The sequence below is a fragment of the Carettochelys insculpta genome, chromosome 14 (assembly GCF_033958435.1).
Source record: "Carettochelys insculpta isolate YL-2023 chromosome 14, ASM3395843v1, whole genome shotgun sequence".
NCBI lineage: Eukaryota > Metazoa > Chordata > Testudines > Carettochelyidae > Carettochelys > Carettochelys insculpta.
The window spans coordinates 6,179,037-6,323,215 of NC_134150.1; the positions used below are offsets into that span (position 1 = coordinate 6,179,037).

General features: G+C 44.0%; 1 protein-coding gene across 4 annotated transcripts; it reads left to right on the forward strand.

The window, feature by feature from the left end:
• Positions 1 to 30,859: 30,859 nt before the first annotated feature.
• CBFB (core-binding factor subunit beta) lies at positions 30,860 to 110,328 on the forward strand. 4 transcript variants are annotated; one of them, XM_075008509.1, is made up of 6 exons: positions 30,862 to 31,183; positions 31,367 to 31,453; positions 38,108 to 38,224; positions 75,198 to 75,314; positions 85,125 to 85,220; positions 87,997 to 88,081. In XM_075008509.1, the coding sequence occupies exons 1-6, from the start codon at positions 31,106 to 31,108 to the stop codon at positions 88,060 to 88,062; spliced, it is 561 nt and encodes a 186-aa protein (XP_074864610.1). In that variant the 5' UTR covers positions 30,862 to 31,105; the 3' UTR covers positions 88,063 to 88,081. The 4 variants fall into 4 exon arrangements, with proteins under 4 accessions (XP_074864612.1, XP_074864610.1, XP_074864611.1 ...); XM_075008510.1 differs by lacking the exon at positions 87,997 to 88,081 and adding an exon at positions 108,032 to 110,328 and having other exon boundaries at positions 30,868 to 31,183; positions 85,125 to 85,251; XM_075008508.1 differs by lacking the exon at positions 87,997 to 88,081 and adding an exon at positions 108,032 to 110,328 and having other exon boundaries at positions 30,870 to 31,183.
• Positions 110,329 to 144,179: the final 33,851 nt, after the last annotated feature.

Here is a 144,179-nt window from a genome sequence, read left to right on the forward strand (position 1 = left end):
ATAGCACTGAGGCTGTCTGGGGGAAGCTAGCCCTGCCCCAGCTATCCCTTCCCGGGGCACAGAGCTGGGCCCTCCCTGCTTCCCAAGCAGCCTGGCCAGGCTGTCAGCCCCACTGCTCTAGATTATCAGTTCCAATACTCTGCATAAACTAGCTGATGTTGCTGAAGGTGGCTAGAAGCCAGCCTGTCTTGCACAACTTTAGAGTAGTGTAACTCCACTGACCAGCAAAGACATTCCTCCTGATTTGTGCATGTGTCCAGGAGCTCAGAATCTGGCCTGTAATAGCTCAACTGAGAAGGTCTGTGGGCCTAAAGGAGGAGCATAGGAGTGGATTTTTATCTGATTTACAGGTGAACCTTGGCCCAGATTACGGCTCTCAGGGAATGCATAAATAAACATACCGAGTAATTTCACATTGTTTGCTGAGTCCCTGAGAGCATTGCTTATGTTTGTCTCTGACAGGTTACCTGTGCCCAAAACTTTCCCTAGCCCAAGCAATGTAACAAATGCCATAATTTCATATGGCCTGACTGAATTTATTGTTACTGACAGTTTCGCCTCTCTCAGCATGTATTACTCAAAGATGGGAGTCAGCTTGCCTTGAAAAAGCAGGAGCCTCCAAATACACTTTGTGAGCATTAATTCCCAAAGGAAAAAAACACCAGTACTTCAAAAGCTTCTGAACATTTTATACCCATAATCTAATAGAAAATTATAGGAATCGCATCAAGTAGTGGGTAGAGCTTGGCTCTGACAGTGCTGTTAGCCCTGAGCTTTGTAGTAAGTAGCAGGCCAAAGCCACAGAAGCATTCTCAATAGATTATTGCTTCATAAAGGACCCAAACGTATTTTCTCTATAGATTTCAATGGAAACAGCTACAGAGCACATTCTTGGAGAGAACTTCTATGCAAGCAAAAGTGTAAATCTTTGAGTAGGGGAGCATTGTGGGGTCCAAGTGTTTGGAGAGTTTGGGTCTTACTATGGTAAGGTTTAAATATGCATTTGTACATGCAGGGGACTCTGGATAGCTGTGCTTGCTGAGCTTTGTGGCTTTCTTCTCATCTACAACCACTTCAGATTTGGGGATGATTTAAACCTTCACATCAGTGGCACTGCTATGGGTAGCTGTATGGCCCCACTGCATGCCCGCATTTTTATGCCTGGCTTAGAACAATGCTTCCTTATTCTTATCCCCAAGTTCCCCTCTACTTGCGCTACACGGATGATATTTTACACTGTTTTCAGTTTAGACTGCGTCAGGAATTTTTGTTCTGGTAGTGGATCGAGCCAGAGGGTTTCTTAGTTGGCAAGAAAGCAGCCGGGACTTTTGGAGCACAAGAAGAGGTGAGAGGGGTCTTGGAATACTCAGAGAAGCATTTTAGCAGGGCACTTTCGGTAAGCAATAAAATAGCTAACTCCGTCAATATCCAAATGTGAATCACACACACAGCCTGGCCACTGAAGAGATCTGTGGATGAACATGGCATCTTAACACTGGATGAAACAAATACACCCAAAGGACTTAGAAAGACTAAATGGTTCAGAGTATGACTCATTAATTTGAATACATCAATGTCCAAACTGATGGGAAGAAAAGTGCTTTGAGGGCAGATTCTGGAAATGTAGACTCCATGCATCATTCTCAAGGGACCGCTCGGCTGGCCGCTGCTCAGGCTACAATTTTCTTTCTTCTCATAACTAACAAGAGCTTGTCTTCCCTTCCCATGTGCTGCAGCCGTGTCTGTGTGTACAGATCCTGCGCACACCTCAGAGGCCCACTGACTTCTGAGTGGGTACAGTGGCACAATTAGGGCCTTAGATCTCACGTGAATCATGGTCAAGTGATTGTTAGATGTCAAGTTAAGATTAGTCCCCTATTTATTGGCCTTTATTTAGTTCGTTTTGTGTGACAGATTTTAAGCAATTTAAGTTAGCTGTCCTCATGTAACCAGATCTGTACTTGGTATTTGCACTTCTGCAACTTAATAGACAAGACAACTGCAGAGCAAGAGAAAGAATGGGTTATTCATTATCCCTATTGTACAGAAGAAGAACTGAGTCACACATGAGACATTTGTGGCAGAGTTGGAAATTGTACACGGATGTCCTGATTCCCTGTTCAGTGCCTTATCCACCCTGGCTTTCTTTAAAAAGGGAAGACCCGATTTCTTGTCACTAATAACACCCTGGGTATAGTTTTGTATATATATTTTGCCACTCATCTGTTTGCCATTTTTGTTATTCCCCATGAAGAAAATAAAGTTAAAAACATGGGTCCTAGTGCTCTAGTGGTTTTAGAATCACCCTGGGAGGCCAAGGAGATTGAATACAAAAATGGATTTTCATTCAGGCCAAGCAGTGCCCCAAGCCTGTCCCCTAATGTAATTAAAAGCACCCTGAAATTATGTAGCTGCCAATCCCTTCTAGGGGCTGCTGGCTCCCCTCAGGGGCCACATCTACACTGCAGGGATCTTTGATCACTCTTCAGGAAGCTCTTCTTTCAAAAGAGAATGTCCACACAGCCCTGGCTCTTTCGAAAGAATGGGCCAGGGATCAAAAAATTTGGCACCATGAGGACCACTCTTTTGAACAAAGGGCCCCTGGAGCAGGTTTTTTTCCAACACACGCTTTTCCTCACTTGAAGTGGAAGAGGGCCTCCAGAAGAAGCGCCATGTTCTTTTGAAAAGAATTTGAAAGAGCGCATTTTGTGTGTGGACACTCCAGCTGTCCTTTTGAAAGAGGGCCTGATTTTCCTAAAGGACTGACTAGTGTAGATGCAGCCAGGGAGGGGAGAAATGTAGGAGCTGCTATGCTGGCTCTGTGTCTCCAGGGGATCTTCCTGTGGCTGGTTAGCCTGCCTTAAGCTCAGAGTATCCTGGGAGAAGGAGAGCAAAGAGGCCAGGATTCAGGAGAAATAAAGATCGTGGGCCAGACTTTCTCAGACAGGGAAAAGTGATATGCAGCCTGGTCTTTTGTTTCCAAGTGCTGATGTCCTGTACCAGTTGAGGGTAATGAGAAAAATATTGTTCCTTTGGATTCCTTGGTGGCTAAGTTCCTTTAGAAGCAGAAGAGAATAATGCTTTGTGCGTCCCTCCACTGTCCGTCCAAGGATCTCTGTGCAGTTTCCCAGCATTAATGAAAGAAGTCCCACAACTTTGATCAATATTCTTCTCACTTTCTCTATGGGAATGCTGTGGCCCAGCAAAATTAAGGACCTGAGCTTCAATCCCAGGCCCTATCACCTTTGCTTGGGTACATTTGGGCACATAGTTTGCATCCACAACAGTAACTGTACGTGATTAAATCCCTGATTGTGTGTGCACATTGGCAACCGTGTTCCTGGCAAGCCACACGCATGCACTCATGGAGAAGTGGGATATACGTGTCCAATTCTGCACTCAAAGTGGATGAACCTTCTGTCTGAAGATCACGATGGAAGTTTGATTTTGGCAACAGTCAGAAAACAGAGAATAAGGCAAACATTTAATCTCCCCAGTTTTCACTAGTTACTGATTTCCTTGTTGGAATGCACTCCAAGAACAACATCCCGTGGGACTACTGAAGCAGAAATCCTCCTGATATGGGCAGGGATTGCTCCATTCTTCTTCGAGTGATTGTCATGCGCATTCCAATGTAGGTGAACGCACACACGTGTGCCCAGTTGCTGGAATTTTTTTCCCCTAGCCAGTAGCCACCAGGTCAGAGTGGCACCCCCTGGAGTTGTGCCCTTATGGTGCCCAATATAGGCACTGCTGACCTGGCCCCCAGCTCAGTTCCTTCTTGCTGGCTACTCCAACAGTAGGGAAGTAACTGCTTTTTTCAGTTTCTCTGGAGTAGCTGTTGCCTTTGGCTCACAAAGACAGTTCTCAGCTGTGGCAATGTGTATACACGTAACAGTGTGCAACTGTTGTATAGTTAGGGGACTCGGCTGATTGCTTTTCTCTTCGGGATCTAGTTGCAAGACACAACTGGACATGGCATCCTTATTTTTAGAATATTCCCCATTTTGGAGACAGGTTGATTTTCCTGTCACTGAAAATAACATAAATCAGGAGCAAAGCTGTTGAAGCCAACTGAGGTACGCTGGTGTGAAGCCAACACGTAAGTAGGAGCAGGCTTCTAGTTTCTCATCCATGATAAGTTTTTGCACACAGCAGTAGTGGAGACAACAGGTCACAGCCTACAACCACACTGCCTTGGAAGATCAATCCTCTCAGAGTCGATCTTTTATGGTTTTGTTTCGTGCGTGTGTGAAATGGCACTTTCCGGGGTCAAAGTCAACCCTGGAAATCCTCTTGAGTGGGGAAGATTAAGGAAGGTGGACAGGAGAAATGCTCCTGTCAACCTTCTTCCATGCAAACAGCCATAGCAGTCAACTGCTAAGTTGATTTTAGCTACACAGTTGGCATAGTTAAAACTGCATATCAGCAGTCGACTGCTATGTCTAGTATAGACGTAGCCTAGGAGAAGTAAACTGAGCCCAGACAGTTGCTTGCAACAAAGAAGGTAGGGGAGGCAGTTAATAGCATTTAAGCAAAGGACATAAAATAGCAATACTCGTATGTCGAAAGTCTGTTGAGGGTAGAGCCAGGACAGAACAATATACGCATTAGCCTTCTGTCAAAATAAATGACCCTCCAGAGAGAATTATTTTAGAGACTCTTTCTGCCTCACTGGCAATAACTTAAGAATCATAGACTCATAGGGTTGGGAGAGACCTCAGGAGGTCATTGAGACCATCCCCCAGCTGAAAGCAGGACCAATTTCAACTACATCATCTCAGGCACGGCTTTGTCCAGACAGGACTTAAAAACTTCTAGGGATGGAGATTCCACCACCTCCCTAGGTAACTCATTCCAGCGCTTCACCACCTCCTAGTGAAATAGTAACAGAGAGTAAGCTGTGCTAGTCTATACACTATCAAAACAAAAAGCAGTCAAGTAGCACTTTAAAGACTAGCAAAATAGTTTATTAGGTGAGCTTTCGTGGGACAGGCCCACTTCTTCAGACCATAGCCAGACCAGAACAGACTCAATATTTAAGACACAGAGAACCAAAAACAGTAAGCAAGGAGGACAAATTATCTTTTTCTGATTTGTCCTCCTTGCTTACTGTTTTTGGTTCTCTGTGTCTTAAATATTGAGTCTGTTCTGGTCTGGCTATGGTCTGAAGAAGTGGGTCTGTCCCACAAAAGCTCACCTAATAAACTATTTTGCTGGTCTTTAAAGTGCTACTTGACTGCTTTCCTAGTGAAATAGTTTTTCCTAATATCTAACCTAGACCTCCACAGCTGGAACTAGAGGCCATTGCTCCTTGTTCTTCATCTGTCACTGAGAACAGCCTCTGTCCTGCGTAGACTATCCTTCAGTCTGCATAGACTATGGATCGCGCCCTTCATAACTCCATTTAAGATCGTCATTTGCAGCAATGACTGTGACTGTGGAGGCCTACACTAGAGTGACAGTCCTTGCTACATCTGCTGCATATGTAGTGGGTGTCGGGCAGGTCCTTGCTGTCCTTTCTACGGGCTCGCTTCTCCTCTGCCAGCTGTCTGATCTTCATCTCACCCTTCTGAAGGCCCTTCTGTAGTTCCTGCTTCCAGCTGCTGCGGTCATCTGCCAGCTCTTCCCAACTATCTGGGTCAATGTCTACCTCCTTGAGGTCCCTCTTACAGACATCTTTGTAGTGCAATTGGGGGCGTCCGGGAGGTCTTTTGCCAGAGGCTAGCTCGCTGTACAGGATGTCTTTTGGGATCCTTCCATCATTCATCCTGTGGACGTGGCCAAGCCAGAAGAGCCGCAGCTGCCTGAGGAGGGAAAGCATAGTTGGGATTCCAGCTTGCTCAAGGACGGCGGTGTTGGGCGCTCTGTCCTTCCGTGATATCCCAAGAATGCACCTGAGGCAGCGCAAGTGGAAGACATTCAGCCTCTTTTCCTGGCGGGCGTACAAGGTCCAAGACTTGCTGCCGTAGAGGAGGGTGCTGAGGATGCAGGCTCTGTAGACTTGCATTTTGGAGTGAGTGTAGAGCTTGTTGTTGTTCCACACTTTCTTGCTAAGTCTGAACAGAGTTATGGCCGCTTTTCCAATCCTCCTGTTTAGCTCAGACTCCAGTGACAGGGTGTCAGTGATGGTGGACCCGAGGTAAGTAAACTCGTGGACGACCTCTAGCATGTAATTGTCAATGCTGATTGATGGAGGTTCAGCAATGTCCTGACCAAGTATGTTTGTCTTCTCTCGGCTGGTGGTAAGCCCCAAGTCCTTGCATGCTTTGGAGAACTGATCCAGCAGTTTTTGAACCTGGCCTTCTGTGTGTGTCACTACAGCAGTGTCGTCTGTGAACAGCATGTCTCTAATGAGCACTTCCAGCACCTTAGACTTAGCCTTCAGCCTTGCAAGATTAAACAGTTTCCTGTCAGATCTTGTGTGCAAAAAGATGCCCTCTGTTGAGGATCCAAAGGCGTGCTTCAGGAGGAGTGCGAAGAAGATTCCGAACAATGTTGGAGCAAGGACGCATCTTTGTTTGATGCCACTCCTGATGCTGAAGGCATCCGATGATGTGCCATCATATTGGATGGTTCCTCTTGTGTCTTCGTGGAAAGGCTGGATCATCTTGAGTAGGCATGGTGGACATCCTATCTTGTAGATCAATTTAAACAGTCCATCCCTACTGACCAAGTTGAAAGCCTTGGTCAGGTCGATGAAGGCGACGTAGAGTGGCTTCCTATGCTCCCTGCATTTCTCCTGCAGCTGCATCCTCTCTGGAACCCCCCTTCAGGAAGTCAAAGGCTGCTATCAAATCTCCACAAACACTTCTCTTCTGTAGACTGAAGAAATCCAAATCCCTCAGCCTCTTTTCACAACTCATTTCTGATGCCTCTGCTGAACTCCTTCCAATGCGTCCACATCCTTTCTGTAATGGGGAGCCCAAAACTGGATGAAATAATGCAGATATGGCCTCACCAGTGCCAAATAAAAGGGAATAATCACTTCCCTAGATCTGTTGGCAATGCTCCTACTGGAGGATGACCATCTGTCCCTTTTTGGGTGGGACAGACCCGTATTTTGGGCAGCAGGAAGGCATCCAAATTAATATGAGGAAAGGAGATAATTGCCCCATATTCAGCCCCCTGCTGGCTGATCTTTTCCCCCACCAGCTGTTAGCCGGTGGCCGGGTAATGTGCAGTGAGGTACCAACTATGCCCTTGTTACCATCCGAGTCTTTAACTGCTAGAGCGCTGGGCTCCTAGCACTCTCACCTTTGGCCAGGCTGTGGTAACCAAACGGTTAAAGTTCTTTTGATGGTGCTGGCTGTGTTGGAGTGACAAAGAGTATCAGCAGTCAGGCTTAGATCTTAACTAGTTACAAGTTTATTAAGCTACAGTTATAAGCGTGCAGTTACAAAAGGCTATTGTCTACTTCTTATATGCTAGCAGAGTACAGGTGTTAACAGGTTACGTTACAATCCAATACAACCCCATCTTAATACAATAACATCTATCTATAGAGCTCTAATTCTTTAACTGTGTACACCAAAAGGAGACCTTAATGTGGGTACATCTTACCATCCTTGTGTCTCTCGATACCAGCGTAGCCAAGCCAGGATTGGTCACTCAATTCCGCGGAAAGACGAATACAAGGTTGGGCGTCCCCAGTTGCGGACCTCAGGAGGCAATCACCTGACCCAACCAGCAGATAGTTGGTGAAGATGCACTCAGAGTCAGAGTGCTGCTGGGTCCATCTTTATACCCCTTGGGTCACGTATTCTCTTTCCTATCTACGGTGCCAGATCGTACTGGTCTGTCTTTTGTGACGCCAGTTTTTACAAGGACAATTCTTACTTAATTTGCACTTGTAAGACAGGAGATAAAGAATTTGGAAGTACAGGACATTCTTTTACAAGGGCGGAGATTTCTCTTCTGGGATAACTGTGTGGGTGCATCACTCCATTAATGCCAGCCAAGGGCAGTTCTCTGAGGCCCTTCGTTAACGAGTAGCCTGCTAGCCCTCTATCTGTGTTTTCAGTTGCTCAGGGTCGCAATGAGCCAGCACATCTGGGCCCCTTTAGGAAGGCATCAAAGACTGAGCTGTTTAACTGCTTTTCAGTGCCCAGTGTGTTCTGAGGCACCTTAGAGGGGAGGCAAAAGCTGGTTTGTAGTGGGGAGATTTTGTCTGGCTACACCAGGGAGCAGGTGCAGCTGCTAGCTGGAGAGCACGTAGAGAGCACATACTCACGTGCTCTCTGGCCTCGCCAAGAGGGAGTCAGCTGGTGGCCTTGCAAAGTTAAGGTTAGGTTGAGGTGCAGGGGGTGTCTGCCAGAGCCAGGAGCCACACTGTCACAGCCGCCAGCATGTTCATAGCCTCTGCTAAGGGCATGTCTATACTTGAAGTTGAGGATGTCATTCACAGCTCAAGGAGATGTATTCACATTGGCTGTCACCCAGATACCCTGCTAAAAATAGAGTGTAGCTCTGACACATGAGCTGCAGCACAGGTTAATTGGGTCAAGGATGTGCCCAGGCCTAGGGCCTCTGACGAAGCCCATCTGACCACTTGCACTGCTGTGGGTATGTTCTAATCTGAGTGCACTCCACGGATGAGAGCCAGCATGTGTGTGTGTGTGTCTCATCCAGTTGGAAATAACGCCGCCAGCTGTAAGTGTAAACATACCCTAAGTTTCTGTTGAACTTTCCAGCTCCTTTCCGTCAACATGCTCCAACCGCAACATGAAGGGAAAACCTCTGAAAATCACTTTTTACCTTTCATGTCTTTGCTCAAACCTTGGTCTCAGTGACGCTAATTTTTATAATGTGGACATCTGTCCAGTGGGAAATGAACTCAAACCACCATACTCATTTCACATGGACCATCAAATAGCCATCTGAGATCAATAGCTGTCACTCAGCTTGGTCAAATGTGAACTAGTGGCCCAAAAGTGAAAGCTTCTAGTCTGCCATCAGAGTCCATTGGGCTCTCTATACTAGTTATTATTATTTATTTGAATTGTTATTTTAACGTAAATGTAAATAATTTTCTCTAGTGGTTTATTATTTTAAACAGCCATTAATAATAAGCTAGTGAATGCAATAATGGCTTTATTTATTGAAGGCACAAAATACATAATACAGAGGCAGTATTTATTGGGCAGTGCATATTAAATGTTTATTTTTCAGGTGCAGCTGTTTAATAGGTAAAAAGATACAGGTACATTAATCAATGGAAAGCAATCTTAACTGTAACATTTGCTGCTCACAGAGGCTGTAATTACTTTGCCTTACTCAGTTCTCTCTAAATCTATAGGATCAACAATCCTTTCTCTCTGAATTTTGTGTCTTGGTGAATAATTATGTTGTTTTCCAGTCGCAGATACATAAGGCACAAGAGGATAAACTATTAATCTAAGTTTGCAACTAACTTAAGATGAGTAGAGTATCTCAGCAGGTGTTAGAAAGGGTAGAGGGGATCATCAGAAATTTGGCAATGGCACTTACTAATGTACGGACTGATTATGAACATCGATAAAACAAAAACAATGGTATTTGGAGATAAGGAAATAGGAAGGAAGATCAGTGTGGATGGTATTGAACTAGAAAATGTAGAGAAGTCCACATATCTGGGGCACAACATAACTATGATGTAGACTGTAAGAAGGAAATAGCGACTAGCATAGCGAAAGCAAGAGCGAGTTTGAAGGCAATGGATAAGATCTGGAAAAGCAAAGCAATTAGCTTAAGAACGAAGCTGGGTGTCTTGAAAAAGTGTGTGTTCAGCAACATGTTGTACGGATGTGAGACATGGGTGATGACGAAAGATTTGAAAAGAAGAATATTGGCGTTCGAAAGGAGTTGTTATAGAAAGATTCTGAGAATAGGATGGATGAAGAAGGTCACCAATGAGGAATTATATAGGAAAATACAGCCGAAAGAAAACCTGCTGCAGAAGGTTATAAAACGGAAGCTACAACTATTTGGACATTTTTGCAGAATGAACTCCGAACGAAAAGTCGAGACCTTAGTATTCGGCATAATGGATGGTTCGAATAGGAGAGGCAGACCCCACAGGGAATGGATAGATGATGCAGTAGATTGGTGCGGAGCTACTCTACAGAAACTAAGCCACTCCGCACTGGACAGGGAAAGATTGAAGGAAATAGTGAGAGAGGCATCAGACACCAACGGGTGCTGAGCCCACGGTTATTGATGATGATGATGATGATGATGACTTACTGATGATTATGGCAATATTTCATACTGGCAATGTCTGGTGCTGTCTGTTCATTGCTTCATATGCACAGTTTGGATGAGCCTTTCCAAAGGCCCGTGGAGCTAGACCCACAAAGGGATTTAGGTGCCTAGATGCCACTTTGTGTGCCTAAATAACAAATGTAGCTCCTCAAAGCCACTTCATTCAACTGGCACCTAACTCTGTTGGCACTGATGTCCTCTAGATGCTTACATTTCCACCAGTAAAGCCTCTGAGGTACCTGAATTTCTGCCAGCAAGTGCCAGCTAAATTTTTATGCTGCTGAACTGCTCAGTTTTGTGAGCCCCAGTGGGATCTTCAAACTAAGCTTGCCCCCACCTCACTCACCAATGGGGCCCAATCCAGTAGGTGTTCTCCGCTAAGTGGCTGTCCAAGACAATGGCTGCTGAATCAGGCCCACATAAATCACAGATACAGGAGGAGGAGGCAGTGCCCTCTTTACACTTAGGCTATGCCTATACTAGTGAGATTTTCTGAAAAAGCTGGAGCTCTTTTGAGAAATCCTGCCAAGCATCTGCACACAAAATGCCTTCTTTCTATAGTACCTCGGAGGAATGGGGCACTTTTCCGAGCAGCCTTCTTCCACTCCCGGGTGAGGAAGAGCGCCTCTTTCCGGAAGATTCTTCTGGGAAAAAATTGTGTGTAGGTGCCCTGGGAGCCCTTTTTTCGAAAGAGCAGTCCTTCATGGTGCTGGATTTTGTGATATGTGGCATTTCCTGGACTGCTCCTTCGAAAGAGTGGCCGGGGTGTGACGCCTCTCTATCAAAAGAGAGGATTGATTTTTCAATCCACCTTTTTGTGTGGGGTCATGATCTTTCTAAAGAAGATTTTTCAGAAGAGATCTTCTGAAAGAGCTTCTTTCAGAGGGCTGCTGTAATGTAGACATAGCCTTAGTGTTTAGAGGGCTCACCTGAGATATGCAGTGTGCACCCTGGTCTCCCTCCTCCCAGGTGAGCGTTCTAACCTCTGGGCTACCGTTTATTTTAGAGATGTGCCTCTGTCCTATAGAAGCTGTTCCATTTTGTATAAAGTATTTGAATGTTCATTGGGCCAGAGCGAGAGAGAATTCAAATGACTCTATACCCCAGTGATTAAGGTACTCAGATGAGAGACTCAGGTTCTAGTCCCTGCCTCAATGAAAATGTAAGTATTTCATAAAAAGTTGCAAAAGGCTCACTCCTGACCAGCTTAATCAGGATAGCTCAGCCACAGATTATTAATAGAGGACTAGGAAGCTTAGCCTAGCTTGACTGTACAATGACACATCTAATAACTGAACTGTAGAAGCAAAGAGTTCTGCATCAGGTTTTAGAAACCACCTATTTCAACCCAAGCTGTGTTGACAGAGTGGAAAGACTTTTGAAGTTGCCACATCTTGGAAAATAGTTGGTCTGTTTTGAAAAGTCTGAAGTTACTTTTTCTGATTAAAACTATCTTTACTTCAAAATTTACTTTCAAATGCTCTTAATTTCCAAATAAATCAGTGTGCCAATGGAATTGTTTAACTGGCACAAACTTATTCCAGCTAAAACTATGATACATATAAAAAATGATAGGAAATTGTTAACTCATCATTGCATAACTTTTACTAGTGTATATTTCTGTAATCAAAGTTCAGCAAGATATCCAATCCAAAGAAAACATTACAAATTGTTAATTAAATACCACTTGTGTCCAGGAATATTTTCTAAAGCTGATAGAGAACTGGAAAGCTTTGCCCATTATAATCCACTTTATGACTTATAACTCATGTTATGAAAAGATGCCATGTATATTCAAAGACTAGTTTTGCACCCCAATTATAACAAGACATCATGTCTATAAGATCTGCTAGCTCAGGGGTGGCCAACCTGTGGCTCTTGAGCCACATGTGGCTCTTTGAGGTTTTAAATGTGGCTCCTCATCAGAGCCACATGCTGGGAGTGCCATCCACCCGCTCTGCACATGCACCCCACTGTTTGGTGGGAGAAGCGGACAGCAGCTCCAGTGGTGGCTCCAGGGAGTCGCCAGCATGGAATTGAGGTTGGGGGAGGTGGGGGAGCCTGGCTGTGAGGGAAGGGGAGGGCATTCAGTTAGAGCAGGAAGGCTTGGGGGATGCTTGGCTCTGGGGCAGGGGGAGGGCATTGCACCATGTATTATATCTTTATTTTTATATATCTATATATCGATTTGTATTTATTTTTATATATCTATTGCTATTGATATAGAGCTATATTGATAAATAGATATATAAAATAAATATAGATCGATATATAGGTGTATAAAAATAAGTCTATACTTTGCATTCTATCCACCAGTATTTTGGCTCTTCGTCTCTAACTGGTTGGCCACCCCTATGCAAGCTGAGGGGGTTAAGCAGCCTTCTAGTATGTTATAGCAATTCTATTTTTTTATACTCTTGGGCATTTTGTTCTTTGGTTTTTAAGTCACTTGGGCTGTATCTACAGTAGCTCCCAACTTTGAAGGGAGCGTGGTAAGTAGGGTGTCGGGAGATTATTAAAAAAATGCTGCGGTGCATATGCAGCATTTCATTAAGCTAATTCTCCCCCACAGAAACTTTAAAGTGTTAAACTTGGAAGTGGCGGCTTGCATGTAGCCGCGGCTAACTCACAGGTACTTCAAAGTGCCCGGGCTACTTCAAAGTCCCTTTAGTCCTCAAAGGGAGTTGGGAGCTAGTGTAGACACAGCCTTACAAGCCCAGATTCAGGACAGCACATGCTTAACCAGTTTGACTTAAATAAATGCTTCAGGAATAACAAGCAGTCACATAGCATCTTAGAGACTAGCAGATTGGTTAGGTTTTTCATGGATAGGACCAATTTCTGCAGATGATTGGAGCAGGAAAAAACAGAATCTGGGGTTTGTATAGTGGTGGGGAGGGAGGGAAGGGAAATAAAAAGGGTTACCTGTCATGAGTAGGACCAGTTGATGAAGCAAATTAAGTAGAATGTGTTCCATTTCTGAGAATATCAAAGATGGGGAAATTGTCCTTGTAATGCATAAGAAAGCTAAGATCTCTGTTGAGGCCTAGGATAAATGTGTCAGATTTGAAAATGAACCCCAATTCAGATGTCTCTCTCTTTAATTTTGTGGTAAAATTCTTTTGTAGGAAAATGGCTACTGTGAAAGCCATTATTGGCTGTCCAGGGGGTTAAAGCGTTCCCCTATAAGTTTGTGTGTATTCCATTTCCTGATGTTGGATTGATGTCCATTCATCCTTTGTGGCAGAGACTTGTCCGGTTTAGCCAATGTACACGGCAGCGGGGCATTGCTGGCACATGATGGCATACATCACATTAGTGCATGTGCAGGTGTATGAGACCCTGGTGGCGTGGCTGATGTGGTTAGGTCCTGGGATGGTGTCACTTGTATAGATATGTGGGTGAAGCTGGCAGTGGGGTTTGTTGCAGCGATAGTTTCCTTAACTAGTGTTCCTGTGGTATGTTTTGTGGCTGCTGGTCGTAGTTTCTTGAGGCTGGAGTGCTGTCTGTAGCAGAGGATTCGCCTGCGTCACCCTCTGCTATATACACAGCTCAGGACAAAGGGGAGACTCCAGATAGGTCCTGTGAAACCTAATACCTGCACAGTAACCCCTCAATTCACGCAGAGGTTGTGTTGGGGGCAACCGCTGCGCAAATAGAATTTTGTGTAAATTGCAGGGGGTAGGGAGTGGCTCAGAGGAGCAGGTAGCTTGGGGGAGGTGGAGGAAGCAGCCACATGGCCCCCGGCTTTGCCCAGCTGAGGGGCACAAAGCTGCTTGCCCAGCAGCTTCTGAGAAACTGCACTGCAAACAGCTGTGTGCCCGCCAGGCTCCTCAACTGGGGAGCCCGGGGCAGAGACAGCTGCTTGCGGCGCTGGTTCTCCCAGCTGGGAGAATCAGTACTGCAAGCCGCTATCTGTCAGGGATGACAGCCTGACTTGCAGCTGCCACCCTTGACAGGAGTGGCTGCCACCCCTGACAGGAGCAGGTCACCACTCCTGTCAGGGGCAGGGGCAGCAAGAGTCAGGCTGCTGCCTCAACAGGAGCGGTTTCCCCGCTCCCGTCAGGGGCAGCAGTTGCATAAACCGAAGACACTCGCAACTTGATTGTGCTTACCCCGAGGGTTTACAGTACTGACAATTTAAACACAATCAGTGGTTTTGAACTACAGGTTAAACCTCTCTAATCCAAAACTCTCTCATCTGACATCATCTGTAATCCAGCCTGATTTTAGTTAGCCAGATGACCACTTATCATGGATGTGGCCAAGTTTCCCGTAGTCTCATAAAGTTTGTTTACAGCCACCAGTCCTGGCTCTGTGTTTGGTGTTACTTAGCTGTAACTTACTGTACCCCTAAATGTTTTCTCAGAGCCCAGTAAGCAGTGGAAGTATTGGTAATGTACTAGAGACTATTAACCTCCACTGGTCTGGCAAATTTGTTCCAGAGTAGTCAGGTCCCAAGGGTGTTTCAACCTGTAGTATTTCTGTTCTTACAAGTTGGAGTAACTTTTAAATTTCTGGTTGCCAAGCCATTCCTGAGGGTCTTAGACAGAAGAGGTCTTGCAGAAAAAAATCCTATGAATGACCATATCGAGAAAGAAAATTTAAGCTGATACTTATATTTTGTTGATGTTGAAATTAGCACTAAAGTTATTTGTTCTGAAAAGGTTATGTCAGAGCTGTAGGTAGGGGGTGTGTTTTCTATGCAAAATAGGCTAGAAACATCATCTGATTCTGGACATCATTCAACACAGCCCTGTTAGGATTTCAAATAGTCGCTACCCCTAATCAGACACTTTGGTTGTTCTGTATTGGTGATTGTTTTCCCTCATGGTCACCTGCACCAAATAATATACCAGGACGAACATGATGTAGCATGGGAACAATTTGAGACCACATTCTGAGGTAAGGCTATCAAAACAAAAAGCAGTCACGTAGCACTTTAAAGACTAGCAAAATGGTTTATTAGGTGAGCTTTCGTGGGACAGACCCACTTCTTCAGACCATAGCCAGACCAGAACAGACTCAATATTTAAGGCACAGAGAACCAAAAACAGTAAGCGAGGAGGACAAATCAGAAAAAGATAATCAAGGTGAGCAAATCAGAGAGTGGAGGGGTGGGGGGGAGGTCAAGAATTAGACTGAGCCAAGTATGCAGACAAGCCCCTATAAGCTGCGTCTACACGTGCACGCTACTTCGAAGTCTAATTCTTGACCTCCCCCGCCACCCCTCCACTCTCTGATTTGCTCACCTTGATTATCTTTTTCTGATTTGTCCTCCTCGCTTACTGTTTTTGGTTCTCTGTGCCTTAAATATTGAGTCTGTTCTGGTCTGGCTATGGTCTGAAGAAGTGGGTCTGTCCCACGAAAGCTCACCTAATAAACCATTTTGCTAGTCTTTAAAGTGCTACGTGACTGCTTTTTGTTTTGATAGTGTATAGACTAGCACGGCTACCTCTTTGTTACTATTCAACATGTGAGGTAAGGCTGGAGGATTGCTATGAATTGAAATAAGCTGGAGAAAATAAGGCTGGGGCTTTTGTGAACACTGACTCCAGCATTTTATTTTCTGAGTTATTCTGTATAGTTTAGCCAAGTCATTCAGCTTTAAAAAAAAAAAAACACTCTTAGAAAATGTATTGTTTTAGAGAGTCAAAATATCATTGCAATGACAACAGCATTTTTGAAGTTCAAAGGAATTGTGTGTCAGACATCACGATATTTCTGTGCAAAAGATTCTATACATCTCTCGACTTCATCATTCCACTAATTCTGCATGTTATGTTTAAGTAGCTCAGGGCTCACTGTGGGTTCTTTGGTACTACGCAAATAGTGTAACAATAGCACTTTCCATGGCCAAAAATCAAACAACTAATATTCTCCATGGGGAATGACCAACCATTTCACACTTAAATTTGTGGCTTCTTCCAAGCACTGTACAATGTTTGCAAGAAAATACATATATAAAGTCCAAGTACTGGCAACAGCACAAGAAATTAGAAGCATGTAACGCTGGCAAACATGGTCTAAATATTGCACATGGCTGCTTGTGACTGTGCAGCTCAGAAATGGATGCATAATGCAGTACATCTGAATGTGTCATGGCCCTTTTTTGTCCTTTATCCGCTCAGTACCTGGTTATGTATCTACAAACAGCACAAATAAAGCAGAGCGTTTGAGTGGCATATTTACAGATGCGACTGAGCTTTTCCTAACTCAGTTTGTGCTGCCTTCTCATAACAGATATCTCTAGCAGAGAATGCTTGGGTACACTGCTCATTCAAAGATATTGCAACACATCTCACCTGCCCGTTTACAGAGGGGAAAGTGATATGATTTGCCCAAGATCACACAGTGAGGCAGTTACACAAATAGAGGTACAACCCAGATTTCCCAATTCCTGCTCTGTAAACTAGTGTAGGAGTTACTGCCTGCAACTTCCCCTTGATTTTAATCCATTATCTTGTGCTCCAGTTCCTCCCTTATCTCCTTTTCCTGTTAATCTCTGACAACAGCTCTTCCTAGCCTAGCTTCCATTTCTGCTGGCCCCTTTCCCCCGCCCCCCATTATCTACTCTCCTTCCCCTCCACCCATCTGTCTTGTCAAGCTCACCTTCCACTCCCCTGCCTTCCCCTCTCCGTGCAGCTCAAGCAGATCCCATTGCTTCCCATAATCTCTCTCTCTCCCACAAGCAGCGGTCCCCACTCATGCCAGGATCCTAGCCACAGGTGGGCCTGCCACATAGGACACAGGCTCACCTCCAGTCCTGACCCTGTTCCTACCCAGACGTAGTGCTTGCCTCTCTCCTCTCAGTGCTCCAGCAAGTCTCTCTGGGGTTCTCACCTCCTCGGGAATTCTGAGCCCCAATACACACTTGCAGCAGGGACACTGCCAGTCATCTTCTAGTCCTTTAGCCAGTCTAAAATGGCCACTCCTCATTGGCAAGAGGTTGGACCTGCTGCCTCCTGCAGCCCTAGTGCCCTCAGGCCTTGTCTCAAGCCCTACAGCCTGGCCGGAGCTCCCCCAGCTCTGCTGGCCTTTCCCAACCCTGCTCTCTGGTAGGAAGCCCCTGTGGCTTCTCTGGCAGCTAGAATCCCTCCAGCTCCACAGCCAAAGCAAGAGTCTTCTGGCCAGGAGCCCTCATTTATACAGCCCTCATCTGAGCCCTAATTGGCTGATATATGCCATAGCTGCAGGCTCCACAATCAACGCCCTCTCACAGGGCTGGGGTGAACACTTGCGGGGCCAGGACTGGCAGAGATCCCATCACAGTGCCACATAGAGCTACCTAGCCTTTTATTAGATAGTCTGTGAGGATGATGTTGGTACTAATTTTGAACTTGGAAGGATAAATGAGCTCCCAGACAGCACTTCTGTAACTTGGTGTGGGAATCTGCAATACGAGCACTGATCAAAAGAGGAAACTGAGTCATCCAGCTTTAATTATATTTAAGCTCCTTCATTTTAAGTTTAAACTGATTTTAATCAGAAAAAACAACATTTTACAAAACAAAAAGGAGGATTTGATCTTTGTCTGATTTTCACCCTACTTTTGTATCAGTCAGATATACGAAAATAATTTGTTTTATTGGGAAAATACAATACGTTGCATGAGATAAATGTGTTATGATAACTAATTTTACTGAGTGTGTGTATACAAAGCTGCCAGTTGAAGTTTGGCTGTGTATTAGTGTATAACAGTGTTTCCCAAAATGTGGTACGTATGCAAAAGCTTTTCAAGGGGTATATGGCAGAAAATAGATTACTAAAAATCAGGAGATAAGCACTGGGGCGGCATGGGGAGAGGAGGTTCGCCAATAAGGCCGAAGTCCCAAAAGCGATACGCTAATGTTTTACATTTGGGAAAGACGCTTACGAGACACAAAGAATGAACAGGCATGCATGCAAGCTTCAAAATGCATGCATTCTACTGATGAATCTCATGCTGATCACACATGCATTTCAAGCTGTTAGCTTCAAGAGCTAACCCACTAAACTGGGGAGAAAATGAGACTCTGTGTCTGAAAACATTTCAAACCACGAAGAAAAATTTAAAAGTTAAAAACAAAACAAAACAAAAATGGGAGAAGAGAATAAAGTTGAATGTGAAGGGTGTGGCCCAGTTATGAAACAGAATTATTAGCCTATACATAGTACAAACAGTCAATTGTTTATTTAAATGAAAATGTTATTTCGAGGTTAGAGATATTGTTTGGTTAAATACAGAGGTGGCATTGTGTTTTCTGTTGTGGTTTAGTTCTGCAATAAACCACAGTGAATTCCCTTCATCAAAGCATTCTTCTGCTGAAGACTTTTTTCCCCATCCTTCCATCCACCAAACTAAACTGCGACATTTGCCCACAAAAATAATTAATAGGTTTTTGCACTGATTTTTGGGTGTTATTGTTATTGTAGGCATAAACACTGATAAATTTCCAGAACAACTGGGGTAGCCGGTGGTAGCTTTGCATCAGATAGTCTGTAAATAATTCATAGACTGAAGTGGTCAGGAATGTTTCTAGTGGGGAAGAATCAGATTTCTCCTGTATTCATACATTCCTTGGGAATTGGCTTTCTTGGGAGATTAAACTTTACAGATACATGTGGCTTTTCCTATGGGAGAATAAACTCATGAGCAATACAGCTGTCATCAGTTTACAGAAGAAAACCTGCTGAAAGTTCTGCCACCTGCTGTTAGGATTACAAGACTATACAGCACCTATGTATGTATCTTGGCTATTTTTATGAAGGAAATGATGAAACTGTTTCATTTTGCTCCAAGGGGTGAATTTCTGATGGCAAAGCACATTGAATTACTTCTTGTGAGACAGATTCAGGAGTGATTCTACTGGCGTTGAGATACAATGTCAATGTTGTGTGTATGTGTAGGTTTTATAGTTACAGTTTTCAATAAAATGCAGTATTTCCATGTAGAGAAGTGTTCCCTTTTGCTGATTTATTAACAGGGGTGTCTCATTTTGCATCTAAGCTGCATTACTCTTTCCTCCACACAGACTGACACACATGCTGGAACCCTGGGGTGAGGTGTGTGTGTGTTGGGGGGAAAAGGGGGCTCTGCACTCTCAGAAGGGGTGAGGCCTCGAGGAGATGGGGCAGATGACCCTCAGCACCACCTGGAATTCACAGTGCTTGCCACTTCCCCCCATCCCGGCCACACAGCTGACCAGAGCATGCCGGGTGGCTCTCCAGCCACAATTAAAAGCACCCCCAGGCGCCAACTCTCCTCTCTCCTGCAGCAGTGGTAGCAGCAGCTTGAAGCCCCAGGCTCTTTTGTAGCACTGGGCCCTGGGGTGACAGCCCTCCTCCTCTCCTCTGTCAGTTGGTTTGCTTTCCTCCCAGAATTTGCACATGCTTTTTCTCAGCAGCTGAGGTTCTTTGTTCAGGAGCAAGAATCTCGGATGAACTGGGATCTAGTGCTGATTCCCATGAACCACATTTATATTGTAGAGTTTGAGTATCCACCTAATAAATTATTTTGTTAGTCTCTGAAGTGCTACTTAACTGCTTTTTTGTTTTGATAGAAGACAGACTAACCCGGATATTTCTCTGTCAATAGCAGTTGTGTGTCTAAGCCTCTGAGTTGGCCTTGAATAGCTCATTCTGAATACGTGGAGAGGAATTTTTTCCAAATGCCACATAATTGTCTCTGAATCTCCATCACTCTACCTGATTTACAGTGAACAGCCAGCTTTAATGTTGGCCCACAAAAAATCAGCAAAAAGCTCAAATTACAAATTAATAAATTACAAAATCCAGTACAGGTTGAACCTCTCTGGTTTGGCAACCTCTGTGGTCCTCCAGGATATTGCTGAAGCAGAAAGCCCTGGTGTCTGCAAGTAAGGGGCCAGCTTCGAAAGAATCCTTCTTCCCTTTTTTTAATGGGAAGAAGGATTCTTTCGAAAATGGCTTTACTTTCGAAAGAGCAGCATCTACACTGGCTTTCGTCTTTCAAAAGAAGCTCTTTCGAAATTAGAATACGCAAATGAATCGTGGAATAGGCAAATGTACACCTCATTCGCATTTCTGATTTACCTCATTTGCATACCTCTTTCGAAAGAGGAATGCAAGTGTAGACACACCCTGAAAGATGTAAATTTAGCTGACATAGCTGGTAGCATAGACACAGCTTAAGGGGACAGAATTTTAGGTGGACTTGACGTGATAGTTCAGTGGTTTGTACATTGGCCTGCTAAATGCAGGGTTCTGCGCTCACTCCGTGAGGGGGCCATTTAGGGCAAACAGATTTAAAAAAGAAAAATCTGTCAGGGATGGCGATAGGTCCTGCTGAGAGGGCAGGGCCTGGAGTTGATGACCGCTGAAGGTCCCTTCTAGCTCTATGAGATGGGCAGTGGTAGAAATAAGCTCTTCAGAATCTGAAAGCTCATATTCCAAGTAACCATGATTCTGTACGTTACTGGTATTAAGAACAATGTCACTGGTAATCTTTCAATTAACAGATGCATTGAATATAAAATTAATGAAAAAAATGCTATGCCACCAAAACTAATCTCCGTACCATTTTCCTTTGTATATGCTGCAATGCAAGCCAGGTGTGACTGCATCATGTTATAGATCAGGGATGGTCAATCTGTACCTCCTGAGTCACATGCAAGTTTTCAGAAATTAATATGTGGCTCTTTGCGCAGGCGCTAACATAAAGCTACAGGTGTCATCTTTCCATTGTTTCGGGGAGGGGGGTGCTCACTGCTCAACTCCTGGCCCTCCCACAGGCCCTGGTACCATTCCACCCACCTCCACCATATCCTCCACCTCTTCCCCTCAGCCAACCATCCCCTCGCTCCTCCCTCCTTCCCCCTAGAGTCTCCTGCATTCTGCAAAACATCTGATTGAGGTGGGTGGGCAGCATAACGAGGGATGAGGAGGCATTGAGCGGCAGGGCCCTCAGCAGGTGGGAGGAACTGAGGATGGAAGGGAGCTGATGGCGGCTGCTGATGTATTCCTGTGGCTCTTTGGCTGTGCACATTTGGAAACCCTGGCTCCTTCTCAAGCTCCAGTTGGCCATCCCCTTGCCGGTTCTAGAAGCTCCGGATTGGTACCTGGCTCTGCCCCCAAATAATAAGTCCTGCGAAGATAAAAACTTCTTGAAAATGAGAAAAGACTTTACTTTAATGGCTGTATGAACAAGATGGCTGTTGTTATTCATTCCAGTAAGCTATCATGTCAGTGTTATTTGAAGGTGCACAAACTGAAAATGTTTGTTTACTAAGTTTACTACGGAGCTAAAATGCCTTTTTGTTGTATGTGCATTTTTGTAGTTTTCTCCTATTTATAGATATTTGTCTTATGCTGTCACATAGCGCAATCATCACAGTAGCAAACACAACTGAAAGGGGAGGATTTGCACATGCCACTGTGAAAACACCCGTGCTTCCTGTCCAACTTGAGAATTAGTAGTGATTGTATCCGGGAGGCCTGATTCTGATTTAACAGTGCTGTTAATTAAGAGTAATCGATTAGATTAAATAGAGTAACAATGGCTAACACTGAAACCAGTGCTGTTTTGTGAGTTTAAAATTGAGAGATCAGAGTCAGGCCGTATTTGTCAATTTCTGCAGTAGCTTTCACCCTCTCCTGCCATCTGAGTTTCCTACTCTGATAGTAGCTGACACCTCCAAAGTTTGTCTTGCACAATGTGGACTTGCAAATGCTCTCCTCTGGCTACGTAGGAGCAGAGATGAGAGATTTTAGGATCTGATACTTGTGATTTATACACATAAGCTCTTTCTCTCACCTCCCTCTCAGAAGTTAGCCACAAGTTTAGTTTGGATCAAGAAAGTCAAAGCACAGAATATTTTTAGGGTTATACTAGTGATACACTGATATTAACAACCCAGTGGAAGAGACATAAGATCAACACAAATATAAAATGACTAAATAAATGGAAGTATTGTCACATGTATGTCTAGCTAGTATAGGACTCTAAAAGCTGAAACTTGAAATTGCAAAAACTATATTTAGCTTCTCCCGAGCATATTTAGAAAGAGCCGGCAAGTCAGCTGCAGGGCCTTATGTAGCTGGCAGACTACCCAGCTCTGATGAAATGTGGACCTTCTGCTGTCCTGGAACCTATCCAGTTGTCTGAATTTATGGGAGCCCACTGACCACCCTTTTCCTGGCAAGACAGGATCTATGGTTTCTCCCCTTCACTGATGACTTTTGAAATACCTCAAAACTATCAATTCGAGTAGGGCTAAGATAGAATAACTGCTCTTTCTAAGCTATGCTGTATTCAAGATGCTGTTTTTCAAGAGGACTGGAAGGAGAACATATTTGATTACATGTTTTGGGCTTGAGTTTCTAGTTTGAAAACACTGTAAGTCAAGTAAGTGACATGTTAGTCGTGTTAGTCTGTAGATTCACAAATAACAAGCAGTCCTATGGCACCTTACAGGCTAACAAATTTATTCATTCAGTAATGAACTTTTGTGGGTTAAGACCCAATCTGAGGAAATGGGTCTTACCCAGGAAAGTGCATCACCTAATAAAAAAAATCTGTTTGTCTTTAAGGTGTTACAGGACTTCTTGTTAGTTATGTTTTACACAGGTATGTGAGAGAGCCAAATCTGGCCCGTTGTCATTTCAGGGGATGGAGTGATCCTCCGGGCCAGCCAAACAGCTTTGTGCAGGACCCACATCCTCATTCTGAGTTTGGCCAGGAGTAATTCCAGTTCTGCTCCCAGATTTAACTGGTTCTGGCTGCTAATAAACTCCAAAGCACTGTTACATCAGATGGGGATTACAGGCACACACAAACACTCTAACCATACTCCAGGCAGTCCTAGTTATGACAGCTTTGTGCCAACCACAGATTCCTCCATATTGGGAAAATGCAGAATTTGGGCAGCTTTACCAACACTCTGCACAGTCAGGACCTTCTAAAGGGAATATATTGGGATTGAAGATCTGGCTCATTTTTCTCACTGCTTGGAAATCTTTATTTTAAAAAGTTCTGCTGCAATTCAGACTGGAAGCTCTGGGGGACATAGTCTCTGAGTTCTCTGAGTCTTTTATGCTTTGTACGTGAGACATAATATGAACATTAATATGTCAATCAATTAAAATTTATCTTTTCTTGGGCACATGAATAGATTCTTGGTGATTATCTTTGCCAGAGCATCCCCTACAAAGACAATGACAATAAAAACATCACAGAATCACAGAATCCTAGGGCTGGAAGGTAACTCAGGAGGTCATCTAGTCCAGCCCCCTGCTTCAAGCAAATAGTGGAAATAATGGAAACATTGAAAAGATTATTATCCTGTTACTAACCACTGATGTTTTTGCATATGCAGGCATGTGTGAACCAAGCCTTTTGCCCAGTTAAAATGATATTCTCATGTGTTTTAAAAACAAGAATCTGGATGTTCTTTCTTTTTCTCAGTTTATGTCGTAATCTTTAAAATGAAAAGCTTTTTCAATAGGCGGATCATATGTTTCCACTGTCTCACCGTATGTAAATGGTATAGAATCATGCAAATTGGTATCAGTTTACTCATCCATGTTTCTAATAATGAATACTTACGAAAAATGCAAGTAGCTCTCTGTGAAAATCTGTCTAGCTCTTTAATTCAGTCCACATTGCATCACCAGACGAATTATTAGTTCTGAAGTCTGCATTCCATGCTGGTTTCCAGAAAAAATGTCTGCACTCCCTCTGCTAATTGAAAGAATCTAAACAGACTTCCAACTTATGTTGATGGCTTGTTTGCCTATGGTATTGCCTCCCTTACTAATCAGGGTTCCTCTTTGTGGCATTGCAAACTCAGTGCTACTGAATAACAAAATGCCTTTTTTTTTTTTGCCTTTATGTTCCTTAGCTTTTTAAAACTACATAAATGCAGGTAGAAGAATGTCAGAAAAGTTTCTGACAATAATACCAACTCACTATTGTATAGCATTTTTCATGATTGGAAGGTGGTAAGGTGATAGGGAACAGCCAACATGGATTTGTAAAGAACAAATCATGTCAAACTAATCTGATAGCTGTCTTTGATAGGATAACAAACCTTGTGGATAGGGGAGAAGCGATACATGTGGTATACCTAGACTTTAGTAAAGCATTTGATACGGTCTCACATGATATTCTTATAAAAAAACTAGGCAAATACAATTTAGATGAGGCTACTATAAGGTGGGTGCATAACTGACTGGATAACTGTACCCAGAGAGTAGTTCTTAATGGTTCTCAATCCTGCTGGAAAAGTATAACAAGTGGGGTTCTGCAGGGGTCTGTGTTAGGACTGGTTCTATTCAATATCTTCATCAAGGATTTAGATATTGGCATAGAAAGTACGCTTATTAAGTTTGCAGATGATACCAAGCTGGGAGGGGTTGCAACTGCTTTGGAGGATAGGGTCAAAATTCAAAATGATCTGGATAAATTGGAGAAATGGTCCAAGGTAAACAGGATGAAGTTTAATAAGGACAAATGCAAAGTGCTCCACTTGGGAAGGAACAATCAGTTTCACACGTACAGAATGGGGAGAGACTGTCTAGGAACGACTACAGCAGAAAGGGATCTGGGGATTATAGTGGACCACAAGCTAAATATGAGTCAACAGTGTGATGCTGTTGCAAAAAAAGCAAACGTGATTCTGGGATGCATTAATAGGTGTGTTGTGAACAAGACACGAGAAGTCATTCTTCCGTTCTACTCTGTGCTGGTTAGGCGTCAGCTGGAGTATTGTGTCCAGTTCTGGGCACTGCAGTTCAAGAAAGATGTGGAGAAATTAGAGAGGGTCCAGAAAAGAGCAACAAGAATGGTTAAAGGTCTAGAGAACGTGACCTCTGAAGAAAGGCTGAAAGAATTGGGCTTGTTTAGTTTGGAAAAGAGAAGATTGAGGGGAGACATGATAGTGTTTTTCAGGTATCTAAAAGGGTGTCATAAGGAGGGGGGAGAAAACTTGTTCTTCTTGGCCTCTGAGGATAGAACAAGAGGCAATGGACTTAAACTGCAGCAAGGGAGGTTTAAGTTGGACATTAGGAAAAACTTCCTAACTGTCTGGGTGGTCAAACAGTGGCATAAATTGCCAAGGGCAGTTGTGGAATCTCCATCGCTGGAGATATTTAAGAACAAGTTAGACAGATGTCTATCAGGGATGGTTTAGACAGTACTTGGTCCTGCCATTGGGACAGGAGGCTGGACTCGATGGCCTCTTGAGGTCCCTTCCAGTCCTCGTGTTCTATGATTCTATGATTAGATCTCAGAGTGTTTTACAAAGGAGGCCAGTATCATTAGACCCTTTTTACAGCTATAAACACTGACGCACAGGGAGGGGAATAACTTGCCCACAATAATGTCAGTTGCAAAGTAGACCCCAGGTCTCCTGCATCCTATTCCATCTTAACAGCTCTGATTCACAAGAGATATGGTGGAATATATATTTAGATAAAATAAGTTTTTCTTCACACAGCAGTCACTTGGACTCATTAGATCAGGAGTCAGCAAGCCCTGGCACGCGTGTGATTTTAATTGGCGTGGGATGGGAGCTCAGCCCCACCCCTTCTCCCCCAAGCAGCACCGGAGGGGTCTGGAGGATGGGGCTGGAGCCCCTGCTCTGAAGAACCCCGTGGCAGCACAGGGCTGGGGCTGGAACTACCCCAGAGCCCCCAAAGTGGTGCAGGGCTGGGGCTGGAGCCCTACCGCAGTGGCTCTGCTATATAGACCCCCACAAGAAGCTAAGGCTGCAGCCCTGTGCGTGGCGAGCCTGGGGCTAGAGCCTCCCCAGAGCCCTGCATGGGGCTGGGGCTGGAGTGTCTCCCCCCCAGAGTTCCCGCTTTGGCATGGGGTTGGGGCCAGAGCTCCCCCGGATCCTCACTGAAGTGCAAGGCTGGGGCTGGTTCCCTCCCCTTCTCCCCCGGAGACCCTGTCGCAGAGCCCTGAAGAACCTGCCACAGGCTTGTTTCTCTCTCCTTCCCCTGTGGGCTGCGGGTGGGTGTGTGGGTTCTGGCCAGGAGGGAGGGGGCAGGAGTGAGCTGGGGTGGGTGTCTGGGGTCTGGATGGGAGGGAGGGTGCAGGAGCAGGCTGGGGTTTGGGGATTTGGGTGGGAGGTAAAGTGGAGGGTTCAGGAGCAGGCTGGAGGTGAGAAGTCTGGGTGGGAGGTAGGTGCAGGAACAGGCTGAGGATGGGGGGCTGGGCAAGAGGGGATGTAGGAGCAGGGTAGGATGGCCTGGGCAGCAGAAGGTGGCAGGAACAGGCTGGGTGAAGGGGGGATGCTTACCTCCATGCAGCATTGTTGCTGCACCGGCAGGGGGAACATCAGTGGGGAGGAAGGTGCCCTGGAGAGATGTTTCTCCCACACTCGCAGACACTGCCCTCCCCCCACTGCAGGCATTCCAGATGATCAGAGAGTGGGGCAAGCCACTCTCCAGGCAACTTCTGTGGCCTGGGCTCCCTGGTTCAGCATCATCTGTGGTCCTACCACATAGATGTTGCTGGACCAGAGAATCCGGGACGAGAGACGTTCAACCTGTATTAAAATCCCAGACATTTGTAGGTATTTCAAAACCCAGCCAGACAGAGATTTACAGACCAAAACAGTAAAGCGCCACATCTTAATTTATTTATTAATGAACCTGTTGCAAGTAGGACTGTTCGTGACTTTAAAAAGTATCACCGGCACTGGGACTGCAGATAGAAGTCAAAAGGTCAAATTTCTGCATGCCGCCTCAGAAAGGTTGCTGACCCCTGGGGTACACAGTCATCTTGTTGGTTAATCTGTGCTGTGCATGAAGCCTAAATTAAAAGGGGTACAATACCTGTCACGTGCATTCAAATAATGCTAATTGCTACCTGTAACCTAAGGACCAAAGGCGTTTTCTTTGGAAAAGAACTTAGTAACCAACCACAGCATATACAGAATCTCTCTTTTGAATAAAATTCCCTGGCTCAAAAATAACTCCTCTGTAAATACTGAAGTGCCATTAGACTTCAAGATATTCAGAAGACTTAAGCATTTCTAAAAGTTTATTTACAAGCAGTTCTAGTCTGAAAAATGATTGCAAAATCAGCATGTTTATTGACATTTCTATGCCTACTTTCTGAATATGCACCCTACTACAGAGCTACCAAGAAGGCTAAATTTTTATCTTGTGAATCAACACAAAAGAATTTGCTGTCCAAAGAAGACCATTGGTGATACCTGTCCAACCCCATGGCCATCAAAATATTTGCACTTGTGTCTCTGAGAGGAACTTCTTAAGCAACTGTGTTGGTTATGCCCATGAAGCCACACCGAGCTCATTCTTTGCTGTGATGCTCCTGAAGCTCTCCAAACAACAGTTTTGTCACTGATATGATTTCTCTGTATACAAGCAGATGTGACTCTTATCTGTTGAGTAAGAAGGGCTCATTTTTCAGAGTAGAAATGCATTTTAAAAGAGCAGCTCAGCTTAGAACACACGGTCTTTTGTGCTAGTGCAGGGGTCTGCAACTTGAAGCTCTGGAGCCACGAGCAGCTCCTTGAGGACTTCTTTGTGGCTCCTGATGCTATAATTGCAAAGGAAAAAAAAAACCTCCCGATTATTTTTCCTAAATGGTGAACACCTAAAAGCCCAACAATGAACAATTTGAATCTAAATAGCAAACGATGTTTGATCTCAAAACTTTGGATAACTCCCCCTAGCGTCTTCCAGAGACAGAGAGAGAGAGAGAAAGTTTGGGAGTGAAAGTCAGGAAGACAGTGGTACAAACACACTCATAGGCTGTTTCTACAGAGGCACAGGGAGCAAAAGATGCTAATGAGGAGCGGATGCAAATTCCTCGTGCTTCATTAGCATAACGTCATGTGATTTGGAGACTGGAAGACCATTCCCTGTATTAGCATTCCACTTCTGAAGGAGGCAATAATATTACTGGAAAGCTCACAACAGAATAAAATAATATCTCCTCTATATTGCCTTCATTATTTTTAACATAGAAACAGGGAGGGGATGTCCCCAGTCAACGACTGGTTGGGAACCACTAGCACAGGGGCAGCAACCAAAATAGTAAGAAGAGCCATTTTTTTCCAATTCAGTAAAAAGCTCAATAATTCAGGAGCCAAAATGCAGGTGAATACAAGATGGCAGTGGCTTGTGTAGAAACGGCCATAAAGTGTAAGGAAATAGAATATGTGAAAGATGTGTGAACGTCCTGCACTAAACACGTATCACATTACAAATCACTGTATGCACACTGCTCTTAAAATAGGGGTTACAAAAAGTACAGTTTGACATTATTTATTAAGGACCATCTTGTATTCACCTGCATTTTGGCTCCTGAATTATTGAGCTTTTTACTGAATTGGAAAAGAACGGCTCCTTACTATTTTGGTTGCTGCCCCTGTGCTAGTGTTTCCCAACCAGTCGTTGACTGGGGACATCCCCTCCCTGTTTCTATGTTAAAAATAATGAAGGCAACAAAGAGGACATATTATTTTATTCTGTTGTGAGCTTTTCAGTAATATTATTGCCTCGTTTTATTTAAACAAAACTTTTCAGGAAAGAGAGGATGAAAACTTAAAAGAAGACAAGTGACATGTAAAGGACGCTGGGGAAGAAATCAGTCAAACTTAACTTGTCTTGTCCCCTCTACAAGCAGATTTTGGACGCTTATTTTGTTGTCAAATAACCTTTACATAGTATAGACGTTGAAAACTGTTATGGCAAATGGTACATTCGTACTATAAGAAGAAAGTAATAAAGAGATTAATTATTAATGAAGTTGATACTGTGTAGAGGTGCAAAACGCATTAAACTTTCCATAGAATAATTCTTCTACCAAACAAACAAACAAACAAACAAAAAACAACAATCCCCCCCTTAAGTTTGAAAGTCTAGAAATTAAGAACTCAGGGATACAACCACTTTATTGATGTCACCTCTCTTCCTCTTTTAGTTACGAGACTTGCATGCAAATCATTACTCCCTTCCAGCTTTAACTTTGCATGATTTGCATGAGTATATGTAAAGTTAAGAATGTGTGACTAGCAGACTATAAAATCTCATTTCCTTACGAAGGGATCTATAGATCTGAAATACTGTAACTATGTTTGGAAGGATTAGATTTTCAGTGGTAAATGTCTGCAAATGTTAACTTCACCATACACAAACAAACTGACAAATAGTTCCATTGGTAATAGCTGAAATTTACATACAGGGATAATAAGAAAAATGTCACTCAGGAACTTAGAGTTTGATTTAAGGACACTAACTTTATATATCTGGACATCAATTTGTATTTTAATGGTTATACACTTTTAACTACAAATCTTGCTTTCTATTGTTGGAAATAATTATGGTCTGAGGTCCTCTCTGCCCACAATTGGAAAAAATGCTTAAAAAAACATTGATATTGTTCATCTGTGTCATGAAAAAATAAGAATTGAGTTCTGGCAAGCTTAGATGTAATTTTCCCATCCATTTCCCCTACTCCTTGCAAGGAGCAGCAGCACCGGTGCCAACAGGGGCACCCTGTGAGTTCAATTTTCTACTAGTTGTGCTAAATCAACTCTAGCAGTGTCAGTCTTCTCCCTAGAGAAGCTGTGCCCTCAGGATTCAGCAGGAATTCTGTGGACCAAGGTGGAGGAAAAAGTGGGAGTTAAACACCTAAGCAGAGCACCCCATATATTCAGCACAGTCAGTAACTTCAAAAATAGTGTTTTCCTTTTATTCACAGAAATTTCATTGTGCTCATTCAAAACATTTCACCAGTGGAGAATTAGGGAGTTCTGACATACATTCTCAGGCACCCTTTGACTAAATTAGGACCTGACTGCAAAATATATGTGGTAAGAGCCAAGGCCTCAGGCTAAGGATTTAGTACCATGCTTTGAACGAGAACTTATTCAGACATTAATAGACAATTCAAAAAAAAAAAAAAAAAAAACAACATAAAGATCAGAGGCCTTGGCTTTGGAGTGGCTTGGACTTGATTTTCAAAGATGCTGGGCAGCCAGCTACAACTCCCATTGACTTGAATTGAAACCGTGGGTGCTTGGCAATTCTGAACATTGGGTCGATCTTGTCTGACACCGAGCGTTCGAAATCAGTGGCCACTCAAGTTGCGGCCAAACGCCGCTAGGCCAGCGGAACCTGCGCGAGGGAGCGGTTGCCGGCCAGCGCTGCTCAAAGGCTGTTTTCACCTTTTGTTAGGGTGGAATAAAAGCGACAGCACAAGTAGGGGATTCATTGCCAGTCCAGGGAAGCGCTGTGGGTTCCAGAAAAGATGCTTCTTCTAAAGGCCCTGGGCAATCTGACAGTGCTGCTTTCTGGTTGGGTCGCATGTGCTCTTGTGGCACTCCCGAAAGCGCCTTTGGCCCCCAGAGCAGGGACAGATCCGGGGACAGTGGATCCCCCCACGGGGCGTGCCCCCAACACGACGCCCGTGCCCAGAGAGGGGGAGAGCCCACGCGCTGCCCCGGCTGTGCAGAGGGACTGGAGGGCAGGTGCACGACTGGAGCCAGTGGAGTAGGACAGAGCACCGGTACCCAAGCCCGTCCCCTGCGCCGAGAGCGGCGGCCAACACAGCCGAGGGGCGCCCGTGGGGTGGCGGCCGCCGGGCCAGCGCCGCGTGCCGGGGGAGCGGGAGGAGGGCGGGATCGCGAGCCCCTGGCTGAGCTCGCGCGCCGCGCATGCGCGGCAGCCTCAGCCCGGAGTTGTGAATGGTGCGGCTGTTTGGCCGGAGTTTACGAGCCGGGAGGAAGTCGGGGGGAGGGGGTTCGAGACGCGCGGCGGCGGTGGCGGCAGCACTGGGCGCGAGGCGGCGGCGGCGCGGCCGTGGGGAGGGGGCGAACAAAGGGCGGCGGGGCTCGGCAGTCGGCGGGGAGGCGGCGGCCCCACCATGCCGCGGGTGGTCCCGGACCAGAGGAGCAAGTTCGAGAACGAGGAGTTCTTCAGGAAGCTGAGCCGCGAGTGTGAGGTGAGGTGAGGGGAGGGACGCGGGGAGCCGGAGCCGCTCGTGGCGCTGCCCCAGCCCCGTCCCGGCGCCCGCACACCCCCGCGCCGGAGTCCCGGGCCGGCGGGCAGCGCCGCGCGGGGGCCGCCTGTGGCGCTCTGGTGCCCGGCCGCCTCCAGCGTGTGCTTTGCCTCTCGCCCCGCGCAGATTAAGTACACCGGCTTCCGCGACCGGCCGCACGAGGAGCGCCAGGCCCGCTTCCAGAACGCCTGCCGGGACGGCCGCTCCGAGATCGTAAGTGCCGCGCCTGCCGCCTCCCCCGGAGCAACCCGGAACTGGGCCGCCGCGCGCGGAACAAAGCTGCGGGGCGGCGCGTTGCCGCGGGAGCCGCTTCCTCCTCCCCGTCTGCCGGGCTCCGCGCCTGGCGGGACGCGGCAGCTGCTCATGCACGTTGCCCGCTCCTGTAGCGCCCAGTCCCGTTCTTACCTCACTCCGCAAGCCCAATGTCGAGTAGAGCCCCCCCTGGCAAATACCTGGTGTTTTGCCCCTTCCTTAAGGGCGTGTTTTATTGCTCCCAGCCCAAGGTTACTACCGCGGCGGTACAGAGATTTGTCGACAAACCTCGCGGCCCCTTTACAAGTACAGTGCACTTTGTTAGTGGAACCTGTTGACTGAAAACCTCTTAGGCGCTCCTGTGAACCTTTTGGCGACAGAGCGGATCGAAAGAAGGATCCATTTTTAGGTGTAGATTGGATCTGTTGACAGAAGTGTGGTGGGATCATCTCTTTGGATAGTAACTTACATAGACAGTAACTAAGAGGGAGCTGTGTTAGTCTGTACTCCAACAATGCAAACCAGCAGAAACGTAGCACTTTAAAGATTAGCAAAATGATTTATTTAGTGATGAGCTTTCATGGGACAGACCCAGCTCTTCTGTAGACAGATGTTTCCAGTGTAGAAGTAGCCTAAATGTCTGGACAACAATGTTTTCGTCAGTTGATGGAGAATAAAAATGGGGAAACTTAAACACCAAGCAGCCTAAGTTAAAGTATCCACTTCTTTGAAGAAATGAATGCCTTTCTGTCCAGCAGCTTAACTGACATGTATAGTAATGTTTTAAAAATTCTTTAAGGAAGAGAAATGCTTTAAACCATTGGTTTAAAACTCTCATGGGCGGGTCCACATGTGTCGGAGTGGATGTTATTTGAGGGATATTTTGTACAAATACTGTTAGTTTCAATACTTAAGGTTCATCATCTATATTCTGTGACTTTTTATAAAGTATTCCTTGATATAACTAAGTACTGAGATATAAATACATCCAATGTTGACTGAAACCATTATTCACTCATCTGCCCCCAAGGGAGTGGGCCTGGCATTGGAACATACAGTGGCTATGCTTCTAAAGTGTACCTCACAGTTGTGGAAAGGTTTAGTTAATATCTGTACACTAGCAGAGAAGGGGAAGGTAAATTTTCATTAAAATTAATATTCTCTGTGTGCTAGTTTCTGCATCATAAAACTTAATTTTTAGAAAACTTCTCTTTTGCACAGTAATAGCGCATTCTTCTGTTATATATGTTTTTACTGCCCTAGTAACTTGCACATTAGGATTTAAAAATATCATTATGTATGTGAAAAGGTACTTTATGACCAACAAAACGATCTGAGAGAGTACCTTGGCAGTACTTCCTTCACGGTCACATATGCGGAAATTACAAGCTGCTTATTTCAACTTTAAAATCCTTTGTCCGGGAAAGCATGTCTTCCAGCTGTAAATACGACTAAAATGAAATTGTTCTGAACTGTAACCTGTAATTTCCAAAATGTATTAGTACATAACCTTGGTATAATGAAATTTAAAATGTGTGTGTATGGAGGGGAACGCATTCACTGCAAGATTTTTGAAGTAATCTTTTCTGAATCAAATTACGGACATTTCAAAATACATTTTAAAATTTAAAATAGTGTTTTTATAGGGGATACTAGTAGAAGAACACTCTGATCCATCAGTATGCTCCATGTAGTCAAAAAGTGATTAGAAGCTATTTTCTGGTTTCTTTCTGCTTGATTTTTCTTTAAAAAGAGCTATGCCTTGTAGCGTATTGGCTAGTGATGTGGTTATTTGCACAGTTCCTGAAAACACACCCACTGAAAAGTCGTCAGTTTTTATTTAAAACAGTGAAAATGGTGGTAGAGTTTTCCTCTTCATTAAAGGGTTATTTCAAGTGAGATGAGGATTTAACTTTTTTAATATTCATAAGAATTCTTTCATTTGTTAGGATGTATATGTGGTTTAATAAAACTCTTCCATATACTTATGATAAACTTACCAAAACAAAGGATTTTATTATGCACATAGTGGAACATACCTTTACACCAATTATTAAAATTTTACCGTATTTTAATTTGTGAGTAGACGAGGGGAATATTCTAATATAACAGGTTGCTGTTACGCTAGCGATCATCTGTTTCCAACAAATAAATGCAGCTCGTGGGTGTGTTTTTCTATTGTGTTTTGTAAGTGAGTAGGGTTTATAGAGAATCTAGAAAAAATGTAGGTATTAGTCAGACCCCTCCATAGCAAATCTCATAGGTTTGTTTAAACTGTGTCACTGAGCATTAATTTCTTTAATTTAAGAGGGTTTGCTATTGAAGATAATTGTGGATGGAGGAAAAACATATTTTTCTACTATCTTTTATGGTTCTTGGATGGTGGCAGGACACAGGATACATCTGTAACTGAAACACTTCACTGAAAACTTCAGTTTTAGGCTTTTAATTAGGTGCAAGTGTAATACAGTTTGTGAAGAGCTCTTTTGTGAAATAAGAGATTACTGGCACTTCACCATCTCATTTCTGTGCCTGCCATCTCTCCCTGCTAGATCTACGCCCCTTAAAATCTCTGGTGATGTCTGTTACACACAGTTTTTCTGTCTGTTATAATAATGTAAAATGGCTTCATTTTTTTTTTTTATCTAAGATACCCGGCTTGGTCCAGTAAGACGGCTTGTTACACAACCATTTAGAAACTGAGGGGTATTATATGATCAAAGTTTTTAAAACTAACCAATTCATTCAGTGAAAAAAAAGTTATGTAGATGGTTTGCTATAGATGAAGGATTTATTCTCATCTCTGCACAGGGGGATTCTGTCTTGTGAGGACAGTGTCCAGAAATCATATAAAAATGGGGTTGGGATATAAATGCATCAAAGTTCTCTAACTTCAGACCAAAATGATCATTTCGTGAACTATTTTTAAAATCAAACAAGTCATTGGTTGAGATGTAGCCTTAAATTGTCAGTGAAATATAGCTTTTGTTATTTTGAGGAGACAGCATACCTGCGTCCACAATAATATTTCACATGACCCCCTTTATTCCTAATGTACATAAGTAAACAGTTAACATGAATGGCTCTAAACAAGTTCTTTTAGTCTCTTAGGTAATAAAAAGCCCTTTGGAAAAGAAAAATAAATTAACCTTTACCGTCTATTGATCCATAAAACTACTTTTGAAACTTACAACCGCTAAAACTCTGTATTTAGCATATTTTCTGTTTAATAGTGGATTTAAACAGCATTGGTCTCTTGTGTATACATATTTTATAATCACACATACATCTTTATAGTAAATCTTTTAATTTCAAATTCATAGTGACAAAAGCCAAGAGCTTAAAGGGCCAGCACCATATCCAAACTAGAACAACTGCTGGCTGTCTGACCTGTAGAAAGTCTGTCCATATTTTGAAGTCAGTGTATAATCTTGGTATCAGAATGCTAATCTGGTGGCCTGATTCTCTTCATTGTGAGTTCATAATATTGGTTAAGATGTTAAATGGTGCTTGCGCTATCATTTGTAGGAGTCAAATTCATGGGAATGACATCCTGACAAGAACAGAAGATGGCAGTTACTTCCATGGATGATACCTAATTAACATGGGAATAATTTGAAAAGTCCTGGATGGACACCTCTCTACTTTCTAGAGTTCAACCAGAGATGTAGAAATAGAATTTATGGGGCTGTACTTCTTACTAGATCCATACCAAGCATTATTGATGATGAATGGTCTATGCAATATTTTTTGTGTACAGTAAACTCTTTCATATCTGTCATTTTATCATCTGAAACTCTCAAATAACCGGCTTTTAACCATAAGTAAATTTGTTACGTTTTCCATCAGTATAATATAGTGAAAGTAGATACAAATATATACAGCAAATAAAGTATAAGTGTACAGGTATCAGAGGGGTAGCCGTGTTAATCTGAATCTGCAAAAAATAACAAGAAGTCTTGTGGCACCTTATAGACCAACAGAGTTTTTGGAGCTTAGACTAACAGATTTTTTGGAGCATAAGCTTTTGTGGGCAAAGACCTGCTTCATCAGATGCATGTAGTGGAGATTGCTTCTAAGTTTACAGTGTACAATACTGCTATTGTTGGTAAATAAAGTTCTCTGTATGCATTTTTGTTTGTGTCTTAATAGCTAGTCTTGTTTTTCTTTTGTGTTATGCATTGCTAGGTATACCTCTCTATTATCCGAAATATTTGAAGATCCGGCAGCCTCCCAGTCCCGAGGCTGCCAGATATGAAAAAGTTTACTGTACATCTCAATAGTGGTGAGACATGCTTTTCTGTTGATTGAGAGAGTAAAAGAGGCACTCTCAGCCCACAGAAAATGGGATTTGTGTGGAGGTTTGTTTGTGGTGGTGGGGAAACATGGCAATAATAGCCATGTTTACAGGATGCATTAGGTGGGCTATTGAATTTTGTACCTGAACTATTGATCTGTTATACTTCGTTTAGGGGAAAAACACAATTCTTCTAAAAATTCACGTGATAAATGTCTCTATTTTTAGGTGGCCTGTGGACCAGATACAGGCTAAGTCTGCACAGTGGTCTGTGAGAGTTGGTGTGCATTCATGTTTTTTGTTGTCTTTCCTGTCCCCCCTGCCCCCCCCGCAAGCTTTTCCTGGATACATGTAAGGATTTCTTCTCTTGATGTCTAGATATTCTTTTCCCTGAATAGAACATACTACTGCAGAGCATGGGTCTTTACAAAATTGTGTGGTCTGGAAAGCTGCAAAATTCAGCTGGGTCAACCCTTTCAGTGTTTTATATTAGTGTGTTCATGTTTGTTTTTAATAAAAGTCTGAGTTTCTAAAGGCTAAAAAGGCTGAGATGATGGTAGTACAATTGGCTGTGTTTAGTGTTACTGCATTATTGATTGAGAACAGTGTTTTAAGTCTTGGAAATTATTTTTCAAAATATTGTATTTACTTATGAGCAAACAAAAAACTACAAATAGGAAAAAAGTAATGTAATGCAAAGAAATTCCATCAGAGTTCTGATAATGATGGCTCTAGATTTTTCTTATGGTTTACATGTTACTTGAAACTATTGATGGAGTACATTTTTAAGCTGTACTTCTGTCTAGCATTTTATAACACATTTATGCTGTTTAAGTTGTTTTTCTTTGTATGTTTATATTCTAAACAAATTTGCATACTGGTGCTCTCTCTCTTTTATACTAATGTCTGCTGTCATCAGTTTTAAAGACCATCTTTTTTTGACTTAATGGGAATGCTCAAAAACTGTATGTAAGAGAAAGTCAATAGAGGAAGCCTAATCATGGGATATTTGTCTCCTGCTATAAAAGTGTCAGAGCAAAGCAGGTTTCATTTTCGAAGTGAGAGATGCTGAGCCTATGACATTTGTTTTACTACAATGACATATACAAAATGATGCAGCGTGAACTGTATTTTGAGTGATACTTTATTACTAACTTGCTGAATTCAGAGTTGATAAGAGGAAAAATCTCTTTTATGCTCATCTCATTTTATGTACTTTTAATGAACAAACTGTGTTTTGAATTAGAAGTCTTTTTAAATTTAAGAGAATAATGGCAGTTAGTCCAGAAATTTAGATTGCAAGACATTTTGTCTGGCACTAAGGTTATATTCTGGTATAAGTGTGTATTTGTGTATGCATACTGTACTGTATCATAACTGAAATAGTGAATCAGAATTCTACTTCTAAATACCCACGTTGTTTTCTCCCTCCAAGCTGTGCAAACTGCAGCTTTCTTTATCTGTTTGAATTGATGAGAAATGCGTGAATCTAAATTTCTTATGAATGAAAATGAAACTTATTTTCAGAGGAAGTTGGAGGGCATGGTTTACTTGAATGCAAGGGTGCTCGTTGCTATTAAGGTTAAACCAATGTCCCTTTAAGGTTTTTTGAGAGAGGTGACAACAGATTTCTCGTACATGGAACATCTGCAAAGCTGGATTTCACTGAAGGTTTGCCCACTCGTGCACTAGCTATGGTGGCAACAAGATTCTGTGACAGTGTAATATTATGTGGTGTATGGAAGGGTATACTGATGGTGTGTTTACTCACCTGTCTGTCAGCATTCAAAATAAGGGTAAATAAATAGTTCCCTTGACTTTTGTCTGTAGGTCTCAGGTAGTATGCCTTCTGTATTTATGTATCTTTGAAAAACAGGAATTTTTTTTTCTCGAAATCTGTGTTCCCAGTGACAAGTTTATGCAGCTCACTTTCTTCTGAAAGTTCTTCTAACTGGGGAAAATGCTACTTTTTACAACGTGATCATTTTTAGTGGGTTTTAGTAGTGAAATATTGGTACAGGATTTCCTGACAGAATTCTGAAATAACAGATTCGAATGTCAGCAAAAACTGATTTGAAAGAAAGTATTGATTCCATGTTGTACTTTATATCTGAAGCAGCCAATGGCAAATGTTGTCAAAATGGAATCAGATGTTTGTAACTTAATACTTAAGAAAAATGATGAGTGCATGTTTTTGACTCAAATGTTCTTTATGCTGCCTGGCTTAGGACATAAACTGATGTAAAAATAAATGACTGCCTGCATAATTTATGTAATGTCTTGCTCCCTGATCCTGTTTTTATTGATTTTTCTAAAAGGCTTTTGTGGCCACAGGAACCAATCTGTCTCTCCAGTTTTTTCCGGCCAGCTGGCAGGGGGAGCAACGACAGACACCGACCCGGGAATATGTCGACTTTGAAAGAGAGGGAGGCAAGGTAAGAAGGAAATTGTTCCAAATCAAAGATGTTTATGTGCAATGTAAGTGGGCTTTTGATATAAACTGCATGCTGTGTGAAATTCTTAACGTTCAATAACTCAGTGCACAAAGTTAATTATGAATATACTAACGATGCGTATTAAGTTGAAGTCGGTTATATCCTAAGGATTGTTGAAAATCAATTTAATTCGAATTTATTTTAAAACAGTTTAATGTTCGTTTTGCAAAGTTATGCAGGACAGTACTTTTGTTCTTTCCTTCTGTTAACTTTCATTTATTCTGGAGGGCAGAAGCCCAGTTCATCATCATCAACTTAATAAAATGATTAGGGGAAAAACTAAAATTTGGTAGTTGTTAATATACATTAGACGTACCTTTAGGACTTCATTAAAATTATAAACCTTAGCTGGTGAGTTATCTTTGAGTTTAATGAACATTTCTTTCTGAGCTCATTCAATTGGCAGAACTCAAATTGGCAATATGTGTGAAGTATGCGAGTTGCTTGCTCTTATTCTTCCACTAAACATTTTGTGCCTGACTTTCACAATAGTAAATTATAAAGAATAAATATCACTCTAAATGAATTGCTGTTTTGCTGTTCTGAAATGGTTGATCCGCAGAATAAAATTCCTTAATGGCACAGTCATACTTCATTAATGTTTAGGTTATATATGTCGTCTTAGAAAGAATGTTTGAGAGGTCACTGTGATAAACCTACTGGGCTTGTTTGTTTTTAAATGTATAGCTCACTGCATAGAAAGATGACTTAAAACTAATGCTTAATGGATATGTTTCTCTATCCTATGTAGCTAATAGGCCTGATCATAATCCATTGGAGTAAGTGGAACGTTTATGTTGACCATGGGGCTATGGATCATACAGTGTATAATGGTATACTTCCTCCAGAGCTGCATAATTTTTCTGTATTGTTGTTTTCTAATAACTTTTTTTTTTGTAAAGGCTCTTAATAGAATTTCTCAAATTAAAACTTGCATTTCTGTCTGTTTTCAACCTACTTTTGTTACAAGCAACTAACATTAAAACTGAAAAATGAGGAAATACGTATTTTTGTTACCTAATAGACTTCTGGGCTTTCCCACATTGATGTAAGTAAGAAAATCTGATTCAAAAGCACAGAAATTTTCAAAAGACTTGCTTGGGTCAAATATGTTACCTGAAGTATCTTCTGACTTATGTTTTAAAATTAACTAGAGTTCAAGCTGATGATATCATGTTTGTGTTTTGTAAACTTATTGTACCATACCGTGGAAACCTGCAAAAAGTTTTTAAAAATGCATTTTGGTCAGGGGGCAGTGGGAAGAATGCTGGGTACTGGCTTCTGTGGTGAAGAAGATGAATTGAGTTTGTCTCCTACTGAAAAATATTGATTCTGGCTCATGACTGAATAAGCATTTTTTCTTGCATCATAGCAAACTGAAGTCTATTTTTTGCTTATTCCCAGGGTGGATAAAAATCAATTAGTTTAAAAAAATATATTTAAATTGGATTGTTTTGTTTCTTAAAAATCATCAATAAAATACTAAATTTCTCATTTAAAGTAATAGTTAACAATTAAATTTCAACAAACATGCTACACATACAATCTCATAGGGCCCAACCTCCGTATTTACCTGCACCTCCACAGGTATCGTGTGAGCTATTCATGGCCAATGGGAGCGGCAGGAAGTGGTGTCCCAGTCTGCACTGCTTCCTGCCGGAAATGACAGTCCGTGGCCAACGAGAGCTGCGATCGCCCTATGCCTGTGGAGGTATAGGTAAATGTGGTGGCAGCCCGGCAGTGACTAACCCTGGGAGGCTGCTGCTTTTTTGTTGCTCAGACTTTGCTCTGGTCTGTTCAGTCTACTTACTAGTTCTTGTTTTTTGAAAGTTCTGGGCTTTAAGTTTCTGTTTCTAGCAGACTAAAAAGTAGCATGCAAAGAAGGATACAAGCTAGCTTGGTTTGTTTTTGTTCTGTGCTTATGTGGTGGTGGCCTTTAGCCAAGCATGACAGAGACATCGGTCAAGACGTTGTCGTAAAGACAAACAGAATATAACAGTTTCTCAACCTTTTCTTATAAAATACCCCTTTAAGAAAAAGTATAAGTACCCCCCAATACCTACAATTTTCAGACAGTTTTTTTTTTTCCTACGATTGCAACATATTTGCTTAAACAACCTTAATCTTAACTGGTTGGTTGGAAGAAATTTCTTATAGGCAATAAACCTGTTGTTATACATATGATTGTGCAAAAGGGATAAAGAAAAAAATTAGATGAACATAAAATCCACATTTTTCATTCATAAAAATGTTGAGAAACACTGAGTTAATGTACCCTCTGGAAGACCTCTGTGTACCCCCAGTGTACCTGTACCCCGGTTGAGAACTGCTGGTGTGCGTGTATATGTGTATGTATATACGTATAGGAAAGGATGGATGCAGCATAGAAAGGAATATTCGAGCAGACTGAAAGAAAAAGCAAAGACATTATTTGGCGCACACACACAGCTTCCTACATTCCCCCACATTTGTCAGAGAATAATTGTCATGGCTTCTTTGCATAACCAAGACACTATCTGGAAATACTTTGAAGAAATTGTTTCCCTGGTTTAAAAAGGAAAATGTATCCAGTGTAAAAAGATGATGCAGGGCCTAGTCGCAAGAATTAAACATCATAAGGAAAACTGCTGATTGGGAGAAGATGATGTGGATGAAGATGAATAGCTATGTGGATCAACTGGTTAATAACTTGAATAATTCACTTTGCAATGCATTATTCTTCAGGACTCTCTCTAAGTGTGATTTGACAAGTAAATTCCCAAGCGGTTTTCTGTATTTGATGTTGCTAGGGAAAAAAGTGGCTTATGGCCTGTTTAATTAAGTAGGTTCAGAATCTATGACCAAATTGTACAGTACAGAAAGCTGCAGCAAGAGAAATCTAGAGTTTCAAGTTGCCCACTGAGTGTCATTTTTCTATTTTCTATTGCATAATACATGTACCACCTTTTGGAACATCGTGGCCACAGACCACAGTGGTGATGCCATAAGTCTGTACCCTATTTTACTTCAACATAACTCACCTTTTCCAAGGGAACCTCATTCTGTACTTGTTTTCTCCATAAAATACAAGTGCCAGTGAGTTCAGTGGGGTTTACTCCAAAATTCAGTGTAACTCTAACACAGTCAGTTTTAGCTTTTTTGGTAACTTGACTTAAATCGGTTTTTTTGGGGTGATTTAAATTGTAATTAAAATCACCTTGATTTAAACCAATCCACCCTGCTTATCCCAAAAATAAACAATTTTATTTCCATGATTTTTATTTTCTTTTTTAGTTTCCCTGATAGCTACTGATAAACCTGCCTGCCATGATCTTCTTTAATTTTTTAATTTTTTTTTTTCTGTTTCTTTAACTCATTTATGCTTTGGCCCTTTATCACAAGCAGTGAGTCCCATCTGTTGATTGTGCATCGTGTGAAGAAGTATTTTCATTTGATTTGTATTAAACCTGCATCCTGTCACTCTCAGTGGGTGACCCGTGGTTCTTGTTAGCGGAGCATCATTCATGGTATTGTAGATCTGATACATCCTTCCCCTCAGTCATCTCTTTTTGAAGAACAGCCCCAGTGTTTTTCCATCTATCTTCATACAGAAGCTAATCCATATCCTTAATTATGTTTGTTGCTGTTCTCTGTATTTTTTCCAATTCTAAGAAGTCATTTTTGAAATAAGACAACCAGAACTTCACACAATATTTCAGCTATAGATGTACCATAGATGTACCATGGATGGCATTATATTTGTCTTAACTGTTCCTTTGTTAATTGTTCCTGACTAAAGTTTTCAGACTATAATCCAGTGTCTTCAAGATCATTCATGAGAGGTGATGGTTAATTTAGGTCTTATTATTTTGTGTGTATTGTTGGGATTATGATTTCCCAGAATTTTGCATTTATCAACACTGAATTTCATTTGCTATTTTGTTGCCCAGTCAGCCAGTTTAGTGAGATCCCTTTTGTAATTCTTAGCATTAACACCAAAGATGACTGCAATCTTGAATAATTTTGTACAGTCTACAATTTTAACTGCTACATTTGCAGGAATTTAGTGTATACTAGTGCAAAGCTACATAAAATCACAGTATAACCTGGATTATCCAACCCCTGGTTATCCAACATGCTGTTTTATCTGACACCACCCCGCTCCTCCAGCTCAGCAGGCGGGTTGCTGCTGGGCTTCTGGAGTGGGGCTGTGTCAGATAAAATGGAATGTTGGATAACCAGGGGTGGGATAATCGCTCCCCTATATCCACTCTGCCAGCCTGCCCTGTGGCAGCTGGCCCTCTCCATTATCCGACATTTCTGTTTAATCTGACCATCCATGGGTCCGGTTTATGTTGGATAATCGAGGTTACACTGTAATTCTGTCCCTGTAAGCTACTTTGTACTGTTTACGTATTAGTTTATAGTAAGCTCTCACGATATCTGGCTAAAGTTTCCGTATTTTTTCATTTTACGGCCATTTATAAATAGATGATCAAATAAAACATGAATAGCGTTGTGTTGTACTTCGAACAAATTGTGAATTCCTGGGCCTGATTTAACATTATTATTAGGCACGTGACATCAAGCATGAAATATACAGAACTTTTTAAAAGTGACCTGCTCGTTTAGTATTTTGAGAAAAGAAGCAACGAGGATAAAATACTGTGTACTATGATATCAATAGAAACATATTACCTGATGGCATTGTGGTTTTTACTTTACTTGTCTTTCACTTATTCTGCCTATAACTTTGAAACACAGTTTTATTAAGAATTTTTGCACATATTCAACTGTGTCTAAACTTAAAAACATGATTTCTGTATCTCACTGCAACCTTTTTTTTTTTTTTTTTTTTCTTGTAAGCTTTAACTCTTGAGGCAGTGGCATAAAGTGTGTTCATCACTGGAGTTTTGCGAGCAAGGCATGTTTTTAATTCTATGAATAAAAACAGACTTTTGAGGGAGTTGTTTTTTAATTATTATTCTAGGCATAACTCTGAGATCATTAATGTAGATAAAGTTAAATTTATAAATACTGTAGTGTTTTTATTCTAGAATTATTTACTGTTTCAGTATGTTTGGTTTACCAACTAATATCCCAGAGGTGGATTATTTGTAAATGCAGTATTGCCATTTATAATCAGTTTTTGTCCATAACTTGCAATTTTATTTCCCAGATGAACAGTTTGTTAACAAAGCTGTAAGAAAATTACTTAGTTGAGTCAAGTTTATTGTCTAAGGATAATGAATTGGCCTCCTATTCTTTATTCATGGAATGGGAGTCTGACATAGGAGGCCCTGATTAATTTCTTAATGGTTACTGGGACTCTGGAGAATAGGTCTTTGCAGGCTGAGAAGTGCCGTTAGTTATTTTGTACCTACAAACATATATACATTCTTGACAATTTGCCTCTAGAACCTAAAGCTCATAAAATAAAATCAATGGTCTTGTAAAAATAAAAATCTCTCAAGAAGTGTAGGAGTTGCACACTGGATCAGACTTGTGGCCTACCTAATCCGGATCCTGTCTGACAGTGGCTGTCTCCAGATGTTTCACATGAAAGTTCAAGAAACCCAACAGTAGGCAGATGTGGTCCACATGAATGTGGCAGACCCACCCACATGAATGTCTCATTCTTACCCCGTGAGTTAGAGATTGGTTTAAACATGAGGTTTCATGTCCTTTCAGATTCCATTTGCTTTTTAACTTTCAACTCTGGATATGCTTCAATTATCATCGTTATAAATGTTTTCCCTTTTAAGTCTCTCTTAACCTGTTCTTTCCACACTGAGGGCTGCCCACCTCCTCCCCATACAGCGTTTCCTGATGCAGCAGTCTAGGAGCTGACCTTGTCTGTGAAGACAGAGGCAAGAAAAAAAGCATTGAGTACATCCGCTTTTTCCACATTGTTTGTCACTAGGTTACCACCCTCATTCAATAACGGTCCCACACCTTCTCTGACCAGCCTCACTAACATACCTGCACAAACCTTTCTTGTTCCCTTTTGCATCTCTTGCTAGCTACAACTCAAATTGTGCTTTGGCTGTCCTGATTACACCCCTGCATGTTTGAGCAATATATTTATACTTTCCTGTAGTCATCTTTTCAAGTTTTTACTTCTTGTTAGCTTCCTTTTGAATTTAAGCTCATCAAAGATTTTTCTGTTGAGCCAGGCTGGTCACCTAACATATTTGCCTCTTTTTTTTGCTTGACATTGGGATGGTGCGTTCCTGTGCCTTTAGTCAATATTTCTTTAAAATACATTCAACTCTCCTGGACTCCTTTTCCCCCTCATATTAGCATCTCAGGAGACCTTTCCTATCAGTTCCGTGAGGGAGTCAGAGTCTGCTTTTCTGAAGATTGGGGTTTGTATTTGGCTGCTCTCTTTCTTTCTTTGGTCAGGATGCTGAACTTGACCATTTTAGAATTACTCCTGCCCAGGTTGTTACGCACATCTATTTCCACTACCAATTCCAGCCTGTGAGCCACAGGTCGAGCTCTGAACATTCATACTCCTAACTTACATACAGAGCAACTCCACCACCTCTTCTCCCCACCTGTTCTTCATGAACAGTTTATACCTTTCCATGACAGTGCTCCCATCATGTGAGACATCCCACTAAATCTCTGTTTTTCCAATTACATAATTCCTTGACTGTGGAAGGACTTCTAATTCTTCCTGCTTGTTTGCAAGCTTCTGAGCTTTGTGTACGTTCCTAGGATAACTAGCCAATTACCCTACCTTTGCAGTATGGATCGGGGTCCTCCTTTGATGCACCTTTCTTGTTTTTCTTCGCAGTATCCCATTTACCTCAGGGCTTAGGTCACTGTCCCCCCAGGAAACCTAGCTTAAAGCTGTCCTTGCTAGGTTTGCAAGCCTGCTGGCAAACATTCTCTTCCCTCTCTTGGTTTGTTGGATGCCATCTCTTCCTAGCAAGTTCTCCTGCCCAGAACATCATCCCATGGTCAAAGAATCCAAAGCTTGTTCTCTGACACCATCTGTGCAATCTCGTGTTCATTTCCAAAATTCAACAATCCCTACCTGAGCCTTTTCCTTCAATGGGCAGGATGGATGAGAACACAACTTGTGTGTCAAATTCCTTGATCCTTCTTTCCAGTGCCACATAATCTGCAGTGATCCACTCAAGGTCATTCTTGGCAGTAATGGTGTTCAGAATTGGCAGAATTGGTGCCCATGTGGAGAAGTAGGAAGGGGTAGAAATCCGAGGGTTTGATCAGTCTCAGAAGACTCTCAGGGACATCCTAAATTCTAGCTGCAGGCAAGTGGCACATTTTTCAAGTTTCCTGGTCTGGATGGCAGGTGGATGACTCTGTCCGCCTTAGGAGGGAGTGCCCAACCACCACCCAGCTCCTCATGGGAGTAGTGGTCATGGAACCCCAACCCCTAGGACAATGCATCCTGTATCTTCTGGTTGATGGTGTCTCTTTTTGACACCATCTCTCAGAGATCTCTTCAAAAGCTTTTTCCTTAGGTCTCTGTCATACTTTGCATCTGCAGTTTTATAAAATTGCTTTTGCCTCAGCTTGACCTTTTATTATATTTTAAAGAAGCGTTGCTTTATTCAGTAGCATGTATATGCTTAATCTTTTTCTTAGTGGTCTAAACTTGGCCATCCATGTTTAAAGCACAGGTGGAAAACCTTTTCTGGGCCAGCGGCCACAGAAAAATCAGTCAAGGGCCTCACACAAGCGAGAAGAACATTTTTAAAAAGGGGACACCACCTCACATTCAACTCGTGGTGATGGGGCTCCGCTCATGCTCCAGCCCACAGATTGGCAGGGGCGTCAATCCTTGGAGGAGGGATGAGGGGTGTTTGGAAAGAGTTATGGGTCGGGCAGGTATCAGGTACAGGCTCTAGCTGGGATGCGCTTACCCTCAGTGGTTCCTAGCCAGCAGTCCAGCAAGACCCTCAGTCAGGCTCCTTGCCTGTTGCATTCCCACACGCTGCTCAAAGTGGCTGGCTGCTGGGTCCATGTGCATCTCCTCTGTGCATCCCTTGGTCAGTGAAAGGCTTGTCATGTGCTGCCTGCGCTGCAAGCAAAGTCCAGGAAGCTCCCTTCTGTTGGTTTCAGAACAATGGGAGCCGTGAGATGGGGCAGAGACAGTGCGCTGAGACTTTCGTCCACGCAAGGTGCACGCACCATACAGACACACATGGTTCCAGCAGTTGGCTGCTTGGATTGGGGGGCCCAAGGAGTGGCGAACAGCAAGCAGGGAGCCTCCCTGAGGGTTCTGCTGGGCTGTGGGACGTTGTAGCACAACGTATTTTGCATGCCTCATTGTAGTTGATTCACCTCCCTGAGAAGTTGTAGCTAGATTGGTAGAAGAAGTCCTTTACCAGGCCAGTGCTCTCCATGCTGGAATTTGGGTCAGTATAACTATATCTCTTAGGTGTGGCTTTTTCATACCCTTCCCCCCTTCCCCCACAGGGAGAGTGAGTTATTCTGAAGCAGGGTTTTTTTTTGGGGGGGGGGGAGGGGGGGTTGAAGGTGGTGTAGCCCAGCACTTGGTAATTGAAGATATTTTGCATGTTACAAGAAATGGAATGCTCAGTAGATAACGCAGCTAAAAAGTCAAGCAGATTGGCTTATTGGCCTACCACAACATATTTTGTACTGATAAATAGGAACAAAATAATTTTTCTCATATTGAAGGTTATTGTGACAATCATGGTTTGTTAGTCAATGTCAGGATTATCGTATCTATTTGCTGATTATTATATCTTCAGATTTTTTTGAGATAAGTAGAAGGTCCATACATTTCCTCTGCTTTCTGACATCCAGACTTGTAGAGAAGATCAGAGTAAACAAGATTAGCATTTTGACTAGTCTTGTAATACAGGTATCAGAAGATACAGCTGCTCATGTACAGGCAGGTCCTTTGCTTCCATTTGTGGAAGAATCTGAATAAACATTGTGTCATTTTTAATTTTTCTTCAACGTGGGTGGAACACAATACCCTGTTATTAAGCGCAGTTGAGTTAAATGGATTTTTGAGGTAGTGGTAATTTGTGTCAGGGTGTGGGGACTTTTTATGTGAAGAATTGAACAGCTGGAGCGGAAAGTCAGGAAGTAGTAAATGCTGCATTGGAGTATAAGAAATTAATCCACTCAAGTGTTTGAGACTCTCCTCAAATCACTTCTATAAAACAAACAAATCTATTTTATTATTTTGACTTTTAGAAAATTTTTCAGGAACGTGAGATATGAAAAGATTGTTATCTAAGGCTGTTTTGTGAAAAATAACTACTTTGATTTTTTTTTTTTCCTAAAGAAAATTCTTAGCCATTGTTGGGCATCTTCTTCATTAGAAGCTGATTGTTTTCTATGCTGTATAAGCAAGATGCTGAAAATGTTATTGCGTGATGAAAGACTAAATAGTTGCAAAAAGTACAAAAGACAAAAATTGAAGAACTTGCAGTAGTTTGTCTAAATACTATACCAATTACTGAATGAATAAATAGATATTCATGCATTAGATTCTTAACAGCTCTGTGTGCCATATGTGCTCAATTTCCTTCAGAAAGCTCCTTCTTTAACCCTGTATTCAAAGTATGTAAGAAAAGCAGGTAGTTTTCTAAACTGTTGTCTCTCTGTTTTCAGCCAAAACTAGAATATTTGTATTAATTTATTTCTGTGACCTATGTGAAACAAATTTCAGTTTAACATTTCCTAGGGCAGGTTTCCAAATGACACAGTCAACATAACTGTCACTCTTTTTGGGCAGTGTCAGTAGTAAAGCCAAGGATTTGATTGGTGGATGGCAAGACATCTTAGTCTCCTTTTTAAAAAAAAGACCCTGGAAGTTGTTTACAAGGAGGCATAAAAAAAAGTCCTTTGTCATTTTCCTTGGGAAACCTGAGCTTTTTTTTTTTTTGTCTTTTATATATCATAGTTTTCATTAATGAGGGTGAACCAAATAATTGCATTTCATTGCATTAGCTTTCAATCTTTTTTAATCTACCAAACCAAAAAGCAGCCAAAAAAATTGTCCCATGACCTGATTTGTGAAAAAACTGTGCATTTGTCCAAATGAATGTATTAAAATTTAAATACATCCAAATGAATAGATTAAAAGAAAAATAATTGACAGATGCAAGCTAAACAGTTGAAATTTGTTTTCCTAGTCATCGGTTTTTCTGTGCTTTTAGTAAGGGGTTGAACGGGTAAGGATTCTCTCCTCTTCCAGTCCACTTTCCTCAGCGAATACAGCTCCAGTGGAACTGGTTGCTAGTCTTTGATATGGCTTCATGCCCTCCAGTGCTCAGACTGATCTTGGTAGAAAAAGGAGGATTGAGAAGAGAAAGAAAGTTGCTGATTGTTTGTTTTCCTCTCTCTCTCTCTCTCTCTAGCCGTGTCTACACGTGCACGCTACTTCGAAGTAGCGGCACTAACTTTGAAATAGCGCCCGTCACGGCTACACGTGTTGGGCGCTATTTCAACGTTAACATCGACGTTAGGCGGCGAGACGTCGAAGCCGCTAACCCCATGAGGGGATGGGAATAGCGCCCTACTTCGAAGTTCAACGTCGAAGTAGGGCACGTGTAGACGATCCGCATCCCGCAACATTGAAATAACGGGGTCCGCCATGGTGGCCATAAGCTGAGGGGTTGAGAGACGCTCTCTCTCCAGCCCCTGTGGGGCTCTATGGTCACCGTGGGCAGCAACCCTTAGCCCAGGGCTTCTGGCGGCTGCTGCTGCTGCTGCAGCTGGGGATCCATGCTGCATGCACAGGGTCTGCAACCAGTTGTCGGCTCTGTGGATCTTGTGTTGTTTAGTGCAACTGTGTCTGGGAGGGGCCCTTTAAGGGAGCGGCTTGCTGTTGAGTCCGCTCTGTGACCCTGTCTGCAGCTGTGCCTGGCACCCTTATTTTGATGTGTGCTGCTTTGGCGTGTAGACGTTCCCTCGCAGCGCCTATTTCGATGTGCTGCGCAACGTCGATGTTGAACGTCGACGTTGCCAGCCCTGGAGGACGTGTAGACGTTATTCATCGAAATAGCCTATTTCGATGTAGGCTTCACGTGTAGACGTAGCCTCTCTCTCTCTCTCGTGCCCCTCTCCTTGCTCCACGTGGGTCCTCGTAGCACTTGTTGGTTTCAGATGTTGGGTGATTTACAGTGGGTGCACCCTTGCTGTGCACTTGTGAGCTCACTTCACCAGTTGAGAAATGGTAGTCTCGGGGCTTGGCAATTTAAGATGCACAGGCTCTAGCTATGCAATTTTTGTAGATGGAGTTGTGTATCTTAAATTGTTTTTTTGTTGTTTTTTTTCCCCAGTATAAACCTTGCCTAAAATATATAATATATAATAACTTGGCTTTGAGATTTGATGCCTCCATGTTCTTGATGGAAAAATTCACACACTCCACCAGTTTTGTGATAATTCCTGGTTCAGGTATATCGGTTTTCCCTTCATCTCTTGTTTGTCCCGGGGCGGGGGGTGTCTCTGTGTGTGTGTGTGTGTGAGAGAGAGAGAGAGAGAGAGAGAAACTTACTTTGCTGTGTTTCCAAACTGTCTAACTTATTCCTCCTCCCTTCAGAGCAAAGGCTTGCACTAATAATGCCATGTTAGTCAATTTTATTCTTAGTAGCCTGTTCTTGTGTATTACTGTATTGTTTCAGAGTATTGCAGATCATTGATTGTTCTCTGTCTGTTGTCCAGATGTGTGGCAGAATTCCAGTTGGCAAGCATGGTGGCCCTGCCATGTAAAAAAGTGTTTTAATTTATTTGTAAACTTAATTCCCCTTCACCTCCAGTACTCTTTAGGTTATGTTTAAGCTTGTATTTTGTCTACATTTAGATTACAGGAAGCTCATTTTGTAGTTTTAAATTGTAATTCTGTTTTCTCGTACCATATCAAAATATTAAAAGTAAATTTTCTCCAGCTGGTTTTTTGTTTTTTGTTTGTTTTTTGGGGGGTTTTTTTGTGATTTTTTTTTTTTTTTTCCCCCACTCCAGCTGGAAAGCATATAATATGTTTAAACATGGGACAGAACAGCACAATTGCTATTAAAGTAGTTCTGTGAGTATAATTTGTCAGTGAAATAAATACATAGTTGAAAATACTGTATTTTTAATCCACAAATGTTGATTTCACTGTACATTCAGAAATCAATGTACTGTGCCCAATTAAAATTTAAAGAATTGCAGTTTTTCAAAACCTGCCATTTGGGTAGTAGACACGGTAAGGTTTAAGTTCAAAAGCCTTTTCCTTATATAGTACATTGTAATGTAATACATGACTCTCAAGATATTTATTTTGGATAACTTCAAAGCATTTCTGCTAATATGAATATATCCAGGCATTTTAATCTCTGCTGTTTTAGTGTCTGTCTGAATTTTGTTGTGGTGTTTTGGAGGTCAGATTCTGTTTTTGCGTTGTTTTACTGTCTTTTGGGAAATATAGAATCACTTTTCTTGATTTTTTTTTTTTTTTTAAAGAGAATAAGCCACAGGATGCTTTTTTAATTCATTTCAGCTTCTTTTTGCAGGGTTTAGTCAAATATAATGTAAGACTCATGCTCAATTCAATAGTTGGGAATTCTTGAATACGGGAGTTAGAATTACTTCCAAGTTTGCATGTTGGCACCTGTATTCCAGAATGCTATTGTAGCAGGCTGTATCTCTTCAGAAAATAATTTTGGGGAAGTACTTACTTTACATTTTGGTATAATTAAATTTTTAATTTTTTTCTCCACTGGAAAAACACAGCACTGATTATTTTTAATCAAGGAATAAAACCTTTAGTATTGGGAAATTTCATTCATCGTATCTATTCTGTAATTATTAGCAGTTTTCTTTAGACTGGCTGTGTGGGTCATTTAAACTGCTGATTAGCGTTTATATTTTAACCAAATATTTAAAAGTGCTGGAAAAGTTAACATGTTTAAATAGTCACTGTAGAAGCAAAAGTTACACTAATAGTAATGTGACCCTCACTTTTCTAAAAGCTACATTAGAAAATTGTGTGCAGCTCACTGTAAAGGGAAAAGTGTTTTTCTGTTCTTTCCTTAAGTCCCAGAAACCAAAACTCAGATGTATCAGCAACTTGTTTTGGCAATCGGGGAAGCAATATTGAAAGTTGTTTGTCATAGTTTTGAACTTTGAAACAAGTGTTTTTCTAGGTGGGTTTTACACATTAATATTTGTTTTGAAATAGTAAAAATGAACAACACTCCATTAATTTCACAAATACAGGTTAAACCTCTCTAATCTGGAACTGTCTCACCTGGCTACAGCTGTAATACAACATTACGTTAGTTGTCTGGAGGACCATTTAGCATGGGTGTGGCCAAGTTTCCTGTGGTACCATAAAGTTTGTTTCCAGCCCTCAGTCCTGGCTCTCAGTGTTCTGTGTTATTTAGCTGTAATTTGCTCCTAAATGTCTTCTAAGAGCTCAATAAGCAGTGGAAGTGTTGGTAATGCTTCTAGACCTGCAGTATGTTCACTACTCACCACACGTGGTGAACAGGACACTGGTGCAGCTATTCCAGGTTCTTGGAACCTTTAAATGTGGCTCCCCAGAGCTACACATGTGGAGTGACCTCCACCCACTTGGTGCATGTGCCCTACCACTTGGCGGAATAAATGTGTGGCGAGAGCGGCCACTTCTGCGACAGTGGCTCCAGCAGCAGCGGTTCTGGTGAGTTGCCAGCATTCAGCTGGGGGAGGGGGTACATTCAGTTAGAGTGGGTGGCTGTGCTGAAGGTGGAAGGACCACAACCACAAGTGTGGTGATCCTTGAATTACTATTGGACGCCATTGCTCTATACAATATTGACCTCCTGTGATCTTGCAAATTCTCTTGTCTGGCACCAGCCAGGTCCTGAGGGTGCCAGATTAGAGAAGCTCAACGTGTACTTTTAATAAATGTCCTGAAAAAGGTTTTTTATTTATAATAAAAGCAGATAGCATTCAAATGTTGCTAAGCTGCTTAATGACAATTCATCAGCTTTTGTGAGACACTCTAGGATTTGTAATAAATATCACCTATGACATTTGTTACTCTGAATCTAAAGTTTTTAAATATCGAGTGGTGACTCTGGGGCAATGCTACTACTTATTTTCCTAGCAACTTTTCGAAAATGAGAGAGAGTTAGATATAGTCAGCATGGGCATTCTTGGCTAGAAGTTGTTCAGCATTTTTTCAGTATTATTTTTAGCAGCGAGATGCTCCAAGAGTTAATGATTTAAGCCCTAGGTTCAAATGTTTGGTGGTTTTGCATTTCAGTGGACAGGTCTGAATCTATTCAGTTGTGTGTAAAAAAATATCCAATTTTACACCTAAAACTATGGAAAATTAGCATTTTTCTCCCTCCTAGTTCTTGGGTTCTGAAAATGGTATGTATTAGTTTTGATGTCAGCAATGAGTATAAATGACATGCTTTTCTGAGACTGTAGAGGGTGAAGTTGATTCACTGCATATATTCCTGGAAACTATTTGTTTCTTAGTTTAGTAATACTATGTGTTTCTTAGTTTCTTAGTTTAAGTGTAAGATGTTCCAAGATATAAAACCAGAATGAGCAACGCTTTGCTCTGTGGTGGGACAGGGAAATTCACAGGCAACTAGCATGCTGACTTGCTTAGATATAGAGACCTGGCTAAGTAATTAACAAAACAAAGCAGCAGACATGTAGCATTTTAAAGACTAGCAAAATGATTTCTTTGGTGATGAGCTTTCGTGGGACAGACCCACTTTTCACATCAATCTCATTTCCAGAACAGACTGACATAATTAACAGATTATCTATTTAACAGTAGGTTCAGATATTTCTAATAGTATGCCTTCCAAAATTTTAGCAAAATCACACTAATTTATTAGCAATTCATTAAGACTTCTTGAAAGTTTGCATTTGTTTGAAGTGTTTTGTCCCTTATTGATTTAGCAAAATTTACAAATGAATACCTGATTTTTTTTTTCTAATTTTGAAATATTGACTTGTGAAAGGCAGTTTTTAAAAACAGTACATATTTTGTCTCATGTTATAGAAGATGCTGGAATAATTTCTACTAGATAGTTCAGAATGTAATTGGTGAGAGCTAATTTCCATGTTTCCTCAGATCCCCAGTGCTAGTGGCATGTAGTAAATGTAAGCTTTGATTTTGAAGTCTAGCTTTCCAAAAATGGCAGAATGTGATATATAAAATTAATAAGAAGTCTGTCATATTAGAATGTGACCTATGAAAGAAGTACTTTGCTTTAGATGTGAGATATAAGTGACGTAATGCAAGGGGAAAAGTGGAAGAGTCTCTCGCTATAATGATAGCGAGGAACTAATAGCACTGTCCACAACAGAATGTACCTTGAAAGTGACTAATGATAGTAGCAAATTACTTAAATTAGTACTTGAATCTTTGCTTATTTTGTACTAGTCCAATGTGCCATCCAGTTTATTTATTCTTTTGTATCACCCTAATCTGTAATATTGATAGGCAGAATTACTCTTTCACAAATGATAATTTAAGGATTGGCTACAACTCTTAATTAAAATTATCTGTTTTACTTTAAACTATTTTACACAAGTAATAAACTGTATTTGGCGCTGAAGTTAAAACATGTTCTGCCTTTCATTGATTTATGGAGATTTGTCTCATCCATTTGTAGTGAGCCATTGTATTATTAATACAGGTTGGGCCTCCCAGGTCCAGCACCCTCAGGACCTGATAGGTCCTGAAAGAAAGGATTTGCCAGAAGAGGAAGTCCCCTGCCACTGGCCTGCAGACTACCTCCATGCCAATTCTAGCCCTTGCTGGACCCTCCACCTCCAGCCCTGGTCTGGATGCTGTCCACCGCAGCCCTCTGCTGTTGCCCCACTGCTTCAGCCCCAGCCATGGCCCTGTTGCCGCAGGCTCCAGCCCTGGTTACCTGGTCCAGGAACATCCATGGTACTACCAGACGACAAATGTTAGTCTTTAAAGTGCTACTTGACTGCTTTTTTGTTTTGATATTTTTTGGAGCATAAGCTTTTGTAGCCAAAGACCCACTTCGTCAGATGTATGTGACAACATAGATTTTTGCCCTGGCAAGCATATGCTCTAGAAAATTTGGTAGTCTATAAGGTGCCACAGAACCTCTACAACAGTATAATAGTTTGCATCTTTTTAGTGATTGCTAACAGAACCCTAATGAATCATTTCCTTACTGGCGAAAACTGGTTGCCACAGATACTTGTTTGTATTATGCAAACAAACATTTTGATTAGTGCATGTGTCATCTGTAACTTACTTTTTCCTTACTTTCTTTGAGCAGATTTGTGTGAAAGATCACAATGTAAATTGATTATTTGAAGTAGGCATTTTAGGTTGATGTCTTAAGTTGTAACCTTGTTTTAAACTTTAAGTAATCTGCATGACATAATTACTGTTTGTAGCCCATCCTATTTTAGCAAAAGGATTTATTTGCAATTATATGAAAGTTTTGCTTTTTATGAAAATTAATGTGTTAAAGGGAATTTTTTATAATCTCCATTTTCATATAATTGATCTTCAATTTCTGAAAATCTCAGGAAGAGAGGCCCTCATCCCTTTTATGTAGTGCCATAACTCCCATCATACAAAGAGTTAATGTTTTCATCTCACAAGTGGCCTGTAGATGCTACTCTCCAGCTTGTAACTGTAAGAAGCTTTGTGACTCTCTATTGATGCTGCCACTTGCTTTGCTTGATAACCTTAATAGAAGTTGATGATTCAAGTAAACATATGTATGACGTGTGTATAAGAAAACATTTGTTTTCTGAGTTAATTGAAAGAGAAAAATGGATATGTAACTTCCTAATTGAATAGTTTACTTGACTTTTTGGAACAAATTCTCTACCTTTTTAACTAGTGGGCCCTGTACAAAAAGCAGGGTTTAAGTACATGCAATGACAAAAAGCTAGGCTGAACCTTCTGAAATTTATCTCCCTGAGAAAAAATGTTTTATAAGTATTCTTACACAGGGGCCCCAATGTTCAGTAAATCATTGGAGAGACTCCTGTTTAAACAGCTAGTGTTGAGTATGATTCAGAGTCAGGTGGGCTCAACATTGGAATTGAATTACTGTGGTCAACCAGCAAAACAGGCAGTTGACTGAACACTTATGAACAAACAGTTTCATGTGATGCGATTGGGGCAGTGAGTCAGAGCTGAGTGTCTTTTAAAAGAATGCATCTTGGTCCGGTATGCTGGAGTATGATTGAAAATAAGAGAATGGGTTATACCACTTCACTGGGAACCCTTATTTCCTTGAGGGGATGAAGTTTGTCACAGTGTTCTGCAGAGTGCTGATTCATTAGTCAGTGGGTGGTGAGAGCTCTGTGCAATCTGTGGGGGAGGAAATGGCTTGGTTGCTTGAAGGAGAGAGTGCGCTGTTTTTTTGTAACTGCAGGATATGTGGAAGTAGCGTACAGATAACATCAGAGTCACATGAATAAATCACCCGGGTATTGTGTGCTAAGGATTTACTAGAGGACTTAAAAAGGATGTGAAATAGAACTAGGTTGAGCAGCTTGAATACAAATACAATGATTCTTTTTATCTTTCAAAACAGTTGGCAATTTTTTTCTCGTCTAACTAGTAAATGCCGCTGACTCAGTCATATTTTAGTTCTTAAATATATTCACCACACTGCATCTTTTACAATAGATCAGATCTTGGACCTTTCAGAAAGCAATTCAGACATGATGTGGCAGTGCACTTATTGTGAGCAGAAACGCTGCAATGTAAATGATGTGGGAAGTAGTAGTGACACTTGTTCAGGTTGCTTAACGTTTTCTGGTTTGTCAGAATTTTTTTTAAAAGTGCAATTTATTTTAACCAGGGCTGGGCTTTACAGTAGGACTTTGAAGTGAGGCAGAGGGATAGATCAATAAATAAAGTGCCTTTTCATAAAATCAACAAGTTCAGCCCCTTGCTCTTGTGGCAGGACCAGGCAACATCTAGACCAGTATTGCTTAAATTTTTGAGACCACAGAGCACCAAAAAATATTTTTTTATGCAGAACACCTATGAAAATTTTCTTCAAAAATATTTGTCAGACAGAAAAAAAACCAAACCAAAACGAACAGCAACAGGTACAGTAAACCCTCAAAATGCACACTTTTGAGTTACGCCTAACTTGCATTAACACGAGTTAAGCGCAACTCAAAATTCTGCTCCCCCTGGCCCTGGCTCAGCCTTCAGCCCCCTCACTACCCCTCATGTGTGGCTCCAGCTCAACCCCCCCACCGGCGTAGTACCCCCCTCCACCAGCTCACCACCCAAGGACAGATCTGGCTTAGCCTCTCTGACCCCGGTTCAACTGCCTGAGCACAGCTCTGGCTCAGCCCTTCAACCACTTGTGGTTCTGGCTCTGGCTCCAGCTCACCACCCCTGCATGTGGCCTCTGTCCAAACCCCCCAGCTCACCACCCAAGCACGGTTCCCATTCAAAACCCCCGCACACAGCCCCAGTTTAAACCCCACCCCCACAGCCCAGCTCACCACCCCCTCTGCATGGCTCTAGCTCAACCCCCTCCCCCTACCCCAGTGCAGCTGCCCCCCATCTCCATCGCCTCTGTCCCCACCTCCCCCCAGCCCTATCCCAGCCGGGGCTTAACCTCCTGCCCCACTTCCACAGCCCCAACCCACCACCAGGCTTAACCTCCCCAACTGTCCCCCCACCACCACCCTAGGACTTACCTTCCAAAAAGAGCTCCAAGTGCTCCTGCTGCTTCCCTGGCTGCAGAACGTGTGTTCCGCTGGGGAAAATAGCTACCCCCCCCCCCCCCCGCTGATTTCTGCGATGTTCTAGTGCAGCTAGGGTGCGTGGGAGCGCAACCCTCGCGTAAATCGAGGCACTACTGTACAGCAAAAACTAAATGCAGTAGTTTAATCAGGTACCATAGCAATGAAGACATTAACATTGTATCTGGTTTCAGTAACACAAAAAAATATATCATCGTGTATAGTTTAAGAAACATGGATCTAGACCTTACCTGACAGGTATTTGTTTAACCTGCCCCTAAAAATCTCCAATGAGAGAGCTTTCCTCAACCTCCCTAGGTGATTTATTCCAGTGCTTAATCACCCTGGCAATTAGGGAGTTTATTTTCCTAGCGTTCAACCTAAACCTCCCTTGCTGCAATCTAAGCCCATTGCTTCTTTGCCCTGTCATAGAGGTTAAGGAGAATAATTTTTCTCCCCCTTCCTTGTAACAACCTTTGGAATATTTGAAAGCTGTTATATCCCTCTGTCTTCTTTTTTCCAGACTAAACAAACCACTTCTTCCAATTTTCCCGCATAGACAGTGTTCCTGCAAAGCTGACTACTTCCACTGCCACCCAGGAGAAATTCAAAAGCTGACCAGCTGATTTGCAGAGCGCCCACATCCAGCAGCATGCTTTTCTACAGACAGTGCACATCTGTGCATGCCTCAGTGCACATAACAAAATTTATTGTGCACACAGAAGGAAAAAGTTAGAGGGTGCATTGCTCCTAGATCATGTTTTCTAGACCTTTGGTTATTTTTGTGGGGTTTTTTTAATGGACCTTCTCCCACTTGTCCTCATGTTTCCTGATATGTGATGCCCAGAGTGAGACACAACAATATAGTTTATGCCTAATCAGCACAGAGTAGATCGGAAAAATTACTTCTTGTGTCTTGCTTACAAAGCTCCTGTTAACAAACCCCAGAATGATAGGTTTTTTGGAACAGTGTTATGCTACTGACTCATATTCAGCTTGTGGTCCACCATGACCTCTAGATTCCTATATACAGAACATAAGAACATAAGAATGGCCATACTGGGTCAGACCAAAGGTCCATCCAGCCCAGCATCCCATCTGCCGACGGTGGCCAATGCCAGGTGCCCCAGAGAAGGAGAACAGAAGACAATGATCAAGTGATTTATCTCCTGCCATCCATCTCCTGCCCTTCTTCTGAAGGCTAGGGCACCATACTTTATCCCTGGCTAATAGCCATTTATGGACCTAACCTGCAAAAATTTATCAAGCTCTTTTTTAAACCCTAATAGAGTCCTGGCCTTCACAGCCTCCTCGGGCAAGGAGTTCCACAGGTTGACTGTGCGCTGTGTGAAGAAAAATTTCCTTTTATTAGTTTTGAACCTACTACCCATCAATTTCATTTGGTGTCCCCTAGTTCTTGTATTATGGGAAAAGGTAAATAATTTTTCTATATTCACTTTCTCCACACCATTCATGATTTTATATACCTCTATCATATCGCCCCTCAATCGCCTCTTTTCCAAACTGAAAAGTCCCAATCTCTCTAGCCTCTCCCCATATGGGACCCGTTCCAAGCCCCTAATCATCTTAGTTGCCCTTTTCTGAACCTTTTCTAATGCCAATATATCTTTTTTGAGGTGAGGAGACCACATCTGCACGCAGTACTCAAGATGTGGGCGTACCATAGTTTTATATAGGGGAAGTATGATATCTTTTGTCTTATTATCGATCCCTTTTTTAATAATTCCTAACATCCTATTTGCCTTACTAACTGCCGCTGCACACTGCGTGGATGTCTTCAGAGAACTATCCACTATAACTCCAAGATCCCTTTCCTGATCTGTCGTAGCTAAATTTGACCCCATCATGTAGTACGTGTAATTTGGGTTCTTCTTCGAGTGTCCCCGTGGGTGCTCCACATTAGGTGTCGGGCTCGCCCGGCGCCGCAGATCGGATCTTCCAAGCAGTTTCTGCCGGACCGCGCATGCGCCGGTGCGCGCCGCTCCCCCGCGCGCTCCCGGCCATGTGCGCGATCCGGTCCCCGCCAGTTCCTCTTAACCGCCGTCGGCTGCAGACGGAATCCAACTAGGCTAAGGCCAAGTAGTGTATTCAACGACTTTATCTGTTTTTTCTTAAAGTTTTTTTCAGGCACTTAGGCTACTATGAGCTAGCCGGTTGTTATTTTGTAAAAAAAAAAAAAAAAAAAAAAAAAAAAACAACAACGAACAAGCTAGGAGAGGGACAGCTCAGCCAGTCCCAGTAACAAGCGCCGGAGGCCAGGAGCTAGGGCTATCAGCCCTCCTGCTAAGGCAGGCCATCGGACGGGGAAAACGGCACAAAGAAGGTGCTAAGTACCCACTTAAAAACTCAAAGACTCATCAACAATGTCCTCTTCAGGCTTTAAAAAAAAAAAAAAAAAAAATGCTGCTTCTTGATAAGGCCCTCCAGCCAGAAGCGCCGGAGCAGCCGCAGCAGGAGGGACCCTCCGGGGCCCTTAAAAGGAAAGCTGCCTCCCTCACTCCATCAGCGCAGAAACGGAGGAAAGTATCTCCAGCCCGATCCCTGCCGGCAGCAACAGCGAGCGGGACGGGAGGAGCAAGCAGCCCCCAGCCGCAGCAACAGCTGATCGGCGGCGGCACGGAGAGCCACGTGGAAACGGCTCAGCCTCCGATACTCAGCCAGCCACCCCGCACCGCAGGCAGGGCGGCGGCTAAGCAAACGCCGGTACCGGCGGCACCGCAGGCAGCGACACCGACCCCCGGGGAACCGGCGGTGCAGAGCGCGCAGGCACGTAGCCTGCCGGCACCGGAGGACACCGCACATGCGGCATCGCCCTCAAGCGTGCCTAGCATGGTGCGGACGGGGCCGGAATCCCCTGTTTCTTCTTCGAGTGTCCCCGTGGGTGCTCCACATTAGGTGTCGGGCTCGCCCGGCGCCGCAGATCGGATCTTCCAAGCAGTTTCTGCCGGACCGCGCATGCGCCGGTGCGCGCCGCTCCCCCGCGCGCTCCCGGCCATGTGCGCGATCCGGTCCCCGCCAGTTCCTCTTAACCGCCGTCGGCTGCAGACGGAATCCAACTAGGCTAAGGCCAAGTAGTGTATTCAACGACTTTATCTGTTTTTTCTTAAAGTTTTTTTCAGGCACTTAGGCTACTATGAGCTAGCCGGTTGTTATTTTGTAAAAAAAAAAAAAAAAAATGCTGCTTCTTGATAAGGCCCTACAGCCAGAAGCGCCGGAGCAGCCGCAGCAGGAGGGACCCTCCGGGGCCCTTAAAAGGAAAGCTGCCTCCCTCACTCCATCAGCGCAGAAACGGAGGAAAGTATCTCCAGCCCGATCCCTGCCGGCAGCAACAGCGAGCGGGACGGGAGGAGCAAGCAGCCCCCAGCCGCAGCAACAGCTGATCGGCGGCGGCACGGAGAGCCACGTGGAAACGGCTCAGCCTCCGATACTCAGCCAGCCACCCCGCACCGCAGGCAGGGCGGCGGCTAAGCAAACGCTGGTACCGGCGGCACCGCAGGCAGCGACACCGACCCCCGGGGAACCGGCGGTGCAGAGCGCGCAGGCACGTAGCCTGCCGGCACCGGAGGACACCGCACATGCGGCATCGCCCTCAAGCGTGCCTAGCATGGTGCGGACGGGGCCGGAATCCCCTGTATGCTCCCCAGCCCGATCCCTGCCGGCAGCAACGGCGAGCGGGACGGGAGGAGCGAGCAGCCCCAGCCGCAGCAACAGCTGATCGGCGGCGGCACGGAGAGCCACGTGCAAGCGGCTCAGCCTCTGATAATCAGCCAGCCACCCCGCACCGCAGGCAGGGCGGCAGCTAAACAAGCGCCGGTACCGGCGGCACCGCGGGCAGCGGCACTGACCCCTGGGGAACCGGCGGTGCAGAGCGCGCAGGCACGTAGCCTGCCGCCACTGGAGGACACCGCACATGCGGCACTGCCCTTGAGCGTGCCGAGCTCGGTGCGGACGCCGGAATGCCCTGTATGCTCCCCAGCCCGATCCCTGCCGGCAGCAACAGCGAGCGGGACGGGAGGAGCGAGCAGCCCCCAGCCGCAGCAACAGCTGATCGGCGGCGGCACGGAGAGCCACGTGCAAGCGGCTCACCCTTCAATAATCAGCCAGCCGCCCCGCACCGCAGGCAGGGCGGCAGCTAAACAAGCGCCGGTACCACCGACCCCCGGAAAACCGGCGGTGCAGAGCGCGCAGGCACGCAGCCTGCCGGCACCGAAGGACACCGCACATGCGGCACCGACTTCGAGTGTGCCGAGCTCGGTGCGGACGGGGCCGGGATCCCCTGTATGTCAGGGGCGGAGTTACCTCCTCAAGGCAAGGGGAAGACTGCACACAAGAGGAGGCATTGCAGCCCCTCTCCGCACAGGGCTGTGTAGTTGCTTTCTCACAGCCCTCCGCTATGTTGCAGACTCAAACTAGAAGGCAGGGGTCCCCCCCCCCTTGGCCTACCCGGAGCCCCCTTCTCCATTTCTGCAACCAGCCTCACCCTGGCTGGGACCACCTCCACCCTTCCTGGGATTTGAACCGCTGGACTATTAGGCAAAGTCGCTCTCTCCAGGGTCTCGACGGTCTCCCTCCCCCAGACGCAAAGGGTATGCACCAAGGGAGTGGTCTAGGTCACCTTCCCAAGACCAGTGCTTATACTGCCGTGGTCGCCCCTACCACGCAGGGCATAGACACCATCGGCAATCTACTAGGGAAAGATCCCTACGAACGATCTCGTACCCCCGAGGGCAATTGTGACCGGGGACAGAGACTTAAGCATCTCAGGGGGGACTGGTTATGGAACCCCGAGATTTTTCCTCGCACACCTCTAGTGAGAGGGTGTACCATCATCAACAGGAACCGGAAGGGTCCAGAAAGACGTACCCCAGCGGTTCCTCGCTTTCCTCCCCGGATGAGGCTACGGCCCCGGGGGGCGTCCATCCTCCGGACGATCTCAAACAGTTCCAAGAGCTGTTTTACGAGGGTGGCCTTCACGCAAGGCTTCCAGACAGCAAAGGTGCAAGAGCAACACCATAAGCTCCTCAAAAATCTGAGACCTCCGGCCTCCTCCAAAATAGCAATACCGCTGATGACGCAATCTTGGAGTCTGCCACTATGATATGGCAGACTCCTGCGACTATTCCGCCTGTCCACAAAAGAGCGGAAAAAAAAAAAAAAAAAAAAAAATACTTCGTGCCCACGAAGGGCATGGAGTTCCTGTTCAGCCACCCACAACCAAATTCTTTGGTGGTGGAGTCGTCGCAACGTGGGGGAATAGACAAACATGCCAAAAAGCTAGAGCTGTTGGGCAGGAAGGTCTACTCCTCCTCCACGCTACTGTTGCCAATGGCAAATTACGCAGCGCATCTAGCGAACCATAATTTCGACAACCACATTAGGTTGACCTCCCTCATGGACTCGCTTCCAGAGGGCACGAAACCAGTGCTCAAGGCCATCATCCGACCATTTTATAACCAGTGGCAAAGGATCACCACAGACAAATGGGTGCTGGAGATCATAGCCACGGGGTACGCCATCCCCTCCCAGTTGCTCCCACCGCCATGACCTCCACCCGGGGCCCCACCTCCAGGAGACCTCCCATGTAGCGAGGCTCAAGCAGGAGGTAGACCATCTCATGCTCGTAGGGGCAGTGGAAAGAGTGCCGGAGCAACTGCAAGGGAGAGGGTTCTACTCGAGGTACTTCCTCACGGGGAGGCCCATCTTAGATTTTCGAGGCCTCACCGGTACCTGCGCAAGCAACGTTTTCGGATGATCACAAACGCCTCCATCCTTACGGCACTAGACGATGGGAGATTGGTTCGCAGCCCTCGACTTACAAGGTCCTACCGTTTGGGCTCTCCTCAGCCCCCAGAGTCTTCACCAAGACCTTGGCAGTGGTGTCAGCCTACCTGCACAGACAGGGGGTATTTATATTCCAGTATCTGAATGACTGCCTACTCAAAGGGGCCTCGAAGGAGGAGGTACTACGCATAATATGTGTCACAGCAGGCACGTTCTCTTCGCTCGGCCTGCTTATCAATCTGACAAAATCAAAGACAGACCCCACACAGGACATAGAGTTCGTAGGGGCACGCATAAATTCTATTACAGCGAGGGCGTATCTACCAGAGACTCGCTTTCGGGCCATCGGCTCCCTCGCGCAAGGCTTCACCTTCAGCCCTATGGTGCCGGTTCTGACGTGCTTACAGCCGCTGGGCCACATGGCAGCAGCGACGTTTCGTAGAACAGAACGCCAGGTTACACATGCGCAGCATGCAGCATTGGCTGGCGAGCGTATACAAACCGGCAGCACACACTGTTCACAGGATGGCGTCGCCCACAACGGAGGTGCGCAAATCCCTGCAATGGTGGGTAAACCCCGAGAACCTGCTAACAAGGGTACCCTTCCACCAACCACACGTATTGGTTTTTCTTACTACAGATGCCCCCCTCATAGGGTGGGGAGCACACATGGGCGAAGAGGTGACGCAAGGGCTGTGGTCCTCTATGGAGCAGTCACTGCACACAAATATACTGGAGCTCAAAGCAGTGTTCAACGCCTGCAGACACTTTCGAGACCAACTGAAAGGCAAGGTAGTCGGGATCAGTACAGACGATACCTCCACCATGTTTTATATAAATTGGCAAGGAGGAGCTCGGTCCCGTGCCTTATGTGTAGAAGCAGTCCGGTTGTGGAACTGCTGCATCGCCAACAATGTAACCTTGAAAGCCTCGTACTTACCAGGCGCTCGCAATGTGAAGGCAGACCAGCTGAGCAGGCATTTCGCACTCACGCACGAGTGGCAGATCCGTCCCGATCTGCTGCAACCGATTTTTCCACGCATGGGGTTTTTCCCCAGATAGACCCTGTTTGCTACTCAGCACAACAAGAAGTGCCCACGATTCTGCTCCAGGGCAGGACTGGGACGGGGGTCCCTGAGGGACGCCTTCGCGATCTCATGGAGGGGCCCCCTGCTTTACGCTTTCCCTCCCACAGTGCTCATCCACAAAGTGTTGCAGAAAGCCAGGAGGGAAGGAACCTGAATGATCCCGATAGTCCCAACGTGGGATCGACAGCAATGGTTCCCCCTATTCCTGCGCATGTCGGACCGGCCACCGATGTCCCCTCCGGTGGCGCGGGATCTGCTCACGCAAGCCCAGGGGTCCATAGGGCATCCGCACCCCCAAAGCCTGCGACTACAAACGTGGTTAATCCATGGCTCAGCTCCCTAGAGAGCACATGTACGGAGGAAGTGCAGCAAGTCCTAGAAAGTAGCAGGAGGACTTCCACCAGGAAGACCTTCAAGCAGAAATGGACTCGCTTTACGGCATGGTGTTCTACCAAACAGCTAGCCCCCTTTTCGGTGCCTATGGCTGTGATATTAGAGTATTTACTGGACCTCAAGAGAGGAGGACTCTCGCTATCCTCGTTTCAGGTCCACCTGGCCGCCATTTTGGTGTTCAGACACGAAGAGGAAGGGCACATGGTGTTCGCCCATCCCATGGTTACCAGGTTCTTCAAAGGGCTGGTAAGTCTATACCCCCCTCAGAAACCGCTTCCACCTCTGTGGAACTCGGACCTGGTGCTTAATGCGAAAAGGGGACCACCGTTTGAGCCTTTGGCCACGGTTTCCCTCCGCCTCCTTATGATGAAGACGACCTTTCTTCTCGCAATCACGTCAGCTCGCAGGGTGAGCGAGCTTGAGGCAGTTATGGCAACGCCGCCCTGCGCTGTTTTTCCAAGGAGGCGGTAACCATACGGCTGCATCCAGCCTTTGTTCCTAAAGTTTCTTTCTGAGTTTCATACTAACGAACCTATTGTTTACCCTTGTTTATCCAAAGCCTCATAACTCTAACAAAGAGGCGCGCCTACACCTCCTGGACGTGAGCAGGCGCTAGCTTTCTATATGGACAGGACCAAGTCCTTCCGGAGAACGGATAGGCTCCTAGTCTCTATCGCTCCCAAATCAAAAGGAGAATGTCTCTCTTCGCAGAGAATCTCTAAGCACATCGTATCTTGCATAAAAATGTGCTACAAACTCAAAAAGACTCCTTTACTGGCCACGCCCAGGGCTCATTCCACTAGGGCGGTGGCAGCATCAATAGCCTTTTTTCAAGGGCGTTGCGCTAAAAGACATTTGCAGAGTGGCGACCTGGTCATCCTGTGACACCTTCGCCAAACATTACGCCCTTCACAGGGTATTCCAAGAGGATACCCGTCTCTCGGCAGCGGTCCTCTCGGGGACAAGCTGCACATAATCCGATTACCCACCTCCTATCTTGGGTTACTGCTGGGTAGTCACCTAATGTGGAGCACCCACGGGGACACTCGAAGAAGAAAGAAAGGTTACTCACCGTAGTAACGGTGGTTCTTCGAGATGTGTCCCCGTGGGTGCTCCACTACCCGCCCATCCTCCCCGCTCCGGATCTCTGTTTAGTGTTTTGCAGGAGCATCCGAGGCGGTTGGTCAAGGAACTGGCGGGGACCGGATCGCGCACATGGCCGGGAGCGCGCGGGGGAGCGGCGCGCACCGGCGCATGCGCGGTCCGGCAGAAACTGCTTGGAAGATCCGATCTGCGGCGCCGGGCGAGCCCGACACCTAATGTGGAGCACCCACGGGGACACATCTCGAAGAACCACCGTTACTACGGTGAGTAACCTTTCTTTATTTTTTCCAACATGCATTACCTTACACTTACCCACATTAAATTTCATTTGCCAAATTACAGTGCTGCTTTTTGGTCATTTCCCACTTCGTATGCATGTAACTGATCCTTCCTAAGTGGAGTACTTTGCATTTGTCCTTATTTAATTTCATCCTGTGTACCTCAGACCATTTCTCCAGTTTGTCCAGATCATTCTGAATTATAATCCTCATCCTTCAAAGCACTTGCAACCCCTCCCATCTTGGTATCATCCACAGATTTTATAAGCGTGCTTTCTATGCCATCATCGAAATTGTTGATGAAAATATTGAGCAAAACTGATCCCCAAACTGCTCCCTGTGGAACCCTACTTGTTATCGTCTTCCATCATGACTGTGAACCATTGGTAAATACTCTCTGGAAACAGCATCTAACCATTATATACTTGGTGCTGGTCTTGTGGAAGTTCTGCTTAGAGTTGTCCACATTGCACCCTGTTGAAAATAGCTATTGCAAATCTTTGTTTTACATGATATAGTTTATTTTTGGCTTGCTGCCAGAAACTCTCAAGATTCTCTTAGCACCAGGGTCAGCAACCAAATAGACAAATATTCATTTCTTCAACTTTTGGTTCAAAAAACAAACCTCAGTAACTGAAGAGCTGTGATGCATGTGAATACAAGATGGTCCTTAATAAATAACATCAAACCATAATAATAATAATATATGGAGACACATATCATTGAGTCCAGTCCCCTGTCCTCTTGGCAGGGCCAAGCACCATCTTTTTTTAAATCTATTTTGCCCCAGATCCTGGCTGGCCCCCTCAAGGATTGAGCTCACAGCCCTGGGTTTAGCAGGCCAGTGCTCAAACCACTGAGCTACTCCTCCCCCTTCTCTATTTAACAATAGCATGCGCACAATGATTTGTAATGTGATACATGTTTACTGCAGGACATTCACAAACTTTTTTACATATTCTGTTTCCTCACATTTGTGTGTTTGTACCACTGTCTTCCTGACTTTTACTCCTGAACCAATTTAATTATGCCAATTATACTTCACATTTAATTTCAATTTTCTTTTAAAATGCATGTTGCAGCAGGAAGCCATAAGTTTCATTTTCCTTTCCAAAATCAAGATTTCATTAGCAACACAATCAAAACACAGATACAGTATCATGTTCTATAATGCAGTTCACATATTAAAGGGGGAGTTATCCAACATTTCGAGATCACATCATTTGCTATTTAGATATGAGTTGTTCATTTGGCCTTTTAGATGTTCACCATTTAATGAAAATAATCAGAAGGGTGTATTTTACTTTGTAATTATAGTGTCGGGAGCCACAAAGAAGCCCTTAGGATCTGCAACCTGCTGCTCTTTATCTTAGCACTATGCACATGGGGCAACCCTCAGTGGGGAAAGGATGGGTTAAGAGCTATTTAGAAAAGCTAGATGCAGACAAATCCATGGGTCCAGATTTAATGCATCCAAGGGTACTGAGGGAATTTGTAGATATCATTGCAGAGCCTTTGGCTGATAATTTTGAAAACTTGTGGAGATTGGGAGAGGTCCTGGATGGTTTGAAAAAAGGCAAATGTAGTAGTACCCGTGTTTAAAAAAAAGAAAAGGAGACAATCAAGGAAATTGTAGACCAGTTAGCCTTACTTCAGGCCCTGGAAAAATCATGGAGGAGATCCTCAAGGAATCCCTTTTGGAGCACTTGGAAGAGGGGAAAGTGATCAAGAGTAGTCAGTATTGATTCACCAAGGGTAAGTCATGCCTGACGAATCTGATTAGCTTCTGTGATGAGGTAACTGTCTCTGTAGACATGGGAATGTCGATGGATGTGATATACCTTGACTTTAGCAAAGCTTTTGATACTGTCTTCCACAGTATTCTCTCCCACAAGTTAAGGAAATATGGATTGGATAGATGGACTGTAAGATGGATAGAAAGCTGGCTTGACGGAAAGGCCCTCCGGGTAGTAGTCAATGGCTCAATGACTGGTTGGTGGTCAGTTTCAAGTGGAGTGCCCCACGGATCAGTTCTAGGGTCAGTATTGTTGAACATCTTTATTAATGACTCAGATGAGGGGATGGATTGCACCCTCAGCACATTTGCAGATAACACTAAGCTGAGGAGGTCAGGTAGATACATTAGAGGGTAGGTATAGGGTCCAGAGTGACCTGGATAAATTGGAGGATTCGTCCAAAAGAAAACTGATGAGGTTAAACAAGGAAGTGCAGAGTCCTGCACTTGGGATGGAAGAATCCCAAGCACTGTTACAGACTGGGGACCGACTGGCTAAGTAGCAATGCAGCAGAAAAGGACCTGGGAATTACAGTGGATGAGAGGCTAGATATGAGTCAAGAGTGTGCCCTTGTAGCCAGGAAGGCTAATGGCATATTGGGGTGCATTAGGAGAAGCGTTTCCAGCAGATCTAGAGAAGTTATTATTCCCCTTTATTTGGCACTGCTGAGGCCACATCTGGAGTATTGCATCCAGTTGTGGTCCCCCAGTATAGAAGGGATGTGGACGCATTGGAGCGGGTTTGGCGGAGGGCAACGAAAATGATTAGGGGTTGGAGCACGTGACCTATGAGGAGAGACTGAATGATTTGGGCTTATTTAGTTTGCAGAAGAGAAGAGTAAGGGGTGTTTTGATAGCAGCCTTCAACTTCCTGAAAGGGGTCTCTCAACAGGATGGAGAGAAACTGTTCTCAGTGGTGATAGATGGCAGAACAAGGAGCAATGGTCTGAAGTTACAGAGGGAGGGGTGTAGTTTGGATATTAGGAAAAACTAATTCTCCAGGAGGGTGGTGAAGCACTGGAATGTGTTACCTAGAGTAGTGGTGAAATCTCCCTCTCTAAAGTTTAAGTCTTATCTTGACAAAGTCCTAGCTGGGATGATTTAGTTGTGGTTGATCCTGCTTTAGGATTCTGTGAAATATCAGAGCTTCACAAACCAGAAAGAATTTCAGATATCACGCTAAGCATTGGGGAAAAATGGCAAAATTTGGGGGAAACTGTTTTAGCTTAAAATAGATTCTCATGTAAGTTTTGATGATACCGTTGCTAACAGCTAAATTTCTTAGCCTAACTTTAATCATAAATAGTAAAAAATAATTTTGTAATAAAAAAGAAGAGTCTTAGGGTCTTGCTAGAATCATAGAATACTAGAAGTGGAAGGGACCTGATGAGGTCATCAAGTCCAGTTCCCTGTCCTCTTGGCAGGACCACACACCATCTAGAACATCTTGGCAGGACCACACACCATCTAGATCCTCACCTCAAAAAAGATATATTGGCATTAGAAAAGGTTCAGAAAAGGGCGACTAAGATGATTAGGGGCTTGGAACGGGTCCCATATGGGGAGAGGCTAGAGAGACTGGGACTTTTCAGTTTGGAAAAGAGGCGATTGAGGGGCGATATGATAGAGGTATATAAAATCATGAATGGTGTGGAGAAAGTGAATATAGAAAAATTATTTACCTTTTCCCATAATACAAGAACTAGGGGACACCAAATGAAATTGATGGGTAGTAGGTTCAAAACTAATAAAAGGAAATTTTTCTTCACACAGCGCACAGTCAACCTGTGGAACTCCTTGCCCGAGGAGGCTGTGAAGGCCAGGACTCTATTAGGGTTTTAAAAAGAGCTTGATAATTTTTTGCAGGTTAGGTCCATAAATGGCTATTAGCCAGGGATAAAGTATGGTGCCCTAGCCTTCAGAAGAAGGGCAGGAGATGGATGGCAGGAGATAAATCACTTGATCATTGTCTTCTGTTCTCCTTCTCTGGGGCACCTGGCATTGGCCACCGTCGGCAGATGGGATGCTGGGCTGGATGGACCTTTGGTCTGACCCAGTATGGCCATTCTTATGTTCTTATGTTCATTACTTTAGTCTTTGACTACTCTACTGTCATCTAGCAGTTTCTGAATGAATGAGTTCGGATGACTAATATCAGATTTCATAAGATTTCATACCTTTGGATTTTTGAGGCGTTAGTGATAACTAGCCTTCAACAGTAACTTGTTTTGATGTATTTGTCGAGGTTTGGAAATTGAAAGGGAGCTTGCAGAGCTTTATCTAAAAAGAAGGAAATATGTGGTTAAACGGTTCACGCTGCTATGGCAAGCTGTTTCCCTTTTTCCAGGAAGGGGGAGAAAGAACATATACATTTTTTTCTAAAATAAAGGAATTTTTATCAGTATGCTGTACTGGATATTTTGATGGGAGAAATGTCTTTCAAGGTAGCTGGAGGGAGGGTGACAAATACATACAGCTCCAATAAAAATATTAAAAATAGTTTGTATTTATATACACACAACTTGAATATTATCACTGCACTGATATGCAGTGGTGGCATGGCTGTGTAAATCCCATAATATTAGTGAGCCAAGGTGGATGAAATAACATCTTTTCTTAGACTAACTTCACCTTATATGGATCCTTACAATACATGCTAACTATTTATGCCAAACTGTCTGGTCTACCTTTTATTTAGTTGATAGTACGATGAACCCTCGGGATGCGCGCAATCAAGTTGCACGTGTCTCGGGTTAACGTGGCTGCCACCCTGGCAGGAGTGGGGAAACCGCTTCTGTCAGGGCAGCAGCCTGACCCTTGCTGCCCCTAACAGGAGTGGTTACCTGCACCTGTCAGGTGCAGCAGCCACAAGTCAGGCTGCTGTCCCTGACAGGCGTGGTTTCCTGTCTCCCTGGTTCCCGTCTCTGCTCAGCTTGCACGAAAATTTAAGTTACGCAGGGGTTGCAAGAGTGCAACGCCCATGTAACTCAGAGGTTTACTGTATGTTTCCTAGACCAGAAGAAAACCTCTGTGAACCGTGAAAGCTTGTTTCTCTCAGCAAAAGATGTTATGAAAGATATTACTTTACTCAGCTTGTCTTTCTAGCATACTTGGAGGTCATTCAAAAATTCGCCCTTTCAAATAATCATTAGTTATTTTATTAATTGTTTAAATGTAATTGATTGTATTATATAACTGTTATTTAAAATATTAATTCCGATATGTGATGTATGTCTGCTGAATGCAGCACAGTTGAGGGTTAACAATGGAATCCCAGAGTTCATGATCTACTTTGGTTACTGATGAAGATTGAGGTGTTTGTTTTGACTTGCAAAGCTCTAAATGGTTTGCATCCTGACTGCTTGGTTGTCTGTTCGCAGCTCCGTGGCATTACATAGGTACTCAGGTACTCTGCACACACCGTTCCTTGAGTCACTGCGAGGGCACTTACAGCAAGAAGCTATCAGCATGGGATTCTTGGCTTGGGAAGTTGCTTCCTTTGTTCGTGTAATAGCTTTTGTCTACGTTGCACAGACGTCGGGTACCATAGCTTCTGTGTGTCTTCAGCTTCCACCCCCAGCCTGTGTTGTCCACATGACAGTGCCGTAGTTAACGATGCAGAAGACGTGACAGTGTGGGGAGTGCTCCACTTACTGCAGCACAGCTTTTGCCTTTTGGGAGGGAGGGAGCATTTACCACCTTGTTCACTTGCCATCATAGGCACAGCCAAAGAGTGGATTTGGTGACTGCAGCAAGTGCTACACAACTTACAGCCCAAACCTTTTGTGGTTGATCAGTACAGTTGATTGGAAAGATTGGGGAGGCTTGGTGAAAGAGGGCCCTTTTGTGGGTTGGGAAAGGTTGCTAGCTTTGTAGTGCTTTTGTTTTTTAAAAAATCATATTTTAAAGAGGCTATGCAGTGTCCTAAGTTACTGAGGCTCTGGCCACACTGCAGCCAAATTTTGAAATGCGAACTTTCAAAAATTACTATTTGAAAACTCGCACTTTGAAATAGAGGCCACATGCAAAAAGTGGATCAAGTCATGGATCTGCTCTTCTGAAAAACTTCTCTGTGCTTTTGAAATAGAGCAACTGCACAGCCCTTGGCTCTCTTTCAAAAGAACAGAGCTGGAAATGGCATGGACGGGGTCACATGGCTGACAAGCCCTTCTGGACCTGTGGCCAGCCACTCCCTTAAAGGGTTGCTTGCAAACCCCCTCCTTGTGCACACGTGGGGGGCTGCTAGGCTATCTGCAGCACATGCACAGAGCAGAGCAGAGCTCAGCCAACACCCAAACGCCCACTATGGATCACCATTAGCTCCCCACTGGGGAGCTGCTCCAGGCTGTGGCCAGCCTGATGGCTGTTCTCCTCCTGGCCATCCAGCAGTGGCTCCAGATGGCTAGCCGCCTCTCCGCTTTCCTGAGGTGCCCTTGCATGCTGCAAGGTGTGCACTCCTAGATCTGACAGCGCCTGTGGCGGTATCCCACCAGCAGTGAGTGGTGGGATCGGTTCACCCTGGGGGAGTGGGATGACAAACGGTGCCTCTGGGATTTTGGAATGACCAAGGCCATGAGGTTCATGGAGCTCTGCCACTGGCTTAAACCCACCCTGCAGTACTAGAATAGGGTGGCCAATTTGGAGTGGGCAAGGCCACCATTGGGGTTGTCTTCCTTTCAAGTAATCCAGCCTGGGTCATGCACCCATCACAGGGATGGGAGCTTGGGAGGCAACGGGAGGGGGCCAAGTGAGAGGATGGGGCGTCCCATAGCACCCCACCACGTGCTAAGGGCCGCATTTGCCCTCCATCCTGTGCAGGTTGTCGGTGAAATAAACACCATCCTCCTGTGCCAGGTCATCCGTGTCGGGGACCTTGATGCCACCATCACAGGCTTCACCGATCTGGGGTTCCCAAACTGCTTTGGGGCATTTGATGGGACCCATATAACCATGCGGGCCCCGCACCACAACGCTGGAGGATACATAAACCACAAGGGTCGCTCCCAGTCGCATTTCGAAAGAGCCGCGCATTTTGAAATTTATTTTTGATGAAAAATGCTAGTGTGGCCCCGGCCTGAGAAAAGGTTATTCCCGTTTGGTGTTTGATCTTAGCAGTGTTTTTTTTAGCAAAAATGAAAAACAAACACACACTAAATTGGGGTTCTGGCAGCTAGTACAGGTACCGGCAAGTATCAGCACTGGATCTCCAACCTTCACTGCCAGAGCCTTCGTTTGCTCCTGGTGCGTGCTTGATCCTAGCCTCTTTTTGAGTTCCAGCCCTGGTTCTTTGCCTCCAATCATCAAATCTGACAGCAAGGTTGGCTTCTGACTTTTGACCCTGATTCTGGCTTGCCTCTGGCTGTGGTGCCTGGCAGTTGCCTCTAGTGCTGACCTGGACATTTTTTCCCAACCTAGATGCCTGTTTGGCGTGCTACACCTTGTTCCTTTTATGACTTGTTAGGCCAGACATTCTGGTCCATAATAGTCTCTTGTTGGAAAAAGGAGATCAAAAGTTGCTGGCCTTTCCCATGAAAAGAATATGCTTTCTCTTCCTGGGACCCCTACAGGATCTCCACAAAGAGCAGGCTCTGCATAACTTCTGCAGGATCCGTTGTTACCTTACCGCACTTTGTCTTGGATCCAGACATGGGCACTTACCAGGAGAAAGATAGAGGATGAAGAAGGGATGGAGCACAGAGGCCTGTGGTTTGATGCATGCCATCTTTGGGTCCTCATGCTGTGGATGTGTTCCCAATTCCTGATTGTTGACCAGCATTTTTGGGGTCAGTGGCCTTATTAGGGGTTACCTCAAGAAATCAGCTGCTCTCTGAACAGTGAGGAGATAATATTTCATTTGCCAAGGATCTGGCAGCTCAGAGGTTCTCTGGCCTGACTCCTCCAGATCCATCAACATTGCAGGCAGTGATGCCTGAAATACTGCTTGAAGAAGAAAAGAAGAGCCTTTCACCCAGTATTCTGTTTCCTTGTTGCTGCTTCTAGGAGTAGAATATCCCTACCCATTTTGAATGGGTTGTTAGAGCTGAAGATATCTGTGTGGTATGCTGTTGCCTCTTGCCAGCCTGTCCCCAAAAAGGCTAACAAGTTATATGAAATGCCCATTGAGCAGTTTCTTATTTCATATTCACTGTCCGTGCCACTCACTGATGATGGCTACTCACAGCAACAGGTCATGATGTAGACAATCTCATTCCACCCCGACTGATAAAGAAGGGTGGGAGAAGGGAAGTCTGGGCAGAGGGGATTTTCCCAACATTTAGGCTCGTGTGGACAGGCCACATGTCAGGAAAGCCCCTCCCAGCAGAACTGTCGGCTGGAGATATGCAAATATGTTGAACAATTTGCATATCTTTTGCTGACAGTTTGCAGTTTAGACAAACTTAGACTGAAATTCTTTTTGTGCCTCATGGAAGGACCATATGGTATTTTGTATTTATGGAAGGGCAATTTTTTTTTATAAAGATATCACTGACTTGGCTGTGACTTCTGTTAGGACAGAGAAAAAGAACTCAGGAATGACTTTATATTCTTAATCTACAAAAAAATAGAATTGCATCACAGGGAGGTCCACAAACATCTGCTGAAATTGGAGCTTATGATGGACAGATAAAAGCTATCCACCTTAGTTCTTCTGCTTTCCTTCCACCACATTTAAACTTTTACTCAGAGTAAAATCTGTCTACAGAGCAGGCCAGTATTCTGTACTAACTGCAGAGAGTTGCTTAATGTTTTCATGAATTGCACCACACTGCTCTGCTGAGCAGTTTAAAAAGTCAGCAAATGTAAGTTGTCAAAACCTTTTAACACAGTATCCATTTCTTTTTAAATTTCCTGTGAGGAGATTAATCTCTGCTCTTTGGAGAGGGAAATACTTTAACTTTAAATCACAATATTGCATACCATTATGTAGACTGTAGAATCTCTAGTGGCAATTAGTTTATTATGACTGTAAGGTACCATGCAAAGTATGGTTCAGTGGAAATATTTAAGCCCTGTCATTTTTCAGTTTACCTTTAACAGATATTAGAAAACATAAAACATAGGCTTCCTCAGTCTTCTGTAAATTAAGACATTACTTTGTGCCCCACAAAGTCTTTGTGGTTTGGATATTGTATTACATTAAGCGCTGACTTTTTTTAAGTCTTCATTTCTTTATTTTAGGCTTGAAAAGGAAGAGATGTTGGTATTTATTCTTTTAGTATTAAGAAAAATACATTTGTAACAAAAGCAAAATAAAACTCCCTCTGAGAGTAGAGAAGCATTTTGTCTAATACTTGTCTTATACTTTAAAACAAATTTATTATAAATGTGACATTTGTGATAATATGCTTTGTTTATCTAATCTAAAAATAAATAACATCAAATAAATGAACATGAGAGGTAGTCTGACAAGAAACAAAAGTGATTTTAAATATAAGAAATAACAAAATTCTTGCCAAACACTGATTTATAAAAAGCGAAATTAATTCCAGTATGTGTAGTATGAAAAATACAATGTCAGGATTATTGATGATTAGTATTTTACATATTTTTTATTAAAATGTAGTTGGTTGTGGGGAAAAAACAGTTCAGTTGAACGTCAAGCTACCAGTTCAGAAACTTTTTGTGTAATGTAGTATTGCTTTGTATCAGAATAGTAGTTACAGAAAGATGTTTAAAAATACATGCAGTAAACATTTGTATATGCAAACACTTTGGAACTCAGATGCATGTGCTTGATTCTATTTCAGGTGTACTTAAAGGCACCTATGATTTTGAATGGTGTCTGTGTTATCTGGAAAGGCTGGATAGATCTTCAGAGATTGGATGGTATGGGCTGCCTGGAATTTGATGACGAGAGAGCACAGGTAAGGCAGTGTTTAACTCTTGCGGGCAACCCAGGTAGTGAATCTGTAATAAGTGTGTAACCCTTTTCCTTCCTCCCTGGGTTACTCAGGAGCAGGCAATACTCACTTGTGTGCCTCTGCGCCTGATGGGTTTAATAGTAAAAGAGATCCCGAGTGTCCCATGGTGATGTTGGATAGTTGGGAATCCCCTTTCTAACCTGGATTTCTAAAGGTATGTAAAATTATGGTGCCTCGACCCAGCTGATCTCTGTACACACTTACTGGTGTGTCCTGGGAACCTCCTGGAATATTTACTCCCGTTGTAATCTGGGTTTAACTCCGAAACAGCAGTTATAAATAGTATATATCTAAGAGACCAAATTAGAATTAATACACAACTTTATTTAACTTAAGGGAACAGGGTTACAGACTAAACCTGAATAAAATCAGTTAACAATATGCCCATAAATAAATAAAACTAGTATAACTAGCATGTACACTGCTGTCAGTAGACACCCTGGAAGCTCATTCCAATTGAATATTGCCCAACATTTCCTTTTTTTAAACCAAGTGAACATTTTAATCTTACTACTTTTCTTTTACGTTCTCTTATGGCAGCTAACTCTGCTTTGTATAGATATGATATAGATGACTTCTTTATTTCACCCCAGAAGTGATTAATTTAAGAGGATAAGTGGTCTCAGTGCATATTACATACAGCATAGGAGCAATTTTATAGTATGGTGCCCAGTTTGCACCACCTCCAGCCCTGGCAGAGCTTCAGGTGTGGGTCCTGTATGTTCCCTCAGAAAGATGTTGCCTCACCTTCATGGCCTCTTCCCGCCCAGGGCCCCTGGTCCCCTGTGCACAGCCCCTTCCCCTGCAGCACGCACCTCCCGCCCTGCAAGCCAATAAAAATCAGCTCACGTGCCGGTGGTTGCCAACCCTGCTTTAGTTAAACCACCACTGAGAGGCAGTAAACAAGTCAGCAGAAGAATTCAGCCATTGATCTAAATGCACATACACCAGAGGTTAGATCAGCCTAATGATGATGCTCAGGATGTGCAGTTTTTCACAGGCCTGAGAGACATAGCTGGATTAATCTAAATTTTACATGTAAACCTGGTGAGAGGAAAGAATCAGTCTAGTACCTTTATTCTTTGAGTGACTTTAGAGAACCCTCAGTGCCAGCTAGAACACACAGTTGGATACAGGGTCTACACAGCCATTCGTCAACTGAAATGTATAACTTAAAAAAGGATTTTGTAGAACGTTCCAGTTTCTAAAGGTTCAGAGTGAAAGAGGGATTTTTGAGCCTAGCTATTGCAGCGTCAGGAATTGTTGATTTACTGTATTGGAATCCCATGGCCCTAAGTGCTGTACAAACACACAGCAAGACAGTTCCTACCCCCAGACTGCTTGCAGTCTAAGCAGACAAGGCCTGCAGTGCTTGCAAGGGAGGCATTGTGTCTTGCCCAAGGTCACAGCAGGGCAGTGGCTGAGTCATAACAGGAAATCTGTTTTGTGACTGGTCGTCCAGTGTTTTAACAACTAAGATAATGCTGCATCCCAACATCAGGTCTTCATTTAGATCCAGTGTCGATTTTCAAAGATGATAAACAAAACAAACAAAAAAAAATTCACTGGGTATCTTCCTCCTCCTTAATGAGAGACAATCACACAGAGGAATGCAGTGTTCTGATAAGCTGTGAGACAGCACAGCCTGCCACAAAAGCAGGTCAACAGTGAGAGGTAGTAAGACTAGGCCAGGACACATCCCAACCTCTGGACAGGTCAGAAACGTGTTTACAAGGTTTAACAAGAAGTGCAGAGTCCTGCACTTAAGACATAAGAATTCCAAACACTGCTACAGGTTGGGGACTGACTGACACACCATCCTACGGCAGTTCTGCAGAAAGGGACCTGTGAACTACAGGAAATGAGGCAACAATGTGCCTTTTTAGCCAAGAAAGCTAATGGCATGTTGGACTGTATTAGTAGGGGCACTGTCAGCAGTGATTATTCCCCTTTATTCGACACTGGTAAGGTCTCATCTAGAATACTGTGTCCAAATTCTGGGTCCCTATTACAAAAAGCACGTGGACGCATTGTAGAGAGCCCAGAAAGGGGCAAAAATAGTTAGGAAGCTGGAGCACATGACTTATGAGGAGAGTCTGAGGAATTTAGGCTTATTTATAGTCTACAGAGGAGAAGAGCGGGGCGGGGGGCAGGATTTGATAGGAGCTTTCAAACAATGAAAGGGGATTACAAAGAGGATGAAGAGAGGTTTTTTTCAGTGGTGATGGCAGAACAAGGAGCAATTGTCTCGAGTTGCAGTGGGAGACGTCTGTGTTGGATATTAGGAAAAAGTATTTCACCAGGAGGGTGGTGAAGAACTGGAAAGGTTATCTAGAGAGGTGATGGAATCTCCATCCCTAGAGGTTTTTAAGTCCTGGCTTGACAAGGTCGTGTCTGGGATGACTAGTTGGGATTGGGGTGACAGGTAGACGGACGGATTGTGGCAGTTTCCCCTGAGCTCAGTGAGTCAAAAGGGCTGAGGCCTCCCAGCAGCTGCTACCACCACCAGAGCACAGGCAGCTCACAAGGAGATGGGGTGGGTGACAGTGCTGCATGCTCCAGGAGACAAGGGCTACATCTACACGTGAAGCCAACATCGAAATAGCTTATTTCGATGTAGCAACATCAAAATACGCTATTTCGATGAGTAACGTCTACACGTCCTCCAGGGCTGGCAACGTCGATGTTCAACTTCGACGTTGCGTGGCACCACATCGAAATAGGCGCTGCGAGGGAACGTCTACACGCCAAAGTAGCACACATCGAAATAAGGGTGCCAGGCACAGCTGCAGACAGGGTCACAGGGCGGACTCAACAGCAAGCCGCTCCCTTAAAGGGCCCCTCCCAGACACAGTTGCACTAAACAACACAAGATCCACAGAGCCTACAACTGGTTGCAGACCCTGTGCCTGCAGCATGGATCCCCAGCTGCCGCAGCAGCAGCCAGAAGCCCTGGGCTAAGGGCTGCTGCCCACGGTGACCATAGAGCCCTGCAGGGGCTGGAGAGAGAGCATCTCTCAACCCCTCAGCTGATGGCCGCCATGGCGGACCCCGCTATTTCGAAGTTGCGGGACGCGCAACGACTACACGGTCCCTACTTCGACGTTGAACGTCGAAGTAGGGCGCTATTCCTATCCCCTCATGGGGTTAGCGACTTCGATGTCTCGCCGCCTAATGTCGAAGTTAACTTCGAAATAGCGCCCAGCGCGTGTAGCCGTGATGGGTGCTATTTCGAAGTTAGTGCCGCTACTTCGAAGTAGCATGCACGTGTAGACACGGCTAAGGAGTGCTGACTGCTCTCAGCCCCACACCTTCCAGGAGCACAGAGCTGCTCCCACTGCCATTTCTACCTGACTGTTGCCCTGGGGCCTGGCAAGTGTCTCAGCCCCCCTGGTATTCAGGCTCTTATGAAAAGTTTTGCTTGTTCTGCTCATTGATGCTTTGTATTTAGTTACTAGGCACACTGTCTTTGTTGTAAAAACAAGGGCCTGTTTTAGCTAATTTTAGGTGGGGGGGGCTGTTTTGTGGGTGGTTTTTTGTTTTTTTTTTTTTTGCATTTTACATTTTTCCAGGATGAAACTTAACTTTTTTAGCTACCACTCCACATCTATTGTCTATAAAAGTGTTCAGTGAATATTAATTTAACTTACTTCATAGTGCGCATCAGTAGCCTGAATGCAGAATTTTATATATTTAGTAAAATGTTAACCTTGAATTTTTTTCCTCCAGGCATTGATGAGGCAGCCTTTCAGCCATCAGCATGCATACATATATACATACATAGTCTGGATATCAGCAGATTTTTTTCTCTCCCTACTCTGAAGTTTTAATTTGTGTTTTATTCTGGGTTGGTTGGTTAGTTAATATTCTGTCCGAAGCTGGAGCATAAAGAAGTTATACAGATTCATGTTCTAATTTGCTTATTGAACAATATCCTTCCAAAGCCTAAAAGAGTTCAGGTAACTTGTGGTCACTTGTCACCTTTTGAAACCTTGACTTCCAACCTGAAACAGAGATTCTGACTGAAAAGATGGCATAATTATTTAATTATTTTTGTTCCCATGGAGCCTTTCAGAACTGCCATTGCTTAACTGCTTAGAATTATAGAACTATAGAATAATTAGAATTATATTGTTTTCCACCCTTTTATCTCAACAAATGCTTTAAAAAGTGTGTGTATGTATTTTATATAGTATATAAAATTGTCTCTCTTGGCAGTCACTCGAGAATGAGTAGGATATCTTCCTGTCACCCTCCTATTTATGAGTCCTTTTGTGGCTGATCAGCCTGATTCTGGACCTGTAGATCTTATCACAGAAGGGGCAGGTGTTGGTGGCTGTTGGAGGGGCATGGGGTAGTTTTTGCTGCTCTTTTCTTCTTCTCCACGTCCGCACTGAGGTGGGACCACTCAAATTGTGCCACCCCCTCATGAATTACCACTCTCCACTAGGGGATGGTCCTGGGCAGAGTTCTCCCAAGTCTCGACACCAGTGCTACACTGTTTTACGTGTGCCTTCAGCATGTTCCTGTATCACTTCCTCTGGCCCCCAGTGCTGCTCTGTTCTTCCTTCAACTCCAAAAGCAGAATCTGTTTTGGATCAGACATCTGGACCATGTGACCAATCCAGCCAAGTTGTTGGTGAATGATAATGGCTTCAGTGCTGGTCATGTTCGACTCTTCCAGGACACTAGTGTTCATGTACCTATCCTCCCAAGAGATCCATAGGATTCTCCTGAGGCAGAGTTAATGATATTGTTCAAGTGCTTTCAGATGCCGCTTATATGTTGTTCAGGTTTCATATGCATACAGTAGCATTGGAATAACCTCTGTGCGGTATACAACAAGCTTTGTCTCAGCATAGATGTCCCGGTTTTCAAAGACCCTTTGTCTCAGGTGGGTGAAAGCAGAGCTTGCACAGCCCAGATGATGCTGGGTTTCTGTGTTAATGTTGATTATAGCGGAAAGATAACTTCCAAGGTATGAGAAATGCTCCATGTTTTCCAGCAGTTCTCTGTTGACTCCATTGACTTCCCCATTGGTGAGGGTTAATGGAGCATCTGAGTACCTTTGACTTTCAGTGTGAGGCTGAGATTCTTGTATGTTTTGGTGAAGGCGCTTAAGATGGTAGAAAGAGCAGCAACTGTGTTGTCTGCGTATTGTAGCTCCATGATCAAGGTCATAGAGGTCTTGCTTTTAACCTTCAGTCTCCTGAGATTGAAAACCTTCCCATTTGTTCTTTACACAGTCTTCACGCCATCTGGAAGCTTGCCACCAATGAGACGAAGGGTCATGGCAGTGAGGATGCAGAACAGTAGTGGGGCAATGTCATACTCTTGTTTGACTCCCATTTTTATCTCAAAGGGGTTGCCATTGGATCCATTGTTGCTCAATACTGTGGCAGTCATGTTGTCATGAAGCAGCCTCAAGATACTAATGATTTTTTGGGGCAGATGATCTTTGAAAAGATGGGCCACAGGTCGTTACGCTGAGTCAAACGCTTTGATTGGGTTGATGAAACTCATGTATAAAGCTTGGTTTTGTTCATGACATTTTTTTTTTGCAATTGCTGCATGGTGAAGATCATGTCCCCTGTTCCTCAGAATGCTCTGAAGCCACACTGGGATTCTAGGAGAATTTCTTCTGAGTTTGGCAGGAGTCGGTTTCCAAGGATTCAAGCTATGATTTCCCCTGCCATTGCCAGGAGGGAGATGCCACAATAGTTTTCCATAGTCCAACTTGTCACCTTTCTTGAAGAGACTGTTAATCAGCTTATCTCTGAACTCTCAAGGCATCTGCTCCCTATCCCAGACCTTGAGAATCAGGAGGTGGAGTTGTTTATGGAGCTCTGGACTGCTGCCTTTGAAGACTTTGGTGGGGATTCCATCTGGGCCAATTGCCTTATTGTACTTCTTCACTTTGATTACAGCTTGGACCTTAGGATAGGAGGTGTTGCACCCACTGAGGAACAATCTTGCTGTGGGATTTGTTCAAGGGATTCTGGGACCATGGTGGAGGGGCAAGAGCTCATTTAGTGCCCCCTCAAGGAAGAAGCAAATGCTTAATTGTCTTTCAAGAGCTGGGTACAATCCTTGGATCTCAAGGGATTGATTCCATGGCTTCTTGATCAATAAACAGCTTTAGTGTCATTGAAGAAGGCTCTTGTATCATTGATGTCTGTGAGATGCTGGAGTTCTTGCACCCTCTCAGTCCACCATTGGTTTTTCAGAGTCCTTGTTTTATGTTGGACTTCTGCCTGGGCCTTGGCATACGCTTCTCTATTCATTGTGCAATTGATGTCACTTTGCCAGGCTCTAAAGGCTTTCCTTTTCGCCTTAATCAGACATTCAGTTTCCGTGTTGTTCTCATCAAACCTGTCCTCATGCTTTCTGGACTGGTACCCAGTGGTTTCTCCACATTCTCCGATGATGGCATTTTTCAGTTGACACCAGTATTCTTCCACATCTTCAGAGTGTACTGTCGGCAGCTTCCTTTGGAGCGCTATCTGGAAGTCACTTCGTCTGAGGGTTCCTTCGTTGTGTACATTGATCTTTCGTTGGACCAGTTTCTTCTGAGCTTTCCTTTTGGTGATAATCCTAATTGCCATCGTGGATCGAGCAAGGCAGTGATCGGTCCAGCAGTCGTCAGCACTAGTCATTGTATGTGTGAGAATGACATCACATCCATCTCAAGCATGGACAATGACACAGTCTATGAAATGCCAGTGCTTTGATCGAAGATGTTGCCATGAAGTCTGAAGTTTGTTTTTCTGGGGGAAGATGATGTTGGTGATGACAAACTCATGTTCCATGCATTTTGTGAGGAGGAGCGCTCCACTGGAGATGTTGTGGCTGACTCCTCCTTTCCCAGTGGTAGACTGCCAAAGGTCGACATCTCTTCCGAACCTGTCATTCAAATCCCCCAAGAGAATAATCTTGTCTTTGGGAATGTCTTTCAAGACTGTGTCCAGCTGGGTGTAGACCTTCTCCTTCACATCATCTGTGGCATCTAGAGTTGGTGCATGAGCACTGATGACAGTTGCCTGTTGGTTTTTGGCAGGCTTCAAGCGGAGAGTTATGAGATGCTCGTGGTTGCCAACAGTAACTTCAGACAGAATCTTTGTCACTTCATTCTTGATGGCAAATCCTACTCCACAAATTAGTTTTTCTTCCTTTGGGGTTCCATTCCAGGAAAAGATTTACCCTCCTCCTCCTTTCAGCTTACCTTCTGGACTATGTGTTTCTTCCAGGACAGCTATATCAATATTGAATCATCACAGTTTGTGGGCAATAACTGCTGTGCATTTTTCAGGTTGCCCACTGTCTGGGTTGTCCACTGGAGTTTGAATGTTCCACATTCCAAAGTTTTCCTTTGGATTTTGACTGCATAGAGGTGAACCCACTGGCTGCGGTCATCCAGTCAGGGGGTTGACGTGGACTGTGTTTAAGGCACATTTTCTAGCTCCCTCCCCATATGGGGTGAGCAGAGCAGATCCTAAACAGGCCTGCTCAGTCATGGATGCAGCAGCTGACCCACTCTACCATCTCAGTCCTTGAAACAGAACTACTGATACATACATCCTCTGCCTATGTGCTGGTCCATGACTGAAAGCTTTCAGATTTCACATTCCTGCTCCTGTAGCCATTCGCCAGTTGCTGTAGGGTTTTAGTTTATGTGAGTAGTACATAGAGGAAGACACACTGTATGTGACTTCTTTTAACGTGGGTGACTTGCACTGTAAGCCACCACATGATCCTTCACAGATAGAAGGCCCAGGTCCAACGGTATTCATCCATGATGATTGGGAGTCTCCTATCTGCTGCAGCCTTCACAGCCATTGTAGCATTGCCCTTGCTATCCTCCGCATGTTCTGCTGTTAAGGACTTTGAGAATTGTTCTTTGTCTGGACCCCTTCCCATTGACCTTGCCGCCATGGGTGACCCTTCCAGGAGTTACAAGACTCCCTACAGCGTCGCTGTTGGGTTCATTGGAACACAGAAGCCCACTCACCATAGCACGGTGACGATCTGAAGAATGGGACAAAGATAAATAGCTTTCCAGTTACCATATGTTTATTAAAGAGTCCCTTTGGGGGCATTTCTTTTTGTTAGTACAAACATATGCATCTACATATGCATAACTATATTTTGAAAAGGTTTAAGCTATCTTTGAAAACTTGTTTTTCCCCTTGGTTTTGCTTGGCTTAAAATTTTGCTATTTCTCATTTAAAAATCAATTTTCGTTAAAATTAATAAAGAAGAATAGAATTCCTGGCAAAACGATATTTTTGCTGCAGCTGTAATCATTGCCCTTTGATAGATCTTTCTGGGGACTGAGTGATAATATATTGATTGCCACATGTTTGTGTTAAACTGTGTTAGGTCACAAGGGAGGCTCTTTTGCATCATTTCACAAAGTAGCTTTAGGGTATAGGATAGTGCTTGAGGCAGGAAAAGCAATTTGACGTTCTCTTAGACTAGAGACATGCTAAGTTAATGCACTTAGTCCCTTGGCGTATAAAAATTGAGTTCTTGGGAGTGGAACATTTTTGTCCTCTATAAATCAAGGCTAACATTTCTGTTTTTTTAAAGAGAGAGACCTGCTTGAAAAATAACTTGATAGTTGTGCAATCTACGATTACTGTGACTGGAAAAAAGATTTTTTCATTTTTGTCTTTTTCATTGTTCACCTGTATGGACAACACCTTTCTTGTTGATTCTTAGAAGCATCGGTGGAAGAAACAGAACTTCACCTTTTTATTTTAAATTAGTCAGTTTAGAATAATTTGTAGAAAACATATCCCTTTACATAGAGTGTATATGCAGGTAATATTGGCTCAACATAAAACTTAAATTCAAAATGTTATCGTTTTAACAGAAAATGTTAAATAGCTTTTGTGAAAACAATTAAATTACGATTATTGTCCATTGTTTGTGTTGTAACGATGTACTAAAATCTGCTGGGGCTTTATTTGTTTTCAAAACATTCAAGTGCACTGATTCCAATGGGATGGATGCACGTACATTTGTGTACACAATGATGGGGAGGATAAATGTTTTTCTTGCTTTTTACACTTCCTATACGATTTTGTACCTCAGGTGATACACTAACAGATGAAAATATTCATTATATGTCAGATTATTCTATAAATGAAAAGTGATGAAGTATATTATTGTTAACCAGTTATATTTGCTGTAGAGCATAAATTTGAATATTAAGAACCTAATTATTTAATTTGCAGTCATCATTAATTTGTTTAGTTCCATTAGTGATCTCCACTAGGATTAAAAAAAATACAGTAAGATCCTGTCTGTATTTGAAAACTTAACTGTAGAATTACCATGAATAAATTCTGCGTGATTCATAATTCAATTTTACAGAACTTTGTAATCTTTCAAGATCAAGACTGAAAACTATTGCCTCTAACATAAGATTAGAGTTTTCCTTTAAACTTCTTAAGAAATCGAGTCAGGCTCCGCCTTGAAACAATATTTTCTTTATAAAGCAGTTCTGCTCTATAAAGTGGCATTGCATGGCTCCAGATTTGTCTACCAGTTGCTCAGCTTACATGTGAATGGATATCTTGTCTAACTGAAAAACCCACACATTAATTCGTCAGTCTAAAAGTCAAACTCGGTTCTTTCTGGCTTCCGTGTCATCATTAGTAATAGACTTTAGAAGTCAGATTTTCTCCACCATTCCCTTTGGATAACCTTGTTCTTAAACTATCATTTGTGTGTCTTCTGGTTTGGTAGCAGGAGGATGCATTGGCACAACAAGCCTTTGAAGAAGCTCGGAGAAGAACTCGTGAATTTGAGGACAGAGACAGGTCTCATCGGGAGGAAATGGAGGTGAGGGTTTCACAGCTGCTGTCAGTAACTGGTTAGTACTTTACCAAAAATCTGGATTGTTTTCTATAACTTGTCTGTCTGTACAATGTTGGGGAGATTCCTGTTTGTTTTAATTTATCTGTTTAAAAAGTTGTAAAGCATGATTTAATCTTCTGCTCGTTATTAAATTTTGAAAAGGCACATGGAACATGTGTCTTATTTGTGTAAATTAAGTTGTTACCATCCTTTTCCCTGGTTGCAGACTCATGACAGGCTGATTTACCCACCACCACCACTCCCTTTTTTCCCCTCCAATGAAATAAATGCTGGCCGCTTTGAAGAGAGCAATTTTAACACTGGTAAAGAGGGTCTTCCACCTTCTGCCTTTTCCACAGGCATTGGAGAGGCCTGGAGACTGCTGCCCCCTCAAGGTTGCACCATTCAGCTCCCCATAATGGCAACATCACTACTCCTCCCTAGCTTTTAGTAGGTTTCTTTCCTGATATCACTTAATGTTGTCTTATCTTGTCTGCCTGGGTTCATGGTCATGCAGAGCTCTGTCTCCTTGCTAAGTTAAAAGGGAAAACGTGGGGAGTGAGGCCAAGAAGGAAGGGCTGGTTCAAAAAGTCCGTTGAGGTGGGCAGCAGGCCTAAGAAGACTGGGGAAGTCAGTAAGCTGAGAGAGAAAAGGGTGTGAAAGCGTAGCTGCACTAGGCTGGTCTCTAAGGAACAGCCATTTAAGAAGACCTCAGGCAGTTCATGTGGTTATTTGGGGAAGGTGTTTTTGCTGTTTCTACTCTAGGAACTTCCAGCACTGCCACAGTGCTGCCAACTCCAAATGTTTAAAACTCAGTCATCAGCCCCTCTATCCCATCAAAGATGACATAGGGTTAAGTCATGAGATTTAAAATAAATGTTGGGTGCTTTTGTTTACCTTCAGGTGCTAGAATCTTTAGGTTCACAATTTCAACCTTCTTTGCAACCATGAGGGGTAGAAAATTACTGGGTGTTTTGTTTTTTGTTTTTGTTTGTTTGTGGGTTGTGTTTATTTTTTTTAGTGAAAAATGAGATTCCGTATCTCTCCAGGGAAGTCTAATGATGGGGTGAATTCACAGGTATAACGAATTCACATGTGCAACGAATTCGGTACGGGAAACATTGAGTTTTCTCAAAGTTGGCAAAAGAGACAGAAGTAACGTCTTGTAAACTGAGCACATTTAATCTGTAGCTGTTAACTTACAGTAAAGGTGAAACATCACCAATGGCAATATTGGTTTCTTTGAGAGTAAGCTACACTTTTGATTAATATCAAAAACAAGGAAATCTTTAAACTTTTCTTTACACTTTCATATGACAAAATCAGCAGAGCTTGGAACCGCTAAACTTTTAACATCTCATCAGTTCTCCTATGGATTTGAGCAATGTCTGTATAAAATTAGAAAATTTCAGACTGCAGTACTGTAATTGAAATAGCTTTAATAGAGACCAGATTCTTGTTAGAGAGAGCGAGAGAGAGAAATCTTACAAGACTCCACACACCCCTACCCAAAGGAGAGGCGCCAGTTCTTTGGAAGTATTCATCTAGAACTTGGCAGCATATGAAAATGATCACAGATTTTGTTCTTTATTTATACAGCTTTCTTTCTTAGCTAGATGTTTGCTTATTAAAGTCTCTATGAAGGTTATTTTTCAAATATAACAAAGGGTACGCATTGCCAAAGAATGATCTCTGTACAAGGCATTTGAACAGTTTGACTATTTTAAGTTAATAAAGAGAATATATTATTTTTTACAAACAGTAAGGTTAGGCACAGTGGTACTTCTGTAAACAAAATATAGAGATGGCAATGGCTACAGTGTAATTAAACTTTTGGTAGAATAATCAAATACATTTGAGCCTCTCTAATCCGGATGTCCCTGACCTGGGAACACCCATGGTTTGGACCTTGGCAGGGAGAGGAGGAAGCAGCTCAGCGCACTGTTGTTCCCTCTCCCCTCCATTTGGAGAATGGCAGTGCAGAGAAGTGCTCATCTGGAGGCTTTTCCCATGCCACTCCCATAGTAGGGGGTGGGCCTGGTAATGGCAGGGGGCACGAAGTCACAGGTGTCCTTGCGAGCAGAGCGCCAAGTAAGCGCTCCAGCCCCACACCTCCATCCCCCTCATACCCCCTACTTTCCAGACCCTGCACCCTCCCTCCCTCTCAGACTCCGCACCTCCCCTCCCAGCATGCTTTTGCACCCCCTCTCCTCCCAGACCCCCCATATGTTTTGCTGTCTGTTACACGTTAAATAAAAATGCAGTACTTTGCAAAGTGATTTTATTTTCACTTTCATTTCAAAAAGTGCACATGAACACGTGGTCCAGAAATTTCCTTAATCTGACATAACCTATTTCTCAAGGTAGCTGAATTAAAGACGTTCAAGCGTACTAGAAAATAGTAGTAACAGAAAAGCAGTTTTGTTTTGTTTTTTTAAAATCTGTTTACACACACACAAATCATAAAAGATTTTTAGAAAATACAGTCTTGGACATACTGTATCATCTTCCTGTGTTTTCATGTTGTGGTATGTTTTCAATATGGAAGAACCTGGGACTGGGGCTAAGACTGGTATTATTTAACATATTTATTTAAAAAGCAGGAAGCCAAGGTGAATGGTAAGGTGTGAGGTCTGTGGATGATATTTATTTCAGGTACTTAGAGACCAGACAATTTTATGGTTGGACAAAGGAGGTCAGGCAAATTATGGTTGGACAAAAGAGCAGCTATTTGAATTTAGTCTTTGCTGATGTCTTGCAGATGGTAGGAGGCTCTGAGCTGCAAGTTTCTAGTGCTGCTCCTGCTGTCCCCACCCCAGAGGTGTAGCTCTGCATCAGGGAGCTGGTAGGTTGAAGGGCTCTGGAAATTAAGGGATAGTTTCCATGCTGTGTTGACATACTGCAGTATATTTCAATAGAAATTTAACTTGGTATTTTAACTGAACCTGTAATACAGTGCCAGCTAGAAAGACTGAAGAAGAAGAGATTCCAGGGCCTTAGGCTAGTGGAGTCAGAATACTGTGTAAGTAACATGGTCTGTATTTAGTCACGGAAAGCTGTAATCATCTACCTGGTGCTAGCTCTTTAGTGGAGCAGCAGGTACCAAAATGGTCATCTTACAGCAGGGAATTAGGTATAGTTATATGGTCCTGATTGAGCTGTACATAGCTTGCATTTAAGCTTAGTTTTGTTTTGTGGAAAATACAGTTTTATAATGGAAACCATTTTTAAAAGGTTGGGTTCTCATCAGTCTATGACAAAAGTTCAAATTCTAAATTTTTCTCCCGACCCATTCTGTTGTGCATGAGTTTAGCCAGAGATGTTCTGCAAGTCTGACTTTCATGAAACTGAGCTGTGCATAGTTTTCTGAATACACTTCATGCAAAAATAACTCAGTGATTTGAATTTCTTGTTTATGTTTATTTCGTATATCATGGCGGTTCTCTCTTTGTAGCAACACTGCAAGTAAAGAAGCAAAGTTATTTGCTCTTCCCTGAAATAAGCTGGTCTAGCAGTTGGTCTGTTCACTGTCCTATACTAAATATATGCTTGTTTTGAAAATCTAGAATACACTAAGGCGATGATTACACAGAGCCGAACTGCCGGCAGCCGTATGCAAATGAGACGTTTCAAAAATGCAAATGGATGCTCATTTGCATATTCAGTTGCTGACAGAAAAAACAGTGTAAATGTGGTTCTGCCGGCGCTACCCCGCCTTTCTCGGCAGCCTCTTATGTCGTCTGATTTTTTCCAGGGAATGAGCATCCCTTTGCATTTTCAAGACTGCCCATTAGTATACTGCTCCCAGCAGTTTCGGTCAGTGTAACCGTAGCCAAACAGTAACAAATGGGTTTCCAGAATGTCTCTCTGGTAATGCCCCCACAGGATTTTTCTGTTATAGCTCATTCTCACTACTTTGTCTCCATTTTAGTTATATTGTAATTCTTAAATAAATGGTCTTTTAGAGTTGCAAGTTTCACAGTTTAAAGGAACTCACTACATGGTATCTTCCTAATTCTTCCCTCACCCAGTTGGGGGGTGGGGGATCAGAAATTTGAAGGAAATCCTTCTATGTCTACAGCATAAAATCTTAGCTCTGAATCACCTCCATAAAGGTACCAAGGATGTATACAGGCCACCCATGGAGAGGCCATGTGCTTTCCCCAAGAGCTCAAGATCATGATCTGGCTAAGAGCTATTAATTCACATTGGTAATTTGGATTTTATAATTCCTGGTCTGTACTGTTGCCTAGAGTCATCATGATAGCTGTTTCTTTGTTTAAAAGGTAGCATGAAATTGCAGCTTTTTGGCATCATATGCTGAAAATTGAGCTGAACCAGTATCATGTTTTCTGTGGTGAAATGTCAGTTTGAGGGACAATGTGACTTTAAAGAAAAGTTTTTAATATAAAACAGTTAAGATTTTATATTGAAATGAAAGTGTTCTTTTTCTTGGATAGAATCTGAAATGTTTTCTTTTGTTGTATTGCTTAAAGGCTAGTATAGATGTTATAAATATATAATTAGTATTGATTTCTTTGTCGGTCAGTACTTTGTTGCTCACTGTCTTCTAGCTTTCGTTAGAAAATGCTTATATTACAGTATTTCCTGATTTGCAAAAATTGATTTTTTTTCTCTGCATTGCATTCAGCATTGATTGTGTGCAGAACAAAAATTGTTGGGCTTTTTAAATATATGCCCTGTGAAGCACTTGTACATCAGCGGTCTTGAACTGTTTGTGGAACATGGCAAAATGATTATTATATTGTTTGACTATACTTATCTCTTATGTTCTCAGACATTTTTTCAGAAAGTTGTTTGGTTTTATACCGGTTAATTACTGTAAAATAATAACGGTCAGTTATATCATGTGATGGAGTCCCTTAGGTTTGAAAGATCCAATTTGTCATTTGGACCAGACATGTTACCAATATATACTAAGTTGCAGCATGATTGAAGGTTCAGGATGAGCTTGGCTTGGGTTCAAAAGTAGCATAATTTTGGATCTTTGTTGCATTCAGCACTGAAATTCAAAATTCAGCTAATCTAGTAGAAGTTGAACTGTTTGAGTTTTTAGTAAAATAACAGTGCCTTTAGCAAATAGAACCAACAGGAGACACAAAATGGAATCTTGATGGAGGTTGATATTAAATGTTCTATATAAATCTTTCTCAAGAAAACTGCTGAATGTTATATTTCCAATCATTTTAGGAGCTTGTCAGCACATAGTAGAGTCCTTCTAAAAGGAGCCAACTGCCATTCATTGTTTAGTTTTTATTTGGTAATGTAGCTCCATTTTTCATTTGTTATTTACTTGATGCCACAGAATAGTGCCTATCTATTTTTTTTTTATCCCAGTAGTACGTAGCTGCCAAAATACAATTAAGAGTTATATTACAGTTGCCCGTGGAAAGGACTTTTCTGATTATATCTTGATTCATCCTCTCTTTTAGATTTTCTGGTCTCTCCCCAACTCACCTATCCATGGGAAAACTATGCTTTAAACATGGAGATGGTTGAGAGAGATTATATTGTCATATTTGATCATGATTTAATGTAACCAACTTTAAAAACTGTAAATTGTTTTAAATGGTTACTGTATATGTTTTTGTCAACAATTAAAGTATTGTTACCTAAGGCCATGATTTTCCAAAATGGGGTCCTAAAGGTAAGGTCTACAAAAGCTTCAAAAATATTAAATTTAGTAGCTCCAACTGAAATTAGAAGGTGTTCAATGCTTTCGAGAACCAAGCTACCTATTTAAAACCCTATGTAGGGATTTAGGAACCTATCTTTGGGCTTTTACTTTGGAAGAATTGGCTTAAATTTGTACCCATGATGATTTGAATATTTGTTGTGAGCACCCAAAAAACACTGTCAGTATCAGGCCACTGCAGAGTTCTGGGTGCTGTCAAAATAAGTAAACTGGTCTCTGCTTTGAAGAGTTTACTGTATAAGAGGACAAGGCAGACAGTATGTCAGCAAATCTGATACATAACATCATACATCTGATTTACTTAAATAGCCTAAGACTACTGACTGCTTTAGCTTGCAGTACAATGTAGAGCAGACTCCTAGCTGGCTGTCATGGTTCCCCAAGGTCTTCTCTGGCAGCCAAAGTGTTGCTGATGTGCAGCCCTGTCATACCCTTGGATGGCGAAAAGTAGAGTGGACTAAGGCAAGTTGTTCTTATTTTATCTAGCCCAGGCTTCCTCTGCACCAGGGAAATACCAAATTACTTGGGTCTAATAATTTTTTCAGTAATTGTTCCATGGGGTAGGAAGCTTAAAAGTAAATTGTAGTTATGAAACACAATACTGTTGAGGGAAAATTTTATGGACTCTAAAATTGTTCTTTGCTGGTACACTTCCTCTCTCAACCCGTTGTGCCAGTACTTTTGGAGGCATTGGCTAGTTTACTTGAAGAACCTAGGGAGAGCTCTTGGCATGGACAACATGTTGTCTAAAATTCCCTGTGAAATGATTCTGTCGTCCACTCTGCCACACGTGCATGATTCCATCTTGTGTGTGAAGAGGGGAAGTGATCTGTTGTTATCTGTCTGATGCCCAATGGTTCATAACAAACCAGGGCAATCTTGTCGAAGTCCTCTGTCTCCCCTCCTCCAAGTTTTAACCCTCATGTTTTACCCATAGTTTCCCCTGGCTCTCTAGAGAAGGGTTATAGCCTGGGTCAGTTTTGTCAGCAGTCGCCTATGGAAGTCTTTGTTAGGGGATGTTGTAAAGGCCAAGAGTATAACTAGGTTAAAAGAAGAGCTATATAAATTCATGGAGTATAGGTCCATCAATGGCTATTAGCCAGGGTGGACAAGTATGGTGTTCCTAGCATCTGTCTGTCCAAAGCTGGGAATGAGAGGGAGTAGATCAGCTAATTATCTCTTATGTTCATACTCTCTGGGGCACCTGGCACTGGGGCAGATGGACCTTAGGTCTAGCCCAGTATGGTCATTGTCTTTTCTGGGCTGTTCCACTGGGCTAAAGGGAGAATTGTTCACACTGCTCCCCTGGCTCCTTCCTCAAGAATCTCTGAATCCTTAGAGATGCTTCTGTAAGCTCCAACGTGGAAATGAGGTCACAGTGCCAAAGAGATGGTAGGCTTGTGGCTGTAAGGTGGTTCTTTCAGTACTTGCTCATGTCCATTGATTGTGAGTGTATGTGCTCACGGCATACACTAGTGCCAGAAGGTTTTCCCATAGCAGTAGCCATATAGCGAAGCAGTGTGCCATGCATCTCTTGTCCTCCTTCACTTGCCAGCAGGCACATTCAAAATGCAGGGGACCACTGTACATTACTTCTCTCCATTTTGGGTGATCCTGGATGAGTCTCTCTCAAGTGTCATTGTTAATGTTGTACTTCTTTAAGTTATCCTTCAGCAATTCGTTATAATGCTTCTGCTGGCCTCCTGTGTTATGGTACCCTTCGTTCAGCTGAGGGAACAGGATCTGTTCTGGGAAGCAATGGTCTGGCATTTGGACAACATGACCAGTCCAAGACAGTTGCTGACTGAAGATCATTGACTCAAGATTGGATGTCTTTGCCTCTTCCAGAACACTAATGTTAGCATGTCTGTCTTCCCATTTGATCATCAAGCTCTCGTGGAGGCAGTGTTAGCAATGCCCCTCAATACTTTTGTAGTGATGTCTGTAGGGTATTCAAGTTTCAGACCCAAACAACGTTTGGAGAATAACGGCTTGACTGACAAAAAGGCTCATGTCTGTTCAGATAGTGATCTTCAAAAACCCTGTAGCATAAACGAGCAAAGACTGAGCTGACACAGCTCAGTCTGTGTTGAATTTCTGTCTCAGATGAAAGATGACTTCTGAGGTAGAGGAACTGGTACAGTCATCTGCTCCGCCCCAACCTGGCATCTCTCTACCTCGCAGCATGGCTATTGCGTGGCTGAATCGGGAGGGAAATTCTGATCGAGTCCTTCTGGAAAGCCACAAGCCAACAACAGGCAGACTTTTGTGGTGAAGTGGATTGTGTTCTCCGTGTGGGCTATGCAGAAGGGGATTTCCTCTTCTGAGGTCACCATACACGCTATCCTGGACTACATCCTCCATCTGAAACCTAAGTGCTTCTTTTAAGGTTCACTTGGCAGCGATTTTGGCTTTCCTTCCCTTTATTCAGAGCCATTCTGTGTTTTCCCATGTCATGATAAGTGCTTGAGAGGTCTCGAGGCTTTTTGCCCCACACATTCAACCTCCTTTCCCTCAATGGGACCTTAATCTGGTTCTCTCTCGACTTACAGAATCGCCATCCAGAATATTTGCAAGGCTGCACCATGATTTCAGTTCATACATCCAAAGCACACTATGCCATCACACACAAGCCTGAGATGGTGCTGATTCTGGTAGAGGTGTGTTGCGGTAGACCTTTCCTTAAACTCATACCCACTACCAGAGTCACTGCTTGCAGCCATCATCTACGTTGAGTGGACATGAGCAAGCACTTGAAGAGAAGACAGTTACCTGTTTCTGGAACTGGTGGTGTTTGAGATGGGTTGCTCATGTCCATTTAACAACTCACCTTTCTTACCCACTGTGTCTGTGCTTATGGCAAGAAGGAACTGAGGGTGAAGAGAGTCCAGGAGTGCCCTCTACAGCGCGGTATATGTGTGCCACTCCAGGACGTGCTGGAGCCAGTCTCCTCTATGGATAGCGCTAAAGGAAAATCTTCCAGCACTGTCGCATTTGCCGAGCACGTACCTGTGTTGAATGGATATGAGCTACATATCTCAAAAAATGCCAATTATGGAAACAGGTAACTGTGTTTGTCTCTGCATGGATTTATGAGTGATGATAAGGAACATTAAGGTCTTATAGAGCTCATAATACAAGACCCTAATCCTGCAATAAGCCAAATATCCACACAGAGCTTGTTGCAGGATCAGGACCTAAAATGAAACTGCATAAATGGATGTAAGAAACGGTGGGAGGGAAGAAAAGGGTAAGTCTATAATGTATGGTGACGTATTTTTACCTATTTGTACAATTAGTAGTAGTAGTAGCGTCCTTCAGTCTACGTAGACTATGGATCGCGCCCTTCGTAGTTCCGTTTGGCATCCTCATTTGCAGCGTCGGCTGTGACTGTGAAGACCCACACGAGAGTGACAGTCCTTGCTGCATCTGTAACTGGTATCTGTTACCTCCCGTGTTGGTTTAACGCTGTTAGCGATGCTGGAGTACCTCTCCAGGCGCGAGCTTGGGCGATTATTGGGACCCTGGGCTGCCCAGACGCCAGTGTTCCCCTCTCGGCTTTACTGATATAGTCCAAAGGAGAGGATAACCTTTGCGTCTGGTACCAGCTGTAGAAGTTGCCGGGTCAATGCCAGAAGTTGGCACAGCACCGCCTTAGGACTCACCTCCGGACTTTCTGTCAGGGTTTACTCCCTTAGCCTTGCTCTTTTCCAGGATAACCCACAAGGCAGTGGGGCATGGAGAACGTGGGTACAGTCCCACTACCTCTACCTCTAATTTGTACAATTAGATTAGTTATTTTTATTGTAGTAGCCCCTAGGAGTACAAGCTACGGACTAGAGCCCCATTGTATTAGACATCCTACAAACACAGAACAAAAATACGGTCTGTGCTTGTAATCTAACTGGAGAATAGTTGGTTTTGAGTCATCTGTAATATGTTTTTTAGTAATAAGTTAACTTAAGAAAAAAAAATAGTCCGCGCTGTCCTATGCATTGGCGTATACATGTGGTGGAGTTAAATTCTGACAGAGCTGGCCACAGTGACCGTACCAAGGAGTATAGTAGCACAATTCATTCCTAATGCCATTGCGTTTGTTCATCATTGAGAACAATGGGAATTATCTGTTTTAAATTCTCTTTGTATGACTCTATCATAGTACATTCTCTACTCTTATCTCTTCTGTTTATTTTTTTTTCAACATCTGGACCATTTCAATATAAATAACAGTCTAGACTAAGGTATCAAGAAATGTCCTCTGCCGAATAGGTTCCTGTATTTCTTTCAGTCAGTCATACCATCTCCTGCTTTCTTAAGAGGTTTTAAATGGCCTGGTGCCAGTTATAATTCCTTCTGTATTGCAAAAGTGATGCATGGTTTCATGTGCTGAAAACTGAGTGAAGTTCCTTGGGTGTTAGAAACTCCCTGTGTTTGCACAGCATTCACTGTTAAATTTCAGAATTTTTAAAATGAAACTCTCATTGTTAATCATGAAATACTTGGTTCAACAAAGCCTAGGAATTTCAAAAAATCTCTCATTCAAATGTAACTTCAGCATCATGCTGAAAAGTGGAGTTTACAGCCAAAAGATGAGATTTTTTTCCCCCTTCAGATTTAATGAGATTGAGAGTTTCATTTAAACAGAAACTGCATCCATCTTTTTCACTTCAGAAATTATTTTCAGTGTTCAAAAACTCAGACAGCACAATGCTTAATAACAGATCTGTGTGTGGCTCTTTAGTATTTTTAATTTTTGAAATCTGCATCTTGTGACTTATTACTGCAGTCCCATAGGTGAATGCTTATGGTTGTGGAAGCATCTGGTTTAAAATACAGAGGATTTTTGGTGTCCTAGGTTTTAAAATTGGCAAAATTGATTTACATTTGTTATGCTTCTGTGATGGATGATTAATTGAATTGCAGATAGCGTACTATGTGGAGTACTATGTGTACTTTCTGGATGCAATCTTACAGAAAATAGAGGTTCTGTCTTGTGTCAATACTAAAGATCCCATGGCACACTCATAAAAGTTGTAACTTACACCCATGTCCAGGGCCAAAAATGTTCATACTTTTGTCAGTATTATGCAGTGTTCTTGCCATCTTCAGATTGCTTGGTTTCTACTGTCCACCCAAGATTTTGTGTGTGTGTGTGTGTGTGTGTGTGTGTGTGTGTGTGTGTGTGTGTGTAAAATTTATACGGCCCTTTTGTATTCTTAGGGTGTAAAGAACTATCTGGTAATTAATTATTATTTACAGTGGTCGCATGTCTTGGCAGAAGATCCGTGCAAATAAATGGGGTGATTCAGTTGGGCTGAGTAGTCATTTCACTATGTCAGAATTACCTATCTAAATCTCCATTCATTGAAATGTAGTATTACCTCTTTATCCATCTTTACAAGTAAGATAATAAGATACTGAAATGAATGCTTTTCAGTGCACTTAAGCATAATTTGTCATTCTTTTCACTTATTATTTGAAAGGGCAGAGCTGGTCATAGTTCCACAGTGGTTTGTTGAAAAACTACCACTAGCTGTGATGTCATAAATCATATGGATACTTTCATAAATTTAGAGAAAATGTCACATAAGGAAAAACAAAAGCAACCATATGTTTTTACTTTGGAGTCTTCATGGAGAGTTGACAATAAAATTACTGTGGAATTTTTATGAAAAAGAATCTTTTTTCAAGCAGAAGTATGCAGGCAAATGATTTGCTTTTTTTTACCACTAGGTGGGAAAATACGCACTGAAAGTAATTTTAATAACCCAAATTCATCTAAGGTTCTGCATAAAGTCAATCAATATCTTAAATGAAAATCATGCTCCTCTACTTTTTTTTAAACAGAAGGAGATTCTTTGAAAGAAGAAGCAATAATGCATGCTAAAGAGTGTGCCAGTTAGTCTCAATGCTAGTTTGGTATACTTTTTCAAAACTACAAAATTTGTTTTGCAGCCAGAAAAAATATGCATGGCAACTCTCCATTTGTTGGAAGAAAATGTAACAGCAGCCTCATCTACTAAAACTGAATAATTCAATTTGTACCACCATTAACACTATAAAAAGGTTATTCAGTATGAAAAAAATCTTAAAGTATAAATGATCTTCTGTAGTTATATAAAGGAGGCAGTTTACAAAAACCTTCCTTGGATGCAAGGGATGGATGCCTGCTAGCATTTAAAGGCTTTAGCACTGCTTGGGTGTATCTACACTAGCAACTAACTTGGAAGTTTAATTTGAAGTTAGGCGCTACTTTGAAGTAGCCTGCAGAGAGTCTGCCCCTGTTTTCCCTTACTGCAGAGTTAACCTTGAAGTAAGGGAGCCAAACTTTGAAGTCCTTACTCCATTCCTGGGAATGGAGTAGTGCCCTACGTTGAAGTTGTACTGCATTGTAAGCAACTTTTGAAGTTATTTTTGTAGTGCAGACACAGCCCTTGTAACTAATAGCCTGTTTTTTTTTTAAATTCAGTTGTCTACAACACACAAGAAAGCTTTCTGAAAAAATAGGCTTTGTAAACATTACCATGATGAAAACTGACAATTCCAGTTCCCAACTGAGCGGCTGGCAGAAATTCAGCTTTATTTGAGTATCTGTACGTAGATGGTACAATAAAGAAGGAAGACTCAATCCATGCACCAAAGTTTCTATAATCCAAATTGGACAAACAGCAGTGTTTGGAACATGCATGCATCAGATAACTAGATGAAATTTTGATCTTAAATTATGTCTGATTTTCAATAGTTATTTGATTATTTTTGAATGGCTTGGAAGAAGAAATGTGTGTTTAAGGGAGACTCGAGAGAATGGCCATGTGATGGACCAATTGTGGGGACTTTCAAGCATAAGATCTGCATGGAAGAAGAGTGATAAAAGGGAACTTATGTGGGAAGCTTGGGAAGCATATAGGCAGTGGGTTTTTTTTTGTTTGTTTGTTTTTTTGTGGGGTATGCTCCAGTAATGAGTACTGGCACTTCTGCCACAATAAATCAGTGTTTCCCTGAATGGTGATGCTGCACCCCGGCCGGCTCCTAGTTGCAGGGCTGCCAAGGCCTCCCTGCCCCCGAGACAGCAGGACTCTCCCCCCTAGCCGTCTACCAGCCGCAGGGGTGTCGGGGTGTCCTGCTGTCTGGCCGTGGTTCCTGCAACTAGGTCAGCTGGTGGATCTCCACGCCCCAGGATCATTTGTGGGATGCTGGGGTTCCCCCCCTCCAGCCACAGGAACTCCGGCTGGTGGGGAGAGGGAGAAAGACGGGGAGATGGCTAAACGTCGGCTCCTCTTTTTTTGACAAAAAATGCACTGCATATAGGTTATAGGAGTAAATGAGATGTAGACAGGATCTTGAGTTGTGCAGGGCCTTGAAGATGAGAAAAGGAACTGGAGCTTGGCTGGAGAGAATGGGAAGTCATCTTTGGAAGGAATCTAAGAGCTGAGTGATGTGATCAGAACAATGAAGAAATAAGTTCTTAGCAGTTAGAGTTCATATTGAATGGAAATATATGATATGTCAGTTGCAAAAGAGATCAGATGACCACAAATGGACAAAGTTTTGTTGTTGTTTTGGGAATAGAAAAAGAACATTAATTTTAGAAAAATTGTAGAGGAAAGAAGAATGCAGCTAAATTCTGTCTAATCGGATAACATAAAAGCAGCTGAATACAAGTCACAAGCTTCTATTGCAGTAAAAAGGTGGAAATCACACTAGTGATGGAGGAGAAAGTAGATTGTTTGGTGAAGAAAGAGCTCAACGTCTGCCATAATTAGTTTGAACTGATTAATCCAGCAAACTACATCAGAAAGACAGTTGACGGTTCCAGCCTGAACAGTGTGGAAAAAGTTAGAGAAGTAAATTTGGGAGTCATCAGCATACTTGAGACAATAAAAAACTTCTGTTGTGGTTGTGTTGATATTGTTTAGAGATGAGATAACGTACTTGAAGGCAGTGATAACGGAGTCAGGTAAAAGTAATGGTTTCAGAGTAAGGAAGAGGAAACAATGAGAGAGCATGAAAAGTCTGGGATTTGGAGGAAATGTAGTTGAGCATGTGTGTCAAACAATTAGGAGCTCAGGATAATTAATAGTTGGATTTACTAGTGAGCAAGTTGGATGTTCTACGACTAGGTTAACTACAGTAATGATGGGATAACTTCAGTCAGTGAGTTCAGACATTATGACTTAGAAGACATACAGGGAATAAATAAATACAGTATTGTTGTTTTAATCACTATCCTGGAGCCAGACTTTATAATTACGATATTTGTACTCTTAAGTGTTGACTTGTGCATTCAATCATTACTGAGGCTCTACTTAATTTATGATGTTGTGGAAATTGCAGATCCCACAAGTTTAGGCTTTTTTCACCACAGTTTTATCAACTTAGATGGCTAATGGCAGGGATGGGTTTCCAAATTATCACAAATTATGAAGGTCCATGATTTTCTGCAGTTTTCCAAGTCTTGTCCATAACTCAGCCACAATTATTTGACAATCATCCAGCAATTCAAGTAGGGTCTAAATCATTATTTAAACAACTAAAGTCAAAGTCAGCAAAGAAGAGAGAGGTCTTAGGTGGTAACCACAAAAGCATGAAGGGCCAGATCTTCATCTCTTGTAAATCATTATAGCTTCAATGGTTTCTTTGCAGGTACGATCATTTATACTACCTGAGAATATGGTCTGCAATATTAGTTGCATTGCAGTCCTGCCTAGAAATAAGACCTGATTTTACTGTATACTGTACAAACATAAAGCAAAGAATTACATCAAGATATTAGAACAGTTAAAATGAGAAAAATACAAACTTATAAAACCTTTTTGGGCATCAGAAAAATATAAGAACAAACTTTGAAAAAAATCTTTGGCTATCAAATAAGAAAAATCCTCTTAGAAGAGCTTGCTGAGTAAAAGGCTTACATATACTATTAGAAAATTGTGAGGTAACCTAATAGACTACCACTTTGAAAGGAATGAAAAAAATCCTGTTTAAGGAGGCTTTGGTGTTTATTAAAGGCACAGTTTCTAATATGTTTTTTTTGCAATCTTGTCAGTTTGGCTGCATCTGTTAACAACTTTGGCACTCTTAAATAGGAAGTCAGTAATGTTCTGCTTTGAGTAATTGCTCATGTGCATTCCAAACTGTGTGTGTGTTGGCACATGACAATTTGCCAGAAGCTTTTTGCTGGCAGCCATCAGGTCAGAGCGGTGCCCACTGAAGTGGCACTGATATGACGATCGATATATTCACTGTCCAACCCACAACTCTGTTCCTTCTCACCACGCTGGTGGTTGCTGGAGCTCCCTGTCTCTCTCTTCATTCATCTCTGGTAGCCTGTGGACTCTAAAAGATAGGGCTCAAAGACTAAAAGTACTCCTCATGGAGACTGCATAGCAACCAGATATACTCAGCCCTTCAGGGTGGAGACTAGCCTTATTGCAGAGTGCCCCAGCTCAGGTACCAGCTTTGGTGTAGAAGGAGGCTCGGCACTGTGAGGAGGTCACTTGTGCGGGTGAGAAGGCACAGGAACCAGTCCCCGGTGCTGAAGAAAAGGAAACGGTGTGGTAGGGGCTGCTCCCCTACAGCACCAAGGCATCAAGAGGGCTCAGTTGCACCAGTGCCGTAACACCCAGAGTGTGAGCCAAAGGCACATGCTTCAACTCCAATGCAAGGCCAGACCTGCAAGTGCCTGAGTTTCCTTCGATACCAGAGGCATTCCGCACGGCACAGGACCTGCTAAGGCCCAGGGTACCGACTGCCTCACTGCCTAAGGATGGGCGCAGTGGCCAAAGACCTGAGGGACCACAGGCAGTGTCCTGCCCTGCTTTACCCCCTGGGGTGTTGACGGTGAGAATTTTAGCTGCACCAGCACCGACGCTGCTCCCATCTGTGGCGTTGGAGCATTTTTATTCACCCCAGGCACCTGCCCCGGGCCCAGCCCAGTTGGGGACGTTGATGCAGGCACCGGCCTCCCAGGTGCTTTTACAGCCTCCAGTGACACCACCTTGACCCACGGCCTCAGATCTCTCAGTGTCAGAGCCCAAATCATTACTCCAGCTTGGGCAGGAGTCAGAGTCACTGCTCTGTCTTCTCCTGTAGCCACTGAAGTCACCATTCTGGGGATGCCAGGAGCTCCTCTGTGGGTCAGGCAGGCACCCAATGGCAGTTTTGGACCCTGTGGTGTCCCATGAAGCCCAGGGTCAATTGACAGCTCTGTTTAGCAAACCGTGGGTACTGTCGTTCCCAGGGACTCCTCCAGTGCCAAGGTCAGTACTGTTGGCATCACTTGGCACACTGCCAAGAACACCAGGACAGGCCCAAGAGTATGGGAACGTCACCACTGGCACCTTCTGGCTCCATCATCCCTACGCTGACACAAACATCAGCACTGACTTTGGAGGTATGGCCACCCCCGGCCTTGGTGCCGGGCCCCATGGCACCATTTTGTTTGGCACCAGCTGGTTTCAGGTTTTAACTCAAGCACCAGTGCCCTCGGTGCCTGCAGCACCTCAGCCAGTCCTGGGTGTGGGACACCAGGAAGCGCAGGTTTTGCAGAGACCCCAACCAGTGCCAGCAGGACCCTTTGCTCTGGCTCCACAGCAGGACATAGAGAGATCTCCTCCTCACATGATGAGTTGGTGGCGGGGTCATCAGCATCCCCGGTGTTGGAGGACAGCAGAGTGTTTCAGCGGCTCCTGTGCAGGATGGCTCAGGAGCTTGGGGTGCAGACCGAGGAGGTAGAAGATGATACAGATTTGGTCACAGACATTTTTGTCCTCCTCAGCATCCACAAGAGTGGCTTTAACCATCATTAAAACAATTGCCAACGTGGCGAAAGCAGTGTGGCAGACCCCAGCCTCGTCATTGCCAACGGAGAGTCTGACGGCTGTTAATCCAACTAAGAAGTTGAGAACCACTTCAGGAGTGTGAGTGGTTTCTTAATAGCCACCTGTGGAGCTGCACAGCCCAGCTGGCAACCCTTTTGAAATGTAATCTTGACCCATAGTTTGAGAAATCCTGTTCTAAGAGAAGCTCACAGTCTAACACAAGCAAGTAGGGAAAAAAAGTCACGGAAAGGGAAACAGTAGGCAAATTACATACAGGTCTGCTTGATTCATTATAAATAATATGGCAGAAATGGGTCTTTCCGAATGCATTGACATTGCAATTAAAAACCCACAGCTGGCTAGTGCCAGCTTGGTTGGGCTGCAGGACTTCTCATTTGTGGTGGAAACATCCTGGCTTGGACCAGAGCCCAGGCTCTAAGACCTACAGGGAGCGAAGGTCCCAAAAACTCAGGCTGAGCGTCTGCACCAGTGTTCCCTGTAAACCGTGCTTGGAGAGATTTGGGTGACCACCCAGTAGAGAGTCAGGTGCCACCCAGCAGATAGCAGAGTGTCCACAGCCAGCAGCATCTGTTTCTATTGGTAGTGAACATCTGCACTCACCTTGGTGCACATAACAAAATTTATTCTGTGCATGGCTGGAAAACACTAGAGGGAACAAAAAAAAACTTTCCTGATCTGACAGTGACATCAGCTGAGATGGAAAAGGACAATTAACTTTTTAGCACTTTACTAGGCACAGCAGTTAAGCTTCCTGCTGCAACAGACATGAAAATACAGTAGAACCCTGATTATGCAATATAATTGGGACTGATGTATGGTTGGATAACCAGAAATGTTGGATAATTGGGGGAAGGATGTGAGGAGGCAGGGCAGCAATTATCCCACCTCAGGTGATCCAGCATTCTGGCAGTGTTATATAAAATGGAATGTTGGATAACAGGGGTTTTACTATATTTAGATTTAGGCTACATATACTCAGCTGCATAAATCCATGGTAGATGAAAAATTCAAATGCTCATGTATCCACAGAGAAAGCACTATCGTATATGGAGGTTAATTTGTCCTCAACTACCTGTGTTCCAGGACACTTGGTAAGATTTCCAGCGCTTGCGTGTAGACTCACTGTGACGCTTGAGAGTAGGCAGGAAGGGGGTATAATGGAGAAGAGAATTAAGGTTAGAGAACTTTACTTTCTTATTTCATTCTTATGTTTTAATTGTCAAATTAGAAGGTCATAGCTTTTGGACACTTTTTACTTTATAAATATTAAATATCTGAATAAGATGTTATATCTTTAAAGATTAAAAGGTTGCAGGTTAATGATTTATCGTTTTGTTTTGTCTGGGGATTTTGTTTGCACACTTTTCTCAGAATGTTCTCACCAGAATACACAGCTAGACATAGATATGATTTAAAAATAAACCGTTTGACCATTTGTCAGCTTTAAATGGATTTCCTCTACCAAGAGAGCGAGTAAAGTATCATTTCTAATACCCGCAAACAAACACTAGAGAAAATAGACTATTCTTCGTACTTTTTGGATCCCATTATTCTGTTCAGTGGTACTACTTCACTTGAGCTTGCTGCTGCTTGCACAATAAGGAATTAAAAGCTAACTAGTCAGGCAAGAGAGGCATTTAGGCACGTCACTAGGAGGACAAATCTGCCATGTTGCTGTGCTCTTTTTCACGTGATTGCTCATGTGCATTTCAGTGTTTCTTCGGAAAGCTTTTACCCTAGTGGCATCAATCGGGTTAGGATATGGTGCCCCTTGCAGTGGCACTGCTCTGGCAGTGCACATAAGATATTGCCAACCCTCCGCCCTCTCAGTTCCTTCTTATTGCCAATGAGGGTCATTGGAGCAGCTCTGGTCTCGTGCTTTGCAAGCAGCTAGGTATCCTGGTGTAGATAATTTTATAGTTACCAGTGATAATGTAGTTATAGAAATAAGAGTTTTCATTTGGGGGTTCCCTTCACCAGGGCATGCGATGCTCACCAGGACCACCCCTTCACATTCCTGTGAGCGGAAGTGGCACTCTGACCCCAACTGGTGCCAGAGCCGACTTTGGCATCGGCGGTGAGCAGTGCTCCAGCATCCAAATACCTCAGCACCAAAGAAGTGCTTAGGCCCGAGGCACCACTCCTCTAACTGGGCGGGGTGAAGCATGCAGCACCACTCTTAGTCCCTGGTGCAATCCAAGAAGAAAAGCCAGAGAGGGACTGGTCACCTGCCACGTTACTGCAAAGAGACATGAGTGGTTCAGGCTCGGTGCAAGGGCACTCACACACAGCACCTCCGCTCTTCACACCATTGGCTCCAGCTCAGCTATTGAGCCTGATGGTTGTGGTATTCCCAGGTGGAGAACTTTTGGATGAAGATGTTGACCTCCTGTCGATGCCGGACTCTAAAGCTGTGAGCGTTTTGTTACCCATGACCTCGCGCATCCCCACATGGCCAGGCACTGTTGTAGTGTAAGGACCGTAACAAGCTGCTCTGCCCTCAGGCACCCACACATTGTCTATGTCTATGCCAGTACCATGTGCCACATCATTCCTTCCAGAGGTACATAACAGTGATGTCATCTCTTTTGCGCTGTGTGAGCCAGACAGGCTCAGTCACTTGTTCTGCTGCTACAAATGGTCTCTCAGGGCGAACAGTCTGTTGTCAATCTTCCAAAGGTCAGGATTTCCCTGCATAGATCTTTTCACAACAAGAGCTGATCTTAAGTGTCTGATATTTTGCTCCTGCCTCAGGAACGGTCCTGGCTTCTTTTCCGACACATTTCTTCTGACCTGGACAGGACACATTCTGTGCCTTCCCCGCCGACTCCTCTGATATATAGAGTCCTCCATGAGCTCAAGCAGGAGAGGGCTTCCATCATCCATACAATTCTGCTGTGGCCCAGACAGTATTCGTTCAACCTGCCACACTCCTCTATGTGAGGACCTCATTACTCAGGACCTCAGCAGGCTCCATCACCCCAACCTGGAGTCTCTGGACCTCACTGTGTGGATGCTCTGTGGTTGAATCTCTCTTAGAGCTACTTTATTCTAGCCCAGTTCATGAGGTCCTCATGAGTAGCAGAAAACCATCCACCAAAATAACGTACCTGGTAAAATGGAAGTAGTTTATCATATGGTGATAAAGGGCTCCTTCCTGTTCCACATAGCACCCATATCCACAATTTTAATTACTGTTTTTGCTATAAGCTCAGCTAAGAGGGTTGCAGAGCTTAGAACACTCACCTCTGAACCCCCATATGTATTTTTTTACACAGGCAAGGTCTAGTTACGCCCCCACCCAGCATTCTTGCCTAAGGTGGTCTCACAATTTCTTGTCAACCAAACTGTACTTCTGACACTTGACGTGCCATCACATTTTATATGGAACTCACAAAGCCATTTAGAAAATAAGTCACAGCTTTTTACTGCCCTGGCAGAGAGGATGAAAGGACTTCCCATCTCCTCCCAGCACAGCTTCTATTGGATCACATCAAACAGGACATGTTATGACATCCCAAAGGTTCCATCCCCTGTGCTGATGGCACATGCTACAAGAGCCCAGGCTTCCTGGCCCCATTCCTTGAGAGCGTCCCCATTTGGGACATACAGAGAGCAACAGTGTGGGTATCATGCCACGTTATGCCATTACAGGGCACACAAGAGATGACATCGCTTTCAGCAGGTGATCCTTTCTTCAGCCATGAGATGAGTTCCACCCCCTCCTCCTTGGAACTGCTGGTAAATCAGTTGTTGGAATGCGCATGAGCAGTCACTCGAAGAAGAAATAGTTATATATCTTCCATAACTTCTTTGGGGTGAGTTCATATCTGTTCAAAAACCCTACCTTCTTCCCCTCTTCCTGAATATTTTGGAGAGAGGAGATGGGATCAGTAGTGTCTGACGTGCACTGCCATTGTGGCACCACTGTAGGGGGGCTCTGCAGATGACCTGACAAACACTGCTGGGCAAAAGCTTTCCGGCAATTGCGTGTGCAACACACATGTGGGTATGGGCATAAGCCACACATCTCAAAGAACAGCCGCTACGAAAGAGAGGTAACTTTTTTCATTGTTAGGTAATATTTTGTTAGCTTGTTTAGTTTGGTTACTGATGGGTTTGGTATTGTGACTGGTTCAGACATTTAAACAGATTCATTTCTTATATTTTTACAAGCATCAGCATTAAAAATGTGTCCTGTTTCTGTCAGAACAAGAAAATACATCATATTTGCTGTTACATGATTTTACTGGATCTCTCTCAACCTTTGGTACAATTTTAATAGGTTTATTTATATTTCATGTGTGTGTGGAAGGTCTTCACTCCAAAACAGGATTATAGTTAACATCTGTCATACGAATAAGTTTCAGAAAGGCTGTGTTTGGGAGTAAAGGTTGTGTGTAAATCTACCCTGTTATACTGTAGACGTCCTATCTAAGGTCATGGAAATGCTTACTATTTACAGTTGTAAAATGTGTCCCACTGACTTGAATAGGACTACTTACACACAAACTCCAGCAAGTATCTCTTCACAAGATTTAAAGGCCATGTTAACTGCTTTTTTATCTCTGGACTGGCATTGGAGTCATTGGGATGTATTGTCCAGATTGACTTTGAATTCTGAGTTGTTTGAAATACTATAGTTGCATGGTAGTTATATCAGATAAAAGAGAATTCAGGTTACAGGTCGATGGATGGACTACAGATCTTAAATAAAATGTTAAGTTTGGATACCAGGGGAGTGAAAACCAAATCCTTGTCATAATTTGGACCATTGCCTCCAGGCTGCTTGTCCAGCTGGGGAGTAGAGTCCCTGTAGACATGGATGTGCCATATTGAGGTTCTAGATTTTTGTTATGGAGAACGCTGGGTGCACACGGATGTTAAGTATCCATAACGAGTCTCCTAGAGCTGTCATCGAACTTTGACAGTAGCACTGATCAGAAGTTATGGTGCTTTTTCCCCACAGTGTCTAACAGGAGTGGACATACTGTGTTTCGGTGACTTTTATTTCTTCCTGACAGATTCCAGAGGCTGGTGAAGGGCAGTTTCTCAACACCGCCACAAGCATTTTTGCAGGCTTCTATCCTCACTTTGGTTCAATTTTTGTATGTAGGTGGTACGGGAGATTGTGAGACAGGATGGGCCACGTTGCCTCCATGCTGACACTTAGTTTTGCGTTATTGTCTGACCAAGATAATGAAGTCACTTGGTTTTCCAAATGGTTGGCCTCAGTTTGGGCGTGGATGAAAAAGATCAGCAGAAGCTTGACCCAGGCAGGAAGATGATGCTGGTGGGTAGGGGATGAATTTACAGGAAACAGCAGGATTGATACCTTCACTTCCAATTAAAAGGATGTTTCCAGTGTTTTAAAAATGAGGTGTGCAATTTTGGGGGTGTACAGAGAGACTTTATAAAGGTCTGTCCTCGGGGATAGACTTAGTCACGCCTTTGTTATCTCCAGTTTGTATTATTGCAACATGCTGTCCATAGGCCTGCACTTGAAGCCATTTAAGACCCTTCATTTTTTGACAAAATGCTGCCATTTGCACAGCACACAGGTGCAAGTCTATTGTACCTGTGTGCTGTGGACATCTCTGTCTTCTAGTTGCCTTCTAAGAACAATTCACAATTTGTTCTTTGAAGCCTGGGATAGTTGGAGACTGTGCTATATTTAGTAGCCAGTACATTACTTCTGACTTCTCCTATCTCTTGTAATAAGACTGCAGTGTCCAATACGCTCCCCATTCACAATATGTAGCGAATGGGGCAGCAGTGTGGCAAAAAGCAGCTTAGGAGAGCCGTGCACATGGGGCACCCCTGTGGCTGCACCACGCACGCATGCGCCCCTCCACATGGGGCAATCGGTTAAATTTCTTTTGGATACCACTGAATTAAGAAGTAACTGAGCAGTACACAGATTTGAACATCAGGAACTTGCAACGCGGCATTTTCTGTTTAGAGTCCTCTATTCCAGAGCACTCTTCCTCTGGTGGTCCAGCAAAACCATTCTGAACTTCAAAGGGTTGTGTGAACTCTTGCTTTTACTCAGGGTTTTTTTTTTTCCATAAAGATGGGTGAGGGGGTATGAATGATATTTTTATATTTAGCAGTTTGAAGAGTAAATTTTGTGTTGTGGAATTATTTGTGGTCACAAGCTTTTATAATTAATATATTTTTAAAAAATAACTATTTGCAAACTATACCTTTGACCTTGGACATCATGTTTATTGATGCAGGCAAGAAGACAACAAGACCCTAGTCCTGGATCTAACCTAGGAAGTGGTGATGACCTCAAACTGCGCTAATCAACAGCAGCAGCAGACGTGCCATGGGTCTGCGCATATGCATTGCTTCTACTTGGCAAAAGATTAAATAAAAGACCAGAAACTGTGATAACTGGGTTATTATGGTCTATTTCCTGACCTGCGGCAGTCACAGCCAGCATGAACTGCCATGGTTTGCACTATGTTTATGTTACAGTATCTGCATTTCTATTGTAAGCATGTAGCCAGAGGCAATTTGAGATTGTTTTTCTATGCAAGCTTATATTTGTTGGCACTATTTTAGTGAAATGGAAACTTAAGCAGCTATAAAACATTTTTCTCAAGTGTAATAAAAAATTGTCACTTAAAAATAGGTCGAGGCATTGCAAATAACAATTTTTTTGTCTTTTGGTAAATTGCTGGAAGCCAAGTCTTTCCAAGCTTAATTTTTTTTTTTTTTTAATGTGGGCTTTTGGAAGCTTTCGTTGTTGTTATTGTGCTCCTGCTCTATTTTAGATATGCATTTTTGTCTTTTGCAATATTTTATTTTCTACATTTGCAACACATTTTAAGGACTGCTGATATTTTTTTGCATTATCTTACAAGCTAAACCCAGGAACACAGAGTTGTCAATCAGTTTTCTACCATGCATGTTTCATTGTTAAAGTTGCAATATCCTTGTAATTTCTAGCAATTCATTGGCTCCATTTTTTTAAAAATAAAGTGCTTTTAAAATATTTTTTTCATGTCAGTGCATTCTGCCCCAGGATCTGATCTAATGTGTGTGTACTTTGGGTGGTTAATATAGCCCTGTATATAGTACCTACTGAGACTCCTAGGAAGTTGCAGGCTGGCTTCTGTTTTATTCAGGGATTTTTTTAATAGTTCTGAAAAGGGATATTGCAACTTCATAACTGGATTTGACAGAATGTTAAACTGGGAACAAAGGTGATCAGCTGCAATGGTGATGATGTATTAAAAATCATGTTTAAGATATCTGCTTTAAGTGTATTTTATATCTTTTGCTTTTTGTAAATTTATGCTGAATGATGAAAGGATAGATTTGGGGTTGTGTGCAGAATCTCTCATGCTGTCCATAGGGTGCTTTTCTTTTATGAAATCTTCTACCAATAAAATTAATTTACCACACACACACACACACACGCGCGCGCACGCACGCACGCACACACACTTTCCAACAGGGTAAACTTTGGGATAAATTAATTTGTATGAATAATTTCTGTAAACAGGCTTATTCTCAATTTTCCAGCAACATCCATTACTTTGAAGAAACAACTGGAAACATCAGTGTCATCTGACGTTGTCTGAACCTGATCCTTTCTGTACAGCTCAATTAATTTTTTGTCATATTAAATATTTAATATTGAAATGTTGGAGGTAAACCACTTATGTTAATGAAAAAATATGGTTTCAGGATGCATTTTGGAAATAAACTGATATTGTTTATTATTAGGATAATTAAATATTTATTATATGGCACCCTTCCTGATGGCAAAACATTTGAACTGAAATTATATGAGGTCTCACAAAACTATAAACAAATAATGGGAATGGGACACCTTGTATGTTAATACCATGAATATCTAACCGTTCACTAATACACTTGTCTGTAATTTCTGGGACAGTATCATAATATGGAAATACTTTTGTATTGATACATAAATGTAAATGTTACCATTCTGAAAGATAAGGTTTCACATTTTGTGGCTAATAGGTTCCTGCCTCCTTTCCTGTCCTGTCCTTTCCTTCCCTTCCCTGAAGAAGCTTTTTTTCTAAAAAGCTTGAGTAATTCGATATTTAAGGGGCCCCACCATTCTAGTCCTGGATCCTCTCTCCATTCCCTGTATTTTTGATGGAATGATTCGAAGATTTATTTCACATCATTTTCCTAATGGTTTCAGATCATGGTTCCAAACCATAAGTACATGGGAAATCATTCTGTCAGATATGAACATTACTGTCTTTGTGTAAATACTGAACTTTCCCTCTCATCATTTAGCATTCTGCTGCTTATCGTATCTTAATGCTGGCATTAAGATCAGAAACCCTTACCCTCTGCTGCTTAGTGCAGACTTTTTAAAATACATTTTAAGTTATTGATGCAATTTGATATTTTTCATAATTTCTATTTAAACACAAGTTGCATCATCCTTTCTTGAATTTGTCTCCTTTAAGAGTTGCCTTAAGCTACAGGATTGCTTTTGCTACCTTTTGTGTTGTATGTTTAACTTTCATAATAAACTTCTGTGTAGTGAAACAAATGGCTATAAGTTTCATTATTGACCATTTTAGAAATCTGTGCTAACAGGTTTTGATTGCAAACGTCTGTCATGTGTCATTTCCAGCAGATCTAGAGAAGTTATTATTCCCCTCTACTTGGCACTGGTCAGGCCACATCTGGAGTATTGTGTCCATTTCTGGGCCCCCCACTATAGAAAGGATGTGGATGCACTGAAGCAGGTTCAGCAGAGGGCAACAAAAATGATTAAGGGGCTGGAGCACATGACCTATGAGGAGAGGTTTGGGCTTATTTAGTTTGCAGAAGAGAAGATGGGGGTGACTTGATAGCAGCCTTCAGCTTCCTGAAAGGGAGCTCTAAAGAGGTTGGAAAAAGACTGTTCTCAATGGTGACAGATGGCAGAACAAGGAATAATGGTCTGAAGTTACAGAGGGGGAGGTGTAGGTTAGATTATTTCACCAGGAGGGTGGTGAAGCACTGGAATGCATTTCTGAGACAGGTGATAGAATCTCCATCACTAGAGGAGTTTAAGTCCCAGCTTCACATAGTCCTGGCTGGGATGACTTGGTTGGGGTTGATCCTGCTTTAGGCAGGGGGCTGGGCTCGATGATTTCCTGAGGTCCCTTCCAGCCCTATGATTCTCTGGTTTCCAAATTTGCTGTCCTATTTTAAAAGCAACAGTGACATCCAGTGGTCATTTAAACTCATCCCTTTTAGCATTAATATTTCAAAACTATTTTTTCCCAGAGTACTTAGCGGTATGCTGTGAAGGTTAGTAGTTTAAACATTACTTATTTTCTTGAAAGGGCACTTTTGCGCATAGCTTGACAGCCAGATTTATTCTAATTGCACATACAACTTCAGACAATGGCAAATTAATGTTCTAAAAAACATGCTTTTTATTTCATCCTGGCAAAAAAAACTGCACCCACTTGATAACATCACTTGTATGCATTAGTCATAGAGTCCATGCTACTAATTTTAATGGCTTTTTCAGAAAATAATTTGCAGTCCGTTCTAAAAAAGTAGCCATAGGAGAATCTGAGAGTTGGAAGGCCAGACAGACACTTTACAGCCTGGGACATTCAGCTGAGAGGTGGAAGATGCAAAGTCCTGTCCCACCTCCAGTGCTTATTGTAATCGGTATCACCAGCCCTAAATATTAAACTTTTTTTTAATGTACAAATAGAAGATTTGTTGGTCTTTTCATATGCCATCTTATTGTGCCTTTAAGATGCAGTAAGGGTCACATTTTGAAGCTTTCTCAACAGCTAGGAGGACTAGAAACTTCATTTTTCATTAAGAATGAAGACTGAAGACTGTGCATATCTGCTTGATTCTAGGAGTGAGGGCTTTAAGGAAAACAGTAGCATGAGACTCATGACAAAATCATGAGAGTTGGCAATACTGTTTCATATACAGTAGAACAGCATCAATGGGACAGCTGGAGAGAGTCCAAAGAGTCCATCACCTGGTAGTGAGGGCTCTCACCTGGGATGAGGGAGACCCAGCTTCCAATCACTTCCCCACATGAGGTGGAAGGGGGAATTGAGCCTGCATTCCTACATGGCAGGTGAATGTTCTAACCTCTGCGTGAAAACTTATAAGGGGACATCCTCCTCCTCTGGCTTTTTTTTCCCAGACATTTCACATTCTATTTAATGAAAAAAACCTTTTTTTTTAATCTGCCAGTGAGGGCCCCCCCCCACCCCAAACCAAAAATTATATTGGATACTATCCTGTGTATTTGAGTCTGTCATGTTATGTGCAGGCAGTTTATTTAACTAACTCATTAATTTTACCACTTTTATTACTGTATAAATTTATTTGCATCTTAATGCAGAATCTGGAAAATGAGTGTTAGCCAATGTTACATATATAAATGTCAATAATACAGTATTACTATAATTTTTCCATGCTGTTATTCTTACCTCTTATTTTGGATCTGTGCCTTGTATAGCGTCCTATATTTGACCAATAACTATTTGAGATGCATGTACTAAGTATTAGCCACTGCACACCTTCAAACTACTTGGGCTAACCATTTTAAAAACCCATTTTATTTAATGGCTATAATAATTAAAAACTAATATAACACTTCGATAACCTTCCCCCTCACACCTTTCATACTCAGAGGCCGTGTCTACACTAGCCCCAAACTTCGAAATGGCCACGCAAATGGCCATTTCGAAGTTTACTAATGAAGCGCTGAAATGCATATTCAGTGCTTCATTAGCATGCGGGCGGCCGCGGCACTTCAAAATTGACGCGCCTCGCCGCCGCGCGGCTCGTCCCGACGGGGCTCCTTTTTGAAAGGACCCCGCCTACTTCGAAGTCCATGGTAATAAGGTGACTTCGAAGTAGGTGGGGTACTTTCGAAAAGGAGCCCCGTCGGGACGAGCCGCGCGGCGGCGAGGCGCGTCAATTTCGAAGTGCCGCGGCCGCCCAAATGCTAATGAAGCGCTGAATATGCATTTCAGCGCTTCATTAGTAAACTTCGAAATGGCCATTTGCGTGGCCATTTCGAAGTTTGGGGCTAGTGTAGACGTAGCCAGAGACAAGGTACTGTAAGTCAACACATAGCCATTAATAGAAATCGTTGCAGCAGATGGACATGCTTTAAATCTCTTCAGCTCCGCATCAAAATGACAAATCCAAGCACTTGTATGGTGGGAATGTGGGGAGGGAATTTCAGTGAAAAATAGGAAGCTGTTCTTGGTGGGGCCAGATCCAAAACCCATTGAAGCCAATGGCAGTCTTTCGATCTGGACCTTTCTGGGTTTTGTGTATGAGTCCAGGAGAATAATACTGTGGTGAGTTAAGTAGCGAGACAGAACTTTGGTGTTTGGGGGCATTTGGCTGTTAGTCTCCTGCTGCAGAACAAATCTGTGGCATGTGGCCGACACTAATATTTTTAGTAACTCTAGCTGCATGTTTTGAGAATTTGCTTGGTCCTCTCGTGCTGGCAGTGGCACAGGGAGATCTCAGGTGGAAAGAGTGAACAAATGGTTTGTATGTGACAACGAGCCTGTGAAATGGATTGAAAGGCAGGAGCCAGAGGAAGTGTTTCTTTGAGGCTGTCCCTGTGAGTGCTCTACCTTAGGTGTTTGGATGCCCCTGCGCACCCAGCTGGATGATTTTTAACCGTGCTTAATGGGGCTGGCTGCACATGCACAGAGAGCCTTATTGAGAGAGTTACTGAGCATGTGTGAGCCCTGTTCCCCTCAGTTCCTTCTCTGCTGCCTGCAGCACCAGTGGGAAGCGCCGAGCGCTCTCTGCATTTCCTCTCTTCAGGGCTTACCTTAGTCTTTCCCTCCTACCTTTCTGTCAGTTCTAACCTTAAACTAGCTTCTCAAGTGCTACAACGAACAAAGAAGGGGGGGGAAAAAATCTGCTGTTCAGAGCTGCGAACAAGCAGAGTTCCTCTGCTGTCACTTTTGCTTAGGGAAAGTCCCGCAGGGAGTTTTCCCCTGCATACCAGGGGGTGTTTGTCATTTTTTCTTTTTACAGGGGACTAGAGCCTTTTTATCCACCTGAAGCAGGGGAAGGCAGTTGCTGAGGACAAGGGCTGTTCTTAAGCGAGCCCTATTTCGTCTCAGCCTTTACACAGTATGGCAGTTTTTCACCTCCAGGGTTTAATGCTTCTGGGTTTTCTCTGCATCCCATTTATTTTATTCATATGGTGATGTCAGATAAAGTAGAGGCTGCCACTCCAGCTTGAGCTCTGATTCACCACACACTCAATTGCAGCTCTCCTCCTCAGAGGATACACTCTTGCCACTGCCTCCCTTTACAAGCAATGACTCCAAACTATTGCTGGAGCTCTTTAGAAGGGTGGCTGACATGTTAGAAATACCACTAATGCCACAGCCTGATACCCAATGTAAACTTACCAGCATACTCCATGCCACGCTGCCAGTAAAGCTGGTGTTACCCCTGTATCCTGCCTTCATGGATCTGGCTAAACGTGTGGCAAACACCATCCACCGTTTCAACAGTGGGCAAATATCAGGTTGCCTCCCAAGGTGCAGACTTCCTCTTTACACACACTTCCCCAGCTTGTTAATTCCCTCATTGGTGATGCTGCCAAGCAGAGGGCTAAACAGGCTTTAGTTAGATCTGCTCCTCCTGATAAGGAGCGGAAGAGACTTGATAGCATGAACAGAAAGGTCTTACCCCTCTGCTTCCCTCCAGCTACGTAGGTCACGTTATACAGCGTTGCTGGCAAAATATACACACCACGTAACTGAACAAATGTCCAACCTGCATTGAATACGTTCTGGATCAGAAAAGGGAGGAGTTTACAGCCAACACAAATGAGGGCTCACCTGTAGGGAGGACAACCCTACAGGCCTTTCTCGACTCCGCTGGCACCACAGGGCAGTGGTTATGAGGAGACTATCTGGGGTTCATGCTTCTGGCTTCCCTAAGGAGATTCAGACGAGGATTGAGGACCTCCCTTTGCAGAGTCCATGGATGTTTCCTTGTACTCCCTAAAAGACTCCAGAGCCACCCTTTGCACACTGGGCATTCAGGTTCCTGCGCAAAAATGAAAACAAAATAAGAACTGTACTCACACTGTAAAGCAGCTATTCCACTTCCAGCATTTCACGGCTTAATTTCTGTGTTTTTTCTGTGCACCCCAATTATATCATATATACAGGGCCGCTCGATAAGGCAGCTGCTGCTGTTCCAGCTGCAAGCTCTGCAACCTCAGTCTAAACAATCTAACAGGGTAAATGCAAATGCTAACAGGGAGTCCCCCTTACCCAAGAGAGACTGATCCCACAAATCCAAGCCTGTTCCAAGCCCTGCAGGGGCTCCAGACAGCTTGCTGGAGCGGCTATCGCCTTCTGCACCCCAAGGGTTGCAAGACTTGGCTTCAGTGCCCAAACGGGTGGTCAAGCCTAAGCCAAAAGTGGCTCCAAAACCGAAGACTGTGGCATCTGTGGCATAAACACCGTGCTCTGCCACTGGCAAAAATAGCGGATCTGACAATGCCCCACGCTTGACCCTGTCAATGCGTGTACTGAACCCTCTGCCTGGCAAAGTAAAAGGTTCAGAGCTGCAGTACCACAACTCTTGACCTTCAGGACACAGATTTCCATGTGCCCATCCAGCCTGTATGCAGGAAATACCTCAGAGTTATGGTGGGTGGACAACACTTCCAGCACATGGTACTTCCTTTTGGCCTCTCCACTGCTCCAGGGTATTCTCCAAGGTAATGGCAGCTCATCTGCACAAGCAAGGAGCGTGCATCTTCCCATATTGGGACGACGGCCTGAGAAGAGGGGAGACACACAAACAGAAGTCAGTACCACCATGGGCCTCTTTCGATCCTTAGACCCGCAGATAAACCTTTCAAACTGCCAACTGCAACTGAGCCAGATGCTGGAGTTCATAGGGGCATAGGTGGAGCACCCACAGGGACAGCCTGGAAGGAGAATAAAGGGTCACTGACCCTCTGCAGTAACTGCAGTTCTTCAAGATGGGTGTCCCTGTGGGTGCTCCACCCCCCACCCTTCCTCCCCTCTGCTTCAGGGCACCCTCTGTGTGCCTGTCAGGGCAGAGAAGGAACTGAGGGGAATGGGGCTAGCCTATGTTCAGTAGTCTCTCTCAATAAGGCCCTCTGTGCATGCACAGATAGCCCCACTAAGCACTGCTAATAACCATCTGGCCGGGTGCACAGAGGTGCCCAAACACCTAAGGTGGAGCCCTAGAAGGACACTCATCTCAAAGAACTGCAGTTACTGCCAAGGGTGAGTAACACTTTCATTCTGCTGGTCCATTAGACATGCAGGTTTAGTAAAAAGATTTCTTACGGGCTTATTTGCTACAAGAAATTAGACAATACCCATGTGGCATCGATGTGTAAAATCCCAGTGTGTGGCAATTGGTGACTTGAAAAGAAAAGAAATGTGGGACTTGCTTCTTAGCACCTACTATTTCTTTCCCTTTGTACTTGCAGCGAAATTATTTGAGCGCAACCATTATCCTATGTGAAGAATGGAAGTGATTTCAATAGGTGCGTGCAAGAAGGAAAAGTGAGCTGTTGGCTTCCTCCACACTGATTTTTCATCCTCTTTCCCAGCCCCTCTCTTGCACTGACACCTCAGTGGTCTCACATACTGTTGGAGGTCTGTTGAAAGCATGGTGATTATAAGTGCTTTATCTTTATTCTAACCGCATATTTCAGGGTAATTACATTAAGGTGACCGTCTGTCCTGTTTTCCCAGGACAGTCCCTTATTTTAGCTGTCCCACAGGTGCCTCAATTTTTTTAAGAAAATGGGCAAATTGTCCCATATTTTGTGGGGCTCTGTTCCCTGGCATCCAGTGTTGCAGGGCAGCAGAACCTGCGGGAGAGCCTGCCAGCCATGTGGTGCGGGGGCAAGGTGGTCCTCAGAAATTGAAAAGGCAAGGGAACAGCATTAAAAAACTCTAATCAGAATTCCTGCGCTTCTTATACATTGTAAAAGGAGACATCAGCCTCCTAAGAATAACTGAGACTTAAAAAGAAAATATGCTTAAACTGTGTGAGCACAAAGGCTGGAAAATTTGCCAAAATGCTGTGTGGCGCCATGGTACCAGATAACTTACTGGTTGCCTGGCATGGCAAGGTGTGCAATCATGGAAGCCGCAATAAATCACACCTCCCCAAAAACCTCATGCAAAAAATGAGTACCTGTATGACACTTTTATGAAGATCTCCAAAGAGGGTAAGCGTTGCAGCCTCAGAAATATTACCAAGCTTGTCTAAAAAAGGGGGTATTGAGTCATCACGCACACCTGAGCATCAATCCGCTTGTAGCAGTGTAAAAAAATATCTTCCACAAAAGAAAATGCAGACGCGAAACTCAACTGATCCTGCCCATCAGTTCTCTGAGGCAGTCACCAGAAGAGCCCCACTTGGCACCACTGTTGGACACCATGGCTTCAGGTGTTGATGAGGAGGGTACTGATTCGAGGTCCAGTGTGAGGCACTCTGGACTTCCACAATCAACTTCCACAGATGCCAGGTGAAAATTGCTGGCCTCCTCTTCATCGCCCTCCTGCTCCCCCTCTCGACTCACACCAAAGTCCTCAGGATGGTTTCCTGAAGAGCCCCTGTTAGGTTCAGGGACCGTGACTGGGGACTGAGGTAAGACTGAATGGTCTATAGTTTCCTGGATTATTGTTCTTTCCTTTTTTTAACGATGGGCACTATATTTGCCTTTTTCCAGTCTCTCCCGATCGCCAACCTCTCCCGATCTCCACACGTTTTCAAAGACAATGGCCAAAGGCTCTGCAATGACATTTACCAACTCTCTCAGTATCCTGAGATGCATTTAATCTGGACCCATGGATTTGTGTATTTCTAGCTTTTCTATATAGTTCTTAAGCTGTTCTTTCCCCACCAAGGGCTGCCCGCCTCCTTCCCATACTGCATAGGGCAGTAGTCTGGAAGCTGACCTTGTCCATGAAGACAGAGGCAAAAAAAGCATTGAGGACTTCACATTTTCCCACATCATCTGTCACTAATTACCTCTCCCCTCACCCAGTAAGGGGCCCACCCTCCCTGATCACCCTCTTATTGGTAACGTGCCTGTAGAAACCTTTCTTGTTCCCCTTCACATCCCTTTCTAGCTGCAGATCCATTTGGGCTTTCGCCTTCCTCATTACCCCCCTGCAGTCTTGAGCAATATATTTATACTCTTCCTGAGTCATCTATCCAAGTTTCCACTTCTTATATGCATCCTTTTTTAATTTAAGCTTACCAAGGATTTCCCTGATAAGCCAAGCTGGGTGCCTACCATATTTGCTTTCCTTATTGTGCATTGGGATGGTTTGTTCCTCTGTCTTCAATAAGGCTTATTTAAAATATTGCCAGTTCTCCTGTACACCCTTCCTGTTCATATTAGCTTCCCAGGGGATCCTGCTCATCAGTTGTGTGAGGCAGTCAAAGTCCGCTCTTCTGAAATTCAGGTTCCAGAATTAGGTGCAATGAGTGTGTCTGTAAAATCACTGCAGCAAGGGAAGGAGATGATTCAAGGACTGAAATTTGATGGAATTGAGTGAATGAGCTCAGATCTTGATAACATCTATACACCCTTTGGGAAGCGTCGTAGCCATGCCTTCAGATTAAGCAAGATGGAACAAACTCCTTTATTATTTAAAACCCATTAAAGACTCAGAATTCTTTGGCTTGGAGAAACGGCCTATATTTAGTCTAGGCTCACATATCAGAAAGAGGCAGGATTTGACCAGGACATGCCACTTCTGGCTGCCTGACAGGAGACACTTCAAGTCATGATTTTCAGAAAGTGCTGAACACCCTCCCCTTTCAAAATCAGGCTCCTCTCAATCTCCTCTCCTCTTGAGTTGTGCGCTCCAAACCCACTTGCGTGCTTTTGAAATCTTTGAACAGCAAGCATTTTACACTTGTAATTTGACTTTCCAGTGGGTCCCCTTAGATTCCTCATTACATGAACCCACATGCATCAATTTCAGGGACACACCCTCAATTAGTATAGCAAATTTGATCAAAATCTATGCTGGTCGTTCTCTCCTAGGGTATCTTGTCCTGCCCCTTGAAAGCGCAGCTGCAGCTTTATATATCTGCTCAGAGGAATATAAGAATAGCCATACTGGCTCACACCAAAAGACCACCTCACCCAGTATACCATATTCTGGAACCAGAAGGTTTGAACATAACAAGTAATCATCTTATCCATCCCAGTTGTCCATTCCTAGCCCTGACAAACAGAGGCTAAAGACACCATCCCTGCCCATTCTCGTTAATAGTCATCGATGGTCCTATCATCCATGAATTTATCTAGGTCTCTTTTGAATCCTGTTAATGTCCTGGTCTTCACAACATCCTCTGTCAGGGAATTCCACAGGTTGACTGTGCTCTGTGTAAAGAAATACTTCTTTTTCTTAACTTGCTGCCTCTTAATTTCATTTGGCAACCCCTAGTTGTTGTGTTATGGGAGGGAGTAAATAACTTTTCCATATTTACTTTCTCTGCACCAGCCAGGGTTTTACAGACCTCTATTATATCCCCCGTTATGCATCACTTTTCCAAGCTTGAAAAGTCCCAGTCTTACTAATTGTTTCTTGTATGGCAGCCATTCCATACCATAATCATTTGGGGCTTGTCTGCACTACCTCCCTAGTTCAAAGGGAGGGTGGTAAGTAGGGTGGTGGGAGTTTATTAATGAAGTGCTGCGGTGCATATGCAGCACTTCATTGAGCTAATTCTCCCCCGTGGCAACTCCGAAGCGTTAAACTTCAAAGTGCCGGCTCGCGTCTAGCCGTGGCTCACCCGCCGGTACTTCAAAGTGCCTGGGGCAATATCGAAGTCCCTTTACTCCTCAAAATTTAATAAACTCTCAACACCCAACTTACCATCCTCCCTCCGAAGTAGGGAGGTAGTGTAGACAAGCCCTTTATTAACCTTTTCTGAACCTTTTCCAATTCATTTCCAACACATTTGCGCAATTTCCAACACATTTCACTCGGTATCAAAGATGTGGACATAACATGAATTTATATAGCGGCGGTATGATATTTTCTGTCATAACATGTATTCCTTTCTTAACGATTACCAACATTCGCTTTGCTTTTTTGACCACCACTACACATTGAGTGCGTGTTTTAAGACTATGACTACGTTTTGCAAGTTGTGTTGCTCTTACCTATTTGAAACCCACCTCCTTCCCCACTGTCAGAGTGGCCGGCAAGAAGGAACTGAGGGGGAGTTGAGTTGGCTAGGTCATATGTAGGCTTGGCAAAGGTGCCACACCAGGAGGCTCCCCAGCCAACCCAACTGGTAGTTGCTATGGAAAAGCTTTATCACAGCCATGCTTGTGTGTGCGCACACCTGACTTGGATAGATATGCGTAAGCACTTGCAGAAAAACCAATGTCTCATCCAAGTTGATGGCAACTATAACTATCCACTATGACTCCAAGATCTCTTTTTTGAGATGTAACAGCTAATTTAGACCCCATTGTTTTATATGCGTAGTTGGGATTATATTTTCCAATACGCATTACTTTGCATGTATCAACATGGAATTTCATCTGCCATTTTGTTGCCCACTCATCAAGTTTTGTGAGCTCCTATTGAAGCTCTTAATTAATTCCCTGATGACTGCTAACTTGAGCTCATATACCCTTCTGGCAGAGGTGTAGGGAAAAACAGCCCAGCTATAGAGCAAAGAGCAGCATGTTTGTCTGCGAGAAGGAGCATCTCACTGTATCAGTAACAAATTTGTAAGTGGGTGTCTGCTGAGTAATACAGAAAGAATTGCATTGTTTTCCTGGTATGTCAGAGGTGTATGTCTGGGTATCAGCTATACCACGTTCCGGTATATTTTATTTCCTAGCTAGAAAGGTGAGACCTTATGCACCTCTCAGCTAGCTAGAAGTAGAGACAGAAGTTTGTACCCCCACATCCCATTCAAAGCGCACAGAGCTGACTGCATCTCAGCCCGCATGCCGTATGTATTATTTCTAAAGCAAACTGTCTTTCAAATAAAGAGCAACTTGTACATCTGTTTCTAATGAAACATACAAATTTAGATCCAACTCTGCATGACTCATAGCTTTAACTATATCTAGAGGGGCCAAGTTCTGTTAAATTCATATAATCGAAATGGCCGTGACTGAAGAAGCATTACAGAGGAAATCAGCGTAGTAGTAAGCATTCTGCAGGAACTGCTATTTTGTGGTTAAATGCCACGCCCACCACTATTTTATTGCTTTATTATTTTCTTCTTAGAAATTTTTCTTCTTCAAATACAGTCCTCAGGTTTGGCCCCTAGCGCAAAGTCCAAGTTTGCACCCAGGGTGGGAGGGTGGATCTAAAGAGTCTCATAAGCAGATGTTGGTGCTACTGCTCCTGAGTAGTCAGACTGTGTTTTGCCTGAGCCAGTTGATGGGTGTGAGGATGGATTCCATTTAAATTGGAAACAGACTGAGAGCGCAGTGGATAGAACTCGGCTGCCTTTTGGATTCCTGTTCGGCGCCTCATTTCATTTTACTTTTCTTTCTGTGTGGAAGGACAAAAGGCATAAAAATATCTCTGACTGAGACCCAGAAGCTTCTTCTCTGCCCGCTGGAGAGATGTGAGGTGCCCTGTGGCACTGTGTCTATAGCTCAGGGTTGCTCTTGAAGCCACAGCACTGGGCTCATGCGGTTGGGGTTCAGTTCCAAATGAGGTGAGCCTGCAGAAGTCGCTGGGCAAAGTGGGGATAAGAAGCTTTCCTTTGCCTGTCTCATCTAGTTAATAAGTAAGCTTATCGGTGCACTGGCATCTCTGACTGGAGAGTACCTGACACACCCACAGACACCTGGCCCAGTCTGAGTTGGCAGCCTGTGGGTGCTATTCCAAAATGAGTTATTAGATTTGAATTGCGGAGTTATTAACAGTGGTTTGTAACCTATCCTTTAAATCCACTTTGGTACCAAATGACTGGAAGACGGCCAATATAACGCCAATATTTAAAAAAGGCTCTAGAGGAGACCCTGGCAATTATAGACCGATAAGTTTAACATCAGCACCAGGCAAATTAGTAGAAACACTAGTAAAAAATAAAATTGCAAGGCACGTAGAAGAGCACGAATTGTTGGGCAAAAGTCAGCATGGTTTCTGCACAGGGAAGTCGTGTCTAACTAATCTATTAGAATTCTTTGAAGGGGTTAATAAACATGCGGACAAGGGGCACCCAGTGGACATAATATACCTAGATTTCCAGAAAGCCTTTGACATGGTCCCACACCAAAGGCTTTTATGTAAATTAGGTGGTCATGGGATAGGAGGAAAGATCCTTTCATGGATCGGGAATTGGTTAAAAGACAGAAAACAAAGGGTGGGAATAAATGGTAAATTTTCACAATGGAGGAGGGTAACTAGTGGTGTTCCCCAGGGCTCAGTCCTGGGACTGATCCTGTTCAACTTGTTCATCAATGATCTAGAAAATGAGATAAGCAGTGAGGTGGCAAAGTTTGCAGATGACACCAAGTTGTTCAGGACAGTCAAAACCAAAACAGATTGTGAAGAACTACAAAAAGATCTTAGCAAACTGAGTGATTGGGCAGCAAATTGGCAAATGAAATTTAATGTGGGTAAGTGTAAGGTAATGCATGTTGGAAAAAATAACCCAAATTACACGTACTACATGATGGGGTCAAATTTAGCTACGACAGATCAGGAAAGGGATCTTGGAGTTATAGTGGATAGTTCTCTGAAGACATCCACGCAGTGTGCAGCGGCAGTTAGTAAAGCAAATAGGATGTTAGGAATTATTAAAAAAGGGATCGATAATAAGACAAAAGATATCATACTTCCCCTATATAAAACTATGGTACGCCCACATCTTGAGTACTGCGTGCAGATGTGGTCTCCTCACCTCAAAAAAGATATATTGGCATTAGAAAAGGTTCAGAAAAGGGCGACTAAGATGATTAGGGGCTTGGAACGGGTCCCATATGGGGAGAGGCTAGAGAGACTGGGACTTTTCAGTTTGGAAAAGAGGCGATTGAGGGGCGATACGATAGAGGTATATAAAATCATGAATGGTGTGGAGAAAGTGAATATAGAAAAATTATTTACCTTTTCCCATAATACAAGAACTAGGGGACACCAAATGAAATTGATGGGTAGTAGGTTCAAAACTAATAAAAGGAAATTTTTCTTCACACAGCGCACAGTCAACCTGTGGAACTCCTTGCCCGAGGAGGCTGTGAAGGCCAGGACTCTATTAGGGTTTAAAAAAGAGCTTGATAAATTTTTGCAGGTTAGGTCCATAAATGGCTATTAGCCAGGGATAAAGTATGGTGCCCTAGCCTTCAGAAGAAGGGCAGGAGATGGATGGCAGGAGATAAATCACTTGATCATTGTCTTCTGTTCTCCTTCTCTGGGGCACCTGGCATTGGCCACCATCGGCAGATGGGATGCTGGGCTGGATGGACCTTTGGTCTGACCCAGTATGGCCATTCCTATGTTCTTATGAATGGTACAGCAGTGAGAAACCTAGCTGGATGGATGAGTAGGTTTGTAAGGAAATGAACATCTAGAACACTGTCTCCATGTTCTGCCCTGGCAAAAATTGGTTAAATTCAGAGCATATTTTGGGGAACTCTTCAGCCAGGGTTTCTTGCAATTGAATCGTTTCTGTGTCCACCAACGCTGCTTCCAGCCAACCGGTTTCCCCTTTTTTCTAGTCCTCCTTTTGACCTGATGTTCATACCTACAGTGCATGGCCTGCTGGAGATGATTAAAGGCTTTGGCCTTGTAGCAGGCGCTGGGGATGTAACTTGTTGAAAATAGAGCGTTACTGACATGCATGTTGCTGATTTACGTTTGCTCCCAGATGTTTTAACGTTGCTGGAGCCATCGGCCTGGGAAACGTCTGAAGTTTTTTCTTGTCAGTTTTGGTTACATGGAACGCAGATGCTAGCTTGCTTTGGAAGCTCTTCTAAATGTGACCTTTGCCTGTCTCATCTAGTTAATTTATCCCCACTTTGCCCAGTGACATCTGCAGGCTCACCTCATTTGGAACTGAACCCCAACCACATGAGCCTAGTGCTGCGGCTCAAGAGCAACCCTGAGCTATAGACACAGTGCCACCGGGCACCTCACATCTCTCCGGCGGGCAGAGAAGAAGCTTCTGGGTCTCAATCAGAGATATTTTTATGTCTTTTGTCCTTCCAAACGGAAAGAAAAGTAAAATGAAATGAGGTGCCGAACAGGAGTCCAAAGCTTTGGAAGCTCTTCTAAATGGTTTTCTTGTGAGGAGACAGGAGAGCAGAGGAAACCCAGCTAGCTGTCAGGCAACCTCCTTATTTAAACACATAAGAAGCACCATTGGGAATCTTTCAATTTATTTCTTAAAATCCCCTAGGGCCAGGTTCTGATCTGAGTGATGTCAATGTAAACAAGAGGCAATTCCACAGGGTTGTTCTAGATTTACTTTAGTGTACCTAAGTGCAGGATGTGGCCTAGTGGTCTGAAACCTGCAGCTCTGGAGACACGTGCGGCTCTTTAAGGAGTTCTTTGTGGCTCCCAGTGCTATACACTCATCCCTCACTATACGAGCACAACTGGTTCCCAACTTTCTGCTCGTAGGTGAAAACTCATAAGACGGACACTAAATTACCATTACCAAATACACGTTAAAGTCTCTGATTGGTTCCACATGCTCCTAACTCGGGGAAGGAGTGGCAGCAGGTGGTGTTGCTTTTGAAAGGTAAGTGAACCTTGGGTTGCAGGGAGGTTGCAGAGGGTTAAAGGCTGGGGGCAGTTTGGGGCCACGAGTGGGAGGAAGGGTTAAAACCTGGTGGTGGCTCTGGTGGAGGAGGTGGTGCCTTGTTCCTCCAGGCTACACCAGTGGTACCTGGGGGAGAGGTGCAGCAGGCCAGGGAGTTTGGGGACTGGGCTGGGGTGGGTGTTGGGAGCGGGCTGGGCCAGGGGGTGCAAAGGGAGCTGCGGACCAGGGGAGCGTTGGGAGCAGGCCGGGAGGGGGCATGCTGCAGGCCGGGGGAGTGCTGGGAGTGGGCCTGGCCGAGGGGGCTGGGCCAGGGGTTGAGGTGGGGGAGAGCTGTGGAGCATGGCTGGAGGTGCCTGACCGCATGGCTGTGGGCCCCTGCCACGCATCCGGAGCCGCTTTGACATGCACAGCTGGAGGTACCGGCGGCTCCTCTGGGCTGCACCAGCGGTAAGTAAGTCCTTAACTTACCTGGGGCTGTGGGTTAGGGGACCAGGCCAGGTTGTGGGGTGGGGGGCAGGGCTGCGGGCTGGCTGGAGGGGGGTTCAGCCTGCGGCAGATGAGGCCATGAAGCCAGCAGGGGTTCAGGCTATGGCAGGTTGGGGCTGCGGGGAGTGGGGTAAGTCTTGTTTTAGTGGAGGGAGTTCACTCGTCTAGTGAAAAAAGGTAGGTATATGTGTCCCTCATTTTAGTCAGTACTCGTAAGTAAAGTATTCATTTAACGAGGGATGAGTGAAATTGCAAAGTAAAAAAAAAAAACCCTCCTGATTATTTTCGATAAATGGTGAACGTCTAAAAGCCCAACAAGCAACAACCCGTATCTAAATAGCAAACGATATGTGATCTCGAAACCTTGGATAACTCTTACCAGGGTCCTCCAGAGAGAGAGAAGGTTCAGGAGTGACAGTCAGGAAGACAGTGGTACACACACACGTGAAATTTGAGGAAATAGGATACATAAAAAGTTTCTGAATGTCCTTCAGTAAACATGTATCACATTACAAATTATCGTGTGTGTGCTGTTCTTAAAACGGGTTACACGAAGTGTGGGTTGACATTATCTATTAAGGACCATCTCATATTCACATGCATCACGACTCTTGAACTACTGAAATTTTTACCATATTGGAAAAAAATGGCTCTTCTTGCTCTTTTGGTTTCCAACCTCTGCTCTAGAGTGTTGGTTCTAAGACTGTGATCTGCAGACCATCCTGCAAGTGGGCTGTGAGGCTTGGGGCTCCCCCTCCAGCAAGGAGCCCAGACTGGCAAGGTCCTTGCCCAGCGCCAGCTTCCCTCTGTGGGTGGGGGGCAGACCTCAGCACCAACCAAGAGATCTCATGCAGCACTAACCATTACCAATAAGACAGGGTAAAAACACACAATGCCCAAACAGCAGCTGGCACCAGCACCATTTCTCCACCACAAAGACATAGAGATTGTGCCAGTGCTACAATCTCCACTTCTCAGCATGGACTACGCACCAACCCCCAAGAGCAGACCAATCACCTCTATCTCTTGCCCCCAACTTCCCACACAGTGAAGCAGGAGCAAGTGGATACAACAGCAGGTTCTTATCCAGCCCGCCTTGCTCACACAAAGGAGAGCTCCCTGGGAACCCACTAATACTAAGACCACTCAAGGAGGCCTGGACGAATCGTGGCATGAATCACCATGGCTGTACCCACCACCATCTTTCCCCCTGCACTGGTCATCATGGGATCCCTGGGTGAACTACAGGCAACATTATATGGCTGCTTCTACTCCAGCCCAACAGGCAATCAGGTGCCTCCACATCTTACACCCCTTCCACAATGGGATATGCTTACCTGTGTAAGTGGAAAAGAGCGTCCCTATGGTGCTAGCAAAAACAAGTGATACATGTTAGACCTTAAGGAATCTGGCTTGTCCATGAGTTCCCTTAAAATTCACTTAGCAGCTATCGTGACCTTCCACAAACCGGTGGATGGCTCATCCATCTTCTTCCACCCTATCACCAAGTGCTTTTTCACAGGAATCCAAAACACACACTCTGAAGTGCAGAACCCTGCGCCACTTTCGGTCCTTAACCACATCCATAAAAAGCTAACAAGGCTCTCATTTGAACCCTACTCCAAATGTCCATGAATGTGGCATTTCTGGCAGACCCTCCATATGCTATCTTCACAAGAGATAAAATCACACCACACCCAGAGTTTTTGCCAAAGTTGTTTCCACTTTCCACATTAATAAACCTGTACACTTACCTACATTCTTTCCTAAACCACAGTCAAGGATGCCCTCAAAGCATCCCTTCACATGCTCAACATCAGATGGCCTGTGGCCCTCTACTTGAATAGGCCCAAATCACTCTACAAATCCCCAAGACTATTCATCTCCATAGCAGAACAATCCAAAGGCACAGCAATCTTCTTCCCAACGACTCTCCAAATGGATCTCCGACAGTATAATACACCGGCTATACAAAAAAGCAATCAGGTAGCACTCGAAGAAGAAGAAGTTGGTTTCCTTGTGCAGTAATGATGGTCCTTCCTGAGAGTTCTCACCCTCCTTCCCTCTACTCTGGAGTTCACCTACTGAATCCTACGACAGAGAAAGAATGGAGGGAGGTCATGTCCCGTACCTGAGAAGGCGGCACCAATGGCACTATGAGATGACTACTGCACATGTGCAGCATGGCCAAGCATTACTAGCAAAAATCTCCGATTGTGGGCACGAGGACACACCAGTACCTGGAGCAGTGGGTTCCAGTGAGAACTGTCCAAGTGTGCTGTGAAATTTCATCAATTTCCTCACATGATGGCTCTTTGCAGAGCCACCATGAGGGGAAATGCTAACCCCACAGGACTCCATTCACACTGGGAGGCAGCTGAAAGGCTGCTTCCCAGCCCAAACAAGCTGTTGGGGCACCTGCCCTCCCTCCCAGCTCAGCCAGCCAGTTCCAGGACCTATCTCCCCTGTCCCCCAAGCTGTTTGAGGAATATGGAAAGAAAATTTTCCATTTCTAAGATTTAAAAAATCCTAAATTAAAACTGTGGAGGGTACTGGTTGGTGCCCTCACACGCCAACCCTCCTCCCCCAGCCTAGTGCCTACTCCCATATTCTCACTCAGCTGAACTCAGTTTGCATGTTGGGTGAGAAATCAGCTTCAGTACAGAGAATGCAAAAATGTTACTGAACCAAAGCTGAAAATGCTGGAGGGTCTGAGTCAGCAAATCCTTTGATATGGAAAGAGTGTGAGAAGTAAGACTTTTCACACAGTGCAGCTGAACACACATATGCAACGCCATCTCTAAAGCACATTGCAGGGTTCACCCACCCATTCTTGCCTGCCCAGAAAGACACTGCAGGTATCTGCCAATAAACAGACTGAAGTGGGTAGGTTAGGTGACGCGATATAAGGTGAGTTCATGTCAGAGCCAATTCAGACGCTAGCGTTCTTGGCTCCCAGTGGCATATTCCAATCACTTATCTCCCAGCTAAGTACACATCTAGACTAGATCTGAAAAATTCTACCCATCCACACACCCAGCGTAGACAGTATGGCACCTTGTGTCTGGTATAGGCTCCACCTAAGCGTGACCAGAGAAATCTCTGTTTCTTATGGTGCTCACTCCTCAGCCAGCATTTGCATCCCTTCCAAAGCTAAAGGCATCTGTGAAAAATAGGACCCAAGCAAGAATGTGGAAGATATCAAGAACAGAAGTAATCCAGTCACCACTTCTTTGAGTAGTGTCCTCCAGAGGGTGCTCCACTCTGGCTGTCGGTACATCCTCATTCTGGCACTTGGAGATTCTTCTATAGCTGTGGTTTCCTGTGCTGCACAGGTACAGTAATAGCACCTCTTTGTGCTATCTGGAGCATGCACGGCATGGGACCTCTCAGTTCCTTCTCTACTGCCCTCGGCTATAGATGGAGCTTCATCCTCTCTCTGCCAAAGGAGAGTGAGTGAGTTAGTAGTTAGTCTTTTTATAGCCTGTCCAAGTGTTAGACAGTTTTATAAAATAAGTTCTAGTTAGCCCATAGGAGTTTTTCCTGCTGTGTCATTGCCATGCTGGGCTCCCTGGGCGTTAAGCGATGTGCCACACGCAGGGAAGACATGCTGGTCTCTGACGGCCACGCTTCCTCTATTAAGTGTTTGCATGAGAGCCACCAGAGGCAGGCCTGCACGCACTGCTCCAGCCTCACGGCCAGGGCCAGGAGGGACCAAGCTAACAGGTTCAAAACTTGTCTTTGTGAAAAATCCCTCCAACCACTGGCCTGGAGCAGCTGTCCACGAAGACTTCGGCATGGGACGCATGGGACGCTGAAGACACATACTTAGCACGTCCCTCTGCCTCAGTTGGTGCCCCTCCTGCTTGGCCCTCCTGACCTCCAGTGCCATCTCCATGGGCCATGCCAGTGGGAAAAAATCTATCGTGGTTTCCCCAGCACTGTCTATGCCAGCACCACCAAAGGCAGAGCTCTTGGACCCGAGCCGCAAATATTCAGTGTGCCCGTCACGATCGGCACCGCCGGCCTTGGATGCCTCCACTCAGAGGCACAAGAGGTCATCAAAAATCAAGACCTCTGCTTCCATGCCAGACCTGTAGTGCATGTGGCACCATTCAAAATCTCTGCACCACTCACACCAGACATAGGATCCGGCACTGCATGTACCCAGGGCCGAGGCACTGCCCCACTCCAGTGTGTCACCAGAGTTGGCATCAAAATGGCACCGGGATGCGGTGTTGTCGAAGTCTTCAGCACTGGAGCATGGCAAGGCATCAAAGTGGTGCCATGTAAGCTCATCATCCAGGGCATATACAGCACCAGGCCCAGCTCTGCTTAGCCTGCACCATATATCCCCACAGCCACCGACGTCCCCGTGATTGTCCCAGCACTCAGGGTTCTTGCATGGCTTGGGGCCTAGACCTCTCGCTCCGGGAGGCAGCGGTTCCAACCACAGCAGCGTGTTCTCCTCTCAGCACTCCAGTCCTAACCATCCCACCTGGCAGGATGTGTCTTCCACTACGGCATACACGGCCACCACCACCATCATGGTTTGTGCACTGCTACTCCCGTCACCATGAGCTGTTGCCACAGTGGTAATCCTAGCAGGCATGGTTGTCATGCTCCCATGCTCTGTCAGCACCGTCCATGATGACATCACTACAGCCTATGACACGGGCACTGTAGTAACCATCCCAACACTCAGGAACTGAGGATTCTTTATCAGAGGGTAAACAGAGATCCCTTCTGCACCCCTCCTCGTCCTTTCCAGATGATGCAGTAGTCTCAGTTTCGCCCTGTGCTGTGGATGATGCCAAGGCATTCTAGGAGCTTTTCTGGAGGGTGGCCCAGGCTCAGGAAAACGATCTGCAGGAATACAATGATATAAGCTCCTCCACACTCTGCAGCCTCCTTCTTCCTCTTGGGTTGCCAGGCCCATGGATGAAGCCATTGTGGACCTCATCAATGTCATCTGTCAAACACCAGCATTCATCCCACCTTCCAACAAGAGGTCTGACAAGCAGTAATTCGTGTCTTCCAAAGATGCAGAGTTTTTATTCACCCATACCCAACCCAACTTACGGGTGGTGGACACTGTCCTCAACAAGTCAAAGTCTTCCTGTTCAACTCCCCAGGACAAGTCCAGTAAACGATGGGACATTATGGGACACAAAGTTTACTCATCTGGCACATTGCTCCTGCGAGTGACAAACTATGTTGGCTGATTACAACCACTTGAACTACTCAAGGTTGCACGAGTTGGTCCCTGCCTTACCCGAACAACAACGCCCAGCTCTCGCCAACATCATTCAACAGGGGCACATTATCGCCCGCACTGCTTTGCAGTCTGCAATGGACGTTGCAGACACACAGTGGCTAGAGTCACAGCATCTGCCGTGGTGATGAGGCATACATCTTGGCTCCAGTCCTCGGGAGCAGTTCTAACAACAGCAACAACTACGTTTTGGACTACGCCAGTTCCATAGGTCCCAGTGGTGATGGTCCAATAGGCAAAAGCAAAAACAGCCTATGGTGTCCCACCCTCAACAACTTAAACAATAGTTTTGAGGGTGTGGTCAAGAGCCTAGAAGATATTCCTGTCCTGGCTATCGCACAGCATAGGCATCATCTCTCTCACCATCGCCTCTGCCCCTTTTCCACCGCTGGGCTGCCATTAGCTTGGACAAGTGGGTCTGGAGCTAGTGGCCTGGGCATACTCTATCCCATTTATTTCTACCCCACCTACCCACCAACCTACCCCCTCCCTCTTCAGGGATCCTTCTCACAAGCATCTTCTCAAGCAAGAGGTCCAGCAACTCCTCCATGCAGGAGCTGTCGAGTTTCGGGGCAGGGTCTTCTACTCTACTCCTTTATAGGTTGGGGGGCCCACATGGGCTCTCACATGGTTCAGGGCAAATGGTCCTTCACCGAACAGGTGCTCCACATCAATGTCCAGGAGCTCTGGGTGGTCTGCTATGCTTGCAGGCATTTCCAGAGGCACCTGGTTAACAGGTAGGTCAACATCGTTATGGACAACATCACTTGCATGTACTATATCAGTCATCAGGGGGAGGTTCAATCCCTGCCCCTGAGCATAGAGACCATAAAACTGTGGACCTGTGCCTTTGGCATCACATTACCCCTACTGCACATACCGCCCCAGGGTGCTAAATGTCATAGTGACTGCTCTCAGTCATTCCTTCAGCGATCAGCATGAGTGGGAGATCAATATGGCAGCCCTCAATCATGTGTTTTGACTTTGGGGCCAGCCATACATAGACCCAAGTCAACAGGAAGTGTCACCAGTATTGCTCCGAGCTGGTTTAGGGAGACACTCCCTCAGGGATGCCTTCTCCATCAAGTGGGATGCGCCTCTTCTCTATGTGTTTCCTCCCCTTCCCCTGATTCACAAGCTTCTGGTCAAGGTCATACTGGAGTGGGCCTGCCTCATGTTGACAGCCCCAACGTGGACAAGACACACGTGGTATCCTCACCTGTATCGGGTGTCAGTAATGGCTCCTTATCCCTTTCTTCCTCACCGCAACCGTCTGTCCCAGGATTTTGGCTGCACTCTTCACCCCGATCCACTCAAGCTTTGTCTCCACATGTGGCTCCTTCACAATTCCAAAATGTCAAAATCACACACTCTGAAAAGGTAAAAAGTGTCCTCATTAACAGCAGACAGGAGTCCAGATGCAAGTCCTGCTTCTGCAAATGGAAGCTGTTCTCTCACTGGTTGGGCACACACCATCCTATGCCTCTTCATACTACGCCTCTTCCTGTTCTCCTTGACAACCTTCTGCACCTGCGCAAGTCAGGCTTGGCCCTCAGCACTGTCTGGGTGCATGCCATGGCACTGGCAGATTTCCACCACACGGCTGATGGGCTCTCTTTCCTCCCCCATCCTGTCACCAAACATTTTTGGACATATGCAAGGTGGCAACATGGTCTTCCACCAACACGTCTGCAGGACATTATGCTCTCTTGTCTTCCACTGCTTCCCTCGTGCAAGTGCGACAAGCGGTGCTATTCACTGTAGTAGTTTCCGAGCTCCAAACCCACCTCCAATCCCTGACTACTGCTTTATAGTCACCCAGAGTGGAGTGCCCATGGGGACACTACTTGAAGAAGAAGAGGAAGTTACTCACCTTGTGCAGTAACAGTGGTTCTTTGGGATGTGTGTCCCCTCAGGTGCTCCACTTCCGCCCCTCCATCCCCTGGTTTGGAGCATCCTGCTCCGTTTGCTGGGAAGAGAACGAACGGAGGGGTCTGCACGGCCCACGTGCCAAATAGTACGAGGAGGCACGATTGCACATGTGTGGTGTGGGAAACCATGGCTATAGAAGAATCTCTGAGCGCTGGAGTGAGCACCCACAGGGGCACACATTTCAAAGAACCATCATTACTGCACAAGGCGAGTGACTTCCTCATCCCTGACTGACTGCATAATAGCTGTGATGAATCTAAACAGCCACTGGAGGTCCACATAGTCACAGCGTTCAGCACGTATTTCCTCCAAGCAGCAATTCTCGGCGAATGTGGGCGGCCAGTGTAACACCTGTGTGCTTGCTGCAGTCATCAGCTGGAAAAGCTACTGCATTGTTAATAGGCAGTTTTGCCGGTGACGGGCAAAGGAAGCCAAATGCAATCACAGCAGGCTTGGCATTAAGGGCTGGAGCTGAACCAGAACTTCCTCCCGGTATTGGTCTGGCTGGTGTGACGGAGAGCCAGCTGAGTCCGGCAGCTGTGTGTTCAGCAGATGCACTGGTGAGTTGCTATCAGCAAGGGACTCGCTCAGTGTAGATTCTTTTTTCTTAAGTAACTAACTTTCTAGTCAACCCCATTTGTATCTTGGCTGGTGCAAATTATTTGGGAGAGGCACGGTCTCCCTCTCTCCATACTCCCCTACTCTTCCCTGGGTCTGTGTCCTTCTGATGGGACCCCGTCTAGCCAGGGAGCTGAGGAGGTCTCTGCCATGTCAAGGCTTGCTCTGATGCATCCCAACGTGGGAGCTTCTTGTTCATGAAACTCCATAGTTTCAGTTGCAGGACATGATATAACACAGCCAGGGATGAGGGGGGTGCCTGTCACTGTAACATTTGATGAGTTCCTCTGACTGCCACTATAAGAAGAATGGGGCGAGGCCATTCCAAGCTAGTGAAGAGTGCTGCTGACATCCAAAAGAAACAGATGCCAGGCTACCCCTCAGATTCTCAGATTCTTCTTTTTGCCCAACAGTTCCCTCTAGTGAGACAACAGGACTGACCACCACCTCCTTGCCCACACTTAGCAATAATATATGTAGCTACGGACTTCTAGGTGGCTCAAGAAGAAACCAGCTCAGATTTGGCAGCAGCTTCAGGACCAAGTGAAAGACACACCAAATTCACATGCCTATCCCCTGGCAACCCACTGTGTTTTGTTACATTTCAGTGAGCCAGTTCCCCTTGAAACCTGCTCAATGAAACATGTCTGGAGTTCCCAGGGGAAGCCAGAAATAAAAAGCCAGAGAAATAAAGAACAGGAACACCTGTCCAGGTGTGGAAGGTGAGACACAAATCTCATACACAGACAGGCTGACCAACCTCTGACTTGACAGCAAATTTTAATGTTTTGGCTCTAGCTGTTATCACTAGCCCCAACCCAAGGCTTTGCTTCACCTGTAGAGTTCCCAAAAGTGCTCAGCATGCTGTAGGGTGAGGTACGCCGGATGGGGAGTATTTCAAAATATGGCCCATACTTAGGCACCTGACTGAGAGCTGAATTCTTGGAAACCTGGGTTCCACAACCTTCTGCCCCATACGAGTAGCCACAAATGCTCTCTGATGCACTATGTGCAGTGCTTAGCAAAATGGGATCCTAGTCCATGACCAGGGCTGAGAGGTGCTATTGTAATACTAAGGAGGAAAAATAATAACCAAGATCTCTGAGCTATGGGCCACAGTAAGAAGTTCCTCACAGATACTTTTCAGAGAGAAACTGCTGTTTCAGTCAGGTAACTCTCAATGTGCTGCCTCATTAGTAACAGTGGGGTGGGACAGCATTTTCCTTCTACCAACTCTGCCCTCTTTTCTTACAGGCCTTTGTTGTAATGGAAGGTGGGATGTCAGAGCTTGGCGAGCCTTGGTGTATAACACGGGGCTGGCTGGCCTCCTCTGCTGTGGCTTGTTTGGCAGGGGAAGGTTGTGAGAGGTAGAATGGTTTGGTTTGGGAGGTGGTGATTTGGGGAGATGGGTTTCTACAGGCAACTCACTTGCTCGTGTTTGAGTTATCTTGTAAATACTGGTCCAGATAACTGGAACCATTCAGGACAGGTGCTTTATACTAACATATAGAATCCTGGCAGAGGCTAGCTCACAGGAAGGAATTTCACATATTAGATGACTTCTAAACTCAATATTCCGCATGTGCCCTCTCTTTGTCCCATGGCCACTTGGTTTCACTCCACTTAGACTCTCGTGTTCAAGGTACATTTTTGATACTAGCTGGCTAACCTGTAATCCCCAAATCTACCTCCTCTTTTCCCCCATCATCAGAAAAATGCCCCTCCCAACCCATAAGACAAAGCACCGGACATCTCCCTTCATTTGCTCATCTTCATTCAGAATCCATCCGCTCGGAAATTACAACTGAGACACAAGTGCTGGGCAGATGTCTGAATTGCGTCTGTCTCACTCCACACAGCAGCTTTGGCCCTGTTTTCTGAATGGCAGCTACTGCCACCCAGGCCCACTGATGGGGGTGGGTTACAGGGGGCAACTGCCCTGGGACCTGGTGCTTCAAAAGGGCAGGTTTTGCTGTGACTGCGGCAAAGGCAGCATCCAGAGCCATGGGCCCTTTAAATCACTGCCAGAGCCCCACACGTCACACTCCCGGCCGCACTCACAGCTGCCTAGGGGAGGTGTGGCATGCTCGAGGTGATGCTGAAAGCTCCCTGTGGGAGGCTAGCCCCGGCCCCACCCCTTCTGCCTGAAGCTCCACCCCTTCCAGGGACGACAGAGCAGGGCCCCCCATCCTTGCCCAAGAGCCTGGCAAGTCTGTCGACCCCACTGCTGTTGCCAAAAGCATGGGGGAAAAAATTGTTCTGTTGCCTGGACAGCTCACTCACAGAGCAGACATTCTTGTATTGAAATAATTGTACTGCTAGAAGCAGCACCAGCAGCCCTTCATTACATGTCACTTTAAATTACTGTTGAAATAATAGCCCAGTGCTGCGGGCCACATTCTGGTCCTGTTTTGGCAACACACAGAGGTCATGAGGCTGCCTTTTGTGGGGGGAATTCCCAGCGCTACTGCATCCATCTGCCTGGCCTGCAGAGTGAAGTCAGGGGAGTTTGGAGACAGTCAATGACAGTGTGAGAACGGCTTGTCTGCATGCTTCAGTCTGGACAAACAAAGAGCTGGTAAAAAGCTAGTCTTGCACTGAAGGGAGCCAGTGTTTGAGACAGGCCTGGTATTTGGCATTAGACTGACAGCATGTGACCTTTCTTCTGCACAGGAAGGTTACCTAAGGCTGCTCAGGTCTAAGCTTTGTATTGTACCAACCTAGGAAATGCCCTGAATGAACTGTCAAGCAACCCAAGCCACCTATTTGTGTGTGGCTCAGAGGCACTGCAGCACTCGGGGATGCTCCATGCAGGAAGTGTAACTGGGAAGGGAATCCTGGAGAGCCCAGCCCCAAAGGAACCCAGACATAGTGGTGAATACCTTTGGCAGAGACTGCACAGGAATGATGAAGACAAGTTCAGTAAGACTGTCAGTGGCTGTTTGTACCACTTGAGGCAAGTCTCTGCCCTGCCCCTTGTTCACAGCCAATCAGCAAGTCTTGGGCAACTCTCCTTACTTCTTAACCCTTTCCCATGGCATTGTGCAATGGCGACAGATGCAGAGCCACTGCAAGTGATCAGCCATGGAGCCAACACAGAGCTCGAGAAGCCCAGATGGACGGGAAACTTATTGCTGTTGTGATTCCAGAAGCTGGTAGTGACTGTTCAGTGGGCGAGCTACCACTCTCCTCAGATCTCCACCTATCACTTGTGAAATGTGAGTGGTATTTTCTCCCTGCCTGGCTCTCCATCACTCTGTTGCAGAAACAGCAATGCTTGACTGCAGGTGTCTCATCTCTCGAATTCCACGTATTATTTAAATACAAAGGGCAGGACAACCAGTGCATTCTACACCCCTGGCATGTCTTCTTGGTGAGAGATCCCCACTGCTAATACCTGGTTTGGAGGGAGATGGACTTCATTTCATCAGACTAGCCATTAGTTTAAAAACACAAATGCTGTCAGAGGCTGTGATCTGGATTAGACCTTGCTCCTTATGAGAGAAGTTAAACTCTATGGTAGCCTTCATGTCTGGTGAACAGCACCTAATCTCATAACGGCCAGTTCAATAGGCGCATACATCAAAACCTGTCAGAACGCTGCTCACTAATCATCTGCCCATTTGGCAGTAGCTAAGGACGGTTGTCCCACTTAGTTGGCAGAGCAGAGGAAAGTGAGAGCTCCTGCATGCAAACAGGGAACACATTACCGCTGTGTCTACACTTGGCCAAAATTTCAAAAGGGCCATGCTAATGGCCAACTCGGAGAATACTAATGAGGCACTGAAATGAATATTCAGCACCTCATTAGCATGCTGCCGGTCACAGCACTTCAAAAGTGCCACACTTTGATCGCGCGCGGCTCAACTACGAAAGGACCCCACAAACGTCAAAATCCCCATAATCCTATCAGATGTTTGCAGGGTCCTTTCAAAAAGGGCCCCCTGGAGAAAAGCTGCACACAACACACAGCACTTTCAAAGTGCCGCAGCCAGCAGCATGCTAATGAGGTGATGAATATTCATTTCAGCGCCTCATTAGTATTCTCTGATATGGCCATTAGTATGGCCCTTTTGAAATTTTGGCCAAGTGTAGACACAGCCTCCGTGAGGCCAAGCTGTACCACCAGCCAGCTGCCACTTGAGGCATTCTCCTACTGCGGCAGAAGCAGGACAACAATTCAATTTTCCCTCTTTAGTAGGAGAGACAATGGGGTAGGTTACCTGGGAAGCTTGAATGAACTATAATTGGCTGCAGCTGCTGGCTGTAAACGGCACTCCTGGGAGAGCACAGATCAGTGGAAAGAGACTGGCTGAAGAAAAAAATCCCTGCTGGCTGAAAATTCACCTTTCTGCTTTCAGATCTCAATAGAACAAAGAAAGTTTCACTCACCCGCATCTGTTTTCTTTAGTGCTAGCAAATGAATCAAATGCATGAGATGCAGAGCCCTCTGGCTGTTCAGTGCCCTGTGCACCTCGTGTGTGGATGCTGACAGTGCTGCATGGGAGAGAAGCTGAGAAGCTGGAGAAGTCAAATGAGACTTTTGAAAAGCCATGGGGAGACAACGGCACCTATTGTTAAGGGCCAGATGTTCAAAAAGGGGTCACTGGTATAGATAGCTGAAAATTTTCTATCAAAACTTTTTAAACTGGAAAATGGGATTTTAAATCACTTTTTGCCCACTCAGTGCACTTTTGCCAGCACTCCAGTTTTAAACAGGCTAGTAACCCAAACGTGAATGTTTTTTTTTTCTCGGGGGGGGAGAGGGGTTTAATGAAAATCCTTAGAACATCAAAGAAAATTAAAATATTTTTCATAAAAATCTTCCCCAAGGGAAAAAAATATTCCCATCCAACTTGACTCAGCGCAAGAGTGGCAAACTTCTTTGGGCATCAGAATAAGGCCAGAGGTATCCACAGAGCCAAAGGCGTGGGGTGCTGATGTCCTGCTGAGGATGTCCCAGTGGCAGCTGCTCGAGGAACAACATTCCTGAAAACATGAACACTTAATTTGGTGCCTGAATGGAAGCAGAGCTCTTCTGGGAATACAGCCCTGGTGGTGCGTGGGTGGGTGGGCGTTCATCCTTTCTCTGTACTTATGCAACAAAGCAGACTTCCAGTTGTGCAGCAATACAAAAGATACACCCTGTCCACACTGATTTACAGCACCCCGCCAGCCAAAGTTAGCAATGCACTGTGAAGTGGAATCCACAAGGGGCTGGATGGGAAGGACTGCAGTACTATGAGCACTCTCTGGACTGCCCCTTCTTGGTGTTGCATAGCGCTGTACTGGGTGCCTGTCTGAAATCTGTTTTTAGCATGTAGCACTCAGTACTGCAAACTATATGCTCAAACCTCAGAGGTCTGGCCTTACAAAACTACAGCCTAAAAGCACATGATTGTTAAAACCACATGAAATTGTGGTCTTTTTTTCTGTGCCTTTTTGGTGCACTTGGATCATCTTACCAAGCGCTGCTGAATCCTTTTTTAACCGCAATGCTGCTATCTTCACATGACTTTGGGAAAAACACCAACACTTAAATGACTCACAATAAAATTATTTTGACTTCTCATTTTTAATTAGCATATGACTCATATTAAAACCTCACTGTATTTGATGCTTTGGTATAAAAAATCTTTAAATGGTGATTAGTATTGCTTTGACATCTCTACTGCCAAAACGTCATGTAGGAGGGGATGTTAGGGTGTGATCTCTAGGGCCACCCTTACACTACAACGATCTTTCGAAAGAAGTTCTTCCAGAAGATCGCTTCCGAAAAGAGTCTTTCAAAAGAGCGCGTCCACACACAGAAAAGCAGATCAAAAGATTGATTCGCTCTTTCACTAGAGAACATCCACACGGCTCCCGGTCTTTTGAAAGAACAGGCCAGGGATCAAAAATCCAGTGTCATGAAGACTGCTCTTTCCAAAAAAGGGTGTGCAGAGTGTCTACACTCACCTTTTTTCTAAAGAAGCTTTCAAAAGAAGGCTCCCTTCCTGATCCGGGACCAGAAGAGGGCTTCCAGAAGAAGAGCCACGTTCTTTCGATTTCAGATGGAAAAGAGACATTTTGTGTGTGGACTCTCCACGTGTTCTTTCGAAAAAGGGCTGGATTTTCCAAAAGAACTTGCTAGTGTAGACACAGCCTAGAACTCTTTAACAAGTTAGCACTATGCAAAAGTAGAAAGACTTGTGTTATCCATTATGACACAGTAAGGAATACATGGAACACCTATGCCTTGAAATGATTAATAACTACGGATTCCTTCTCTCCCTGAAACAAAAAAATAGAAAAACTATCCACCTCTTTTTATTCCAGAACAGGTTTTGCCTCTAGAGATAATAAAATTGTTCTTACCATGTCAGATACAGGTCTGAAGACCCACAGATCAGCCAAGGTTAGTTACTACTCACCAGACATAGAAACTAAGAATGGCTAACAACCTTTCAAGATGATCTAATCATAGAGAAGAAACCACAATCTACTAAATACGTTCAAAGGATAAGTGCACTATTGGGAAGTTGTAATATATATGTTAGGTTCTAAACAATTGAGAATCGTTGATCATAAGTAAATAAGAAATCTTGGTCATTTACACTGTGCTTTGATATAACTTCTGAGTCTCAGTGCTGGTCTGTGATAATTGCTTACAAGATAGACTATATTGTCTGAGTAGTACACAGTTGGTTTTGACTACATTTGAATAGCGAGCATGGATTATATATTAATGTGGTTCTGGATGAATTAATACATTGTTAGTTAAAATAAACTAGTGTCCCGATTTAAGAAATTCTGTGAAGTTAAAATAAACAAGCAATCACGTAGTACCTCAAAGACTAACAAAATAATTTATTAGGTGATGAGCTTTTGAGCTTCAGATCTGAAGTGGGTCTGCCCCACGAAACCTCATCACCTAATAAATTATTTAGTCTTTGAGGTGCTACATGACTGCTTGTTTTGTGAGAATACCGACTAACACGGGTAACTCTCTGTTACTGTCAAGTTAAAAGCTGATCTGAAAAGAACCCAGTGTTAAACTGGCAAACAATTGCTCCCTAGAATCTATACATAAAAGGATTGTCCTGCTGGAGTCTCTTGTATATTGGCAAACTTGGTTTGTCTGATTGCCGCTGTAAAAACTAACTAGTGTCTGACACCCTGGCATATTTATACATTGGGTCCCTTTCACAGGTATATAATTACATAGTTTTGTTTTTCAACAGGACCCCTGCCTGATTCAGTGAATAGGGTGGACTGGCTCTGAGGATGATTCGTGGTTGTGAAGGAGACAATTGTTTGTAGAACTCCTGCCTTATTTCTTACAGAAGTTGGAAAATATGTAGGGTATGAGACAGAGGATTACAGGAAAAGAAAGGATGAGCTCATGCTTAAGGCAGCTGAATGCAGCAGAACTGCATTCTGTTCCTCCCTCTCCCCCCGTATTCAATATATTGACCTCTTTTCCTCAGTTGCCCATGCACAAGAGGGAGCTAATAGTCTCTCCTCTCACAGGGGTGTTGTGAGGATGCATTCAGTAATGTTTGTGAAGAACTCAGAACTATAGTGTAGAGCTTTTTTTCTGGTGGAAGGCACTGGTTCCGCTAGCTTTTTTCCTGGCGCCACCATTTTGGAAGTTGGCTGGGCAGCTCCAAGCCACATGTGACTCTTTCAGGAGCCATTTGTGGCTCCCACTGCTGCTGCCACTCACTCCTCCAGCTCCCCACCTGCCACACTGAAAGAGTAGGACTTGATTTAATTGATTTAACAGCCAGGAGGAGCGGGGGATCCAGTCCTTAAACCAATTAAATTGAGTCCAACACTTTCAGCACGGAATCTGCCCCAGCCATGCTGTATGATGCGGGGGGGGCAGAGGGCTGGAGGGGAGCCACAGAGCCTCAGTGATGAGGAGATGGTGGCCAGCAGCATGCAGAGCTCCTGGGAAAGTGAATCTGGGGTTGGGGGTGTGGTTTGGGGATGCGCAAGGGGTTAAGCCTGGGAGCAGGCGGGATGGTTTGGGACTGTGGGAAGTTAAGTATGAGGGCCGGGGGGGTGCAGTTTGGACCTGTGAAGGAGACTGGGCCGCTGGACCTGGCAGTAGACGTGACTAGACTGTGGGGCCTGATAGCCCTGGGGGAGGGTGCTACTGTTGGGTCCACAAGGCTGGATCACCCCAGAGGCTGGGGCTGGACTACAGACTAAGCTGCTGAGGACTTTGGGCGAGTAGCCGGTGCAGGGTGTAAGCCCTCAGAAGAGGTGTGGGGTTGGGGGCCCCACCACAGGGGGCAAACAAATGAAATGTGCAGTGCTAATGCAGAGGGAACTGATAACATGAGTGAACTCGTCCCCACCCTCCCCAAATGGAGATTGTACTCAGTGTAGCGATGGTTACTTAATAAGTAATTGGAGATTAGAATCAAGCTTCTTACAAGAACCTTCTTCCTATAAGCAGGTAACACCAAGCAAACACGTGTGGCATTCCTTCTGATGTACGGTCAAGTCTAGCCATCTGATTACGAAATGGTCCTCTCTCTCTCCTTAGAAATGTTGTCGCTGTGGACCCAAAGCCAGACCCCAGAGTGCTTTCTGGAATCAAGAGCCCATCCCTTAGACAAGAAGAACAATCAGATTCTCAGAACCGCAGGAACACCAACCCCGCTGCACAGGCATTAGAGAACCTGCTCGTAAAGTATCACTGCAGAAGACGGCACGGTGTGCAGCTTGGAGACAGCGCGCTACTCCTGACATGAAGACAGGATCTTAGAGGTTGGGGTATGTGACTCCGAATGATCCTCTCATGCTCTTCAGCTCCATTTTAAAGGTCTGTTTACTGGCACCACCCTTTGCTGGGAACTTGATCACTGTCAGACTAATACACAGATTTCCAGCTTTGCTGTCAAAGCAGCGCAGTTTACTCAAGAAATCATGACCAGATGTGATTCCTCTCCCCACTACAGGTTAGGTGCCTCAAAAGCGTTCTGTTTCTTGTTTGGAAAAAGTTAGTATCAGACCCCTGTGCCTACCCCAGTGGAATCTCACAGAGTAAGTTGAGAAGAGGAATAAACTAGGAGAAAGAATACTCAGATTCGGGTAAAGCACAAACATTTCTGCCCTGGGACAAACATCTGTGGTGTGTCTAGACTAGCTTTTTACATTCCTGTTAGTTAACTGGCAAAGGCAACCACAAACTCAAGTCTAGGCACACTCTTAATCTCTGTCATGCCCCCAGCAATGGCACAAAAAGTGCTTTATGAAAATCGGCCTATGAATATGACTGTACATAACTCAAAGACACCTTAGGCAAAATGCATCATGTGACATACAGTTTTGATGTTACAGTCTGCTGAATGTTTATATTCTATGTCCATGCACATATGATTCTTATATGTGAAGTTGGAAATATGAAGTGTGAATCTGTTTATAAATGCAGATGTGCTAATGAGGGCCACTGGTGATAGACCAGAAACATAATGTCTCAATAGTCAAGCCAATGATCTCTGAATAGCCTTGTTTTCCTTGTAAGCCTGGATTGTGGTTGGTCCTGCAAGGACATGTGCCCAGGCCACCTGATGGTGGAAGCCATTTAGGATCTTGTACTTTTCCTCTGAAGGTGAGGAAATCTTGAACTGAACACCACAGATTTCTGCCTTGGGCAAAGGGGATAGAAAAGTGAGAAACCAAATGGTAGGGGGGGTTGCCAGATGCCAGGAAACCTGCACTCACCAACCAAGACACCTGCTGCAAACACCTAAGAGTGAACAGTGAGGAAGGACTGGGCACAAACTAGAAGGCTAATAGTTTGTGAAAGAAGATCATTAGAACTACTGTTAAAAAAATTTGCATGTAACAACTTTCTTCGTGTATTAGGCTCAGCTGGCATGTTTTTATTCTTTTGCTCACTAACTTTGATCTGTTCATTATTACTTGAACTCACTTAAATCCTACTTTTTATATTTAATAAAAACAGTTTTACGTATTATCAAACCCAGTGTAAATAATTATAGACTCAAAGGGTTAAAAGGGACCCCAGGAAGTCATCACATCCAACCCTCTGCTGAAAGCAGGAACAGTCCCAACTAAATCATCCCAGCCATGGCTTTATCAAGCTGGGACTTCAACACTTCTAGTAATGGAGATTCTACCACTGCCCCCAAAGTAGGTAACCCATTCCAATCCTCCACTTCCCTCCTAATAAAATAGTTTTTTTTCTAATATTCAACTTAAATTTCCCACACTGCATCTCGAAACCATACTCCTCGTTCTATCACGTCACCAGTGAGAACAGACTCTCTCCATACTCTTCAGAACCTCCTTTCAGATAGTTGAAGGCTGCTATCTAATCCCCACTCACTTTTCTCTTCTGTAGACTAAAAAAGCCCATATCCCTCAGCCTCTCCTCATAATCATGTGCTCCAGCTCCCTAATCATGTTTGTTGCCCTCCACTGCACTCTTTCCAATGCATTCACAATTCTTCTCCCTCCTCCTAATAACATCCTTTTAGGTACTTGAAAAGTGTTATCATGTTCCTACTCAGACTTCTCTTTTCCAAACTAAAACAAACCCAATTCTTTTAATCTTCTCTCATAGATCATATTTTATAGACCTTTAATCATTTTAGTTGTTCTTCTCTGGATTTTCTCCACATCTTTCTATCTATCCAGCTTAGAGTCCGTTTATGCAATCCATACTTCTTTAACTTGCTGGCAAAAATGCTGTAGGAGACTATACCAAAGCCTTTGCTAAAGTCACATCATATTACATCCACTGCCTTCCACATATCTACAGAGCCAGTTACCTCATCATAGAAAGGAATCAGGTTTGTCAGGCATGAATTGCCCATGGTGAATCCATGTTGATTATTCCTAATCACTTTCCCTCCTGTCAAGTGCTTCAAAATGGATTTGTTAAGGATACCCTCTATGATTTTTCTGAGGACTGAGGTGAGGCTGACCGGAGGGTAGTTCCTCAGATTCTTCTTCTTCTTCCCTTTGTTAAAGATGGGCCCAATATCTGCCTTTGTTCCAATTGTCCAGCACTTCCTCTGATCACCAGGAGTTTTCAAAGATAAATGGCCCATGGCTCTGCAATCACATCAGTCAACTCCCTCAGCACCCTCAGACGCTTGAGATCCAGCCCCATGGATCTGTGTATTTCCAGCTTTTCTAAATAGCTCTTAACCTGTTCTTTCCGCCCTGAGGGCTGCCCACCTCCTTCCCATACTGTGCTGACCTTGTCTGTGAAGACGGAGGTGAAAAAAAGCATTGTATTTCAGCCTTTCCTACATCATCTCACTAGG

Excerpts from the sequence above, each read along its gene's own strand:
- CBFB (XM_075008508.1), top strand. The coding sequence starts at position 31,106 with ATGCCGCGGGTGGTCCCGGACCAGAGGAGCAAGTTCGAGAACGAGGAG. Across the intron at positions 31,184-31,366 it reads AGCTGAGCCGCGAGTGTGAG|ATTAAGTACACCGGCTTCCG; the intron begins GTGAGGTGAGGG and ends CGCCCCGCGCAG. Across the intron at positions 31,454-38,107 it reads GGGACGGCCGCTCCGAGATC|GCTTTTGTGGCCACAGGAAC; the intron begins GTAAGTGCCGCG and ends TTTTTCTAAAAG.